The 143739-nt window shown below is 44.8% G+C and overlaps 4 protein-coding genes across 6 annotated transcripts in view; 1 reads left to right on the top strand and 3 right to left on the bottom strand.

Annotated features, from left to right (window-relative positions):
* Window positions 1-17069, bottom strand: part of HRK (harakiri, BCL2 interacting protein) — an 18003-nt gene extending 934 nt beyond the window's left edge. Inside the window, exon 1 of the mRNA XM_034791611.1 lies at window positions 16703-17069. Coding sequence (XP_034647502.1) covers window positions 16750-17013 — 264 coding nt within the window. The 5' untranslated portion in view covers window positions 17014-17069 and the 3' untranslated portion in view covers window positions 16703-16749. The remainder of the gene's footprint in view (window positions 1-16702) is intronic.
* Window positions 17070-23363: 6294 nt separating this feature from the next.
* Window positions 23364-85925, top strand: FBXW8 (F-box and WD repeat domain containing 8). 2 transcript variants are annotated; one of them, XM_034790604.1, is made up of 11 exons: window positions 23368-23798; window positions 28188-28292; window positions 35326-35490; window positions 36358-36446; window positions 51919-52076; window positions 60904-61100; window positions 63808-64017; window positions 75168-75295; window positions 80728-80901; window positions 83249-83365; window positions 84087-85925. In XM_034790604.1, the coding sequence occupies exons 1-11, from the start codon at window positions 23418-23420 to the stop codon at window positions 84238-84240; spliced, it is 1878 nt and encodes a 625-aa protein (XP_034646495.1). In that variant the 5' UTR covers window positions 23368-23417; the 3' UTR covers window positions 84241-85925. The 2 variants fall into 2 exon arrangements, with proteins under 2 accessions (XP_034646496.1, XP_034646495.1); XM_034790605.1 differs by lacking the exon at window positions 80728-80901 and having other exon boundaries at window positions 23364-23798.
* A 3963-nt stretch (window positions 85926-89888) lies between these two features.
* Window positions 89889-128688, bottom strand: TESC (tescalcin). Of its 2 annotated transcripts, none has more exons than XM_034791211.1 (8): window positions 125020-125218; window positions 100431-100500; window positions 93381-93461; window positions 92542-92681; window positions 92279-92340; window positions 92082-92189; window positions 90997-91044; window positions 89889-90209 (listed from the first exon to the last, which is right to left on the bottom strand). In XM_034791211.1, exons 1-8 carry the CDS (start codon window positions 125201-125203, stop codon window positions 90132-90134), a joined length of 771 nt encoding a protein of 256 aa, XP_034647102.1. In that variant the 5' UTR covers window positions 125204-125218; the 3' UTR covers window positions 89889-90131. The 2 variants fall into 2 exon arrangements, with proteins under 2 accessions (XP_034647102.1, XP_034647103.1); XM_034791212.1 differs by lacking the exon at window positions 125020-125218 and adding an exon at window positions 128360-128688 and having other exon boundaries at window positions 90117-90209.
* A 13668-nt stretch (window positions 128689-142356) lies between these two features.
* Window positions 142357-143739, bottom strand: part of FBXO21 (F-box protein 21) — a 34277-nt gene continuing 32894 nt past the window's right edge. Inside the window, exon 12 of the mRNA XM_034791558.1 lies at window positions 142357-143739. This exon is cut by the window's right edge and continues 4426 nt beyond it. The gene's annotated coding sequence lies outside the window, so the exon portion shown is untranslated.

Below are 143739 nucleotides of genomic sequence, written 5' to 3'. Positions count from 1 at the left end.
AGGTTCACAGCTCTCAGATCCCAGAGTGATGGGTGACCTCATAAAAACCTCAATAGAGAAATCTGTGCTGGCCCTCTGTATCGGATGGATTTCACACAGAGTGAGCAGTAAAATATCCAACTGTGTCAACTATGAGAGAGTAATTAGGGTTGACAGCTGGGTATGGGGCAGATTCTGGTCTAAGTTACACTAATGTAAGTCTAGAGTAACTCCATTGGCTTCAGTACCGTTACTTTGTATTTACGTGTGTGTGTGTTTGTATGTATGTATGTATATATATGATCTGGTCAAATTCTCATTCTGCAAATGACTGCTGAGTAACTCCTGAACGCATGCTCTGTTTCAGCTACAAGAGATTGTTCTGTTTCTGTGTAAACACACCAATTTCCACAAAGTCTCAGAGGTCCCAGTCTACATGGAACTTCAGCAATGACTCCCCTCTCTACCCAGGGCCGGCTCCAGCATTTCTGCCGCCCCAAGCAAAAAAAAAAAAAAGCCTCGATCGGCGGTGGCAGTTGAGCGGCAGGTCCTTCGCTCCTAGAGGGAGTGAGGGACCTGCCGCCCCCGAATTGCCGCAGGTGCCGCCCCTCTCCCTTGGCCGCCCCAAGCACCTGCTTGTTAAGCTGGTGCCTGGAGTCGGCCCTGTCTCTACCCCTCCCCATCCATAGCTCCCGCTGTCAGACTGAAGTATCTAAAGCAACTGTGAACAAAGCTAGAAGGACTAAGTCCAAATTGAATCAACCAGGACTGAAACACCTGTCAAATGGTTAGGCCACCCACAGGAAGCAATGCAAGTTGCCTGACCTATGATACCTGCATGGGTGCGTGCGTGCGCATGCACACACGCACACGTCTGAATCTTCACTTTTTTTGCAGATCTGCTTATGCTGTAGCAACTTTTTCCTGGTGGGGAAAAGGGGGAAAGGTGTTTAGTGCTCAAGAGAATGGGAGTATGAAAATACTGGCTGAGGGTATGTCTACACTGCAGTTACACACCCATGGCTGGCCCAGGCCAGCTGATTCGGGCTAAAGGGCTCTTGCTAAGGGGCTGTTTAATTGCAGTGTAGACTTTGGGCTCAGACTCAGCCCAAACTCTGGGCCCCTCCCACCTCACTGGGTCCTAGAGCCTGGCCTCCAGCCTGAGCCTGCACATCTACACCACAATTAAACAGCTCCTGAACCCCACGAGTCCGAGTCAGCTAGCATGGCTTTTAATTGCAATGTCGACATACCATCAGAGTCAAAACATGCCAGAGGACAGATGTGAACACACAGTTCACTTCAGTGCTTCTGACCTTGTCAGTGGCACAACCGTTAGAACATAAGAACGGCCGTACTGGGTCAGACCAAAGGTCCATCTAGCCCAGTATCCTGTCCTCTGACAGTGGCCAATGCCAGGTGCCCCGGAGGGAGTGAAGCTAACAGGCAATGATCAAGTGATCTCTCTCCTGCCATCCATCTCCACCCTCTGAAAAACGGAGGCTAGGGACACCATTCCTTACCCATCCTGGCTAATAACCATTAATGGACTTAACCTCCATGAATTTATCCAGTTCTCTTTTAAACCCTGTTATAGTTCTAGCCTTCACCGTTACTCCAGCCTTGGGTTCCTACACATGCTGCCAATGCACCTCAGCCCTGGTTTGTAGAACTCCTGTAAATTTTATTTCTAGGCTTCTGCTGAGCAAAGCTTAGCCCCGGTGCAGTGGCTTTTTGTGTGTGTGCGAACAATCCCCATGGATTAGCCTGAGACCACCTCGGCCACTTGCACTGTGATCTAAAACACATTCAAACCCAAGTCTTCAGAAGTCAAAGGGTGCACTTTATAGGGGTGAGGGAAAAAAATCAAGGAAAAATCTCAGAGGAGATGAGATTCAGAGAAAAGTCTATGTGGAATTAAATAAACTGAAGTGGGATCTTTGCCTGAGTAAAATCCAAATAAGGGTGTTAGGATTTTACTGAAATTTTACAAAAGGACTTTACTTGTGCGACTGTAGCACCTAGAGACCGCAACCAAGGATCATGGCCCCACTAAGCTAGATTCTGTACAAACACATAGCATGAGACTGCCCATCTCCTGAAGATGTTATTAGGGTGGCCAGATGTCCCAATTTTATAGGGACAGTCCTGATTTTTGGGTCTTTTTCTTATATAGGCTCCTATTACCCCCTACTCCCTGTCCTGATTTTTCACATTTGCTCTCTGGTCATCCTATGTTACATTCTACAAACATTTTTTCTCTCTTTCCCCTAAACCAGCAGAAAACATTCACGAAGTTTTAAAAGTTTTTGAATTCAAAAACTTATTAAGAGCCAAGGGAGAAGTTTACCCCTGTGCAGACAAAGAACCAGCACAATGCTTGTTCACGATGTAAGCCCTGTTTTGAGGGCTTAAGTGCAACTTAATTTTTGCATAGGCTTCTTGCTGGCTCTCTGCATAGGGGTGAATTTCATCCAAAGAGTAAAGGAGAACCCCAGAATCCTGGCCTAAATCCCATCTCTCAATAAAACAACTTTGAATATCGAAGGCTGTGTTAAAGCCATTACTGGGTGCATATTGGCTGCATTGCCAATATCTGACTCATTAATGGAATACGCTTTGAGCCAAATTCTGATCTCATTTACAGCACTGTAAATACAAGGCAACTCAAATTGACTTCAGTTGAGTGACTCCAATTTTGCCACAATAGCACTTTAGCAGATTGGAATTTAGGCCTTTGAGTAGGAAAGGGGCTGTATAAAGCCAAACTCCACCCCATATGTAACATTGGGGTAGTTACCAGGAGGGAATGCCAGCATGTCCTCTCTGTAGAGCTGGTCAAAAAATGTTCATAGCAGTTTTTTTTAAATGGCTTTTTTTTTTGTCAAAAATTGAAATTTTCCTGAGACAATTTATATTTTTGTCAAATGTTTTCAGGTTTTTATGGGAAAACCAAAATTTCCTTGGGTTTCCAAAAACTGAAATATCTTTGGTTTTCAACAAAACCCCCCAAAATTGTGTGAAAAAAATTATGGAAATTAAAAATTGTCATTTCCTTTGATATTTTTCATGGAAACTAAAATGCATTTTTGACTTGTACCTCCCTGTCTAGCCACTTATGTTCAGAACCTAGAATCATAGAAATGTAGGGATGGAAGTGACCTCAAGAAGACATCCAGTCCAGCCCCCTGCAGTGAGGCAGGACCAAGTAAACCTAGACCATCCCTGACAGGTGTTTGTCCAACCTATTCTTAAAAACCTCCAATGAGAGAGATTCCACAACCTCCCTTGGAAGCCAATTCCAGAGTTTAACTACCCTTCTAGTTAGAAAGTGTTTCCTAATGTCTAACTTAAATCTCCCTTGCTGCAGATTAAGCCCATTACTTCTTGTCCTATCTACAGTGGACATGGAGAACAATTGATTACTGTCCTCTTTATAACAGCCCTTAACTTAGTTGAAGACTGTTATCAGATCCCGCCTCGGCCTTCTTTTCTGCAGACTAAACATGCCCAGTTTTTTTAACTTTTCCTTAGAGGTCAGCTTTTCTAAACCTTTTCTCATTTTTATTGCTCTCCTCTGGACACTCTAGTGTGTCCAACCTTTTCTAAAGTGTAGTGCCCAGAACTGGACACAATACTCCAGCTGAGGCCACACCAGGGCTAAGTGGAGTGGAACAATTTGCAGTTTACCATCCATGTCTTACATACAATGGTCCTATTAATACACTCCAGAATATTCGCCTTTTCCCCTAGCTGCATCACATTGTTGACATTCAATTTGTGAGCCATTCTAACCCCCAAAGGCTTTTCGGTAGTAGTACCAACTAGCCAATTATTCCCCATTTTGTAGTTGTGCATTTAATTTTTCTTTCCTAAGTGAAGTACTTTGCACTTGTCTTTATTGAATTTTATCTTGTTGAGTTCAGAGCAATTCTCCAATTTGTCAAGGTCCTTTGGAATTATAATCCTGTGCTCCAAAGTGCTTGCAATGCCTCCCAGCTTGATGTCATCCTTTAACTTTATAAGTATACTCTCCACTCCATTATCCAAGTCATTAATGAAAATATTAAATTGTACTGGACCAGGACTGACCCCTTCAGGATCCCACTAAATACACCCTCCCAATTTGACAATGAATCATTGATAACTACTCTTTCAGCCAGCTGTGCACCAACCTTATAGTAATTTCATCTAGACTGCATTTCCTTAGTTTGCTTATGAGAATGTCGTGTGGGACTGTGTCAAAAGCCTTACTAAAATCAAGATATATCACATCTACCACTTTCCCCATATACGCTAGGCCAATAACCCTGTCAAAGAAGGAAATTAGGTTGGTTTGGCATGATTTGTTCTTGACAAATCCATGCTGGATATTCCTTATAACCCTATTATCCTCTAGATGCTTACAAACTGATTGTTTAATACGTTGTTCCAGTATCTTTCCAGGTATCAAGTAAAGCAGACTGGTTTAGAATTCCCTGGGTCCTCTTTGTTCCCCTTTTTAAAGATAGGTACTATGTTTGGCCTTTTCCAGTCCTCTGGGACCTCAGATGTCCTCCATGAGTTCTTGAAGATAATTGCTAACAGTTCTGAGATTGCCTCAGCTAGTTCCTTAAGTACACTAGGATGAATTTCATCAGGCCCTGCCAACTTGAATACATCTAATTTATCTAAATATTCTTTGACCTGTTCTTTCCCATTCTGGCTTATATTCCTTCCTCCTTGTTGTTAATATTGTGTTGAGTATTTGGAAACCATTAACCTTTTTAATGAGGGCTGAAACAAAATAGACATTAAACACCTCAGCCTTCTTGATATCATCAGTTATTAGCTCTCCTTCCCCACTCAGTAGACGACCTTTACTTTCCTTCATCTTTCTCTTGCTCCTAATGTATTTGATGAACCTCTTCTCATTGCCTTTTATGTCCCTTGGTAGGTTTAACTCATTTTGTGCCTTAGTCTTTCTAATTGTGTCCCTGCTTGTACTATTCTTTTGTACTCCTTAGCAGTTCATCCATGGTTCCACTTTTTGTAGGATTCCTTTTTGATTTTCAGATCATTGAATTGGCCCCCTTTAATTTCACATGATAAACAAGAGAGCCAAAGACACAATAAAAAGCATTTAAAGATTTTAAATCAAAGCCAGTGAGATTTTCAAAGATAGTGGACTGGACAGTTAATTCCTATTGATTTTAATAGGATTTGGGCATCCAAACCCCTAGCCGGCTTTGAAAATCTCACTCATAAATCCTTCAGTCTTATCCACAGCATCACTCTACTCTGGGCATTGCTTGGCTAGATGGCGTTTCTACCAGATAGGAAAATTGCTCTGCTGAAGAAGCTAACCTCACGGTAAAGAGATTTAATCGCTCAGGGAGGACGTCACTCACCCTTATTCAGCACTTCTTTGGCTTGTCTTTATTCAGAGACACAGAATCAAGCCAGAGCTGGGTACTCAGTTCTAGTACTGATGAAGTCACGGAAGAAGCTGACTTTTTACTGATCTTGTAAAGCACTGCGTAAATGGAGCCCAATTCACTGCTAACATGGAATTACACCTGCTTACACCAATAATTAATTTTGCATATAGTCAGTGCTTAATACATAAAATAATAATTATAAATAATTCATGTCAAGGGAAAATATCGGGGCAGTTGGATTGTCTGGGGAAAGGACATTGACGGGCAGAATGACGCAGAATACCTGGGATTCCAGCCTGAAGCACAGGGCTGGCGCAACCCATTAGGCGACCTAGGCAGTCACCTAGGGCGCTACAATTTTGGGGGCGGCGAGCGCGGCGGTATTTCGGCGGTGGGACCTTCCGCTGCCTCTGTGGGGGGTGGCATTTCGGGGCGGGACTTCCGCCGCCTAGGGCGGCAGAAAAGCTGGTGGCGCTCCTGCTGATGTAGCAGTGAGCTAGTGCGAAACCAAAGGCCTTGCTGAGCCCTGGCATAAGTGAGTGAGACTTCCATTGAGTTCCAGGGGAGATGCATCCACTTGCATCAGGGCTTTTTGAATTTGCTTGTGCTGGAGGTGGAAGGGATAGTTGGGAAAGGAAGATCAAGGAGTAGGTTTGAGGGTGGTGGCAACAGGAAAGAAGCGTCGATCCATTGGAGAGAGGCTCAGAAGAACAGCCAATTTGGGAGGTTTGGAGATGGCAAGATCAAGGAGGCCAGAGGCCAAAGAGGAAAGTTGTTGGGGTGACTCCGAAGTTCCAGAGGGTATGGGTCCTGTTTAGCCTTAATCCACTCCTAGAAAGAGGTATTTTGTGGCTGCTGTTTCTCTTTAACAATAATATGCTTCTTTGCTACTGGCTTATTAGGGGTTTAACGATGAGGATTTTCTCTTGTGCAGGTTTAGCAGCGAGGGGCTTTGGGGTTTATGAATGGGGAGCATAAGATGGAGGATTTCTCCATCCTTAGTTTTTCAGGAAAATAGGCGGCAAAGTTTTTTTCCTAGTGTCAGACTCAGGAAGGCACACAGAATACACAGGATGTAACAGATTGAATATTCGGTTTGTTGTTCATGATACAAAACTGTAGCCTACTGCTGCGTTAGCCAGCCTCATCCCATAACTGCAGTTCCGCCTCTGGTCCTTACTCTTTTTTGGACTTCTGCACAGCTCAGTGTGAGATCTCCAAAAATCCTATCAACTCCATTTTAATACAGCTAATTAACTACACTGAGACGTTTGACAGAGCAGCTCTGCGTGAACCTAGCAGCAGACAGTGGGGGAAATTATTGGCAACACAATGAGCATAGAACCAGGCTGGTGTTGCTGGCAGGAAGAGAGAGGGTTTAATTTAATACACTGCCACTTCTAGACTAATAGAGCAAAATACAAATGACACTGCATGCCAAATTGGCACATGCTAACTACACTTCATGTACTGGCTGGGTGTTGAAAGGTGATGTCAGATTATATATTACAAAGCTGCCGCTTTCCGAGCACTTTTCATCCAAAGATCCAAAGTGTCCAACAGACATTACAAACTGGTTCCAGCCCTTGGGCCCAGCCCTGCTTCCATTGAGGATACATGGGGTGAAAGTTTTAGAAGTATTTAGGTATTGCTCCGCTCAGTGCTGCAAGGCTTAAGCAATTTAGATGGCTAAGTGCCATTTTCAAAAGTGCCTTAGGCCTGGTCTACACTGGGGGGTGAGTGGGGGATGTTGATCTAAGTTTCGCAACTTCAGCTATGTGAATACGGTAGCTGAAGTCAATGTACTTAGACTTTCTCACCGTGGTGTCTTCACTGCGGTGAGTCAACTGCTGCTGCTCCCCCGTCAACTCTGCTTGCACCTCTCGCAGCGCTGGAGTACAGGAGTCGACGGGAGAGCGCTCGGGGATCGATTTATCGCGTCTAGACTAGACGTGATAAATTGATCCCCACTGGATCAATCGCTGCCCAACGATCCGGCGGGTAGTGTAGACATACACGTAGGCACTTAGCATCCCAAGTCCCATTGAGACTTAGGGCCCTAAATGCTTATGCCATTTTTGAACATGGGACATAGATACCTAAATCACGTAAGCCTTGCAATGCTGAGTGAGCCAATGCCCAAATACCCTTTAAAACCTGATTCCTGGGAGAAGTGGGAGCAAGCCCCCAATACAGAGAGATCATTTCCTAGTCTAAACTGCTGTATAACATTACTATGCATTATTAAACAGCTACCTTGTTCCACTAGAGGGATAGCTGCGCATCATAGGATATAGATAGATACATGCACATATACTTACTAGGTGTAGAGAGAGAGAGAGATGGTGATGAATTCCATGCCCATTTGACACTCCAGGGGGAATTTAGAGAGGCAGTAAGCAATTAGCCAAGCTGGAATTTGCCCTTGTTCTGACTACTGTTCCACTTCTCTAACCACTAGACCATAAGACCAATACTGACTCAGCCAGGGATTGGGCCGAGCAGTATTAAGTGGTACAAGCTAACTCCCCTATTCTTATTAACTGTACCATGAAATCCCTAGTGAACACGAGTGGTCAGGACCTGGGGTTTACATCTTACTGTATAAGGAGTTTATCACTGAAGAGTTTCTCTGTAGATGTACGGGGGGAAGGGGCCGATACATATTTTGTTCAAAAACAAACATCCTACAGAACTTGCAAAGTACTGCTCATCACATATCTCTTCTATTCTAAGTTCTAGACCCATGCTCATCACTGCAACATCATAGAAATATAGGACTGGAAGGGACTTTGATAGGTCATCTAGTCCAGTCCCCTGCACTAAAGCAGGACTAAGTATTATCTAGGCTGTCCCAGACAGGTGTTTGTCTAACCTGTTCTTATAAACCTCCAATAACAGAGATTCCACAACATTCCTAGGTAATTTGTTTCAGTGCTTAAATACCTTTATAGTTAGGGCATTTTTCCTAATGTCTAACCTAAATCTCCATTGCTGTAATTTAAGCCCACTACTTTTTGTCCTGTCCTGAGTGGTTAAAGAGAACCCCCCCCCTTTATAACAACGTTTTACATACTTGAAGACTGTTATCATGTCTCTTCTCTTCTCCAGATTAAACAAACCCATTTTTTTCAATCTTTCCTCATAGGTCATGTTTTCTAGACTTTTAATCATTTTTGTTACCCTCCTCTGGATTTTCTCCTGTTTGTCCACATCTTTCCCGAAGTGTGGTGCCCAGAACTAGGCATAATACTCCAGTTGAGGCCTTATCAGTGCTGAGTAGAGTGGAAGAATTACTTCTCGTATCTTGCTTACAACATTCCTGCTAATATGTCGAAGAATTATGTTCGGGTTTTTTGCAACAATATTACATTGTTTACTCATATTTAGTTTGTGATATGCTATAACCCCCAGATTCATTTCTGCAGTACCCTTCCTAGGCATTCGTTTCCCGTTTTGTATTTGTGTAATTGATTATTCCTTCCTACATGGAATACTTTGCATTTGTCCTTATTGAATTTCATCCTATTTATTTCAAACCATTTCTCCAGTTTGTCAACCTCATTTTGAATTCTAATCCTATCCTCCAAAGCACTTGCAACCCCTCCCAGCTTGGTGTTCTCCGCAAACTTTATAAGTGTACTCTCTATGCCATTATCCAAACCATTTATGAATATATTGAATAGAATTGGACCCAGGACAGATCTCTGCAAGACCCCACTCGATATGCCCTTCTATGTTGACTGTGAAACACTGATAACTATCTCTGAGTACACTTTTCCAACCAGTTGTGCACCCACCTTGTAGTAGGTTTGTCTCCAGTCTATATTTCCCTAGTTTGTTAATGAGCAGGGTCATGTGAGTCAGTATCCATGTGGCTTTGAGATACATTTTTTCATATATTGCATACAGCATAAAAGCAAAATCCTTTTCAACCAAAACTGAGAGAGAGAGAGAGAAAGGAAATAAAGACATGGAAGGTATGACAATAAAAGATGGTATACCAAAAAAAAAGGTATAAATTAAACCCTGAAAGTGAGCTGCTGGTGGTATATTTAATTATCCCTGTGTGTGGATGTATTTGTGTCCACCGCTCATCACGTGACTTGGAAGCTTACCAGGGGAGTTGGATGGCTCCCCTGTACACGTGGCAGCCAGGAGATTGTGTTATTAGCCAGGATGGCCCCCCACATCTGGACTCTCAACATCATCCCTGTTGTTATTTCAAAGCACAAAGAAAAGTCTTTTTTCTAAGACCAGCATTTGTATTTTTGTCCTTGAAGCCAGGGGAGTCATGGATTCAACTGCACCCACTGAAACCATGAAACCAAGGGTGGAAAAATACCCCATTGGGGGAGGGAGGGAACCCTGTTCACTCCTTTGCATGAGAACCTCATGCGGCTCCATAGCCCAGGCTCTGTGTCATGGTGACGCTGCTCCCGGCCATATCGCTGTGCAATGATGTCAGACTTGTGTGCTGCTATGGAGGTCCAAAGGGCAAAATCTGCCAGAAGGTGCACTGGGGGGCGGGGAGTAGGAGGGGCAATATCCCTGTGTGTCCCAGTCTCCAGGCAGCAGGGATGCAGGGGCAGTATAGTTATAAACTGAGGTTACCCACTTCTCATTTGGGCAATATGAAGTTTAGGTTCAGTTACTTTACCCACCTCTTTTTTTAACACTACACCACTGTCAGGTCACTGGGCTCATGGCCGGGCCTCTCTTCACTATGAGTAGCTGGGCCCAGATGTTGAGTGGAACAGTCTCCCGCCACTGCATCCCGGCTGGGGTCTGTCTCGCCACCGGACTCTCAGGACTGGCCCCAGAGCAGCTGCGCAGAGTGGACTGGGCCCTCACTGGAACACACATTCCCTCCCCTGGGTGCTCCCACTGTGTCATGCTTTCTTTGTATTTATTGTTCTGTTTTGTGTCATGCTGCAATTACTAGAGTTTAGTATGGTGCACTATGGTGCACCCATTGAAGCAGGAGGCTATATCTGCCACTGCTTGCAGCATACGAGCACTTCGAGTGAGCACAGAACCCCTGTCCTTGTAAGCCTTAAGGACGTGGAGAGTATAGAGAGGGAATGTGCACAATGAAGATGGAGCTTGCATCCGCTCGACTGAAAATAATACTTTGCATTTCTATAGCATGTTACCTCAGAGAATCTCAAAGCACTTTACAAACAGTTAAGCTTCACAACACCCCATGCAGTAGGTAAGTATCATTAGACCTATTTTATAGATGGGGAAATTGAGGCCAGGGTCACACAGTAAATCAGTGGCAGAGCCGAGTGGGAACAGAACTCAGGTTGCCCAACTAAGCTATGCAAATATTTACAATTAACTTTAAACTCGGTTGAACTGAACCTTGGATCTGAGGTTTGGTGGGATTTCTGCACCTCAGCCTGGTGAGCTTGGACTGAGTTTTGTTCAGACAGCTAAGAGGCTGGTAAATATTCCCTATGTCCCAGCCAGCGTCACCAGCTCCATCCCTTCCTATAGTTGCATGCTCTACACACTAGCAATTCCCAGCATTTCCACACCCTAAGACAAGAAGTGAGTTCCTACATCTTGTTGAAAATGAGGGGACAAATGAGCGGCTAACATAAAGGAGTCAGCTGCAATGTTCCCCTTGGAGGTTTGAGTTTGTTGAGCTCAAACCTACAAGTGAATCTCGGGGAAATTAATTTCCAAAAATTGTGAACCAAACCACACCACTTGGTTCATGAACCTCTTCACAAATTGAACCCTGGAGGAGATGGTATCAGTAGTGGTTAGAGAAGGGGAATGGAAGTAAGGAGGAGAGCTGACTACAATCTCATCCAGCAAGCTTAGCTGCATCCAGTCACACACCATTCCAGCACCTCTCTGAGGGACACTGCCATTGTGTAGAATTTAAAGTTTCAGTTAAAAAAACATTTTGTAGTCCTGTTTGCCAAGAAAACTTTCTGAATGTGGCGTGACTGAATCTGCAGACAGACAGAATATATCACTCTGTATATCACTCACAGAATCAATAATAATATGACACAAACACACACACACAATGTAAACACACATCTATCTATCTAAAACCCTATTTTAAAACACTCTGATACAGAGGTCTCCCAAGTAATCACATTTTTATTTATTATTTTTCAGACACCTAAAAATGTGCCAGGCACCTTGCAAACAAGTAAAGATATGATTCCTGCCTCAAAAATCAGTCTTGATTTGACATGACACTGCAACTGAGTGTCACAAACGAACAAGGGGATTAGGAGAAAGGAGGGAAAGGACAATAATATTTTCTTCTTTGGCCTTCCCTTCTGCTGTCCTCTGTGTTGTCATCTCATCCTGTTTTGTCACTAAGGCAAGGCATTGTTTACAAAATCACATGCAAGTAACTTGAGGTCAGTGGAACTTAAACACTTGCATTTAAGTGCTTTCCTGAATATGGATAGAGTTAAATATTTGCTTAACTGTTGTCTTAAGACAAGGCCTTAGGGTATGTCTACACTGCGAAGTTGTCGACAGCACTTTTGTCTTTCACGGGTACTTTAAAAAGCCCCCCGCCCCCCTCTCCCGTGAAAAACAAAAATGTTGCCAATGCAAGTGGCAGTGTAAACGCGGCTTTGTCTGCAGGAGAGCGAAGCTAACGCTGCTCCTGGAGCTGGAAGTATTTTGTCAGCAAAAGTGCCAAAAAAGTACAACTTTGTCGCTAAAAGCTGTGTGGTTTAGACAAGCCATTAGGTTTTAAACTCCGATGGGCAAGAAGTAAAATTTCCTTTATTGGAATTGTAAAATATCTATCCTATCTATGGTGCTATATAAATAACAATTCTAATACTATTATCTCTGAGTGAGAATAGCGCCAGTCATCTCAATAGGAAGTTAACTCTGAAGAATAATGATGAGGATTTAAATGGCAACGCTATTGATTGTTTCACTGCTGATAATTTTAGCAGAACCATCCAGAATTTAGGTAGTACAAAGTCACACAAAGCACAAACCAGTAGTTTAGCAGGGGGGCTGGGAGGAACAGAAACTGGCTTCTTTTATTTGATGGGGGAGAAAGATCACAACCAAAGAGCAATGTGGTATTAGTAATTTTTTAAAATAATTAGTTGTGGTTTATTTAATAGAAAAAAAACATATACATCGATGAACATAGGAGTTACAAAAATCAAGACCAGCCTGATGAAATTGTAGGGTTAGATTCACACAGGGACTCAGGCATTGTGACACTGAGCATAGCAACACCTAACTTTTAGGTGCCTAGAAAATCCCAGGAACCAGGCTAGGATTCACAATGTCTGAATGAGGCGCCTTGGCTCCCTATGCAATGAATGGACTGCGATCTACGAAAGCTGGCCTACTAGGCGGGGAGCCACTTAAACTAGCCAGTGGGAGATGTCAACAGCCGGGGTATGTCCTAAGGCCTGCTCCTCTCAATGAGATAGGTGCCTAGGAACTGGGAACCCTCTCCTGGAGTCCCGTGGATTAGAAGCCTACAGTGTTTCTTGTGAGAATGTGCTAGGCAGGTGCCTAACTCCACACCCAACAAGCCAGCCAAAGGAGGAGGAAGCGGTGGTTGTGGTGGTGCTCACTTTATAGCTTTCAGCCCAGTGGTTAGAGCACTCACTTGGGATGTGGGACACACTGGTTCAATTCCCCCCTCTGCCAGAGGGAGAAAGGATTTGAACGGGGGTCTTCCAACTCTCAGGAGAGAGCTCTAACCATGGGGCTAAAAGTTGTAAGGGGGTCACCACCACTCCAGCCTTCTCCTCCAGCCAGACCCAATCTGGTAGCCAGCGGCTAAGCATGCTTACCTCTGAGCTAGGTATCTGAATGCCTGTCTTCCCCCAGTTGGTGAATCACCGTAGGGCTTAAGCAGGAGATAAGCATTCAGATGCCTATAGGGAGGCAGCAGGGTGCTTGCTCAGAGGCAGAAACAGGTGCCTAGGGAACTTTTTATGGCAAAAAAAATTAGGGGCTGAGTGAATTTAGACCCCTACAGGGTGGGGCTGGAGCTTGTGAATCACAGTGGAGCCTAAAACTGGGACTTAGGCTCCTGAACCCCCATCTTAGGTGCCCAAATCTGGGGTTTAGATGCCTAAGTACCTTTGTGAATCCCACTGGCAGTCGTTCAAGAAATAGATAAAGTCAAGTGCTAGGACTGAGAGAGCTTTCTACACAGCTGGCTTAGTCTACAGGGACAATCCATATATTCTGGAGGGGGTGGGGAAGAGAATATGGTTATCACAGAACTCTTTAGAGTGACCAGCTGAGGAAGGAGCTTTCCACTGAATCAGTTTTAGGCGTTTTTCCCAGTGAACACCCCAAAAATATTTCTCTTAAGAAAGCATCAGCCTGCCTGGCACTGGGTGGGCATAGGAAGGAATGGAGAGAAGAAACCAGGCAGCAACTTCCAGGGATTGACAGCCCTGAAGCTAGTGGGGCTGGGATCTCTTGTGTACTCCGACTGGACAGGGCTCTGGAATCAGGAGACATCCTACACCCATAACCCCAGCCCCAGATTCCCGGCGGGGGAGGGGTGGTGGTGAGAGAATAGAATCGTTCTAGAGACCACCCAGTCCCACTCCAGCCCTGCACGGCCCAAGGAAGCAGAGAACCAAAACTTGCACACGTGCCATTCAGTTAAATCAGAGGTTCTCAAACTGTGGTCCGCGGACCATCTCCATTCAGGTGTGCGCCTGGGCGGCTGCACATGAAAGAATGAAGGGCCACCCATCGTTAGTGTGGCTCCACTAATTAGGTGCCTGGACCCTGGAGAAGATGCGGTGAGGTGGTGGCCTTGGGGGGATAGAGGGTAGGTGGGAGGGGGCAGTGGGGTGAGAAGAGGGGCTGGGGGAATTTGAGACATGCAGGGCTGCGGCGGCCAGAGAAAGGTGACTTTCCCCAGCTCGGGGGCTGCTGCAGCAGGGGAGAGAGGGACAGACACCCCCCCCCTCCTTCCCAGCCCCAGCTTGGGGGCTGCCATGGCGGAGGGGGGGGGAGAAAGAGGGAGAGATACCCCCCTCCTTTCCAGCCATCCATCGCACTAGAAAGGTAAGACTACTAATATTAAAATATGAGTTGTGTGCTTTTATTTGTAGAACAAAAAAACCTTCATTTATATAGCGCTTTTATCCAAAGCACTTTACAAGAGTTAGCTAAGGGTACAAACAACATTTGGAAAGATCATTAAGTGGTCCACCGAGACCCTCAGCAATGTTCAAGTGGTCCGTGGAAAGAAAGTTTGAGAACCACTGAGTTAAATCATTCCATGAAAACAAATCCACGTGGGCTACTGTGGCTTGGCAGGTAAAGTGATCCTGACGGTGGCCTGCTGGGACTAAACCTCTCTGCTAGGGGCAGGCAGCAGCCCTGATCCCAGCCCCGCTCCAGCTCTGGGCTTGGACAGCCTAGGAGGCGGGATGAAGCAGGTGAAGTTTCGTCCCTTGCACAAGGGACACAGACAGCGAGGTGCTAACCTCCTGCAGTGCTCCCTGCCGTTTTGTCGCTGTGACGAGACACCGCGAGCGGTGGGCGCAGGGGGCTGCCTCCAAGGAACCTGCTCATGGTCCCGTATCTTCAGGGGACTTCAGAGGAGCCAGGGCCACCCGATAGCATGGTGCATGTGTGTTGTGTGGCGCGCTTGGCCACAACCCGGGAGCCCCCTCGGTCCCTGATTCTGTCGAATGGACTCTACACAGTCTCAGCTCTTGACAGCAGCTCACCCTCTTTTGGGGCTGTTGCAAAGACCGTGAAAAACTGTGTGTCAAACACCTTCCGTTTGGCGGAGCAGCTTAAATGAGTGGCACTGTCCCGTCCCTGAGCCCACACCCACTTCAGAGGGAGCTGCCCTTTGGTGCCAAGCATCTGCACCGGCGTTTTTAACCTGCCCTGGAGTGTACAGCGAACACACAGCAACTCACTCCGCATTGTACTGGGGAGAGGGTGGGAGGTTTCAAGCCAAGGGGTCACCACCGGGTTTATAAAAGGGAAGAGAAACGTTCAGACTAATAACCCAAAACAGCAACAAACTGGAAGCGCTGGGGAGGCTCTTAAAAACAGGGTCACCACAGCCAGTTGCTGGTGGGAAGCTGGACCCCTAAAGAGACTTCACCGAATCGCAGCTTGCCCCTCGGAACTTTCCAACAGGGCTGCCCAGAAGGGGGGGGCAAGTGGGGCAATTTGCCCCAGGCCCCGCAGGGGCCCCCACGAGAATATAGTATTCTATAGTATTGCAACTTTTTTTATGGAAGGGGCCCCTGAAACTGCTTTGCCCCGGGCCCCCTGAATCTTCTGGGCAGCCCTGCTTTCCAAGGCAAAGAGTGAAAGTGGGCTCATGTCTGTACAGGGGGAGCTGGGGACCTGTCGTCCCGGATCAGCGGCGTTCCGGGGAGAAGGAACAGACCGCTCTGGGGATTTGCTCAGTACAAGGTTTGCTACATTACAGGACAACCTCCCGCCCCCTCCACTATCCTACGAGGAGCCTGAGCGATAACGGATGACACACCTGTGGGACAACACAGCCCATGCTGGTGTGTGGCCGCCCGTGGAGCAGCTGGAGCCGTCCCCGCCTGCAGAGGCCTGGGTACCCAACTCCATGCCCGCCCCCTTCCCGCTCCAGCGTCTACCAACTGTAATTAACAGCGCGGAACGTGCTGCTGGAGCCCGTTGCTGGCTGCGGATCAGGCGGACGGTGAGTTTGGCTGCCGTGCCAAGCGCTGACAGAGAGCCCCTTACATCAGCTTCATCAAACACTCCGCTCCGGATTGCAGCGTGCGCACCCGGGACTGGCTCCCAGCCCCCACCCCGCGCCCGGACTGATAGACGGTGTGTGTGGGGGGGAGAGGGGTAAAGTTTCCAACCAGATTCTGCCCCGAGGCACGGTGTGCTTTGGGGCCGAGCCTCTCGCCCTATCTGTGCCTCAGTCTCCTCCGCTGTACAATGGGGATAAGGACCCTGCCCCTCTGATCTCCTCGGCTAGTTACTCGCTGGGCTCCCCTGCGCTGTCAACCGCCCTGGCATCAGCCCCCGTTTTATAAGTGCCCCCGGGCCAGGCGAAGGGCGCGGGTCTCTCCCGGACTAGCCTCCCGCAGCCTGGGGCACCAGCCAGGCCTGCGCTGCGGGGCAGACGGGGACGGTGAAGGAGGAGAAGCGGACGGCAGCGGCTGCAGACTCCAGCCTTTGTCCCTGGACATCACCCCAAGGCTCCCTCCTCCCCCAAGAGCTGTTACCGGCCCCGGTTATTTTGCAAAGCGCCCCCGACACCCCCGCCCGGGTTGCAGATTTCGCGCGAGCTGGGTCCCTACCTGTTGCTCTTCCCGGTTGCTCTCAGCTCCTGCCCGAGCCCTTGTCCCTACCAGCTCCTCTTGCGGATCAGCCAGACCAGCGCGGCCACCTGCGTGGCGGCGCACAGCAGACACAGGTAGGTGGCCAGGCTTCTCCCGGCCGCAGCCCGCCTGCTGCTCGCCCTCCGCCACGCGGTCCGCTCCTGCAACTCATCCCCGACCAGTTTCAGGCGGGCCGCCACCAGCTGCGCCCCGGAGAAGCGCTCCCCGCGCCGGGCGGAGCTGCAGAGGCAGGCGGCGGGGGGCCCGCCGTGCAGCGCGCAGGGGCACATGGCTGGGCTGCGCTGCGCCCGGCCTGTCCAGCCCAGACCCCGGGAGCGGCCGGCGTGGCGGGAACGTGCGCTGTGCTGTTGTTGTGCTGAGCGCGATTATTAATTAAAGTGTCACATGGTGAGGAGGGGGTTACATCATCCTTCCCCATCGGGGCTGCGGGCAGGAGACAGGAAAGGTAACTTTTAACTCTTGCCGCGCCGCGGAGCCGACACAAACCCGACTGTCCTGCCGCTGCCTCCAACTTCGGCAGGAGGGACAGCCCAGGCCATGAGGCGCGGGGATGTTTGATCTCCCCCCTTGGGGGTATTTTATACCCCCTGGCTTGGGGATGTTTTATTACTCCACACACACCCCCTTCGGCTAGGGGATATTTTATAATCTCCCCCAGGGATATTTTATACCCCCTAGCTTGGGGATGTTTTATACCCCCTGGCTTGGGGATGTTTTATTACCCCACTCCCCTTCGGCTTGGGGATATTTTCTACCCATTTTCTGGAGGCTCGGGGATTTTAAAAGACCCTTCCTGTGACCTGATCTTTATTTCAGATTTTGCACCATCTGATTTCCCTCCAAGCTTTGACTTTGTGCTTAAATACTGGGTTCTCTCCCGCGGCTCCCCTAGAATGTCACGTTGGGCGGTATTGTTTAGTTCTGGGCTCACTCTTTATCCTTGCTGGGATGGGAAGGAGACGCACAAAGCCCAGTATTGTGCGGTGCGGATAAGGAGATGCGGAGGTCCTGGGTATGCCCGTGTGTGCCCCTGTTAGACTCCGAATCCACGATGGAAACCAAGACCCGGGTGGAATATTGTGAGCGGGATGAACATACTCCTGCTTTAAACAGCAAGCAGGTGAGTTTAAACGAAGGAGAAAACGAAGCGTTTCCTCTGTTCTGCTTCTCTTTGAGAATCAGCTAAAGCGAAAAGCAAAGAAACAAAAACTCTAAATAGTTTCCCCAGAAATTACTGCTCGGGGCGAGAGGGGATCTTAAGGGCACCCGAGCTCTAGTTTAAAAAAGAAACATGATATGTGAAAATCAGCCACAAATGTTATTATCCTTGATTATGAAGCTTTGCGGGGGGGGGGATGTGGAGGGGTCTCTCGGGACAGGAGCTGGGGATCCGGGAGGTGTTTAAAGAAGAGAGAAACCCGACCCTGTAGCAGGCCAGGTAAACCCTCTCGCACCAATTCCCACTGGCTTGTGACACTGTGAACAAGTCACTTCTCTCAACACAGAGCGGTGAGCAAAGAGGCTGGGCTCAATCCATAGAGAGCCACGGGAAAACTTTCGCTGACCTGGGAGCAGGATCGGGTCCATCCAGGGGACCTAGAAACAGTTACTGGCAGTGGGGTTTTGTTGTTCTCTTGGGGAGATCGGTGGCCTGCTCCTAACATAGCTCGCACTCTGGGTATTACCCAAACTCTCACCCCCACCCCCCCCCCGTTCCTGGGTTCAGCGTTATCCTAATCCGATTGGCCCCAGAAAACAAGCTCTCACTGGATGGCCAGCTCCTTACAGGACCGAGGAAATCTCTGCTTATTCTTGGGCAACCTTAAAACCGGTGAGTAAGTGGGTTCTCTTTTCCCCACTGGATACACTCGATTGGAAGATGTAACTTTTTTGTTGGTTTTGGTCCCGCTGTAAAATGCAACTCACGCCTCTTCAGAGACGTCTCCTCTCTTCCTGCATTGCGAGTAGGGTCCTATTCCCAGGAATAAAATACAAGGGGCTTTCCTTTACATTACCCAAAAGGGAACAATTTCCCCTTCACCTGCCAGTTTGCAATGGGTTGTCTGAGTGGATACAACGGGACTATCCTTGCCCTGTTTTGAAGAATGCCCCTTAATGTAGCTCCAGCCTTTCTCGGGGACTTTTGAAAGAACAAACTGCTCCATTTCCCTGCAGCCTGAGGGCAGCTCCATCCCTGGTGTAAATCTATTGATTTCAGTGGGATTAGGCCAGGGGTGAATTGGTGATCTAGGCTCTGGGCTGTTTCAGATGCAGAAGAATAATTCAGGCTCATCCTTAAATAAATCTCCCTCTTCTATTCTTTAGTAAGAGCATCCTTCTGTTACAGGGGCAGCTTTGTCATCTCAAAAAGGACAGGAGTACTTGTGGCACCTAGAGACTAACAAATTTATTAGAGCATAAGCTTTCGTGAGAGCCACTCTATATGCATCCGAAGAAGTGGGCTGTAGTCCACGAAAGCTTATGCTCTAATAAATGTGTTAGTCTCTAAGGTGCCACAAGGACTCCTGTTCTTTTTGCGGATACAGACTAACACGGCTGCTACTCTGAAATTTGTCATCTCAGAGACTGTCCCTGTGCAAACCCTTCATTTGCATCGGTTTGTAACTACAAGACACATTTTCTGTAGGCTGTAACTTGCCCGAGTAGCTCTCAACCTGAACATGGGAGCCAGGGTAAATTCAATCGCTTGTGGGGTTTCTGAGTCACAAGAGTCCCTCAAAATGGGGGCTTGGAATCCAAACGGCTTCTTCGAGGTTTGTTCATTATCTTTTAATTGGGTTTTGTAAAAAGCATAGAAAGCAGCGTGCTGCAAAGAGAAAAGCAGCGAGTAATTGCTTAAGCTGCCCACAGAGCAGAACTAAGCAGCAGCAACTACAGCTGACCAGTGGCGACCAAATGAAGGAAATATTGGAGTATCCCACTCCATAGAGAGAGAATTGGTGGTACCACCCCATCTCTACACCCTTTTAACACACAACTTTGCCAACAATTAGTCCTCAGTGAAGATCCATTGTTTTACCAGCTTCAACAAATGTTATAATTTTGCTAAATTAAAAAAGATTATTTTGCCTTCAAAGTAAAAGGTTAATTTGAAATCGATTTACTGAGGATTTCTTGTTGTTTGATTTTATTTTCACCTGGTTTCAGAGGACATGTGCAATGGTCAGATTTACGCTAGTCCATACAGCTGCACGTCCTGAAGCAAATGGTAAGTGCCTGGGCCATATTTCAGTGCTAGTTTTCAGTCTGCAACTGAAGAATGTAATCTTTAAAAAGCAAATGAAGTATGGATTATTAATCACACACACAGCATTTTTTCCTGCGAAAAAACTCAATTAAAGATGTATTCAAATTGGAGCTGGGAAGTTCCCAGTGCAGAGTTTGGGCCCCATGGGATTCTCTGATATTTCCACCCATTCTCAGTTGGGTGGTGTGGGAGACATTTCCTGATTCTAGGTCCATATAGTGGTTTGCAAAAGGAAAATATATTTTAGAGTCAGGAAACTCATTGATCACTCTGTGGCTTGTGTGGTATCTTTCTGACCAGCTGATGAGTTTAAAACTAAACCTTTTATTAAGACTGGAAACTATGTACAGAAGTCAAGTAATTAAACTTCCTATTATTCTCTGGCTGCAGCCTAGGACTGCCCTTTCCTGGGCTTCTTTGTTTCTGCTCCCAGCAGAAAGTTTATCACAGGAAATCCCAAGACTGCATGAAGAGTATCCAAGGAATTGTGGCATCTCTACACTTCCTGGAGGACCCACTCTAAAGCACAGGGTGAAAGACTGTCTCCTCCAAAAACCTGCAGGTGATTTAGAATGCACAAGGAGATCTCAAGGATCTTGGTGAAGCTGTGCAAGGCGAGGGCCATTTGTGAAGAGTCACAGTGGCTCTGCACTGCTCCCCAGGCCACATCTTCCTTGGCTGAGGTGGAGTCAGGGGAGTCTTGGATGTACTGTTGAAGCATCTTCTTGCAAACTGGAACCACGCCCCCTCATGGCTAGTAAAATGAATCAGGTACCCAATCTGATGCTGGCTGAGATAGTTAATGTCAGTTTCCTTCAAAAGAGAATTAATTAGGACCCTGCTCAAGAAAATGTTTCCTGGAGTACAAAATATACATGGCTGTGGTCCCATCAGTGTGCAGAGGACAGCAGCTCTATGTCTATTTTAATCAAACCCAGACGATGCAATGTCTTTCCCAGTTGCCTGGCCATGACAGGAAGTGGATGAGAGGAAACTAGCTGACACTTCCCCTAGGCAAGATAGAGGTGATTGGGAAAAGCATCTACAGCAGGGGTAGGCAACCTATGGTACGTGTGCCGAAGACGGCATGCGAGCTGATTTTCAGTATCACTCGTACTGCCCGAGTCCTGGCCACCGGTCTGGGAGGCTCTGCATTTTAATTTAATTTTAAATGAAGCTTCATAAACACTTTAAAAACCTTGTTTACTTTACATACAACAATAGTTTAGTTATATATTATAGACTTATAGTAAGAAACCTTCTAAAAACATTAAAATGTATTAGTGGCACGCGAAACCTTAAATAGGAGTGAATACATGAAGACTCGGCACACCACTTCTGAAAGGTTGCCGACCTCTGATCTACAGTGTATGACATGGTTGGTTTCTGCCCCTGTGACTGTACCTTTATGAACTCCTGATTAGATGATTAGACTGTTCGCTATGCACTGAAGACCACTCCTCAAAATCTCTGCTGATGTAAATGGGGAAAAATTCCAATTAAGTCAATGCAGCTGCACCCACTTACACCAGCAGAGAATTTGTCCCCATGATGGCAATATGCAGGCTACCCTTGGAGATCATTTGGAAGAAATCTGAGGACCGCTGCTTAGCAGGAGTGGCCACCAGGAGCATATTACACCACTGTTTCAACTATTGCATGGGCTTCCAAATGCAATACACTAATATTCTGTCTATTTAGGTCCTTAAATAGCCCCCATCACTGAAGTATATGAACGCTTCCCATGTATGTCAAACCAGAACTAGTAACAATCTCCATCTGTATTTGTTTACAGTTTTACATTCACATGTGTAAGTGCGGGTGTTGTGTTGAGTCTGTGTGTGCGAGGGAGAAGAAAGTGCAGAAAAGCTAAGATGAAGAAACCAGTTTTACATTTAGTTCTGAAAGTGGCAAGACTGATGGTCATTGTTATCTCTGGCAGCAGATAGGCTGTATCTGAATGTCCTCTCTCCTGCATGGAGGAGTCTACCCTGACTGGCTGATGGTTTTATTGTTCTGGTGGGACGCAGCTGTCTTGGGATGTCACCATGGTCATGGAGGGAGAGGTGTTTCTCAGGTAATTGGAGCCAACCCCATGCAGTTCTTTGAATATGAGGACAGAGAGTTTGAGCTGCACTCTATATTCAGTGGGGAACTAATTCAGAGGGTAGAACATTGAGGTAATGTGCTCACCGCATCCTGTGTTGCTAAACATGCAGGCTGCTGTTTGTACCATTTGGAGCTTTTTCAGGATGTGTGGCTTCATTCCTAGAGATAATGAGTTGTAATAATCAAGGCTGGAAATCATGAATGCATCCATCACCATGGCCTCATCTGCGTCCAATAGGATGAAGAGCAGTGTTTTGGCCAGTTGCATTTGGAACTGGGTGTTCTTTGCCATTCACGGCTATTTGGGCATGCAGCGTCCTAAAAGACCCCACAGCCTCAGACTGACACATCGTCCTGGTGCTCTGCTGTCAGCACTGGCTCCTCTTGTAAAAACCAGGATTATAGTTGGCTTATTTGAATATAGCGTACGACCCTTTGCCTGGTTATTGCTGAAATATGGGACAAAGCCTCTTGTATTAACTTGATACTGGATGGGGGAGACAAGGAACTGAATAAGGGTTGTCTCTTAAGACAAGGGGCAGTAGTCACCCCATTACAAGCAATTATTTATATTTGTATCTTTTTTTAGCACAGTAGCCTCTCCTGGAATCAGGGCCAGGCCCTCATGGTGGGGGGCACTATAGAGAGATAATAAATGCAGCCCCTGCCCCCAAAGAGCTTGCAATGTAGAGTCCTGATTCTTGCAAGTTGGGCTCCTTGGGGCTTCCCAGGCACACATGTTGTGGGTCAAATTGCAGGATCCGGGCCGAAGGCTCCCAAGCTACGGATCCTGCAAACACCTAATCCCATATAACTTTACTCAGGGGAGTGTGAGCAGTTACCCACGTGTCTGCAGGATCAGGGCTATCCTAACTACGCGAGGACATGCGGCTCTTACAGAACGGGGAACAAGAAACGCGCCGTGGACACTGCGGGCAACAATGGACCGCACCGATAGCCTGAGCCCAGCCCGGGGGCGACTTGCCTGGCACGGGCTGGCCTTTGTAAGCGGGCTTCGGGGATCAAATACACGTGGCGCCTGTTGTCAGTTTCACTTGCGGCCGAAGGGCCAAACCGCGAGCGGAGCCGAGCTCCTGCTGACACCAGCGGCGGCTCAGCGCCTCCCGGGACGAGCCACTGGCGCTGCCGAGGGACGGGGGGAACCTTTGTGCGGCGGAACTGAGTTGCACCAGCCGCAGTTTCCTGCCCGGCCCGGAATCCCGCGCGCTCCGCAGCGGGGCCGGGGTTGCCGGGACGGGCCCTGCTGCGCGGCGGCTCTGAGGGGCCCGGGCCGCCATGGCCGCGGGGTCGAGCGAGCTGGAGCTCTTTCGCCGCCGCTGGCGGGCCGAGCTGGCCGGAGCCCGCCAGGGGAAGAAGCGGCGGCGGGCGGCCGAGCCCGGGGGGAGCCCGAGCTGCCGGGAGCCCGTCTCGGGCTGGAGCAGCTGCGGGGGGGTCCCGCTGGCCGCGCCCCGGGATGGCGGCGGCGAGGAGGAGCGGCGGGAGGCCGGGTACTTCGCACTGGCCCGGAGCCTGCTGGACGGGAAGGCCCCGGGGGTCCGCAGCCGCCGCCACCACCGTCAGCCCCGCCCGGGCCCCCCGCCGCCGCCCGTCCAACCCGCCGCCGAGCCCGAGGGCGGCGGAGACAACGACCTGCTGGGGCAGCTCATCCGGGACCTGGTACGGGACACACACACCCTCGGCCCCCGTCCCGGCCTCCTGCCTGCCCGTCCCCCTCTCGCTTCCTGCCCCGCCATCTGCGCCCTCTTCCCCCCGCAGCTCCTGTCTCCCCAGCTCCTCATTCACTTTCCCTTAGTCCCTGTTCTCTGCATGTCCCTCCAGCTCCTCACTGCCCACCCATGGCCTCTTCCTAACCCTCTAACTGCCCCCTCCCCCGGCCTCTTCCTGACCGTCTCTCTGCCCCAGCCCCTCGAGCGTCTCATTATAGTAACCCTCCCCCCCTCTCTCTTGTGGTTTCAGCAGGGGCTGGGTACCTCCTTGTCTTGTCCCAGGACTCCCTGTGCAGGGTGTGATGCCAGGGGCCTCTGGCACACTCACTGCTCTGGCTTCTGCTGGAGCTGTCCAGGCTCCTTCCCTCTCATTTCTTCCACCTCCTACTGCCAACCAGAACACCAAGATCCTCTCAACTCCAGGAACTCTCATGGCTGAGTGTGTGGTCCTGGGGAGACAAGAGTATTTGCTCTTTCTTTCTATGCCAGAAACGTTTGTAAAAAGTCATGTGATAACACTAATTTAAAAGTATCAGAGGGGTAGCCGTGTTAGTCTGAATCTGTAAAAAGCAACAGAGGGTCCTGTGGCACCTTTGAGACTAACAAAGGTGCCACAGGACCCTCTGTTGCTTTTTACTAATTTAAAAAGAACAGGAGTACTTATGGCACCTTAGAGACTAACAAATTTATTTGAGCATAAGCTTTCGTGGGCTACATCCAAAGAAGTGGGCTGTAGCCCACGAAAGCTTATGCTCAAATAAATTTGTTAGTCTCTAAGGTGCCACAAGTACTCCTGTTCTTTTTGCGGATACAGACTAACACGGCTGCTACTCTGAAACTAATTTAAAAGTAGCTTGTTTTGAGGCACCTCATTTTGCTTTCTGACTTGATAAAAGGCCTGCGTATATTTTAAATTTGCCCCCAGTGTACAAAATAGCTCAATTCTGTACCTATCTTCAGAAATTAATAAGACACAAGAAGTAGAATTATAGAATTCTGTTTTTCCTCTTATTGATTTGGTTTAGGTGGTGTGGGGGTTAGTTTATGTCGGTCGAAAAATCTGTAGTTACATTGGACCATAACCAGACTGGACTTACTGTGTCTGGTGTTGCTTGTTGGCAATTTTGTTATCAATAGCCTATGAAAGTTTATTTTAAAAAAATTAATCTTTAACTTTAAGATATGTTCAACTTCATGAAAGTGGTAAGGATATGGGATAGGATACACTTACATGGAAAAAAAATCACCTCTGGTCATTATCATGTAGTTGGAGCTGTGCAAGTGGACTCCTGTATCTTTGTTGATGTTCCATTGACTTTAGTGGGACTGTGCACGAGTGCACTTGTAAGATCAAGGCCTAAATCTTTAAATTAGATTCTGAAATGATAACCCCCTTCATCATAATGTTGGATCCATAGTCAGGGGATGGGGAAAAGGAAGAACAATAACAAGAAATATTCTCTTCTGAACCCCTTGTTGCTCCACTCAAAGGGGTAAAAGATTACTTTTTGGTACAGGACTGACTTCATACCCCAGATCAAAATTCTAGTCACTTGGGAATTGTGTGTTCCTTTCTCACACACACACTCCTCTCAACGAATCATAGAAGCACTTAGGAAGGCTAGTGTGTAAATACTTTTGATTGTAACTACTGAGTTTTTATTTACTCTAAGCCTATTTCACCATGGCTTTGGAATACATGGTCTCTTTATAGCAGCTTTTCTTTAACACCAAAAAGTTTGCTCCTCAGTGTTACGATGAGGTTGCAGTTTACCCTTTTTCTGTTAAATAAAATCTAATCTTTTCACACAAGATAGTGTGTGCTTAATTAGTTTGCCTGCACTAAGTATCTTGCTAAACTGTATCTCAGTGGAGAAGCTTTCCTGTCACCAAGAAACCAATATTAATTGTATAAATGAAGCAGTTAATTTGAAAGTAGTCCTAATCACAGCTCTGAACAAGTTAAAAGCTAGTTTGATAAATCCTTCTTGTGCTCTATCTGCATTACAGATTTTTTTTTTTACAGTGCTGGAGAAATTAGGGGAAAAAGCCTTTGCTTCTTTCTAATTTAACTATGACTAATTATTATTTTCTTTAAAAAAATAAAAATAAAAAGAGCAGATTATACTTCTGACAGGTAGGCACAAATTAATCTATTTACAGAATTAGTGCTCCATTAGCACACACAAGTGCAAATCCCTCTCAGAGGGGATGGCAGTATTAGAGTTTTGGATTCATTCCAGTAGACTTTTAGACAGACCAGTGCTGACTTAACATTACATTGTTCCTTTATGGGTTTTGCTTCATGTGCGATGTTGAGCACTCTCCTAGTGACAGATTATTTGGGGATTTTGACCATATGTACTGCTGAACGTGCACTCCGCTTGGCATCAGATATTAGGAGCTAACATTTGTGCTATTTGTCACTGTAAAGGTGATTTTTTTCCCCTTGCATTGCAGTAACTAAATCCCTGTCTGATCTCTGACTCTGGTGTTACAATATGACCATAAATACACACTTTAGACCTAGAAATTTTTTGGCTGTTCTCAGTTTGACTTCATTGGGGTGGGAGGTGGGAAGCACTACTCTAAGAAAGCCCAACCTTACCCATTTGACTACTTTTTTTGTTCTGTATTTCCTTTGACAGGGGTGCAGAGGGCATGGACTTGAATGAGGAATTGGCAAGGATGGGGTGATCTAGTATGAAGTGGAGGTGGTGAGGCAAGCTGTGCATTGCAGCAGTACTGTAGAGCAGCCGTAGCTGAAGAATCAGACTATGCCTGACTTTGGCAGAGATGATGAATAAATGGGATGTATTGTTACTTACACTTCAATAGTTATTTTAAGTGTGAGCTGTTATGAAGATGTGTGAGAATCTTGAAGTGTTTGAGATGAAGGCATTATAGGAACTCAAAAAAAATCAGAGATCCAAATTTCAGAAGGAGTAGGTTTTCTTGAATGTTATGAACGTGCCAAGGCTGCCATTGTAACAACATGAAAAATATCTGGAAATTTCAGTTTCAGCTTGTGTGTTAAGCATGAAGACTGAAGTTGCGAGTTGTGATTGGAAAGAAAGCAATTTAATCTTGCTTTAGCCGCAAATCTCAATGCAACCTAATGTGTAGAATTATGCCTTCATAATACAGTAGCTGCAGCATGTAGAGGGATTTTTATTGTTTGCTTATACAGGAAGTAACTGATACTAGAAAATCCTCTTTTCTTTAACGAGATCTGATTTGTGGTATTTACTCAAATTTAAAAGAATTATTGTTTTAACATATTTCTTCTGATAGGAATTGGATACTTTCAGACATACAGGAAACGATAGAGCAGCAGTTCTCAACCAGGGGTTTGAGGCCCCTGGGGGGCCATCAGCAGGCTTCAGAGGGCTGGTTGGCATTAGACTCACTGGGGCCCAGGGCAGAAAGCTGAAGCCCTGCTGCCCCGCCATCCAGGACTGAAGCCGAAGGTTGAGCAGCTTAGTGGCATGGGGCCCTAGGCAGTTGCCCGGCTTGCTATCCCCTAATGCCAACCCTGTCTTTTATATGCAGAAAAACAGTTGTAGCACAGGTGGGCCATGGAGTTTTTATAGCATATTGGGAGTGAGGAGTCAGGTGCAAAAAGAAAAAGGTTGAGAATCCCTGCCATAGAATATAATCTCATTTTGATCTATTAAGTAAATAAAGATGTTAGGACACTACATTTTTTGCACACACTAGTTAAAACTCTTAAGTGAATGAATGTGTAGCGGGTATATGTTTTTAAAGTGCATTCATTTTAGACTTGTTGACAGTGAAGTTTTGAAGTTTTTTTTGTTAGTAACTTAAACGTCCTGTCTTCAAGATCCCTCTGTTTTAAAACGAGTGTACATGAACGTCAGCTGTCTGTTATTTCATGGCTTTTATTATTCCTTGCAACCAGTATAATCATATGAGTACAAAAAGGAAGTGTTGATCAGGTAAACTAAGATTTGTGTTTTGTTCATGTTTACAACCCTTTCTTCTGTCTAAAAACTCCCAGTGAATCATCTAGATAGCCCTTCTTTCTTTCTTGCCTGAGAGAGATGTTCCCAAATGGAGCTAAAGTGACTTACCTGATCTGACTTCTAGGATGAGAATAGCTCTGCACTTTCATGCAGGAGTGACTGCCCAACATTTTGGTATAGCAGGATTGTAGGATGGAAGAGCAGAGAAGGTCAGTCTGATTTTAGTTACAACACCAAGAGTACATATGATCTCCCCTTGATTTTACTATGATGATATTACTGCCTTGCCACTAACAATGTGCAATTTATTCATGTATTAGAAAAAGTGACAGTTTTTTTCTTTTTCTTCTCAGAATGAAATAAATGAGGTTCCTTTCTTCGATATCCAGCTGCCTTATGAACTGGCATTAAAAATTTTTCAGTACCTGGGAAGGACTGAGCTGGGCAGATGTGCTCAGGTAAGCACTATCCAAAATTTGCTTGTCTCATCCTACGTAAGATCAGCATGGGTGCTCACTGTGATGCATTTCAGCTACTACACTGTGCAGTAGCCCTAAATGACATTTTACTCCACCAGAGACTTATTTTATAATTCTTTACATGTTAAGACATACTCCAAAAGCTGAAAATTGAAAGCAGTATTAAATGAACTTGATTCATAGTTTGCTTCAGTGTAGCTAACTGAAATGTTAAAGGATTGATAACAGCTCTAAAGGGACAGCATGAAAACGTAAGACCAAAATAAATGTTTGCTTGGATTTTCATTTCCAATCAATATAGTTGTTTATAAACAAATGAGCATTTTCTTGCAGTGTTTGAAACACAAACAATGTAGCACTGAGAACCTGGAAATGAAACTGACTTAAAATTGATTTCCTTGTTGAAGCTGATACATAGAAAGTAAACAAATAGGATAGTGAAAAATGGAATCTTAACAATTCTGTCACTTTTAGAAATTTAGTAACCTAACCTAGGGTGAAGTTATTTGTTTAATTTTTTTTCCCTTTCAAATTTACTCTGTTCCTTTTGAGGGATTGTAAACAGGTACTGTTACCAGCTTGTTCTCAGGGAGAGCCTATATACTATGTATATAGTAATTCAAACTCCTCTCCTTCCTGAGGATTGGTTTTATTAACCCAGAAATTATTAATAGTACTACATAAAGTTACCTTGGCTGCCCCTATGGTTTCCACCCTAAGATTATTCAGTCCACACCCTTGATCCTCTCTCCAGGGAGCCAGTGTTGCCTCCTTTCCACCTAGATTGAATAATGAGCCACCTGCTTCACTGAATCACCAGAACCCACTTAGCAAATGCCAATTATCTTGGGGAATGTTAATAGGGTGGGGTGTTTCGGGCATTCACTCCCAACCTATTTCATGGACACTGTGGGATGTTTTTGGGCCTGGTATTTAGGATTTCTTTCCCAACATCATGTAATCACACAAAAGCCAATAAAAACAGCCTTTGAGGGTGGACTTAAACATCCTCTGAAGTGTTTGCAACAGCAATAACAAAGCCTTATATTAGTATACAACTACCAAAGAGTAAAACTGGCTAGTTGAATTACATGCAAATAGTTATCAACTAGCATGAATGATTAAATTAGACCTTTAACATTTTTTCAGTTTGAATAATCTGTAATGTTACACAAGTAAGGATAGCTATTATTTAAAAGTTTTAACTTGACAGTGTCCCTTAAAAACAACAACAAAGTACCATTAGAAGAAAAAGATTTCCTCTTGCAAGCGTTCTGCAAGAAAAGTTTCTGAGGCTAATGTGTTCTGTAGAAGGCCATGAAGCTTTCACATTTGCTCCTGTTTCTGTCAGCCATCCTGTAAAAATGAAACAGGGCTGCATTTCAGAGTGGATTGCAAGTAGGCTAGAATAATTTTTCTGCAGCCGTGACTAATTTACTTTGCAGCATACTAGTACTTGGTAGTGTTAGCTACCAAAAGGGCTATCTTTTTAGCGAATCTTCATTTTTTTTCTTTTATTCAAAGCCCATTTTTATGCTGTTTATCACCTAGACAGAAGGTAAGTGTGAGATGTGCAAAAGGTTCTTAGAAAAAGACTGTGGCTATTATGTAGTGGCTAACAGCTGACCAAAGGCCCAGTATTTTTCAAGCATTTCAGAATGAGATGAATATCCAATGCTTTAGTGCAGAACTGGCTTCTTTTAAGTGTTCAACTAAAAAGCAAAGCAATAAAAATAAATACCATTTTCATTTTTCTCTTGGTAATTGTTGTTTTGAAAAAACTCCACCCTCTTCTGTATAATGGAATGCCCTGCTGCTTTTACAGTGTTTTGTAGAAAGGTTGTTTTTTTTATTAAGGTGCCTTGGGAGTTTAGTGAAATTGGGCCAGTTAGTGGAAATGGCATCATGAACTATGCAAGTGCCTTTGGAGAAAACCTGTTTGCTTAATTGTTTATGCCAAATTGGTAACTGACTAACAGTAAAGTAGCCTGACTGCTGAGTCTCTTTGAGATTTAATCACAGCACAGACTGCTTGGGAGAACTTGAATTTTATCCTGATTTCCCCTTCCTCCCCCATCCGCCTTTCTTTCCCACAGCTGCTCTTTGATTTCTTAGAATTAATGCGGTGAAAGGCAAAGGTGTCTGTATGATATTTTAGACATCGTAAGGTCATGTGCATCATGTAAATTAATGGTGTCATCGGTTCCTGAACTCTTATGGGTTCACGGAGGTTGTGAAGTATCCATATTGGCATATGCTGGACAGCTGTTCTTTTCTGGTACATGGTGGCGGCTGCATTTTGAGAAGTCACAAAACCTGCCTGTTTTTCCTCATATTGGTAGTGGATAGGAATGAGAAGAGTGAGGCACTTGGGAAGCTACACATGTGGCAGAATTTTAAACAGTTTTTTAGAAAGTGTAATATGGGGGGCCTGATTCTACAGATGTTTGTGAGTACTGTAACTCATGCAATATTTCCCACTGACTTCCCTGCATTTGCAGGATCAGACATTGTCTGAAAACTGTGGGAATGTGCGTCTTGTCTGTGTTCTATAAAATGCTGTGTGAATTTTGTGTGAATCTAAATGTTTTATAGTTACTAATAAGATAGCATTAGTCACTTGCATTTTGTGCTGGAAATGCTCCTATGTGATGTGTATTAAAAGCTGTAGCTAGAGTAAGGTTGAGTTTTGTTTGTGAATATGTTGCTGGGTGATTTGCTCTAAGTATGTTTATCACTAATGTCATGCTTTTCATCTTCAGAGTGACTTAGAAATACTAATCAATCAAACTGTGTATTTTTAAGGCTCTCACTGGAGGAACTGACTTGTATTTCAAGAATGATAGATCCTGTAAGACAAGAATTTTCAGTTGCATGGTTCTGTCACTTATGGAGTAATTAACCTGAATAATTGAGAACCATCTCAAGTTGTTTAATAATGCTTTGTGTATAGGCTATATAAAAAGCCACACATGGTTTGATGTTGTCTCTTAGCTTTTTCACATACAGTTCTGAAGCATGGATGGATGGGGCTTACCTCTTTTCTTATGTTCAATGAGCTAAACTCAAGCCAGTCAATAGGATGAGAGAGGAAGTAGACAAGCAGATGGACAGAGATTTCCTGAACTTGGTGTTTGGAGGGAACTGATTGCTTTTGTTATTAACCAAAGAGTTGTCTTAGTGGCTCTTGATGAAATTATTAGCATTTAGGCCAAATTCTGCAGCCTATACTTCCCCATTGAAGTCCCTGGGATTCATCCTGGGGTGTACATTTGTAATGACTTTGTGCAGTTTGGTGGTAGAAGGGAGGAAACTTAGTGAAAGGGAGGAACAGGTATTTGTTCAACTGGATTTTAGTCAGTCAGAACAAGAAAATAAAGTCTGGAATCTGATGGAAGGAGTCCTATAGATCTTATTAAAATATGCAAATAGCTTTAAATTAGGTAAAATTTCCAAATATATGAACACCACTTTCAAGCTTGGCTGTATGTAAGTAAGATATAGTGAATGCCCCTGTGTGGAGCTGAGGGGAAACAGAATTTTCTCTATGGAGAGTGACAAGAAGTCTGATGTAATGTGATAAAAAGATAATGGTGACATTAAAGGCAAAATAAAAAAAATAGTTTCTAGATTCAGGATAAGCCATGCAAGATGTTAGTGTTGATAAGCTTTGGAGATTTACATAATTCAGACTTGGAAAATTATGGTCCCACTTTAGTTTTTAACAAGATTTTTGAGAGTTTCGACTGAGCTCTTTGACTAGCCGTTAGCAAGCAGGTTGTGAGCGCGTGTACGTGTACACAAATAAAGCCATGATTTTTTGGCTGTCAAGGCCTCACCTGAAATTCTAATTCAAGCTGTGCTAATAAATCTGATTTCAGCCAATAGCTGGTTTTTAATGCTGCAGCTCGCAGTGGTGTTGTGAAGTGAAATGCTTGAGACACTTTTATTAGAGACTTCTTGCAGCTGAGGCTCGCTCAGTGGGGCTTTTACTAGGGATTGTCGTGCCAGTTTTGGTGCATTAAGGAAAGGCTATGTTAGACATCCTTTGGAAATCCATGCTTGTAAACTGGCAAGACTCAATGTAATTTGATTAAAAAAAATCGTACGATAGGATTTCTTCTCCCCTTTGAATGTTTGTTCATGAAAGGTAAAATGATACTGTAATTAGTTCTAATATTTTTTACTCTGTTGTTTAAAACCAACTTAAAAACTTGAAACTGGAAACGTCTCAACAAATTTTGCCCATTTTGGCAACACATAGGGTTTTTTTTTCTTCTTCTTCCATATATTGGTAACAGGGCAGAAGTTGGCATGGCTTGGTTTTGTTTACTTCTCTGTTTGTGCACAAGCCTGCCTCATCAATGTCAGCAGAAATGCGTTCCAGCGAAAGAGACAGAGAGGTTCGTTTCCTATCCGCAGTGTTTGCCCAGAGTTTTAACTTCTGCAGAACAGCTGCTTTTTTGTCTGTGCCAGCAAAAAATGGTAGCTTTTGTCTTTGTCTAGGCAACAGTGTGTAGATTTGTATTAGTGTCAAATAACTGGAATTGAAAGGAGATCCCACTGGATCAGAACTGTGTTTTTTTTTTTTTTTTTTTTAAGTTTTGGCATCATTTTGATTCTCCTGAACTACACGACCGTGTCCCTTTAGGGATGGAAGTGGTGATGGTCATTGAAGTCCTTGTTGTTTTTAGTTTTAAGACTGATCTAGTTAGGGAAGGCACACTACACGTTTCCTCACTTCTAAGTGAATCACTGTACTCCAGATCGCTGTCTTGTCTAGTGATGAAAACGAATTCAACCGATGTGGTCAGTTTGGACTGAGGTCTGTAGTCACTAAATAGAACAGTAGCTGTGCTAGAGGTGGGTGCCCAGTCCAAGAAAGAGCAGCTTTCCCAGCTGCTGACCCTGAAAAGTTCTGCAGGCTGTGCAGCCATAGAGACTGGTCTCTCTTCCCAGGGTTTACTCCCCACTCAGTCACGGTTGCATAACTCTTCAAATGTCATTCCACAGCTATTCCTTTTCCAGTACTCTAGCCAAATTGCAGTCTGCTTGTCCCAGAGGGGTTCATGTTAAACTCTCTTCCCCTTAGAGAAATTATGTCCCCATCTTGTAATACACATACAATTTTCTCTTAATGGGATTTCTGTTTGAAAAGGCTTTTTTTTAAAAAAAAGAGAGAGACAGACTAAGAAGTAAGTTACAATAAAGCTGCTAGGATTTTGTGGCCACAGCAGAATTTGTTGATTGATCCTACTTCTCTGCACTTCAGTGCAAGCAACACATAGCAGCCGTTAATACTATTCACCATTGCAACATGTGCCAGTCTGGCTATTCGTGTTTTGCAGTGGAGACTTGGTGACTGCATTTTTGCCACCAAATATGTAGTTAATGTCTCAAACTGAAATTTGGTGTTTCTGGCTGTTTGATTCTTATGAGCAAAAATATAACTGCATTTCTATGAAGCATATTTGTTTTCGGTCTGGACATCCTCGTTCTTATCTGGCATATTTGTTGATTGGCAGTGCTCTGAACTGGTGTGGACTGCATGCTATACGTTTTGGGTTACTTGGTATATGACACTTAGAAGTGAGACACAACCTTAGGATTGAAAACAGGCTTATCACTGATCTCATTGACAATAGCATCTCTCACATGGAGCTATTTCACTGTTCTCTTTCATGCAAGAATTGTAGCGCAATCGCTGCTTAAAGTGGTTTTTTTCCTTTGAATCTTTAAAATGGTAATTCTAGGCACACGGTTCGTTGTGGTGAAGCAATTCCTTCTGAAATAGACAGCAACTTGAGGCTATTTTAAAATTGTAGTTTAATACTTCATTCTTATTGATGCACATTGTAATACAATATTTTATAAAAAGAACGAGGAATACTTGTGGCACTGTAGAGATTAACACATTTATTTGGGCATAAGCTTTCGTGGGCTAAAACCCACTTCAACAGATGCATGAAGTGGAAAATACAGTAGGGGTGTGTGTGTATATATATATATATATATATAAAAAATATAATATACAGTGAACATGAAAAGATGGGGGTTCCCATACCAACTCTAATGAGACAAATCAATTAAGGTGGGATATTATCAGCAGGAGAAAAAAAAAGTTTGTAGTGATAATCAAGATGGCCCATTTCAAACAGTTGACAAGAAGATGTGAGTAACTGTAGGGGGGGGGGGAAATTAGCATGGGGAAATAGTTTTTAGTTTGTGTAATGACCCATCCACTCCCAGTCCTTATTCAAGCCTAATTTAATGGTGTCAAGTTTGCAAATTAATTCCAGTTCTGCAGTATCTCGTTGGAGTCTGTTTTTGAAGTTTTTGTTGTTGAAGAATTATGACTTTTAGGTCTGTAATTGAGTGTCCAGGGAGTTGAAGTGTTCTCTGACTGGTTTTTGAATGTTATAATTCTTGACGTCTGATTTGTGTCCATTAATTCTTTTGCATAGAGCCTGTCCGGTTTGGCCAATGTATATGGCAGAGGGGCATTGCTGGCACACGATGGCATATGTCACATTGGTAGATGTGCAGGTGAACGAGCCCCTGATGGTGTGGCTGATGTGATTAGGTCCTATGATGGTGTCCCTTGAATAGATATGTGGACAGAGTTGGCAACAGGCTTTGTTGCAAGGATAGATTCCTAGGTTAGTGTTTTTGTTGTGTGGTTGCTGGTGAGTATAACATGGCTACCACTCTGAAACCTGTCACAATATTTTATATCTCACTGCTGTCACGTTCCTAATCAGTCATTGTCAGCGTGGCTTTAGAGGGATGATGCTGACATCAGAGTTATCTTTAGCCTATAAATGTGAAAATACAATTGTGAACATAAATTCATGTTTAATCTTTAATGTGACCTACCTCCTCTCTTCCCACTAGAATTTTAAAAGGGCATGTTGTCACAAAAGTAGGGCAAAATAAATGCATTGATTTAGATGACAATTGGGCCTTGATAATTACCTGATCTGGTATTTATTTCATGTCTGTCTGCTTTTAGGTGAGCAGGACATGGAAAGTACTTGCAGAAGATGAAGTGCTTTGGTACAGATTGTGCCAACAGGAAGGGTACCTGCCTGATGCCAGCATCTCTGATTGTTCCGGCTGGAAACTTGCCCTTCAAGACTGCCGTGCCAAAGAGCGCACTTTAAGAACCAATTGGAAGGTAAAGTGAAAGGAGTTTTAATAATAGTACTCCGTGATGACCATGTAGAACGATATAACACAGCTCAAACCAGTCATTCTACTGCTAGTGAAATGTGAGCCTCTTATTGCCGTCTTTTTTGCCAGTAAGAAGGTGAAGGCAGCGCAGGGTTTAACGAGCCCTCCTCTCAGCTGTTGGTGGCTTGCTTGCCTGTCTTGCTTTCACTTTGAAAATGTGCTCTGACGCTGGACCATAGCTCCTATGCCCTCTATTCATGTAATCACCACTTAAAGCCCTGGTCCTTCAGTCCTTGCTCTTAGGAAGAGTCCCCACTGGAATCAGTCTATGTATGTGGTTCTGTAATCTCCATCCCATCCCAATTCACCTCTTAATTTGATGAGTGAGAGATGCTTTTAGTCTGTAGCGGTCTACAACTGTCTCTTGCATAGTACAGCAGTGTCATTCTTCTTCTTAAGAGAATACATGGGGAAGTAGAGACTCTGAAACGTATAGGAGATGAGCAGATACTGGATACTCCCACTCCCAACCCTCCCTGTTCCCCATCCCCTGACTACCCCCCCCCCAACCTCCCCCCCCCCCCACTGCTCCCCACCTCCCTGACTGCCCCCCAGCAGCCCCCACTCCCTTACCCAACCCTCCTACCCCCTTACCAGCAGCAGAAGCTCACAGCCACGACACCCAGCAGGAATTTCATTAATATTTGATTCTTTCATCTTTATTGGCACCCCTGTTTATTCTTTCCTCTGACCACCACTCCAATGGGCAGTGTAACCCATACAAAAGCATTAGGAAGGCCTGGGCTTCTAGGAGAATCTGGTATTAGATGGACCTATTACAAAAACAGTGTGTCCTTGTATTTCTGTGCAGAACCGCGTCGGTGCTGTGAGCCAGCTGCAGTACGAGTTGGGTAAAGTTTTGTGTGATGTGCATTCTTGTGATGGAGTTGCCATTGCTGGGTAAGTATGAAATTGTTTAATGTTTGTATAGTCTTCCTCATTGTGAGCTCTTGCGTGCTGTATCTTGACTAATTCACGAGCAAATCCGGACTGACATAATAGGGAGAAGTTACGTTTTCCAGCAGGAGCTCTTTTCCAGTTGAGATCTACTGTCACCAAGACGAAAGACTGTTGTAATTCTCTACTGCAAGTCCTCTTAGAAGTGACACTTACATTTAAAAAGTTGACAGTTAAAAATTTCCCACCTGAAGGAGTTTGCAATCTGAGATGGGTAAGACTGACTAAAGCTTTGCTTTTGCTGTTTTTGTGTGTGTGTGTGTGTGTGTGTGTGTGTGTGTGTGTGTGTGTGTTTGTAGCTCCAATATAAACACATAGTGTAGATGAGTTGCACTGATGTAAAAAGAACAGGAGTCCTTGTGGCACCTTAGGGACTAACACATTTATTTGAGCATAAGCTTTCGTGGGCTACAGCCCACTTCTTTGGATGCATAAAATGGAACATATATTGAGGGGAGATATATATATATATATAATAGAGAACATGAAAAGGTGGGAGTTGTCTTACCAACTCTGAGAAGCCAATTAAGACTCCCACCTTTTCATGCTCTCTGTATGTGTATATATATTTCCTCAATATATGTTTCATTCTATGCATCCAAAGAAGTGGGCTGTAGCCCACAAAAGCTTATGCTCAAATAAATGTGTTAGTCTCTAAGGTGCCACAAGGACTCCTGTTCTTTTTGCGGATACAGACTAACACGGCTGCTACTCTGAAACTGATGTAAAAAGTTACTTAGGGGTAAGCTGCACCAAAAGTCACTTTTTACATCAGTGCAGCTTTCCTGGTGTGTGTGTGTGTGTGTGTGTGTCACTGTCACTTTTTACACCAGTGCAACTACATTAGTGCAGCTACACCATTGCTAAAAAACAACAACCCTAAAATACCCCAGGTTCTCCCCCCCCCCCCCCCCCCCCCCAACTGTGTTGGCAAGCTCAAATATGAGGCAGTGTGGGACCACAAGCGAAGGAAGAGAGTGAAAGGAGATTACACATGCACATGGGATCTGAAAGATTCCTGGGTTTTAAGGAGAGACAATAAGTGTAGGAGACTTTTACTTGCAGCAGGGTGCCTAATAGTCAATAATTAAAAAAAAAAAAAAAAAAAAAAGTACCCAATATTGAGAGAAGGAAATAAAGAAAGGAGAGAGGGTTGGGAGGAGTTTTGGGAACAAGATAGATTTAGTTAAATCAAACTAGTGAAACCAGTGCGAGCCCCTAATGCAGATACACTAGGGTGCCTTTTCTAGTATAGATAAGGCATAAGAGACAGATTTAAGGATGCGTAAGGCTTTGAAGGTGAGAACAAATGTTTAGTTGGACATAGTAAAAAACGGTCAATGGATTTAAGGGAGAATGATGTAATGCAAGTGGTGAGAAAGGAAGATAACTGCAGCTGTGATTTTTGGAATAAACTGCAGTGGAGAGAGTTGTGAATGAAGTGGGAGGCCAGGGGTCACGGTGACTAAGATATGGACAAGGCTTTCAGTAATGAGGATAGAAACAAACGGACTGAAATTAAAAGAATGGACTGGCATCTTAATATTCGACAGGAAGAAGCAACATGATTTAGCAGGAGCTGGGATGTTGAGGGAGGAAAGAACTTACCTTCCTTATTTATTATTGTTGTGCCTATTTTGAAATAGTCACTGCAATACTTAGATACATTGAAAGGTTGTCTAGTTTCATTGTAATTTCTGTATATACCTTTGCATCTTCTGATTAAATACAACTATTTATATTGCAGTAGCACCTGGAATGTGTAAAGTGCAGAACAGACCTATATGAAAATAGTATTGAATTACAGGAGAGATTCCTGTGTTTCCTACAGGAAAGAGTATTCCAGTGGGACTATTTTTCTTTACTTCTGGCTGCACTTCATTGTTATGATGTGACTTGATTTAAGATGCAGACCTAAAGACTTGGTTTTCAGGAATTTCATTAATATTTGATTCTTCCATCTTTATTGGCACCCCTGTTTATTCTGCTATGATTATTCATCTGTACAGTTCTCTGAAAGTGTTTCTCATTCTTAGAACATCCCAGACTTGCTGATGAGATTACCCTGACTATCCCAATGGATGTATGATTTTAAATTTACACTTGTTATATTTCACAGGTTTCGTAATTATTGTCCCTTTAGAAGAAGTCACACTAGCAAATAGAAATGATGTCGTAGGAATAGTTAGAGGACACCATCAAACTGTCTTAGTCCCGTAGCACATCAGCGTATGATGTTTTATGGCAACACTTCATGTTAATGGTACATTTATGTGCGGTGGGACTAGAGAAAACTGCCTATAAAAATGACACCCCACATAGCAAATACTTCAACTGGTTATAATAAAGGTTGCTCCAGATCAGCTGAGTATGGAGGACTCTTACAAGCGTCCCATGCAAGATGAATTGTATGGCTGTGCGTGTGAGCTGAGATCTAAATCCTAAGGCAATGAGTGGAAAGGGGATGTTACGCGAACACTTATCAGGTCCCTCTTCTGCTTGGGGTTGTCTGTCTTTTCATGGATTTAAAGCCCTCCCCACTCCCAGTTTCTATTTGTATGTTCCCTTTTGTAGCCTATTCCTTTTCTTAAACTTCCTTCGTTTTTCTTCTTTTCTCAACTTAGTAATTTTTATTTAATGTCATGATGTCTGTTTCTTTGCAGTCACTTCAACGGTTGTGAGTCTGTCACTAGCAAAGTGGCTGTGCTCCTATTAGCAGGCCCAATATATTTTGTGATCCCACAGTTGCAGAATTTGCTGTGAACCCTCTGCTTGCTGTGCTACTGTGTTCCAAAGTTTGTGCGTTGTTGTTGTTGTTGTTTTTACATGCCCGTTTGAAAGGTTTTCTTCACAACCATGAGCAATAGAAACTGAGTGTAAACTGATGTAGTTACAGCCTCTGCAAACAACCTGTTTACTACCTGCACTTCACTCTTATTTGGAACGTAAGCTACCAAAGAACATCCCTTTAAATCAGGGGTGGGCAAACTTTTTGGCCCGAGGGCCACATCAGGGTTGTGCAACTGTATGGAGGGCTGGGACAGCCTGGCCTCAGCCCCCTCCCACTTCCCGCCCCCTGACTGCCCCCCTAAGAACTCCCAACCCAACCAACCCCCCCGCTCCTTGTCCCCTGACTGCCCTCTCCTGGGACCCCCGCCCCCATCCAACCTCCCCGCTCCCTGTCCCCTGGCTGCCCTCCTGACCCCTATCCACATCCCCACCCCATGACAGGCTCCCTGGGACTCCCACTCCCAACCCTCCCTGTTCCCCATCCCCTGACCACCCCCCCCAGAACCTCCGCCCCATCCAACTGCTCCCCTCCTCCCTGACTGCCCCCCAGCAGCCCCCACTCCCTTACCCAACCCTCCTACCCCCTTACCAGCAGCAGAAGCTCACAGCCACGACACCCAGCCAGAACCAGCTGCACTCCCCACGCTGCCCAGCGGGACCGGTGGGCCAGAGCACGGCCCATGCGGTGGCATGGCTGCGCAGGAGGGCCCGGGGGCTAGATGCTCAGGGGCCGGGCAGGACGGTCACGCGGGCCGGATGTGGCCCGCGGGCCATAGTTTGCCCACGTCTGCTTTAAATCGCCATGCACACAACTGTATTCCAGATATCGAATACCATTTTCCAAAAGAAGATGCATCTGGCATACTACCAATGACATTCAAGACCTGATTCCTTCAAGATAGCACAAAATTTCATACCATCCCAGAACTGCCCAGCTGTTTTTAAGAATTGTTGTTATTTAAATGAGACTACTGGTACTGCTGTCACAACTTGTAATCATGTTTGCCATTTATGCCGTGTCTTCAGCTTCAAGTCTGTGGCATTTTTTTCCAAGTATCTTGCCTTTTGTGCTCTCCTGCTCTTTTAAAGCAGAGGGTCTGTGGAGCCTACAGTTCCCAGTTCCTTCTGTCTGAGTTTTAAGAAGTTTTATTTCAGAAGGTCTTTGGCCTGGTATATTGATATTTTCAGATTTTGTTTTTCTTTTTTAATAGCAGTGTTTCTATTTAAATGTTTAGACAGACAAGGTGGGTGAGGTAGTCTTTATTGGACCATCTTCTGCTTATGGAAGAGACAAGCTTTCAAGCTTAGACACCATCGTCTTCAGTAATAGTAGGAATAAAAACAAGACAGATTTACAGAAAAGTAGCTGAAACTTACAAGTTGCTAACTATATAAGTAAATACCTTCCCGTCCTCACATGATGAACAGAAGTACCTAAATATGCAGCTTTAATTGAAATAGGTGGTTCTTGGATTCCAAACATTAAAAAAACCTCAAAAAAACTTTATAGTATTGTGGCTAATGGCGTCACATCTTTCAGATTTATAAGTCATAAAACTATAATGAATCCAGTGATCAATATTTAGCTGTTGCATCCTAGTAGTGAATGCGTAATTTAATAGCTGAGGTTAACAAAAGTCAATTTACTTCTGGGGGTAAATATCAGTAATCTTTTACATTTAGTGATCGTGTCTCCAGCCCTGCAAACACTTATGCTTAGATTTACACATGTGAATTGAATGGGACTCCTCATGTCCCTAAAGTTCAACATGTGAGTTACTGTCCACAAGATTTTGACATTAAAGATTATTTTTGTAATCTTAAAGCTAATTTTGTTGTTAGTGGCATTTGAATCAATATTTTATTGCTTTGAAAACAGTGGCACGTAGTGTGCTAAATGTTATAGCGTCATTTTGTGGCTCAGCATCACCCCTCTGGAAGAAATAAATACAAACTCTAGATGCTTCACTGTACTTTCTTTGCATGACAGAAACATGGAATAGTACATCTTTCATTTGCCATAGAGGGTTTTTAATTTGTCTGAAAAGGAATCTGAAAAAGCTATAGACGGACAATTCTAAGAGGGTGACTTACCACTATTACCCTGAATTGTGTTTTGCGAACTTTATTGTTAACCTGTCTAAACTAGTTCAGGAGTATGCAGTCATTTGGAACCAAGTAGGTTGAGACATTGTCTTCCTGCTTCCTGTAAGGAAGCAAAACATGAACAGATTGGAACTTACTCTTGTATAGGGAAACCTGTAATTTGTCTCGCTGCCTTCCACATTCTCTCCGTCCTGCTGCCAATACCTAAACCAGAAGATGGCAGAATATCAAGGATTGATTTAGCGCAGCTTGAGCTGTGGGTTGAAGGAGGCTGCTAAGATTTCTTCTTTCTAAAAGAACCTTGCATTTATGGCTTTGACATCAGATAATTCAGTCTGGCCTGTGTGTGGAGCATCTTGTGTTTATCATTAAAATTTTATCTAGTGGTTACGATGCTTGTTTTCTGGGTCAGACCTTGAATTCCTTTTCATTTGAGACAGTGATGTTTGTGGTTACCTCACTCCCAATCAATGTTGTATAGACCAGCCTTTCTACAGTTACTCGTCTCAAAGGATCCACTTAAAGAGACGCCGGCCTTTCAGCCACCCCCAGTGTCTCTCTTGAACATAATTGGAGTTTTTGTTAAAATGTAAAGGTCAAAACTGACCTAAGCAGTAGCTTATCTGTATATGTGTAACTTATAAATTGGCATGGAAAATGTTTCACAATTTCTGAATACGTTAGTTTTCAATATATGTTTGACTGTTATGCAGTAAATATCTGTAGCACACCTGAGTTCTACAGCAGTTCTTTCCTCCATCATTACAGTATTCTAAAAATATCCATCACAATCATCTAAGCTAATGTATACCTGCACAGTAATCTCTGCATTAATCTCCTTTGCTAGTATTCCTATACCCTATTGGACATTGTAGTCAGTTGTTAATCACTCCATTTTGCTAGCACAATGAATCTCTGAAGCACAAAAAGTCAAAGCCCTACTTGACAAGTTATTTGGAGTTCATTAGACTGTGGGCTGTTTCTAGGTAAAGGATCCTGCCACTATCACAGAGCACTGTTCTGGTAGTACAACAGCAGTTGTTTTATTGCTGCCTGATAGGCTATATGTGGGATGCTTATGTGCAGGCTCCTTTCAACTTTTACATTTACGTGAATACTCACTTTGCTGTGGTGTCTGCCTCCTCTGTCTTTCCCCGCAAAAAAAAAACCCACCAACAAAGAAAACTCCCTGATCTTCCTCTTACTAAGGATTTTTTTTCTCTGTGCAGCCTGACACCATCTGTCTGTGGAAATAGTACTTTCTTTGCCATTGCATTTACTGCTATTGTACATATTTTTGAAAGCTCTACAGACCACTCTTCCAACAACTGGGAAGTGAAGAGATGAGGCCTCTGATGTTTACATTTCTTTGTGTTGGAGAAGGGGTTGTAGAAATTTTTTATCTTGCGAGGGTTACACATGCTTGTGTGTGGAGAGTTAAAGACATTACTTCACGTTGCGTGGCCCAAAGTTTAACTAGGACCGTGACGTATGGAGTCCCTGCATTACACGAAGCACAGGCTGGGTTAGTGTCAAAACGCCACCCAACATCCTGGAGTCGTTCTTTATTTTTAGTTATGAGCAACAAACAAATCTTAGCCTAAACTGGTTATTTCTAGGGTTTGTTCCTGCAGGACATCCTGTCTCACCTCCTAGCTTGTTTGTTGCATTAAAGATGCTCTCTTTGTATCCCGTCTGCTCTGCTCTAATTTTTGGTTTTGCTGTAAGGTTCAGTAAATGCCTCTCAGAAGGCATATTGGAAGCTTGTCGCACCTGAACAGGTATGTTTGAAAACATAACGAAGATGTTTCTCCAAAATACTTAGTCATGAAATTTGAATACACATTAACAAACAAAAGTTTTAAACTCACTAAAATCCCTCCTCCTTTTAATTGCTCAACTTTCACTCTCTATTCTTGTGATGTCACTATTTCAGTAATTCTTTTTCAGGTGGGGCAGGGTCTGAATGCAAAACTCCCCCCAAAAAACAAACGAACAAAAACAAAGGAGACATTTAATAGACCAAAAAAACTTTCATGTCTTTGTCACTAATTATAAAGAAACAAAAATGGCCCAAGCTTAATATTGTTTCCTTTTGCGGGTCACCTTTCAGAGGGTTGAAAACAAATGACATCACAAGTGCAGATAGGATTACCAAACGTGTGAGGTAGTTCAGGTGACAGGAGTATTCACTTCACTGCCACCTAGTGAAAAAGAGCCTTTCAGGTGAAACTGGCAGGAGAAACCTGAGACTGGCTCTTTGTAGAAGCTCCCACTCACTCCATTTTGCCTGAGCATTAAGCTGCTGCTTTACCCAAAGCTTTTATCAGATTCCAAGGAGAGCATGGCTGTTTTGAACAGCTGTGATGTCTAATATTCCCAAATCTGCAACAGTTCACTTCATTTTGTAAAGCACAATTTTCTCCTGGGGCTAGATTAGTTTGTCCTTGCTTTAAAATTATGTTTAATAAAAGAAGCAAATTCATATATTTCATTTTAAAGTTATAATCTTATACCTTCTGGGCTGTTACAAATATAGCCTTTTCAATTAGCACTTTCTCCTCTGACATCAGCAAGATATGCACATTTTAACACACTAGGTAAGAACACATTACTTCATATCTTCTTAAACTGAGCTATCATGTCTCTCTTGTCCCCAACTGAAGTCTGGGCAATTATTGTATGTTTCTTACATTGTATTTTTGTCCCCATTATGCAGAAGTACCAACAGCCCTGCTTAGCGATACTGTGGCAGTGAGGTAAATACCAGCTATGGTTTCAGTGGCTGTGTGGCAGTCCAGCACTATTAATTAAATTGGCTGTCAGGGTACTTTCTTATTCATACCAAGCAAAGATTATACTGCAGTAGAAAACTCACATGCTACAGAAGCCTACTCCCTCCAAAAAAAAAAAAAAAAATCCTGTTTCTCCTTGGATTTAAAGGAGGAATTATAATCAAATTTTAGAATCAAATTTGCTGTAAAATATTTTTTAAGGGCAGGTTGCTGGCTTTGAACAAGGAATGTCCTGGATGCAATTTAATACTTCTGTTTGTTCCAATTGCCTTGGAATAGGAGCTGCGTGCACTTAATAAATTGATTGAAAAGTTGTTTAATATCAGTAGCTTTTGTAAATATTTCTGCATGCTCTTTTGAAATGCTATTTTGTTACATCCAGTACAGCTTCTCAACAAAAGAACTCTGTGCCTTCTCCAACAGCATGTCATCGGGTGCTATTAGCCCCTATTTTCTAGGGATTGGAACAAAGTGATGCCCACAATTAATTTGCTGGGTACAAAGTCGCACACACTCTGACGCCAAAATGGTCCGCACTTACCATTTGGCCACACACCGAGACATCTGTCTTGAATAATAAGCCACTCAAAAGTAAGTGTGGGATGGAATTGTGGTTATTAAAAATGAAAAAGCTAATTCAGCTTACTCTTTTACCAGTTGCAGGGTTTCCTCCATGCGCTGTTCACCTCCCATCCCCAAGTTTATCTAGAGTTCTTTTAAGTGATGGGACTTACACCATTCCCTTTTCCTGATATTCAGTTTAAATTTCCTTTTCTTATTTTCATCCTATTCTAGTTGTACTCTCTTGTGCCTTCCTAAATAATTCCTCCCCATCCTTGGTGTTTACATCCTTTAAATATCTGAGCATAGGTAAGGATTGGGCATTGTTATCCCTCTGTCCTCTAACCTTATTCTGCGCAGGGTCAGAAGACACTGGTACACAGACCCAAGCTATGCCTAAACTACAGCTTCCACTGTTTCTGGTAGAAGTGAAGATTTCATGGTTTTAACTGTCTAAATATAGACAAGGCCATAGAATCTGTTTAATAACTCTGTTTGTGTGCGTGTGTGTGTGTGTGTGTGGGGGGGGCTTTTTGATGGACTCCTAACTTGTCATAATTTTGAATATATAATCTGTCACCTTATTATATGGGCCTCGTGGAAGGTAATTGTCCTTAGCAGATTGGGCAAGCACTTCAGTCTGTGTATGCCTAATTTATCTATCTGTAAAATGGGTATAACAGCACTGCCCTACATCGTGGGTCTTGAGGATAAATACATTAGACTATGAGGCACTCATCTACTACAATATTGGTGCCGTATAAATAGCTAAGAAGACATAGAGCAATTTAAATGAGCAAGGCTGGGGATTTTGTGGACTGGATTTGCATGTTTAACGGAGTCTTGTTCTCGAAAAGAAATCCCTCCCCCCAACCAAAACCGCCCTCACAAAAAACCAAATGCTATGACAGAAGCCACAGAAGCTTCATTAACTTCACGAAGGACTGGTTTAATTACTGTTAGTAGAATAAAGATGAAAGATTTGAGATGTTCAGTGCAGCACGACAATACAAAGTGCTCATTATTATTTAACTTGCTTATCAACAGGCACCTGTTTAAACTCGGTGCTATCACTGTGAATCATTACTTGAGCAAAATTCCCACTGACTTCAGTAAGAGTTGTGACTTAATAAGGATTTCATAATCAGATCTTTTGAGTATTAACAGATGGTCACTGACTGCCTGAAACAAAGTTGTTGGGTTTTTTTTGTTTTGTTTTGTTGATCACCACAGGTATCTGGAAATAGAACAGACTTTGCCTTCTGGAAATTAAACCTAACTGTGAGGCAATTTTTCCTCCCTTTTTTCTTGCTACATATTCTTTAGAGGAATTATGAGAATCGTCAATTGATTTGTGAGCCTGCTTATCAGAGTTCTGTGGTGTTAAACCATTCAAGGGTAGTTGGTTGCTGTGGAATGATGTACTTGGGGTAGCTCAAATTGAGGATCTATACCAGTATCCTAGAGAAACAGAAAACAAGTGATGGCCTATATGACCTATTTGTTTGGAGTGAAAATCTGTCTTGCCAGCACTGAGAACATTAAGAAGGAAACAGTTTGCCTGCACTGTTGCCATGGACTGAATGAATAAATTCACTACTGTTTTGAAAATGCTTCTGGTAACAGTTTTTCTTTTGTGTATTTGTTAGCTTATGTATTAGTTGCAGTTGTACTTTGCACAAACACTAATTAGACAGCCATCAACACTGAGGGCCAAAGGCTTACTAACAATGCAACTGTGATAGCAGTGTCTTAATTGCTTGAAGGTAATTGTCATTAGGCAACCATAAAGACATCTGGGGCTCTGGAGAGAGATCAGTCTTCCTCCCCCTTCCCCAAATTTGTTCTGGCTCTTGCTATCCAATATAGTTAAGCTTTTTCAGATCTGATTTTGTTTTTGTCCAGTTTCCCAGTTTTTGCCCTTATGAAATTGTCTGCTTCTTCAGTACCACTTCATTAGAACCGTGTCCAACTCCCACACCTCCACTTCCTTCCACATGTGCTGCATTTCAGTGCCCGCTGCTGAGTCAGCATGGAATACCAGCTGAAGCAGGCCACAGGTTTTTTTCTAACCACCTGTCTTCCACTTTCACCACTATAAAAGAGAGAAAGGAAACTATTGCTTACCTTCTTGTAAAGTTGCTGCCAGTAAAAAGCAGTAAAATTATTGTTTCCTTAAGTAAGCAGATGGGGGAGAAAAACCCTCATTCGTGTGGTGTGCTTTCAACTTTGACTGTAACACTTTTTGTCTTGGGCTAGTAAGTTAGGCCTAGAGTTTTAAAGGTATTTAGGCTTTGCTGCGCTGATCGTCTCAATACCTAACTGATTTAGGAGCCTAAATCCCATTTTCAAAAGAGATTAAATGGAATTTAAACTTCTGAGTGCCTGACTCTTTTGTGATAATGAGATTTAGGCTCCTTAATTAGTTAAGCTTTACAGTGCTGATCACAGCAATTCCTAAATACCTTTAAAAATCTGAGCCTTAACTTCTCTGCCTCTGTTTCCCCGTCTATAAAATATGGATGATAATCCTTATCTGCCTCAAAGGGGTGTTTCAAGGATTTAATTAATGTTTTGTAAAGTATTTGGATGTAAAGAACATGATAAATGGCACATGTTCACTGTTGGATTAAAAATAGGTTTAGTTAACACAAGCAAATCAAGGTAGGGTGGTTCTTATATGGTAACTTCCTTGGAGGTGTATTACAGACTGCTTTTCAGAATTATGTAATAGCAGTACCAAACATAATATCAGAATAAATAATATAATTATGGAAGGTTATCGTCAGTATATTCTACAATAAGGATTAGTAGTAGGAGAAAGGCATTAACACATTCAAAGGGAGAAAAGATTGTTTTTTAGAGGTATTAAGTGATGAGATAGGAAAGGGCTCTTCTGGTTAGCAGGAGTTTCAGAAGCAAAGACTGTATCACCACCACTGGCAATGTAGTACAACGGGACACAGGAAGTGGGTGCTTGTTGAGTGCTAGGTGTGGCTGGGAATTAGCTCGAGGAAAGGTCCTTAGACGTTTCAACAAGACCACAGAGTGTGAATAAAGTATTTGTGATCTGGAACTGGATCTTGAAATGCCTTGTGATGTTCAAGGATGGGGAGCAAATACAGAACGTTCTGCCACTCTTTAACATAGGATGCCATGTAGAATAAACTATTTTCAATGGAGTAGGTGTTTAAACGTCTCTGTTTCATGGAACGTGAGTATGAATTTGCTACTGAATTCAACAAAACAGCAAGGGTAAAATAGAAAGCAGGTGAATGATACCCATACCATAGAAAATAGCACCTATTTATTGCTCTATTAAAAATAAATTAGAATTTTTTCCTGGCATAAAGAAGTCCAGATGAGCTTTAATTGTCATCCTTGTTGGCAATCTCAGCAGAGAAGCCAACGTGTGAATGGGCTTAAGACTTTCTGTATCTAGTCTGTGTCTAAAGGACTTCATTTTGTGGTCCTCTCTGTTTAGCATAAATCATCAGAAGAAAATTTGCATGAGAACCCTAAAAATTATTGGGCGGGGGGAGAGAGAATCTTTACTAGATTAATTATAGCATTCCTATCATCTAGGAGCAGATTATTTACTGTGCAGTGTACTGTTCTGCTGAGCTAACCTATGGTAGGCGAAACAGCCCCATTAACATGAAACTTTGCTTTGTGCAACAAATCCCTTGATGTAAAAATGAATTGCTTTAAGTAGAAAAGCTGCTCTTCTTTTCTTCTAATACTTGAACAATGTTTATGGAGCTAACATTGAGACTGTATTGTCCTTTAGAATAGCCTTAAAGGAAAATTGTTTTAAAAACTCCTTTTCACACTGGAATCTGCAGTTTCACTGTTAAGGAACCCAACACCAATCAGCTATTTTTATTCTCTCATATGTGGTAGGATGTTTTAAGTCCCAGAGTGCTTATCTTGCATGCTGTATAGAGAAGTTAGGCATAGTGCTTATAGGAATATCAAATTCTGTTTTTTTTTTTTTTTTCCTCCTCTGATTTTGCTTAAACCTTCAGCCTCCCACGCCAGTCTTCTGCACTTTCTTTTTACATTCACACAACTGAATAAGTGCCAACAAGTATGCATTTGTGAGGGAGAGATGCTACTGTTTTTCCTTCTGTTAAGCATGGAGGTAAATATTCTGCTGCTCAGTGCTGTCAGCTCTAGCAATATGTGATATCTCTTAAAGCTCCAGCTCCTGGAGTAATGTGATTACTGGAGAATCAGACCTTTCATTTAAAAAATAAGCTATGTTTTTAACCCTCATGTTCGGGAGGTGAGGGAGGCTTGGAAACCTGAATCCCTAGTGCTCCGACAATAGAAGGGAAATTAAAGATAATGCAGACTTCATTACTTTTCAGATCTCATGATTTAGGGGTCCTGACTTATAATTTTTTTAATGCTTGGGGCTGTGAATACTGGCTGCTGCCTGCTTCTCTCATGCAATGGATGAAGATTTACACACAACTCCAGTGCCTCTTTCTGAAGAGTTAGGATTCTGCTGCTGAAAGAAAAACACTGTAGCATCTGTCGTTTGCTGCTTCTGAGTGGGGAAATTCCATTAGCAAGAGTTTCTGTTAGGAGGCATACGCCAATTATTCTGGGTGCCTTGATTTTTGGGTGCCCAACTAGAGTCCTGTTGTGCATGATTACATTCTGGGATGCTGAGCACCCACAACTCCAGTTCAAGACCATGAGAGCTGCAGATTCTCAGTACCTCTGAAAATCCAGCCCAAGGTGACTCGATTTGGACACTTAAGATCAGTGGACAATTTTGAAAGCTTTGGCCTTGGTGTCTTGGGCCATGGAAACAAGAGAGTCATTTCACCACCCCTCCACCTCCATTCATGGATTTGCTGTCTTCATATCTTCAAGGGAGACATTCCCCCGCACACACAGTCAATCTTGGTCATTTGGCTCCAAGTCTTCTGGCAGAAATGGGGGCAGTGGCTCAAGGAGAGGGTGTGTGTAGGGGTGCTGCCAGTTTTTCTCTGGTGGTGGGAGAAAGCTGTTTGAGCCATGATCTTGGTGGAGACCATGTGGGAGAGGAGAGAAGCATTTGCTTTCTGTTGATTTATATTCAATCACTTGAGTTGTGTGGAACTAGAACAATTTCCAGAAAAAGGAAAAGCCATCACTTGGTCAGGGCCATAGCCCCAAATGGTCTGTCTGATTAAGCTAGAACTTTCTAAAATATTATATTCTGGGCCGAGACTCTTAATGTTACTTACAAATTAATAATAGTAGAAAATTTTTTTACAATAGCACATAGCGGCTTAAATTGAGATGGGTGCCCCCTTCTGCTCGATGCTGTACAAACACATAATAAGTCATAGTTTCTGTCCCGAAGAGCTCATAATCTGTACAGACAGGGTAGGCGAAGGGAAACGATATTAACCCCATTTTGCACTGAGAGATTAAATGAGTTGCCCAAGTTCACGCAGTAAATCTGTGGCACAGCTGGGAATTTCCCAGATCTCACGAGTCTTAGGCCATGTCTACACTTACAAGCTTACAGTGGCACAGCTGTACTGTTGCAGCTGTGCTACTGTAAGAGCACTTGTGTAGCCGCGTTATGCCGACGGGAGAGCGCTCTCCCATCAACATAATCAAACCAGCTCAACAAGGGGTGGTAGCTATGTTGGCGGGAGACGCTGTCCCGCTGACATAGCACTGTGCACACAGGCACTTATGCTGGTAAAATTTATGTTGCTCGGTGTGTGGTGGTGTTTTTTTTTTTTTTTCACACCCCGGAGATACAAAAGATTTGCTGACATAAGTGCTAGTGTAGACATGTCCAGTGCCTTAACCACAAGACCATCCTTCCTCTCATTTATCAGTAGTAGTAGTATTTGTTTCTTAATTATATAGCAGGAAAAGTGTGTCATGCACTTTATAAACAAGGAGAAGCCAAGTCCTCTGCCCTGAAGAGCTTTCAATCTAATGAAAAATTTTATTCTAAAAGAAACTCCTCTGCAAAAAATTAGGGAGGATGTCAAAATTGATGAGAAAGGGGATTGTCTTTTATTTGTAAAACACTATCTGCATCTAAAGAAACTTTTTAGAGCTTCTGTTGCAGTCCTACTGTGATTCCATGTTAAACACTAAAATGCACCATTCCTTTATTTTTTCCATTCCAGTTTGATACTGCTCTTTGACCAGTAGTAAGGGAGCTGGTGTGGGGGATAGTCCTCTTACATTCTTTCTGCTGACTGTTCCATTCTGCATACAGCATCCATTACTCTCTTCCTCCACACCCCCAGTTTTATGGTTAGTGCCTTAGAACACACCCTATAAAGTCAGGTTCTGTGCCACTCTCAGTTTTGTGGCCTTAATGCATCTATTAGGTATGGCCTGTGTAATCTGAGAGGCCTGTTTGGTTTTTCTGTATTCTTAAATGGAGTAAAACTAGAGATTGTCACGTGTTTCAGCAAGAGAGCTTTCCGTGAGAAGGCAGCACTGCCTGGATTCTAAAGGCAGGACTTAATTGTATGAACAAATCAATTAGCCTTCAGGGACTTTACTTGGGCAACTTTGATGCATGGATGAGGCATTGGAAAGCTTGTGCCTACAAAAAGCATTAGTTTTCAGTGTCAGTCCTTTGTGTATATAAAAATACTGCTGTTGATTAAAAATTTCTGTACATGGCCTTTGCAGTGAAGGCAGGACTTAAGGACAAAAGAGGGTTGATTCATAAGCTACAATACAGGTTTTGCCATTTATAGTGTGATATAATGAGCACTGATTCATTTGTTTTTTTTCCCCCTGTGCTCATCTCCCTTTATGCTCCTTCTAGAAAGTTAATGTATATTGTTGCCATATTTCTATAACTACAATGGGGATCACTTTAATAGATTTATTTCTAGATTGTTTGAAAATCATAATGGACCTGATTCTGTATTGAACAGTGGTGTAATCATTGAAATCAGTGGAATTATGCCAGCATAAAACCAGAGAAAGTGAGAAGAGAATCAGACTCAGTATCTAAGTTGTCTTAGTGATGTTGTCATGCAGTGCACTTAAACAGAATGAGTCCCATTGCTGTGGGGTTTGGTTATAAGGCTCTTTTTGTTTCCTCTCTCCTACTCCCATCTCTCTTTCCCCAAATCTTTTCAAATATTTTTGGAATGAATAACATCCTGCTCTTCCAGATATACATCGGGAGATGTGAGGTTGTGGGACACCCGCACCTGGGACTACACGGCCCCCATCCTGGAACCAGTGCATGGCTCTGCTGATCCTGGACCCCAGCCACATGTCTCCTTTGTGAGGATAAACAGCTCTCTGGCTGTAGCGGCTTATGAGGACGGTAAGTAACCACAACTCTCCTCCCTATTTTTTTTTTTTTAACAAAAGCTTTACAAAAATGAAGCAGCTGTGCTCAGCTTTTTGTGTGTCTATAATCCTCTGTATACACACACGCTTGCACACACGCTTGCTTTTATGTGAAAAAGTTGGCCAATAACCATAAATGCATTAGGAGGCATTGGAACATAGCACCCATTAAAACTGATGTGTAATTCCTACTGGAACTGCTGCACAGGGTTTGAGTGCCAGGCGGAGATCCAGCCAAGCCGTCTTAAGCAAATAAATTGTTTGCTGTAAAATATTCTTCCCGCAGCCTTGTTTTTCTTAGAGCACCTGAGGCATGTTTATGGGAATATGGCTAAACTTTCAGTGCCTGGTTAATCAGAATTCTGCATCTTCACTCTTAATTCCCTGGATAGAATATACATAGGGTATATGTAAAGAACATTTCCTTTACTGATACTGTCATTTTCACTGATGTTGGGTTACAATATGGCTAAGAAGGAAAGTTTCTTTTTGTAAGCAATACCAGTTGCTTATTTTATCATGTACACTTACTTGTAAAATAAAAAAAAAATTGCCTAATAGTGTGTGTAATGGGAATATGACAGGTTTCAGAGTAGCAGCCGTGTTAGTCTGTATCCGCAAAAAGAACAGGAGTACTTGTGGCACCTTAGAGACTAACAAATTTATTAGAGCATAAGCTTTCGTGGACTACAGCCCACTTCTTCGGATGCATACGCTTATGCTCTAATAAATTTGTTAGTCTCTAAGGTGCCACAAGTACTCCTGTTCTTCTTAATGGGAATATATAATCTTAGCAATCTATTCCTGTTTAGGATGTATCAGATGTGTGTGAGTGATATGGAGTTGAGGCAAAGAGTGACTAGACCAAAGAAACATGGTGGCAGGTCATGAAAAAAAGAAGGCTTGGATAAGGTGGATTCAAGTAATTGGGATTCTGCAGTAGGAGTATTCCAGGCAAAGCTAACCACCGTTGTATCCTCCATTCTCCATGTAACTTGTGACGTGATTTGACATCAAAAAGACCTATTCCTCTCATCTTGTCAGAACCAAAACCTGTTAAAGTTACAGAGCTCTGTGGTATTAGTGCTGATTTTGATGCACTGTAATGTCACCAGCTGGCAGATGGGAACAAAAACGAAGTATGACAGCCAAATCAAATCTATATATTTATTTTTAATTTTTTTTTTAAGAACAAACAAGCAAAACCTCTGATAGAAACAAAGTATTTTGATTATAGTATTTGTTGCAGTGTGAACTCTGTCATTTTTCAGAGTAACAGCCGTGTTAGTCTGTATCCGCAAAAAGAACAGGAGTACTTGTGGCACCTTAGAGACTAACAAATTTATTAGAGCATAAGCTGTCGTGAGCTACAGCCCACTTCTTCGGATGCATAGAATGGAACATATATTGAGGAGATATATACACACATACAGAGAGCATGAACAGGTGGGAGTTGTCTTACCAACTCTGTCATTGTTTGTTGTCACCAGAAACTGTTAATGGAATATTTCCTCACAGCAGCCATTCGGTTGTGATTAACGTCTATAAATTGAGCTTGGTCATTTAAGTCACTGGATATTATAGCATAAGCTGGTTCGATCTCTGGCTTTCTATCCAGTTTGTGCAAGCAGTGAAGAGAGCAGAGTTCTCTGGTTTTATATTAGTTTGTGTTTTAGTCTTTCCAGTGACTAAAAGTCTAATTATCTGTTTGTCTCATGGTCGTTGTGTTGAACTGAGTGTTACAATGAGAGAATAAGTAACTGTCATGAGTAAACCTGTATGTCTTAACTCTGCTGGGCATATTGCTTAATGGATTTTGTGACAGGTCAGTGATTATTCTGATTTGAGAGCCTCAGTCAAAATAGCTTAGTTTCCATATGCACTAGCATCTTTTATTATTTTGCAGTTGTTTACTAACATGAATGACATTTACAGTTTAGTGGAGAGAATGATTTTTTTATCTAAATGATAAAAACTTCCTGAATTAGTGTGTGCCTTTTGTTGTTCTTTTTCTTCCTTTCGTTTTGTACGTTTGACTAATATACAGAAAACAAACACCAGAGTGTTGGAGGAGGTGTTGTCAGGCAAAGAATCCATGGCTAGCAGACTCCTTGAGATAACATCAGTTTCTCCCAGTTCAACAGAGCTCAAGCAGTGATGTGCCTGACATCTGATTGCATGGAAGAACTAACAGGCAGATTCTGCTCATTCAGCATCTGCTGATAGCACTATGTATTAGTGACCTGGGGGGAGGAATAGCTCAGTGGTTTGAGCATTGGCCTGCTAAACCAAGGGTTGTGAGTTCAGTTAGGGATCTGGGGCAAAATCAGCACTTGGTCCTGCTAGTGAAGGCAGGGGGCTGGACTCCATGACCCTTCAAGGTCCCGTCCAGTTCTATGAGATAGGTATATCTCCATATATATATTTTTTTATTACAGTTCAGCAGTTGCTAATAGTCCTAAGGCATAAGAAATATAGCAAGCAAAGGGTTCATCTTGTATGGAGGCTGTCAGTAATTTGTGCCTGCATGCTATGGTATACTCTGGCTGTGACTGCACTGAAGAAAAGTTGAATTGAGAGTCCTGGTGACTGCACCCCTGGGGTATTCAATGGGAGTCAACCACAGAGGAACCAGATGCAAGGAAAGGTAGATGGAAAAACTATACTGGGAGAAAATGTAAGTTCTATTCTCCACTGTCTGTGCCCAGTAGGCACACTATATGTACACCTGGGGCAATGAGATTTGGCAACTTGATCCACAGTTGTGGTTTTTGAATTCCAACCCACTGGCCTCGTATTTCTTCTTCCTTGTTTCCTATTGTCAGCATTGGCAGTCCTCCAATTTGATTTTACCGCTAATTGTGTTGCACGTTACCGTACTGAAATGAATCAAATCAAAATGCTTTTCCTGGAGCATTAGATAAAGCAGGCGAGGGTTCTGGGTAATGAGCAGATGCTGCTAATGCAGGGACAGTAGTGGCCTTGCCAGGACTCCATCTGCTCCATGCTTGCCTGACTTTGGCCGTAAGCCACAGCTTTTGGGGAACTGAAGTCTACTTAAACTGCCCCCTTTCCCCCAGATTCTCTTAGTTTGACTTGGAAACTTTCTATGGTGTAAAATGAGAACATCTTTTTTGTACCACCTTTAAGACATAAGCTGTCGTGTTTGTCTATGGGTATAGAAGGGAAATAATGTTGCCCCCATTTATGTTAATATTTTGAAACCTGATCAGCAGTAGCTAATAGTACTTGTCATAGGTTGGTATAGAACAAACGAAAGTGACTTCTGCAGTGACCAGAATGCACTTGCGTATACGCATGCTCTGTTATTAGGAATTGAAGCAGCGCTGCTTTTGAACTGAAAACCTGATATCTCAGTAGGCAAGAGGGTGAGTGAGAGGCTCCCCGAGCCATTCCCTCCTCCACCAAGCACCCTGTCTTTATAATCTCAGAAATGGAGTGTTCTGGTGAACAGGTCTATGTGTAGCATACTTCTGAGTTCCAAAACATGCCACAAAATAGTTACGACACCAAATAGTGTAGCTTGCAGACGCTTTAAGGAAGAAGGGTGCCTGGGTAAATGTTGCTGTGAATTTACTGTACCTCTTCATTGGTAAAAGGTATGTAAATTGAACTTTGATTTTACACTTTACAAATAAGACACACGTTTTGATGATTTGAAATTAACTGAAATTTCAAGTTTTCTCTGCTGAACATCTGAAGCTAGTTGGCCAAGGTCACTTCTATTTTGGAGTTGCCAAGTAAAGGGGTAAGTATAATTATAACCATTTTACAAATGGGAAAAAGGAGATAAGGAATAGTTTATTGACTCCAACGAGTCACAGAGCTGGGAACGGAATCCAAGTTTTCTTACTTCTAGTTCTATGCCTTGTTCACTGAGCCGTGATGAGAATCTTAACTTTCCAATTGTATTCAATGTTAATTTCTAGCCCTAGTAGTTTGAATGATATCTGATCTTGCTGTTTATCATTTCAGACTATGAGTGTTTTTTAGCAAAAGTCTAGGATTCAAGATAACAAGTTTGAGACTTCAGGCCAGTTATATTTTTTAAAAAAAACCCATGTTTCATTAATGGTTTATTTCCCTATAATTTCAGGCAATATCATACTTGTAGATAGTATAGCTAGTATTCCAGATAATAACATGAGTTTTCAATTTGTATTTTTTCCTGATTTCCCCTATTGAAAATAAAATACAGTGTTTAAAAATGAGAAGTTTTACATTAAATTAACTTGGATCAGGATAGGAAAGGTGGGAGTTGGGCTCCCAAACAGAATAGATGAGAATTAACAGGAACAATTGCATTTAAAACCTCTCCCGCCAGCCTCCCCCAAAAAAACACCCTGTAAATCACATTGGCTCGGGCAGTCCCACATGGCTGCGTTGCTTTGAAGCTGAAGTGAGAGAATAAGATCCCCACCATCACAATGTCCAGGTTCCCTGTTCTAAAATGGAATCATATGGATGATTTTCTTGCTTTGATCCTTGCAGATAATGTACATTTAGACTGGCCTATGTCTCGGTCTACAAGGTTACCAGCAACCACTAGCTGCTCAATATTGTCTTAATGAGGAAGAGCGGATTAAGTGAACCCCCAGCGTGGGTCATCAAGCAGTATTTCAACCCGGTATCATCCGATTTAATCACAGTCCATTTCCACTTAAACGAATGCGTTAACTATTAGCTGGTAGCAGTAGTAGGCAGTTATCCTCTATTTTGATTAGCTACTAACAAGGAGATGCAACACACACTGGTTTGGGCTTAGTTTACACTACAAAGTTTTGCTGGCATAGCTATATCAGCTACGACTGTGAAAAAAATCACAGTCTCTAGCCAACATAGCTATGCCAGCAAAGCCCCTTGTGAAGATAAAACTGTGCCAACAACAGAGCGCTTTTGTAAGCTTCGCTAATGTCATTTGGGGAGGTGGTGTAGCTATGTCGGCAGAGCTTCTATCAGCTTATGCTGCATCTCCACTAGGGGGCTCTGCCGGCATAGACAAGCCCACACTGGCAGATAGTTGCAATGTAACACTTAAAAATGTAGATAATCATTTTGCATGTCGGCTTATGCAGGCCTACCATGTCATGAAATTAGAGCATTGATATGAAAACAGTTCAGATTAATATGGTGGTAAAGCATCGTACTTGGCACCGGAGACAAATATATGTGAAACTAAATATAAAACTAGTTGCGTGGGAAGCTTCCATTGCTAATGGGGAGCATCTCACTCAAATTCTTACTCAGGGAAAAACCTATGTAGTTGTCTGCTTCTAAATAAGCATGTAAAGGCCTCAGTCTGAATCAGGGCTGCATCGTGTGAGGCCCTGTACAAACACAGAGTAAAAGACAGTCTGTGCCCCAAATAGCTTACAGTCTGAGGCATAATGCAGCAAGTGGATGTTAATACTAAGCGATCATCGGGAAGTGCAAGTGCAGTGATTGTAATATCACAAATCAACAGCTACACTATCTTGCTCTTAACTGACTACTCGCACTTAGACAACCCAACTGAACATCTGTCTCCTTAAGCCAAAAAGGAAAGGAAGTATGCAGTAGTTTCTCAGTCAGTCCGAGAATACTGACCTGTCACAGCTCCACTGGAGCAGAGTTAAGGTTGTGGTGTGACTCTGGCTTGCTGTGGAAGTGCTTTTCTTACTCACAATTTTGTGTATTTCTAACATTTGATGGATTTTTATTTTTTAAACTGTAATGTTCTTGGAAGTTAATATGTGCTCAAACACTGCTATGTGCTTGCAACCTTAACTTCACCTTAGCAAAGCTTTTTGTGTGGGAATGAAATATTGGCCACCGCTGGAGGCAGGAAGACAGACTGGGTAGATCAATGATCTCATCCAACCTGGCAAATCCTATGCTTTAATATTTTTTTTAAAAAATATTTCTTTACAATGTGTGTTATCTCAACAGAGATAATTTCAACTATAAAAATGGCTTTTCCCCATTTTGTCCCATCAAATACAATGTGAGTGAATAAAGCAAAGGCTGACTTGCCCATTAATTAATAAATTTTCTGGTGTTTTGGAGTGGAAGGACCTGCGCTCCCATTTCTTTGCTTCATAGCAACGCCTGTTTAGAGCTTGTATAATCCATACCTGTTGGTGCCCCTGAGGGAAGCGTATCCTAAGTGTTCCCTGTAACCAAGCAAGCCCTATACATGTTTCTCACACATCACACACACACAGATGTGTGCACATGATATTCAGTTCACTCATAATGAAAGAAAATATTAGTCAGCTCTTGCTCCCTATATTATTCTGCATTCATCCTCCAAACTGCTGCCTCTGTCATCTTCTGTTCTTGGCTTGACAGTTTAAAACAAACCTGGAATCCCGTATCTTCACAAACCTTCATTCTCTGATCTTACCAATGATGTCTGCATATCCCCTTGTGCTGGAACTGGTATTCTGTGCATTTTATTTTTCTGACTTGAAATGTAAGTGTCTTGGGGCAGGGACTTTGTCTTTTAAATATTTGGTAAAATGCTGTATACATTGATGATTAGTTACATGAGATTGTTTTTATACTATGTATGTTTAATTGCAGCTCATAATCCAAGCTCCTTTTCTGGTTTTAATGGATACAATGTGCCATACGCATTTTAATGAAATGGTTTTTGCTTCTCAAACTCTGAGACCAAAACACTGAATCCCAGGCTTCTGTGTGGTGGGCTTACTTCACGCTGTCTTGCAGAAACCCCCAAGTTTAAGGCAAAACATTTCTTTTATGAAGAGAGAAGCAATTCACTCTCTGTTTCTGTTTTATACTCTTCTCTGACCAGTATTTCAGTGCTCTTGTTTGTAGAGTGCTAAAAGTGGAGTACGTTTTCAGCAGAAAAATATGAACACAGGGCCCTGCCTAGATAAGTTTACAAATGAAACAGATTAGATCTAATTAAAGGTCTAATTTGGATACTCAGAAATATGTACCTCTTCCTTTCTTGAAAACTTAATTAAGCACAATATTGGTGTACTCAGTAGCTGATCTAAAGTGCCTGAGATCAGACTTCAGCCCAGTTGTGCCAGTTTGGAGATGTAGACCTGCTGTTCAGTATAGAGTGAGGTAACCAAAAATCACAAAAGCCTGAAGTGTCTATGATGCACAAGCTACAGTCCCCAAAGCAAACAATAGTCTACACCATCCATTTAAACCTGTTAACTTGTTTTAAGCATGGCTGTGCATGTGGCATGTGCTAACGTTCTATTCTTCAAAACCAGTTCAGCAGTTATTTACCTTTCAAGCAATTAACATCATTACCATTAGGCTAAGAAGTAATTTTGGAAAGTTCTGCTCTGAGCCCTTATGACTCCACCGGGACAGTTTTAGTTGGGACTTATTTTTTTAATGGAAGCCTAATTGCAGTTTTGGCTTTGGGCACACAAACAGAGGCTGCTAACTATTTAGGCAAATAGCAGATTAATTTAAATATGCATCCCTAATAAAACAAAAATGGTCTCCATTATGGTTCTCATTCCCTTGACGAGGAATATAAATATTCTCCGGGAGTGCCATTAGACAGAGGCCTTAAGGATTGTCTGCATTCTTTTATAGTGATAGCACTTTCAAGATACCAAATAATCTTTACAAAAGCGAACATAAATCAATTTAAACTCATTTAGATACCATTTCCACTATGAGCAGTTTCATTACCACACTCTCGCTTTGCCTCCTTTGGGACGCAGGAGAGGCGTTTGCAAACTGGCATGGGTACCTGTTCACAGCTGTTTGTCAGAGCTTTTATGTCTCCTTTTGAAGTAGTAGCCACCATTAATCATTTCATCATTAATGGCCATGCTCAAGTAGAGGGAAGGGGCTTCTCCAGCTCTGATCCTGTCTGTCAGGCTGAAGAATTGCTGCTCCGTTTCAATGCAGGGGTAGCTTGGGAGTGAGCTCTAACTCACTTTGTGTGTTCAGCCCTGCTGATCTGTAGTCCACTAATAACTCCAGTTTACTTTTGTAAATTGAAATCAAAGCACTTGACTTTATGTACTTTACTTTTTAAGTGGAATTCTTTTGATTTATGCCACAAGCCAGTGCAATTGCCAACCTGTTACCCACTGATCTGTACCACTGAAAGGAGCAATATTCCTTTTCCCTAGCCTGGGATACTGTGCTCTTTAGCTTTCAAAAAATGATAATCTTCTCTGCATTTCCCTCATTCTCTGAAACATCAAGATTTGGAATTTACGTGTTGGTTGCAAGCTATATGTAACTGCCCTGCTAGGATCAGACCCTCGATTCCACTTTTCGAAGGGCACTGAAATCTCCCATCCTGTCCCTTTGTGCACAGTCCAAAACTATGCAAAGACACTTTGAGTGAGAGAATGTGAGGGGGAGGTCATTTGAAGCATTTAACCTGGCTTCTCCTTGATCGTTCCTTGCCATTAAGTGAGGGTAAGTGTACAGTAGATAAGTCTTATATTCGCAACTCTTTTTTGGAACTCCTTGTGTTCTTGCGAATGGTTTGTTCCATCCCTGGTGCATTGAGAGGAGCAGGGTTAAAGCACATTCCAATGTTCTCTGAAAGTCACAATGTAAGACTTGATCAGGGAAAGAACAGTTATTACCCACACTAGGCCCACTCTGCACTACTTTGCAGTGTGCTGGAGTTCTAGTGGCCGTAGGGAGTGAGTCCTGAAGGTCCTCCAGAACCTGCCTCCTGTGTACCAATTTCACTAATACACAGACACTGCCATCCTCAAGCTACTTTTGTTTATGAAATAGGGTAACGCAGAATCATTTGTTTTGCCTTTTATATGCAGGGACTGTTAACGTTTGGAGTCTCATGATAGGGCGTGAACCTATCCATCATTACCAGCACAATCAAAGGATACAGGCTTTGGCCCTTGGCTTGGAGGGTGCAGCCATAGCAACTGCATCTGGCTTCCAGGTCAAGGTGGAAAGCCCTGATGACAGGGGATACTGGCAAACTACTGCACAGTTTGAAATCCAGAAATTGGTGAGTATTTTCTGGCTGGTCAGTTTGGTTCCAGGTGTTCCAGATCTCCTAATTCTTCCTGGCCAAGCGGGATCTTACAGTGACCTTAAAAGGATGTTGCATGAACTATGTGAGAGCATTAGCAGCTAGCTGGTATTGCAGTGAGTTAATGCAGGTCTTTCATCCCTGAAGAGCTAGGATGAAATCCTGGCCTAAACCACAAGTGAAAATGAAGCTGAGCCCATATGGTGTGGGAGGTTTTGTTGTTTTTTAATTATTTTTTGTCAACATTAAACTAAGTTGGCTCATTTGTAGATCAAGGTTTTCTCACATAGAATTTCAGATCAACACTAGCTGATTAGTTCTTAGGCAGGATATCACAAGCTAGCTAATGCTGTCACTTGCGAAGCTGTAACTGGTTGCACAGCTTCTTTAGATTACACCTTCTGTCTATGGAGTTCTGAGGCTATTTTCTCTTTTTTTAACAATCCAAAGTTTATTATGGGCCAAGTCTGTTAAATGGTGTGAGGGAGGAAGTGAGCGTATTAAAGTATAAATCTTCTGATTTCTGATCAGTACAAGAAAACTGACTATACAATGAATGGCTGTAGAGCTCTGATTAAACAAACCCTAATACGACTTCCCCATCTTGTAAATGGAAACATCTGTAGAATACTTAAAAACAGAACAAAGAAGCCAACAATTTTGACACGTTTTCTAGTAAAATATTAAAACATCAAAGAAAGAACTCCGTTGGAACTGGGTCACCCTGTCATGTAGTTGTGAAGTGCTCCATCATGTTTATTTCTATGGATATACAGAAAGATATCCATCTTCAGTATTCTTTCCCCTTCCTCTGTATGTAATACCAATTTCTGATATTTGAAAGAAACACTGAAGACATTGTCAGTTGTCTCTAAGGTTGGATTAGAAACCACTGCATGCAATTATCTATTTCAGGGGGTCTCAACCCTTTCATATTGGAAATCCCAGCAACCTCTCTTCCATTTAGCAGTATAGGAAAAGCAGAGTGACCATGATCCCCCATATCTGAGCGTGACCCACAGGTTGAGAACCCCTCACCATTTTCACCAGCACATTACTTTAACCTAGCAATGTTTCTGTGGTCTTAGTGATTAGGGAACTGAAAGTCAGGGCTCCATTCCTGGCTCTTCCATTGACTTACTGTGACCTTGTGCAGGTCACCTGATGTAACCTCGTGTTGCATCAGTTTCCCCATCTGTAAAATGACTCTGTTAATATGTGGTGATAGTTCTTGAGGTGCCCAGGACTGAGAGTCACCTCCTTATCCCCTTGCCTCCAGCAGGAAAGAGACTCGCTTGTGCTTACCTGGGTAACTCCCTGACACCTCCAGTCTGTTAGCCACCCAAACAATCTCCGCTGGGCTCTGCTAGCCCTGACTTTGCCTTGCAGGGTAATAGTAGGTGCAACACAGTTCCCGAGGCCATTCAAAGTGTTCCCCTGCAGTATCCAGCCCCTTATCCACTGAACACTGACAGAAATACCAGGTCAGCTGTCCCCAGAGGAACTGTGTACTTATCAGCCTTTTTGGTTCAATTCAGGATCAGCTCCTGTGTAACATCACAGTACTGAGATAGATTTATAGTGAAACCAATCGTAAGTTTATTATCAAAGGATAAGATTTAAGAGATGGTGAGTAAGGATAATGGAAGCGGAAAGGTAACACACAAAACAAAATCATAACATTGATCTTAGAGACTAAACTTAACTTTAACAGGCTAATCATCTGTCTAAAGAAACTTCTCTCACCCTAAATGTCTTTTGCAACATTTCAGCTGAGCTTGGTTAAGAGCCTGTTTTCATGAATGTGAAAGTGCTGTCCATTTAATTCCCCAGGTGCAGGAAAAAAGATATCTTTTTGCCTTTCTCTTATGTTCCCCAAAGTTCTTTGTCTGACCCCAGAGACAAGGCAATCCCCTGTGGTTCAGTCTTCAGTCTTGTCTCCCAGTTGATTTCCCATCCCCCTGTTGTCTTCACATGTAAATGGGGCTTCCATTGTAGTAGCTTACAATGGTTAATTTACATTTTGATAGATACATGTTTTACCTACTGTCTAGAAGAAACCTGTTTTTCTCTTTGGTTGATGACCGACTTTAAAACCTTTCAGTGTCATCCATCCATACATCTCAAATGATTATGAGGATCAGTATGACATAAGCTTTTATTAGAGACCTCACTTGACATCCATTTATGGATAAATACTGTGAAAGTGGTGTACTAGGTGAAGTGAGTTTTTCAGACCCGGTAGGAGTTGCAATTACACAACAGTGAACCCGTTGCCTGTTGGCACTAGTGGGCTTTTGTGTCACATGTGTACCTATTTCCTAGGCCTGTTATGAGATTTAATGAATAATTCTTTAATGAATAATTCTTCTTCTTTAATAAACGCGCACATCCTGAGAGTCGTAGATGAAAGGTGTTATGTGTAATAGTATTCTGTTGTAGGAGTCAAACCTCCAAAATTCAAATAGACCAAAAATCAAACACCATTTAAAAAAAAAAAGAAATAAATAAATCTTGGTTCCAAGAAGGTGGTTTTAGATAGTAGCCACCTCTGGAGCTGTGTGTTAATTCATTTTTTAAAGAGTGCTGTGTAGCGTATGGCCATGCTGTGTATTTCTGATGACAATGTAAAGGAATTTTCAACTGAAGTGTAAAAAACTAAGAAATGTCTGTGCTGTTGTAGGTCAACTTTCTCCACCTGGTTCCAGATGTTGTTGGGAGTCCAGTGACTATAGCAGCTGCTGAAGATATGGTCTACCTCCTGAAAGCAGAAGAGTCTTGCAAAGTTCTCCATTCTGTATATGGCCAGCCTGTCACATGTCTAGATGTATCTGCCAGTGAGGCAGCCTTTGGAGTAAAGGGCTTTGGCTGGCTGTTGAATGAGACCAACAAGGTATTTAAGTAGCAAGCAAGGTATTGGAGTCATATAACAGTAAATTTCTTTGTCGCTTCCCCAGGGTACTCAAGGTTGTGAGGCACCTGGTCACTACCTCACCTTAGCATGTAACAGTCTGGTGTGGTTCAGCTTGCTGAAACCAGCAGTCTCTGGCCCCACAAGCACTGACTTGCAGGTTTCCACAGACCTCACCCTCCTGGTACAGGCTATTGCTAGGTACACTCTAACCCCCGTGTCCTCGGAGCGCTCCCTGCAGTCTCCAGTCCATCACTGGATACTCATAGTAATTACCAGGTAAGCTGCCCTCAACAAGACAGTGTACACACAGCTTGACTGGCACAACTTGGATTGTGTCCTTTATAATAGCACTGTAATCTGCTTCTAGTGAGTGGTTCTTAGAGTCAGAACTTCAAATGGGAAAACCCACAGGTCCCTTTGTACAATTAACAAAAGCCAAAGGAATTCTTTATTTTTTTTTGCTTTGTGTGGGTGGAGTGGGAGGTCAATTTCTTAACACACTGCTCTGAGGCTTACGTGAACTTTCAGTGTTTGTTTCGGTGAGCATAAAATGAGGAAATGCCAGCACTTTGGTAATTTAAGTACTCTCCTGAGTGACGTAAGTTACACCGACATAAGCACCGGTTTGGATGACGCTATGTCGGCGGGAGAGCTTCTCCTCCCAGCATAGCTACCGCCGCTCGCGGAGATGGTTTTATTATGCCAACGGGAGAGCTCTCTCCCATCGGCATAGAGCGTTGGTGCAGCTGCAGCGCTGTATGTGTAGACATGTCCTTAGTCAAAAGACTCATGCTAGCTTTTGGAAGTATTCTATTTGCTACTCCCCAGCTGCAAGAGAGATATTTGTATCTTCTACTGCTTCAGTCCTCTAGGTGGAATTGTTTTCTTTTCAAAAATAAATCTACCTGAGGCATCCTAAGTAATGAGTCAAACCCCTGTTTGTGCAATCCTTGGAGAATGCTTTTATTTTTCACTTCAGTATTTGAGCTAAGTTACTTCCAAGCACATAAGAATGGTGAGATGTTGCTTTAGGGGGATGGATAAATAATCTTCATATGTCTGAAGCCTTCTGCGTTTTGCTCCCTTCATAAGCGTCTTTTGACAGTGGCAGAGTTGATAAGCTGCAGATTCCGTTTTTGCAACTGTACTGAATCTATGCTTAAAAAGCTGATGGCTCAGGCAAGCTCTACAGCTTTTAAAACTATTGAGATTTAACAGGGCAAGCTTTTAATTTTTCAGTGAGATTGACATATGTCATTCGCTACATCATAAAATATTGATTTTTTTTCTTGACCTAGTGTCTAGATTAGTCCACTGGACATACGCACCACAGAAACTTTGTGTTGCAGTGTGGGCATAATATGTCAAATATTTTGCTGTAGAATTTAAACTTTCACTGGGAAAAAAGCTTCTAGTTCTTCTGATGGTATTTTTTTTTTTTCCAAATGTGAATCAGAACAGGGGCTGTCTTCCAGAGTCTGCAGACAGACTGAAACGGTAGCTCTGAATAGTGTGAATTGCCTCATTCATCTCAATGGAGTGTTAATTCTGAAACTGCACGAAGACCAATTAAATGTTTTAAATTATTTTACTGCTGATGTCTTTATTGGAAACATCCAGCTACTGAGTGTGTTCATTGTGGTTGAATATCACAGAAGTTAGATTGAAAAGACCTATTAGGTATTTATTCCATCTCACTGGCAATGTACAGATTATACCTTACATAGGCTAGTGTCTAGGGCTTTTCCCAGTACCATTTTAAATGACTCAGGCAATGGGGTTTCTGTCACTTCCCCTGGGATGTTGTTCCTCAGTTAATAGATCTCATTGTTAAGAAATCTTTCCTGGTTCTTTTTCCTGTCTAAATTTTCCACAGATTAATTTCATCGCATTACTCCTACTCAGGTTTGTAGTGAGCTGTAGGAAAGGGGAACAGCAACCCCTGGGGGAAGGGAAGGTGGGGCATGGAGCAAAGGGGTTGTTGCTGGGGTGGGAATGTGGCAAGTGATGCACAAGTGCAGTTCTATCACTTTTCCCCAACCAAATAGAATGGGGCAGCTTTCTTTCGGTCTAGTTCCACTGTTGATGTAAATCTGCATCTAAACTCCCCTTAAAGTTCCCTTTTCACACATGAAACACTGAAAGAGCCATAAATACCTCTAGGGGTGAGAGATGCTATGAGGCCGTACTGTCTTTATTAAATCCTTTGCCATCCTAATCCAATATTTTTCCCCACAGAGGTGGGGGGTTAGAGGATAGAATTGCCTCATTCAAGACCATTACATTGGCTATCGCCTTTGTGCCTCATAAAGGAATAGAGAAATCCACTTAGAGTCCTTAGCATCATTCTGTGGAGTCGGACATATTTCCTAATTTAGTTCTGAAGTATTTGGCATTTGATGGCAGATTGTATTAAGCAGTGCATCAGCGCGCATCCTAATCAGGGCAATGTGACTGAAGTAGTCCAGACGGCGGGGGTATGTTTGACAAGGACGCTTGCTTGGCATTGCTACACCAGCTGACATCACACCGGAAATTAATTACTAATGTCTATTATGATAATTATTCCCCACACACAGACGTGAAGGGACTTTGCATCGGTTGATTACTTGAGTCACAAGTTGATAGTCTGCGTCTAGAAGAGCTTTAGCTCTCAAACACATTGATAGTGAATTCCAATGCTGTTTTCTAATAGCTACAGCATTCCAATGTAAAAGCTGCATCCCATTTTGTTTCATGTGCAATATACTATAAATTATTAGCTAGCGGCAATTTTTGTGGGAGTATTTTTGGCCACACACTAGTTGCTCAATGTTATTATTATTTTTTTTTATATTGAACCTTTTGGCACTAACAGGCCAATGCAGAATGTACTGCTTTCCAGAAATACTGTATCCTTGAAATATCTAGACACAGCCAGAGTGCTCCACAGTCCATGGAATTCAGAGGTGTGAGTAATGGTTTTAAGCATAATGGGTCAAATTCATCCCTGCTGTAACTCCATTAATGTCAGTAGACTTAAACCAGGGGTGGCTTTGGTTCTGTGCATATGGGGGGGAGGGCCGTTCTTTAAAAAGATGTTTGACCAAAATTCACTTCCTTTCTTATTTGATTAGCTTTCAGTCTCTCTTCTGGTGTCAGTTTCACTAGGCCTTTGGTTACCAGGTCTTCTAGGGTGAGCAAGTCCTGAAGTTCTAATGTTTTTTTTAAAAGGTAGAAAAAATACTTTGCTTAAAACCTCTTAGGCCTTCTTTATCCATTATTAAAAAGCAAAGAAACACAAGCCCATTGTTTTTTCTTTACATGTCAGCTTTAAAATCAGCATACTAATAAACTGGCCTGTTTTTAATCCCCTGTTTCTGCTCCTTTTCAGTGATGGCATTGGAGCTGGCATCCTGAGGCCTGCTGGCCAGATTTATAAAGCTAATGTTTTAGCTTTTACTATACATTTACTTTTGCCGTTGGCTACCTAAGTGCTCCATGCAGTTTCACTTGCGTAAGGTCCGTGTTAACATGTTGTTAAACAGCTGCTGTTTCACCCTGGAAGGGATTGCATTTCAGTCATGGCTGAAAGGTCCTGCAAGTGGATCCACATGAACACAGGTGTCTGCCCAAGTGGGTCCAGTTGCAGGAGCTGGGCTGTATATTGTAAAGTGTCGGGGTAACTTTTGGGATGAAAAGCACTATTAAAATAGTCTTGTTCTTTTTTGTTATTTAGTATTGATTCCTATGTATAATTGTCTTTCCTTCTTTTTCAAGGTACTGCCTTCTAAACCTTGTAATTGTCTTTCTAATTCAAACCTTTAGTAACATCCTAGTACTGCTAAGATGAATGACTTAAGTCAGGAAAACCTTAGTGTGGACACAGATACAGACACACACACTAGAGTAATTAACCAGTATCTTGCCCAAGAATAATTGAATCTGCCTCCATGATTTTCCATTGAAAACTTGTAAATTGTTTACTAAATTGAAAGAACCATTCATTTTTGCAACTTTTAATAAAAATTATGCAAAATGTATTTACCTATGTTTTCCTAATGAAAACGACAGGCCGCTTTTTATATGCCTGCATTGAGACTTGGCACAATGCTTAGACAAGTATCTGAGATTTTGAAAATGTTGCCCTTAGGATGCATCATGAATATTTAAGGAGATTATCTGCAAAGCCAGGCAAATAATTCATTCCATTTTGAGGACCAACTTGCCTTCATATTACCCATCCTAATTTTATCAGGCAGGAAGGGGGATAAAATAGTGGTTTTTTTTCTATAGGATAGATGGTTTAGTGGACAAACAATATCCTTTCACCTCTGGCTCCCTGAACTTGTACATCAGTCTTCAGCCACAAGTTAAATGAGTTTTGCTGACCTCATTCCAGTCCCTAGCAGACATCTGTCCACATCACAGAACCATCAAATTTGGCACAATGCTGGATGATTGGCAGTCCCTGCTCAGGAAGGGTCCAGTACTGGAACAGCAGGGGTTGCAGGTGCATTGGCAGAGTTGTGTTGCTGAAGCTCGTACACTGGCTGCCTGCACAATGTCTGGCTCTACTTAGTGTTACCAGCTTTGACTCTATTCAAATAAAAACTTAGAAGGAAAAATAAACCTACATTTAATTGTTTATAGCTTCATAGATAATTTATATGGCAGGCCGTAAGTATTTGGAGGATTCTGTAAAGAGCTGGGAACGCTGCAGACTTTTTAGATGAATCATAACAATGCTTTCATGGATTCTCTGAGATGGCCCTTTGAGCACTACTTAGGGTTGGGGAGCACAGCTAAGTGCACCTGAGATAAAAGTTTTTGTTTGCCAGCATAAAGTCACCTTTGGGATGGCAGGAAAGTCAGTTTTCCACATGCTCACAGACATGGTTGTGTTACCACTTCTGCACAATGACTTATATCTGGCAAAGACTTGCAAAATAGTCTCTCTGGCTGATTGTCAAAAATTACATCATATTGGAGTAAACTGCTTTTAAATCAAACATCCATTATTCATGTATATTAACCGCTTTTTTTTTTTTAACTGGCTGTTTTGTGTATGATTTACTCTTTTTATCTCTGGGTCTCTTTCTGATTTTTTTCTCCTCTCTCTCTCTCTCATCTGCTCTTCTTAAATCTTAGCTCATCTTTAAATTTATGGAGCCAGTACACTTGTCTCTGTACGAGTATCAATATGCTGACCTCGCATTTGTTAATAGTCAAATTTCTGATGTTGCAATACTGTGTGTTGTGTTTACAGTAACCACTATAACCGTTCGGTACAATCTACACCAGCAAACTGTCCCCCTAAGGCTTGTAAACTTTTTATATTTTTTCCCACATGCTTCTTAGAAATAAAATTCAGAACTTGCAGTAGCGACCACCAGGGGCGAAGCTTAACTTGAGGAGGAGATCTGAATCAAGCATGTGTGATAGAGCTGTGTCCACTGTTGTAGATGGCATGTAGGTTGAATGCCTCTTGACCCATGGATTTAAAAAAAAAAAAAAAAAAATCCTCACAAGATCTGCCCTTTTCTTAAAGGAAGCCCTGACTGACTAGCAATTCCATGAACCTCCTTATTGCTGAGAGAATATTGGTATGTGCAGGCAATGTGTGCAGCAAAATCCAGTGGATAGGCCACAGAACTGAAAACAAAATGATGTATATTCTGTTCCCAACCCTGGCCCTGAGTCCTTTTGTGACTTTGGGCAAGTCATGTAATTTTTCTCTGTTCCTCAGTTTCCTGCTCGGTAAAATAGGGTAATGTCATGTGTCTTGTGTAAAGCACTTTGAGACCTTAGCACAGCTCTGTAAGTGTTAAGTATCATTATTCTGAAATATGTCCATTCAAATGAATGGAAAGTTAAGATGTTCCAGGAACATGTGTGCCCAGTATGTTGTTCCGTAGTGAAGGGGCCAATGATTTCAGTACATCATTGACCATTGATATGCCTTTTCCTTATTATTCTTATTAATTCTTATTTATTTACGGTTACATAGTGCCTCTTATATGTAACCACTGCTGAAAAGAAGCCACTTCTTGGGGGGTGAATGGCAACAAAACACAACAGCTTAGGGCAAGAAGAAAAAACATAGCTGGATTTGCTCTGTAGGGAGTTATTTCACAATGCAATTGCCTGAATTGGCCATTAGCCAGGACACTGGGGTGAATACCCCTGCTCTTGTGAAAAGTACTGCCGGCTCTTTGATAACAAGTGCTTGGGGACTCTGTTTTATGTTCTGTCCAAAAATGGCATCTCCAGCAGCATCGTATCCCTAGCCCCATGCTGGGATGTTGGATGTGCGTGGAAGAGTTCCATCAACACCATTTCCTTCAGCACCTGCGTTGGTTGTTTTTTTGTTTTCGTTTTTTTGGAAGTGTCTCATCCAAAGTATTTATGCCATGCTGGACCTTACTAAGCTATAAGATCTAACAAAGCTCACAGCAGAAGTTGGTCTGGCTGCAGAAGCTGTCATTTTGTTATTTGGTATTCTCTCTGTTAGGTTCTTGGACTGCATTTGTTAAAATTTCCACACACCTGCTGATTTAAAGTTTCCTAACTACAGTAAGTTTTCCATTCTCTCTTTCTCCCACCCCCCCTTCATTCCTTCTAAGAAGTCTGTGAGCCTGTTTCTCAGCACATCTCTCTGAGAACAGTGGCCACAGGCTGAGACTCGCCCAGCTCGTGCAACAAAGAGGGAAATTAGTCTAATGCACCGCCTTAACAAAAGGGAGAGTAGGAGCATGAATAATTAATATCACTAGTCTGTGGCAGTCAGATAAAATGAAGTCCCATTTGCTCAGCCTTATTAAAAGAGAGAGAGCGCGCGAGGGAGAGATGGTAAAGGTCGTTAAGGGACTTGTAACATGGAAAGAATCGCCTCTGAGATGGATAATGTGTTTTCTAATCTCTGTGGTCTTTAACTAAACGTAATGGTAAAGGTACTCTTTGGATATTTCTGCCTTGCTGAATTATTAAACATTCTGGAAGATCACTTGACTCTCATCCAGTAACTTAGACTTTTGCATTTGAAAACTGTTAGTAGGTAAAGATTTTGATTTTTGTGGGGTTTTTTTAGGTCATTATACATACATACATACATATATATATATATATATATATAGAGAGAGAGAGAATCTGCTTAGATATAATGCCGTTCACCCCTCTTGCCCAAAAGTTCTGTTGGAAGAAGGGGGTACCTCAGTAGAGTATTACCTTAGGGTACCCTATTTCACACCCAGACGCTCTAGGTTCACTTACCTTTACCAGATTTGTACCCATTAGGTCACTAGTCTTGTGTGTCCATTATAGGATTATAAGTGTCTTTAAAAGGATAATCCGTTTGCAGGGTGCATTATAAGATTATAAACCTCCTAGAGACCTTATGCTTTGTTTGCCCTTTAACATGGAGACCCTTATTTTAACTCCCAAGTGACCAGATATTTTCATGCTTTATCCTTGGCCTTTATAAAGAAAATCCTAGTTACTTTAGGGTATTACAGCAGAGCTCCCCAGAAGTGTTACAGCAGCTTCAAAATTGTGTTGTCATTTCATTTATAACCTCCCTATTTTTAAGGATTTTTAATTCAGGTATAAAATTGTATTCTGGTTTGAAGCTTGGTAGACAGAGAAAGCAGTAAAAACAAAAGGGGTGGGTTTAAAAAAAATTAAATCTTATGAGCAAAGAAAAGGTGAAAATATGTACTAACAACACTGAAGAGTATCTTTTTTCAGATGAAGAGCCAGTAGGGCAGAAAAACATATATACGTAACATAAACAAATCCCTAAAAAAAGAGGGGAGATAGAGAGAGAGTGGAAAGAGACACAGACGTTATCCTGTCATGAATGTCACTAGATATGGAAAGTCTGGTGGATCAGAATATTTTTTTAAAGTTTTGTTTTGTTACAGATAAAAAGGTTAAAGCGTTGGGCAATCTGTAAACTACACGAGTGTAAATAAGTGAATATGTTAATTAAAAAAATGCCTTTTGCTCACTTACTACAGAACTGGAAAATTGTTCTGATTTTGAAAATGAAACTTGGCAAGCAATTAGGACAATAATAGTGTTCAGTGTTTGCTAAGAAAAGTTCAAGGTATTTAAATGCCTGCACATTAACAGGTTTTCGTAGAGGGCATTCCTGTTCATAATGATACATATTTGAAAACTGTGTTCCAGTTTTATGTTGACAGGATAGATTGGAGCTAAGATCTATTAGGTGAATTAATAGTCTATAGACACTCAAAGTAGCAGCTGCAGGGAGTTTCTCGAGAGCAACAAGAGGCACTGCCTTATCTCCAGGGGCTAAGTGTGCAACCAGAAAGAGATGGTCTAGATTCTTTGGAACTGCAGGAATCTTGATAGATCGCTAATCTTTCTCAAGGTAGATAAACTGAACTCAGTGGAGATTATTGTCTGTGTCTTTCAAATGAGACCTTCAAAACAGAAGTCTGGTCTGCCAAGCAAGCATGGCCATTAGTTTCTTCTACAATTTTAATACAAAAAATGGTTTGCCACAGTGTCTTGGCCAAAATGTCTTCTTCTCCGGTGTTGTGTGCAGAGTGCTGATTGGTTGCTGCGCTTTACTTCAGAAAGGGATGTGTTTCAGTGGTGATATATGTGAAAAATAGTGATGTTTGCATTGTTGTAGCCATGTAGGTCCCAGGGTATGAGAGACAAGGTGGGTGATATTACTTCACCCCCTTGTCTCTCTATTATCTATGAAACAGTTTACGTTTATAACCCCCTTTTTCACAGGTTCAGATTTTCAAATGAATTCACCTTTTTGGATGATATTTTCCATGCTAGGCCTTTGTCTAAGAGTGAATTACTTTAAAAAGTTTGAGTAAAAGTTCTTCAGGTACATTTGAGTTCTGTGATGATGGAAAAAAAATACACACTAAAAATGGCTTAATTCTGAGACATGGCACGTCAGTAATATGGTTATGGAAGCTAACAGAGTAACTTAGCACTCACTAAGGCGATCGTCCAGGACCAAGATGGGGAGGTGGGGGGGAGGAGGAGAAGAAGAACTGGTTGGATAATGATAAACATTACAAACAATTGAAGAAAAATCACTTATGGATCCTTACTGGGTTGCTGCTAATATTTGTAGTAGAGCCTGATGAAAACCTGTCCTTTTTACTACATCACCATAGTGCATGTTCTTTGTGCCTGGCCTGAGAGGAAAAGAGTTGGGTCAAGCACATTGACTGTTACTAGGACAATTTGCATGAGGGAAATCTGTAAAACTTGCAGTGATGCATGCAAAGTTCACCCTACAAACACCTTCTCCTCAGCAACAGGAGAAATGTAGAAAAATGGCAGTCTTTCTGCAATTTTTGCTGTATTCCTCACATTTTCTAAACTTCAATTATTTAAAAAAAAACCTTTCTGTTGCCAAGAGACAGCCATCACAAAAGATGTGCTACTGCTGTACTTCAACCTTGCAGAAAACTATCTTGAGGCAAAATTAGGAGCTCTTCTTGGTAGGGTGTGAACTTGAAAGTCTAGTGAAAGCTGTCCAAATGCTAATCTGCATTAAGCAGAGGTAACTTTTTTCCTACCTATCTACCTTCCTTTTTTTTTTTTTTTTTTTTTTTTTTAAAGCTGTTAATATAACATCAAGGTTGCTCAGTTAAAATTTGAAAGTCAGACAATGCAGGTGTTAAGGTTCTTACAGCAGAGCTAACTTGGCTATGTTGCATATATTGTATGTTTCATGTTTGTTATAAGCCATGATGTAACATTTATTAAGCAACACAGGTTATAACAAGAAAAATCATTGAAAATACTACACGTGTACCACATGGTCATGTTAATGTTGCTATAGAAACCTTTATTTTCCCTTTTGCTTGACATTAACTATGCAACCTCATAGATTTTTGCATTTAAAGGGGGACAAACTTGAAATCTAGTTAACTACACAAAATGACTTAAATGCATGTTTAGGCTCTACACCTGTTGCTGAGCCTCCTTGCCAATTTTTATAATTTGACAATCGCATTTTCCTATTTTTGAATATACTTTCTGTCTCCTGTTGCTATGTGAAAGTCCCGCATAAACAGCTGAAGCTGACTGGGTAGGAGAAACAGTCAAGTTGATTATAAACATAGTGCTTTCAAAAGCAGAAAGTACACAAACAGGAAAAATATATATTTTTTCTAATCTTTGTAACAGTGATCTTGTGAGTTACTTGTAATAGGTTAAAAAAAGTCAGACAGAATTGTGATTTTAGTTGAATGATCCTTTAGCCCAGTGGTCCCCAACCTTTTTCGTCTGGCAGGCGCCAGACGACAAGCCACGGAGGACCGTGGCGGCGGACGAGCATCTGCCGAAATGCTGCCGACAAGCAACAACGTCAATAAGCGTCGCCGCCGAAACGCAGCCAATTTTCGGCTGCATTTCAGCGGCAACGCCTCTGGATGATGCTGCTTCTCGGCAGCATTTCAGCGGATGCTCATCCACCGGCCAGTACGCGGGCGCACTTAGACGCCCCGGCGGGCACCATGGTGCCCACGGGGACCGTGTTGGGGACCCCTGCTTTAGTCTGTCTAGTTGACCATCAATGCAAGGGTCTTCTGCAGTGCTCACTGCTGTCGGATCTAAGCAAATTATGTTCCTTTGATTTTCTCCTTTACCATAGTTCGTAGAATCTTTCTCTTGCTGTTTTTCCTTAGATACTCTTTTAAAAGCAGATTCGCTTCGCTTCCAGTACTATTTCAAATACAATCCAAAGTCTGTTCATGAGGCGATTTGCTTTTCAATCTGGACTTCAGTATGACCTGAGCAAACACAATGTAGCTTCCTTTGAACTCCCAAAGTTTGTACCTATCCCACCATGGTTGCCCAGGGCTAGTGTTCAGGCTACATATCCCTAATTCATGAGAGTCTATTACAGTGCCAGTCTGGTTGCCTGCCACCCCTGTATGCATTTTATTGCTGCTGTCCTCAGTAGTCAAAGTCCCTGTATCCTGATTACATGCTAGAAGGTTGAGAAGTAGGCCTGTAAACCATCTCTTGAATAAAATCTGAGTGGTAATGACCATGCTCTGGTTTATGCTACAGCAAAATGCCCTCAACGTGGCCCTGTTATATTTCACCTTGTGCGTTTTTGTTTTTTCCCCTCCTTCTGCCAGATACTTCTCTACAACCTGGAAACAGGTCAGTGTCTAACAAAGCTAGGCAGCTCGTTGGGTGACTTCACGTGTGTCAACCTCCAGAATAGTCCTCCGTGGATGCTTGTCACAGGCAATAAAGACAGGAGGTATGTACAAGCAAGAGCAATATCTTATCTAGAGCTAGAGTTCACTTTCTGTCCCTCATTCCCTGCTGGCCAAAGACTGGATCAGTGAGAGTTAGGTTCTCCCCCGTATACTGTACGTACAGCCTGCATGAACTTCAGGAACAAAGTATTAGGTAATAGTTGGATGTGGCTGCCGTTTTGCTTTGTTTCTGAAAGCACCATGGGAAGACTTTCTTTTTAAGCCATTTGGTGGACGCAGTTGGTGTACAGCCCAGCGAGACTACTTGGAATATCTTCCATTTTCCCCCCCTTCCCCTGTCACCCACAAAATTAGTTTGGCATTTAAAAGCTCACTTTCTGATATTAAAAAAATAACCTAAGGGATGAATCTTGTAGGACGAGATGGGTCCGCCTGCCAAATGATGTCAAGAGTGTATTTCGGAACACTGCAGAGTCCCTCAGGTGACAGAAAAGAGACTTTCATGTGAACAGATTCCAGCTTCTGTTTAGCTGATTAACAGCCTTCTCTTTAACTCCTTGGCTTGGCGAGTTGGATTTTCCCTGCATGATATCCGGTGCCAGAAACGGACGCACTGGGAACAGTCAGTGTGAAAGGATTAAAGTGCTTAAAAAGACCCTTTGAGTCCAATTTTTAGGTTTTCTTTTTTGGCTGGTTATCTGCAGGGTCACGCCACTGCACCAAAGAGATGTGGGATGGCGAGAGGCCAGTCTCTAATGGCTCTCCACTCCATCCCTCCTCCCCTCAGTGCTGGGCATGGGGCTGCAGGTGGTGGTCTGGTTCGGTGGTGGGTATCAGATTGTGAGGCGGATACTTTCCATTGCCAAATCCCAGACCTCTGTCCTGCCAGTGCAGCAGCTTGCAAAAATGATTATTTTGTCAAACAATTTTTTTCTTTTCGGCAAAGAGGCAATGTGAGCAAACTGCCGGCTTTGTCAGCAAAGAAAATACAAGAAGCAGCTTAAGTTTGATGCATGTAACTGAATTCTTGGGATTTTTTTCTTAAATTAGCAGATACAAATTTCTCCCATGTATACTAGGGTCCTGCGAATCCCAACAAATCTGCTTGGAATTTTTTTTGTCTTGTATAATGTTGTGTTAGTTGTGCAGGGAGAGACAGAAGAGCACGTGCAAAGTTGATATCCCTGTTCATGTAAGGAATTGAAAGTAACTCCCCTTATATGAGAATAAATGCTGAAGTCCTCTCCTCTCAGAATATGAATATGAAAAGCTTTATGATTCTGAATTTTACAGCCCAGGTATCTAGGGGAGAGGCCTGGCTGGAGCTAAACTAACAGGAAAGCAGAAATCCAGTGGTTCAGCAGTTAAATAGGGCCCTGAAAAGAGACCCTCCGCCACCCAAAACAAAGTCAAATTACTCATGAAAGTTTGTTTGAAGGGCATTAGGAGCAGTATAATGTTTTCTCAGCTGGAACCCCCACCCCCATTTGTATCAAGTGGACTTAGTATCCCCGGATTCCTATTGTAGAACAAGTATTCCCATTAAGGGATTCACAATATGAATGTTAAGTAATAATGGCCAATGGGGGAGCCTACTGCTGGCGTTAAAATGGACATTCTCAGGATTTCTGGGCCCAAAATTTGACCTCATTGTTATGCGATAGGGAAAGTCCTGTATTCAACATCATCTGTTAAAATACCAAAACCCAAACTCCCCAACTCCCTTCCATTGAAGAAAGGAATGATTCTTTTGGGAGCAACCATAGAGCTCAGTCTAGGTGCACTTCAAACACCATCACAAGAATGAGGAGCACACACTGTGACACACTCCACAGCAGCTACCTTGCTTTCCTTGAAGGCACCTAAAATGGTGGATAGCATGGGGAAGCTAGCACCTGCCAATGCTGGAAAACCTTCCGAGGAGATATTGGTTTACATCTACCCCTAAACCTGGCTAGGCTTATTTCTGGAGCAATCAAATATCGGAAACAAAGGCTTGCTCCTGACTCATTTGGACTAGTATAGAACTGAGGCATTCCCACTGAGCATAGCTGTCATGGCAGAGCATGGAGGGGAACGTTAGCCTCTGCAATAGCCGAGGCTCCGATTATTTAGAGCTCATCTCAGGTTTGTAAAACTCCTTTTCCTTTTAAAACAAACGTAAACAACTCAAGTGTTCTTTTTAATTTTCTGAGGGCATGCAGGTTGGAAATGTGCCTGTAAGCTGGACCCTTGCTGATGTATCAACTGGGATGCAGTCAGTTTCATTTCCAGCTGTGCTTACTAATAGAAGAAACCTTAATTATCGTACAGGGCACTTGCAGCCAAAGATGGGAAGAGTGCTGTGAATGAGCGAGTTTCAGAAATATTATACCCTTACACAACGTTCTAATGCACACCAGATGCTCCTTGTCACTGTTGAAGTGGGAGAAAGCTAGGAGCTGTTTTCCCTCTGTCTGTAAGTGTTCTGATGAGTTGTGCCATAGGTGTTGCTACAGAACCATCCTCAGCGTACTCCCATCTCTGTTCCAGCATGTTTTCTTGCCTGTCAGATGGATGCTACCCTGTTGGAGTCTTTGGACGGTTCTGTCTTCTTTTGTTTTAATTGTTGGAATAGAGTTATTTGCAAGCTCCTATGGTGTGGTTTTCATTAGAACAGGGAAAGGGGGAGCGCTACTTGGAACAGCACAAAGATCAAACCATGAATATTGAACATAGTACAATTTGGACTTCAGTCTGCTTGATTGTTCCATTTCTGACATTTATCAGATTCAGAGGGTCATCTTGCAGCTTCTTTTCAACTCTGGGATCAATGATTTTCCTTTATTTTCATTTCCATTCACTATATTGTTCGGTTTCCTGAAGCTCTACATTTTATTTTTTTAACCTTGAAATACTAAGTTTTAAAAAACACACACCCTTTTTTCTGCTGTGTGCTGGATTTTAATATGGAATGATGATTTCCTAGGCATACCAGGCAGTGATATAGCTTTGTATTCAGCTGAGCTCAGAGACAGATTTGAACGGGTGTAAGTAACCCTTACCTCACACACAGACACCCATTCTTACTGGCTCTGTAAATAAGGAAAGAAGCAGCTAATACACTCAGTTCTTTATCTCAAAATGAGACTTGATGGAGGTTTCTCCCTCTCTAACTAGCGCTTTTCCCTTGCAGGGGTTGGAAGCTTTTCTCTCTCCTACTCACTTGGATATTCCAGTCACTATGTATCTAGGTCCTGATTCAGGAGAGCGTCCTTAATTCAAGAATGCACCTAAGCATTGCTTACATTTCCTGAATCGGGGCCCTAGTATTGTAATAGAATTTTCCTCCCAGTCATACGTGATGGTATCCAAACAAAAATCAATAGAGGATTGTAAAGCAGAAGAAAAGGAGCTCTATTCGAAGACCACTAGGATTTTAATGATCCCTTATTAACAAGAAGCTTTAGCGTACAAATTGACTTGTAAAAAATATTATATGCAGTGGTGTTGTTGCCATGTTGGTCCCAGGATATTAGAGAGACAAGGTGGATGAGATAAAATAAAAGATCCAAAAAAAGATATTACCTCGTCCACTTTGTCTCGTGTAAAAAATATTGAATTTAATGGGCCTGATTCTGATCTCATTTATACCATTATAAAATAGGAGGAACTCCATGGAAATCAGATGATTTAAATGTGTGTAAAATTGGTTTAAGATCAGAATTGGCCCCAGGCAAAAGTGTGTGTGGGGGGAAAAGCATAATATAGATACTACCTATCAGCCATTCCCCAGCATTTAAAGCTCTTGTGGTAATAGTGTGGGACAGGATACTGAAATTGCAAAGAAGGCAAAATCTGGAGTGAAATATTACCTGCAAACTTTTTTAGCTAATGCTGATGGTAATGGAAACTTTATGGAATGATGGCCACGGATATGCCTTAGATAGAAAACATGGAGTATTTTGGTTAATTGATCCAGCAGTTGCAATCTCAGGTGTTCATCAAAAGCTCTGCTGCACTGAATGTTGTTGATGTCTGGTGTACTAAATTGAGGGGATGGCTTATTTGGGTGCTCAGTACTTTCTGAAAATCAGGACTTTTTAAGGTGTCTTACGTTGGGCAACCCACATCTCTAGTCGTTTTTGAAAATATAGGCCAAAGATACTTAAAGAAGGCAGCTGGATGCTTGCAGATGGCTTTGTTTCAGTGTTAATGTCTCTTTTGCATGTTAATCTACGATTCCCTTGATTTTTCTCTTGGTTGGTGTAACACTTGGTTCCTCGTCCTTTAGCTGTGTCTTTGCTATTGTTCTGGGGTTTTTACGGACAGTGCTTAGATACCAAGGAGACAGGTGCCATAGCAATACCCCAAGTAGATGGCTTGATAGCAGTTCATGAGACAAACCAATTATCTTCTGGACCAAAATTCTCCTTATATTTCATTGTAATATTCACTTTACATAGCACATGCAAAGAAGCCAAGTTCCTAAAAGCTGGAAAGAGCCCTGATGCAAAATCTTTCAACTGACAGTGGATATTGCACTGGGAAAATCCAGTGGTGCAAAAAGACCTACAGAAGATCTGTTGCTGATTCTGTCAGTCGTGTGTATGGCTGTGTGCTGGTAGAGGGACACTGAACTGGAGTAATTTTAAACACTACGTAGAAGAGAATTTCATGTTTGATGCTCGCTTTGCCATGAGAGGGGTATTTGCATGCCAGAGGAATTGCAAGGCAAAGATTAGCAATTTTTGTAGCCCAAGTTGGGAATGCATTGACTAGTGTTTAGTATTATATTAATTACTAATCCTGATAGAATAAATCTCCATTCTCAACAGTAGTATATCATCTGTATTATAGTAATTGAAAAGTAAGGCACATGTCTAACATCTTACATAGTTTTCCAGTGAAGAAACCCTAACAGTCCCAATGGAATCACATCTTGGGGTAGATGCCAAAAGTCCTTTTGGAAAACAGATATAGTATTGGGCCTGGTCTGCTCTTAGAACTTGGGTTAATACATCTGTGGCGTTCAGGGGTGTAAAAAAAATGGACACCCCTGAGCGACACAGCTATGTCAACCTAACCCCAGGTGCAGATGCCGCTAGGATGACGGAAGAATGCTTCCGTCGATCTAGTTACTGTTGCTCAGGGAGTTCCTATTGTGATGCAAAAATTCCTTCTGTTGCTATAGTCTGCATCTGCACTATGGGGTTACCATGGCATAGCTATGGTATATAGTGCCCATAGTGTAGACATGGCCTTAGACAGCCAATAGAGCGATGGGCTTAGCTGGCAGTTTTTAGCTGCTGATTTTATTGGATTTCTGCCTTTGCCAGTGAATTGCAGGCTCTTTAAAAGTATTGTGGTGTTTTGTAAGTGTAATGCAACTGTAATCAACGTGCTAACAGTCCAAACAGTGTTTGCATTCTCATGAGCTGCAGATAGGAGTGTAACAGCTGCCTCTCTCTGTTCTTGATTTCCATTTGTTCAGGGTCAGGGTATACGACCTCCGCAGAAGCAAATCTTTGTGCTCCCTCTATGCCCACCATTTAGGAGTGTCTGCCGTGCAGATGGATGACTGGAAAATTGTCAGTGGAGGAGAGGAGGGTCTGGTCTGCGTGTGGGATCAGCGAATGGGCACCAAGCTATGGGAAATGCACGCCAGGTAACTTCATCTGCTCGAGGGGCTTTACTGCCATGACATTTCCAGATCCAGTGGACAGACTGACTGGCATGTTTTCACTTTGGTCCTGAATATCTTATGCCTAAATTTTCTGAGGACAGCATGATAGTTCTGTTAGTTTTCAGTCTCTGAAAACTGAAATCTGGAATCTGTGGTCTGTTCAGTTGGACTCAGATTAAAGAGGATTCCAAATGGTTAATCGCGCGCGTGTGTGTGTGTGTGTGTGTGTGTGTGTGTGTGTGTTCTCCACAATTTTCTTGGGTGTTGTTGCTAATTTAATTTAAAGGAGCACTGATAAAACAAACTTTTAAGAGACTGAGGTCCTTTAAATAGGCTACTTCTAACACATCATTACTGCAATGAAGGTAACTTTTATAAATCTGATTTATTTTTCATGGCTTATTTTTTGCATTTCTCTCAGATTAGACAATAAATTGTAAATTCATGTGCTTCACCTCCATAAAAACAGTGTTGGTCCCGGTGAAATTTCTCATACTGGTGTGTGGTATTGAATTCTGGGAAAGTTTCTTTTGTCTTAGCTTTTGTCAAATCTCACTTTACAAACCCTGAATTTTGGGCAGTTTTGGTTTACCAGTCTTTTGTCTGTTTTACTCTTGTGTTAACTGTTTGTACAGCATTGTCCTATGCCTTTGAGTTGACAAAAGGGAGGACATAATTGTTTTTTAAATGATCAGACTACAGAGATTATTCCACAACATATTCACATCCCTTTAAAAAGCAATAATCAGTGGGCCAAAAATGATGCTTCTGCACCAGCAGACTGACATACCCATCGCTGTTTATGCTGACAGTACACAATGTTTTAATATCTTGGAGATGAAGACAGACCCCTTAGTTGCATGCACCAAATCTTAACGATTTCCTTATGCAGTTCTTATTCAGGCAAAATTCCCATTTGATTAAAGTTCTGCCGAAGCAAAGACCTCAAGGTTTAGCCTTTGGTAAGTCTGAGAGTGATACCCTATTATTATAAAATGGACAGATATATCCTAACTGTAATGACCCTTTCCCAAGGCTGAGGTGGATGAGACAAGGTATTTACTGTCTGGAGAGTTCAAGTTAGGTCATTGATTAAAACTAGGTGGTCCCCTTCTCTTTTGACCCCATGAGTTGTTAAGTTCTTTGTGATGCAGCTGATGCATTAGGAACATTATTCATTGATTATCTTCCAATGCAACACTTAATGAGTATGTCAGGGAAGAGGGTTATTTGTATCTGATGGCCCTTTGGGGTGAAGAAGGAAACATAGCATATGACTGAAGTCATTAGATTTAGCAGTTATAAAATTATTAACCTGTGGATGAGTCAGAAAGGATAATCTAAATGAATAGTGCCAGGAGGCCCTTACTGAAAGGAAAGGCATTATTGGGTGTCTGTGTCCATAACCCACAGTCACAGAGGGGGAAGCAGGAGGAAAAAACAAGCAGGGGAAATGATTTGTTTGTTTGGGAGAGGACAGGAGACAAAATCCTCTGGGTGTGTCTCAAATTGAAAGAGTCCTGCCTTGATACAAGGGTTCTGAGGTCGATATTTAAACTGTTCACAAGTGAAGGGAATGATGGAAGGACCACTCAGCTGTGTGTCAGACAGTGGCTCTCTGAAGCAGTCACAGCTCATGATTCCGATTGAAGTGTCACAAGGTGGTGGACGTGGATACAGTTAGCTTTGAGAGGCTTTCTTGTCTTCACATGTGGACGAGTGCATTCACAGAGAAGATAAGCAAATGTGCTGCCTCACAGCATCGCCTGCGATATGCTCTCAGTTCCATCTGTGTTCTAGCAATACGCCACTAGATGGTACTAAAAGCTTCATTTTCATACTTTAAATAGATACAGTAGTACCTCAAAGTTGCGAATGCCAGAGTTACGAACTAACCAGTCAACCACAGACCTTCTTTGGAACCAAAAGTACACAATCAGGCAGCAGCAGAGACCAAAAAAAAAAAAAAGAAGCAAATACAGTACAGTCTTGTGTTAAACATAAACTAATAAAAAAAAAAAAAAAGGAAAGCCACATTTTTCTTCTGCATAGTAAAGTTTCAAAGCTGTATGAAGTCAATGTTCTGTTGTAAACTTTTGAAAGAACCACCGTAACGTTGTGTTCAGAGTTACGAACAACCTCCATTCCCGAGGGGTTTGTAACTCTGAGGCTTCACTGTACTGCCTAGAAAAAATGAAAGTCTAGTTTCTCCACCTGTGACTAAAGACAGGGCGCGGAGTTAGGTTTATCATTGTTCCTATTAGATCATTAGGTGTCTGATACGTGTGTAAGTGGATTCTCCCACCCGATTCTGCTCTTTATTTTCCAGACACCCAGTCCGTCATATTTGGTTCAATACTCACAGCCTCATCACAGCAAACATCCCAGATGAGAAGAACCCCCGGGGTGCCAGCATCATGGATGATGACCTGACAGCTCACCGTAGGTGAGTGAACAGGCTCTGGAGGGCAGAAGTTTCTGCATCTGAACGCTCAGTCTTAAAGAGGAGTGGAGACACTTATGAAAATATATCAGTTCAAAAACACCTTATGCCAAACCAGCAACGAGAGAGAGGTGCAGCATTTAACAGCAGATAAATCTTCCAAGCTATTGGGAAGCAATGTTCTCTCTGTTTGCCTCTGAACTCGAGTCTGTTTCCTCCTCAGTAGGTGAACACACAACCCCCTGAAGCCGCATAGGGAATGCAGCTCCTTGCCTTGCGTTAAATGTTAGTGATGGCATTAGCTCCCAAAGGGAAAATGCTGAAGCCTAAACTAAGGTCCTGGCATTTGCATATCAGTTCAGTTTTCCCTTTCTGATTCCAAGTATCCAGCTATAATATACTGACTTTCCCTGTCCCTGAATCGGATTAGATCATTTATGGGCAGGTAACTGTTATATCTATATATTGCTAAAGTAAGAGAATCAAATCTCATCTTCAGGGCATACAGCGAACACTGCCAGGGTCAGGAAGGGATTTCCTTCTATCTACAATACTGCACAAGTGTTCATGGTGTATTGAGGCCTCATTTGCTTTCTTGAAGCAACAGATGTTGGCTGCTTTTGGAAGCAGGATACCAGACTTGTTGCACGTTGGTAAAGGTTTGATTTTGCTTGTAACACAATTAGAAATGGCACGTTGTCCTCCTTGTTTGTTTTTTGCCCAGGCATCGAGGAATCATCTATGCCTATGAATTCTCAGTGGACCAGTTGGCTCGAGAGAGTGTCCTTCCTATTTGCCGCTCTTCGTATGATGAAGTGACTGGTTACAACTACAACATTGGCCTTGCTGTCCCCTATGACAACATTTTGGTAACTTAGGAACGGTTTTTCCTTGGTTTTCTGTGGTCCAGTCCCCTACCAACCAACATGGAGCAGAAAGGAAACTGGGAATCACAAGAGGTGATAACTAAAGATTGCATTGACTTGTTCCAACACATTTAGTGGGCTGGGCTCTCGCTGAAAACTGAAGGCATATGCAAGAGCAGATTCTGAGGCTGCCCCCAAATGTATCACTCAAACATACTGATGATCCAAAATGACCTTTGAACCTTTGCTCTGGTCAGTGGAGATTGAAAAATGAGTGGGAGTCTTAAACCTGGGGAAATGGTCCATTCCCACTGCTCACGGGAAGAGTGTTGGTGACCTCATTCTCATGGCTGATCGATGTGCCATGGTGGGGCAAAGGAGAACCCTGAGTGGCAAAGTGAAAGAGAATTGATACTTTCTCGGCAGGATGATAAGGGCACAGAGGAGCTCAAGCATACGCAGATGCTTGGCTGTCCTGAGAGAAAGAAACAAGAACTGGGAACAGGCCTGCTGCAGAGCCACAAGCTTGGGATCTCTTTCCTGCGTGACGAGCTGCCAGTTCTTGTCTCCCTGCGTGTGCTGCGGGCAGGGGAATGTCCAGCAGTCTGCAACAGAACAAAGCACAATGCGCTCTGCATAGGAGGCAGCTCGCTCTCATCCAGGCCTGAGTGGCTTGGAGACTCAGCTGGCCAAACAACTCAGAATTATTTTTTTAAATAAGTTTTAATTTTTAAAAATCTCTGAATCTGTACCTTAAAGGTTCATAAATGTTTGTTATTGTAAGGACTTTCCTCCTTACAGACTTAAGGTGGGCTAATCCCTGTGCACTGAGGTACAAGGCTGGGCAGTGCCTTGTACCTGAACTGCATCCTTCCACTGTCTCGGAAGTCGTTTTGATTCCAGGTTGTCTCTAATAATGATTCTATGAACCTTCTTGTAATCACTGAGATAACATGATATTTGAGACTGATCATGCCCATTTAGCAAAGTAGAGAGGACAGAGCTGCCAAACTAGGTGACTACACAGGTTCTGTCTTGCATCCTCTGGGCGTGATTAACTCGTGTTGACTTCTTTGAATTGTATATTGCGGCGTCTGACTCTTGATAAGAAGAGTAGAAATATGGCCTTGCCTACAGACAAAAGCTGCATTGGTTTAACTAAAATTGGTTTAAAAACTGATTTGGCTAAGTTGGTGCCAAGTCCTGCATGGCCGTAACTTCCATCAGTGTAAGACTGGGGGTTATTGGTTTAGCTTGCACCTGTACTTCTCTCAGTGCAAGCTAAACCACCATCAATCAGGTTTAAAATGGATTGTGTGTCTGTGTTTTCACTGGTTTAACAAAATGAGTTTAAAATCACACCTTTAGTTAAATCAGCACAACTTTATGTCTAGAGCAGGCCTAGCAAGTCTGTTGGTGAAATGGTTCTTTTTGGGCTGTCTCTTCGCATAAAAATTAGCCACCCTGGATACTGAAACAGTCCCAGGGGAATCTCTCCTGCCTGAGAAAGGAAATCATTTACAATTATTTATTGTATTTGGCTTGTGATGTTTTCCATGACCCCCAATAAACTTCTATGTGTTATTTGGTTGTAATAACCCCGTTACTTTTCTCTAACACACTGCACTAGTGGAAATGTGTAAGAAAAACTCAGTCAAGTTGACCACACAATAAAATACAGTTTACGTTTTCAAGAAGCCCTGGGTATTTCTGATCTCTGTAGTGTAATTTAACAATCCCTTCCATTTCGGAGAGGCCAGCTCCCTTCCTTCTGCTCTGTGGTTTACAGCCTGGGCATCTGGTTTCGTTCAGGTGTGTAGTAAAAACCTATTGAAGAACATTTCTGCTATAACTAGGCTATTCATTGACTGGTCTAAGATGTCCCTGTCTTTATTCTAACATGAACAGGCGCGTGTGGCCAGATCACCCACCTCTTTATTTGTCTCTGTCCCCCATAGAATACGTGTGACCTGTTGCCGTGTTATGTAAACCTTTGTTCAACCTCACACCGCGCTCTCTGACTCACTTGGCCACTCCTTCCCCATGCCTCCGGGCCCCTAGGCAACTTTGGCCTTCCCTTTGGATGATAACTGAAGCATTTGGCACATTATCCCAACCTGTTTCACAGCTTCTCCCTGGAATCCATCTTACCGTTTTCACATTCCTCCCCAGCCTTATCTAATTTGTTTTTGTCTCACTTTATTATTCATTAATAGACTGAAGGGGTTGCTGGGTTGCTGTGAAAGAGATGCTCTGCATAGTAATTGTGAGTGTGTCCTGTGAAGAATCACTGCTGTTAATGAAATAGCCTGGTTTGGGGGCACTGGCACCAGTTCGTGTAGGACCAAACATGGGCTTATTCCGTTAGTGGGGGGTTTGCTCTGGTCTGCAATGGGCCCTTAATGCTGCTACTATTTTGCAGTTTTCCATTGGGTGTACTGGAGGGCTGTCCCTTTAGCAGGACTGATCCTATCCCTGGCATTCATTTAGCAGACGGCGGATTCAGAATGATTTCTGGTAATTCCAGCTGTGCTCCATGCCCAAGTGCAAACTAGGCTATTGCTGGTGTTAGAAAGTAGCCATGATAGGATATGAGTAATTAGCTTCTTTGCCTGAAAGGGAATGTCCTGCTCTGCTTTTCTGAGTCGTCATTTATACAGTGCTATCAATGGACCTTGTGCTGTACGGATGAAATATGATTTATTTTCACTAGGATCTGTTAGATGCAATCGACCTACCTGTGTTCCACCTGAGCACGTGATCAAAGCACTCCAGTGTTCCTGCAGCAATAACAGGTAACCACCTGGCCTTTACCAGGGCGAGGACAGATCCAGGATGGCCTAAAATGCCAATATGCTCAGTGCCAACTGCCCGGAGAGCCCCTGCTGAGGGGGCTGCTCCTCAAGCCCCAAGGAACAAAAGTGCGCTTTTTCTAGCCCAGGAACCTGGCTGGGTGGGGAGTGTGAATCCCAGCACTGGTGCCCGGCAGCGCCTTTCCGGAGCAGGAGCAGCACTTGAGGGGAGAGGGATCTCATCACTGCCTCTTCCAGAGGGGAAACTCTATCCTCTCTGCTGGCTCCCTACTCGCTCCTGGGACAAAGACAGATCGATAATGAGCGATGCATCGTTCTTTGTATCAGGTGGCCTTTTGAAGCGGTGTTAAATTCAGGGAGCAGTAACAGGGATTGCACAGTTTCCCACAGAGCTGCCCAGACACAGGATCTGGAGTTGGGGGCGCATTGGGCTAACAGGCAACGCTATTGCTAGACCTGGTAGCAAAGGTTGATCCTGATCTTTTTGCTGGGCTGTCCAGTCCTGGAATGGTCTCTTCGAGACTCGGGTTGTGGCCTTGTTGCAAAGTAGAGTGTCACAGGGCTATGTTTCCCTAAGGATCAGGCTAGTTGTAATTAGGTGGGCCACCGGATGGGGGTAGTTATGGGGTAACGTGAATCAGTGAAGGGAGAACAAGACTGGGCTGAGGGATCTCCAGGCATCTTTCTGTCTCCATCCCTGAGGGCAGTGAGGATGACCATGGGGTCACTTGGTCCTGGTGCTCAGGGAGCCCTAGAATTGGGCCGTGTTGGAAGGAAGCAGGAGAGTGCTTGCTGCTGTAGGAGGAGAGGTGTAGCTCTTTCATGGAAGAGTCTCCAGCGGATGCCAGGGCCGAGCTTTTGAAGATACACTAAACTGATTGCTGGCTCTCAGCCCCAGCTGGAAGGAAGGAAAGGGGTGGCGGTTGGGAGTGCACAGCCTTGCATGTGCTTGGGGTAGGTGGTATGAGGAAACAGGTTCGTAGTGCACAGCCCTGGTGGAGACTGCTCCTGAACGCATGTGGATCTACGCAGCCATGCCTTGACTATCCCACATCTCCCCTTTGCAGTGTGGTCTGTTTGGGGTCTCGGTTGACAGGAAAAGGTCTACGATGCTAATAATTCCACCAGTGTGTACTCCATGGGCTCCCCTATGTCAGTGTGAGTGGTTGGCATTTGCCTTGTGCTGGGGAGGGGGGGCAATGGGCCCAAAGCTGGGCCTGGGCTCTCAGCATGGAGAGGGGGGAAGATATTCAAATGCTCCCCAGAGCTTGTTTAAAATCCAACACGCCAGCAGAGCATCTCCTGCCGACACAGAGCCGGTGGGGACAGCGTGAAACTTGCACGGGCGGGGGGTAGTGGGGAGACACTTTTTCACACCCCTGAGCAATGTAACATAGCTACATAGACCTGCCCATAGAAACATGTCACCCCACCACGGCTGCTCCTGCACTAAGAACCCCCCAATGCCCATTCTTAAGAACATGCTCTCAAGTATCTTCAAGGTGCCCAGCACACATTTGCTCACCCTTTAATTAAGGGCAAATCTCTGCTAGGCAACCAAGCAAGCACCCTAGGGCCCAGTTACGTTTAAGACAGATCCATGCACTAAACCATCTCTAGTGTACACCCACACACTCCGTGCTGGCATAATGGTTTTACTGGTGTGCAAGAGGGCTGCCCTGCCCTGCCCTGCCCTGTTGTGCCATAGAAACATTTTTGCTTAGGCCACTCGAATTTGGTTTGTGCCACGTCTTTTGTAGAAAAACCTATTTAAAAAAAAAAAAACCTATAGTTTCTAAAAACAGTATTTTTGCCCCTATTTTTGCCTACCACAGGCTGCCTTGGTGACAGGAGTCCAAAGGAAGAACTATATATAGTAATACCAGCCAAGAAGAAGGTCTCAGTTTGCTTTTTTTATACAGAATATGGGTTTTGATCTGCCAGGCCTAGAAATAAGTGAACATCTCAGTGGATATTGGATCTTAGCCGCTTTCACCGGTAGAAAGTTTCCATTTCTGGGACCTGGGATTGGCAGGATTCAAAACCTGACACTGTTCCATTGCCTGCCTGCGTCTGTGCACATTTAGAGATGGAAATAAATGAGAAGAAAAGGAAACTTTTCAGGGCAGGTGATTCTGTTTTTTAAATTGATGTTATCAACAAGCAGCACCTAGAACTGCCAACAAAGATATGAGCCACCCACTGGGCTAGATGCCATATACATATTGTGTGAGAGATACTGCTTGCCCCAAGAGCTTACCATGCAAACAGTGGGGAGGGGTTGCTTTAAGCTGCTCAGCTGATGGGAATGCCAGCAGCCCATTGGTTAGTGGGCAGAGGGCAGGTGAGTCAGATTGGCATGATAAATTCAGTGTGTATTGGGGGGGCGGGTATATGAGTCATAGGTTGACCATGGGAGGCCTGCCCATCTGTACATTGGAGCTGAACGGTGACAAAGGTCCAGTCTAATTCATTTTCCTGTTACATTAAGCTTGGGTCCCTTCTTTGTTTTGTTTTTTTTGTTTTGTTTTTTTTGGCTGCTGTGATCAAAGATCCAGAAAGGACCACTGTGAAAATTGCAAACGGAGAAAAACCACTCCCCACCCCCCAGCCACACGCTTGAGCATATCCTTGGCTGCAAGAGGGCAGGAGAGAGTGATTTATTGCACTTGCAATGTTAATGGCTACAGCAGCAGTTGCTTTCTAACAACAGCTGCCTATTATCCCCCCAAGAGCATCGCCTCCTTGTCGCTAAGCTTGTTGCTCTGCAACAGGAGGCTCCAGAGAAGCTGCACTCCCAGGTTTCAGGCCACCTTGAAGGGGGAACGACGTTCCTCGGGCAGAGAGTAAAAAACAAAACTCTTTTATTATACAAAGGAGTCGGCATTTAAGCCCCAGACATTTCTACAATGCAGCCCCTGTGGGAACACAGGGACCTCATAAGATTTAATCACACACACCAGTAGCAAAATGACAGACATCTGGTACCCAAAGCATGGACCTGCCATTGGAGGTCACTGGCCTGGCTCCTCTGCCCAAGGCTCCACTCCCCTCGCCCTGCAGGTCAGTGGCTCTGTGGACTGGCAGAGGTCAGTGGCAATGTGCAATAGTCTCCATGTTTAGAAAGCGGACGTGCATCTTGGTGTCGATGTCAATCCCCTGCCACAGCTGGAATTGGAACAGGCAGGGTTAAATGCGATGGACGTCAGGGGCTTGGTCTTTTCCCAGCAATGGACTTGAGAAGGGCTCCTGCCACTTAGGAGCCCCCAGGCATTTCCTTCTGCCCTGAGCTGGTCTGTTTAATACCCGCGCTGAATGGCCAGCGCTGGTAATGGCTGAACATTGCTACCACCTGACAGCTCTGTGTGAAGCAAGTTCAGTGTCTCCGTCCAATTCATCTGGGGCCAGGGTCCACATCACAGAAACCACTGTCCCATCTGGCACCCCTAGCTGACAGCCTCTGTCAAGAACAAAGGGGCCTTGGAGACCAAACGCCTCTCAGAAGTGAGCCCTTCAGAACAACACCGAGCACACTGGCAGGAGACGGCGCATGGGAAACCTGCCCAGCCACTGCCTGTGTTGCACCCCGGGAAGCTGTTACCACGTCCCTGGCAGTGTCTGGAGGGGAGAAAAGCCTGGGGCAGTTGTGGCTTTGCAACTAACAAAAGGAGGACAGGTGGCAGTGGGTAAACGAGGCCACAGCCTTTCCAATAGCCCTGGGAGCCAGCCCAGCATGGGAACCAGCAGCTTAGGCACATTAGCTCAAGAGGATTAGGTGTTGCGCACAGGTATTTTCACCGTCACTGCAACGCCAGAACGGTTTGGGTAGCAACTACTGCACAAGACAAGTTTGGGGAATGAATTATCCTGCTGAATTCAGCCCTAGAGCTCCTCCCATCCCAACAAGGCTCCCTGTTTAAAAGTTAGTCTGCGCAACACAAAAGTCTTTGCTAACCTTAAGAAAGTCTTCAAACGTGATTCCCTCGTACACCTGGTCTGGCTCCTACAGTTTGGGAAGAGAGACAGAATTAACTCCACTCCAGCTCTGTTAATAGCATTGAAAAGATTGAAAGAGATAGGGTGGTCTGGGCAGGGGTCGGGGAGTCAGGAGGCTTGCCTCGTGCCTCAGTTTCCACACCCCTAAAATGGGGGTAATGCTTAGCTACTCTCACAGTGATAGGGTGCAAAGGATTATTATTACATAAGACCGGGGGGGGGGAACCCAAGTGCAACCAGTTTGTTGTTGGCATGGGCTGCTCTATTTGTGAGGCTCCAAGACTAACAGAACTAGAGGAAAAGAACACAGCTGAAGACATTACAGAGCAGAACGCTAGCCCCAAGACAATTGGACGTCTGGGCACCGAGGCTGCTGGGACAGGGACGCTGCAGCAAACAAGCACCATAATACTGACTGCTGCTGTTGCAGCGCCACACTCCGCGCTAGGCACCGTCACCTGCTTCTCAGTCCCAGTCAGCAGCAACAGCTGCCCATTTGATACAGGCCAAAGGAACAGGCACCAAATGCCGCCCCATTAGGACAGTGAAAGGGGACGAATAATTTGTTGTTCCTTTGGTGTTCAGGCCTCTGGACCTCTTAGCAAAGGGAGGCTTGAGAGTTCCAGCCTTCAAGGCACCGAGGCTGCAATGGGACGTAAGCGCAAGCTGAATGGGGCCTAAGTGGAGACTTGTCTATACCCACGGCGGGGTTAGAGCTGGGCCATTTACTCCAGTGGGGTTTCTCTGATGAATTTTGGGTGCACCCGTTTTGCTGATGTGCCCAGCTGCAATTGGGATCCGGCAGACAGCAAGGGCGGGCAGAGTGACCGCGTCGGGTACAGCACCACAAGTAGCCCTGGAGCGCCCAGCCCAAAAGCAGCGCTGAAGTACAGCACATGGGAGCAGAGTGCATTACACAGACCAGACCGGTCCTGTGCAGCGTGCTCGCCCATGGAGCAGCACCAGAGTACGCTGCAGGGCCTGGCATCCAGCTACACGTGGTGCAATATCTACGCTTAATTATACCACCCAAAGGGGTCCCACCATTTGTCCCACACAGATGCTGGCAGCCTCCATCATGGCACCATCCGCAATTGACCTCGCCGACTCCTTCTCCAGATGGGGGTTCCTAGACAGCAGCTCCTCCACCACCTAGCGGGAAGCAAGTCGGACGGGTGTTAGGGGTGGCAGTGGTTTTGGGAAAGGCTTTGGGAGAGGGGAAGGCTGGAACAATACATTACTTTTCTGTATTCCTGCAGGGTGATCTTCCCATCGTTGTCCGAATCGTACATGTGAAAGAGAACTAGGAAACAAGGCACAGGAGAGCGACAGGGTCAGTCATGGGCTCCAATGGCTAACAGCCAAATCATAATCATGCACCCCAGAACCCAGAGGCTTACTGCAAATGTAAGGAAATAATGAAAGAGCAGGAGGACCGGGTGTCTGTGCAGCCCACCCTCAAAAACTGGGGAGCCCTGAGCTGGGGACTCTGGGAAAGTCTCACATTTTAGTTTCTCTTTCCGGAAGTGATCCAGCTGCTCTTCGTCCATGTTCATCTCAATGGGCCTGAAGTAGGACATGATGGTCAGGAAGTCCTCAAAGTTGATCTCATCAGCTAACCCATCCGGCGCCTGCCGTAGGTTCCTGCAGCGGCACGAGATGATGAAGACAAGGTGAGAAATGACAGATCGGGCAGCGAGCATTCAGCCAGCATGTGCCTTTCCATCGCAAATCAGAGCTGAGAGATGCAGCCTGTTAGATCTTCTCCAGCCATGCCACCCTGGTTGGTGCAGGATTGTTCCCTGCCCTATGGTTGCTAGTGCTTTCCCCCGGCTAACATTAAATGTCTGTGACACAGAGGCCCACGGGTGCTTCACCACCCTGGGTCAGCCACTCGTCAGACCTCACCTACTCCCTATGCTTAACTGTACCCTGCCTGGGTGCTTCTGTGCTGTGTACCTTTGGCTCAGCATCCTAGCTCTGGCAGCCGGCTCCCAACAGTGACCTCACCCCGGCTTCCTGACAGGGGGACGCCAACAGCCCCGAGTCTCCCCCAAAGCCTCTCCCCTGCAGTGCTCAACCCCCCTCACTGCAGCACTCGCAAAGCCTTCTCCAGTGCACTGCTCCCTTAAAACGACAGGCACTAGCCGCTTCGTTTGGCTGAGGGGGTTGCCCTTCAGCTGGCAACCTGAGATTGAAATGATACCAAGTAGAAGGAAGTGAAATAGGGGTTACAAAGGAACAAAACCCACGCAGCTTTGTTTGAGGGCCTGTTATAGTTTAAACTCCGTGAACGAGGACACATCAAACCTCCCGGCTAGCTGCCAGGGCTGCTTGTCTTACCTCTTGTCGAAAAAGGCACGGACAATTTTTGACCTAATTGGATTGAACTCCAGGTCGGGGATCCTGTCAAAACTCTCCTTGCTGTAAAGGAAACAGAGACACCCACAAAGGGTGGATGAATCGGAGCAGAAGGGAAAACAGGGACTTCAGTTACTGCTTTAAGACACCCGGGGTTGGGGCAGGAAAGTGGCTCTTGTCCCATGACGAGCTCAAGACGGTTTGGTCACAGATTACTACGCGCTAGCCGTTTTCCAAAGCACAAAAGCTTAATCAGATTCAGCCCTGCCATGGGCCCAGCTTCATTAAGTGGATTAACCAGCCGGGCACAGGTACAATGCAACCTGCAAAACTGAGAGAGGACCATACCAATCCCCAACAGCTGTGTGCTAACGGGGACAGCTAAACCTTCCCGTCCCGTGAAGCTGCTGGGCCTTCAATTAAAAAAAAAAAAAGCCTCCCATCTCAGAAGTTCTCTCACTGATGGAGGGTTTATTATTTTAACCCTTCTGGTAACGGGGCATTTACTCAGCGCGTGCCAGGCATTGCCCACACGTCCTAGCGTACCATTCAGATTACTCAGCTCAGCGTGGAACGGTCCTGCAATGCGAGCGGAAAGAGCTTGGCACCGAGCAGCAGCCCAACTCGCAGAGCTGCGGATCCTTCCACCCCCCCCCCGAGGAATTAGTCAGTCTATTTGTAGTCCATTCAGGAAAGGACAGGAGGAAATAGTGTCTTCCTGTCTGTCACTTTCACTGATGCTGCATTGCTCAGTTCTTGTTCTGTTGCAGCTCACGTTATGTTGCCTTCTCCAGTTGGCTGCTTTCCCAATCCCTCAGCTTTGTTTTCGCTCTGCTCTCGCGCTACACTCCCTGGTAATAGCCCGGGCCACACCAAGGGTGTCTATCGATACTACTTGTTATGGAAGCAGGGCTGGCTCAGGATCAGCATTGTCAGGTCATGCTATTCGGTAATTTTTTTTATAAAGCCACAACTCCTGGAGTCATGTGATCACGTAGAAAAGCTTTGAAAAAGATTCTAACCCTCGTTGCAGAGAAAAGCTTGAAAACCTAACCCTGAAAGCACTGATTCCAAATTAAAAGAACCAATATGTACTTTTTCCTTAAACTCATGATTTTGGGAGGGGCCTAACTCATAACTTTTTAGTGCTCTGAGTTGGCGGGGGGGCGATTCTGCCAAATCCATCACCTCCTCCCTGAATCTGCAAGTATGCACCATTGGCAGGAAGCAGCCAGGCTGGAGAACCAGGGAGTAACAGCCTTTCCGGGGAAATGCCGCTTCCCTTCGTGCTTTGCATTCTCCTGCAGGTGTCACCCCCTGCTTCTTGGTCAGGGAGCAAAGGCTGGGCCAGAGGTGGCTCAGGTGCATTGTGGCAGAGATGCGCATGCACCGCAGGCATGAACAGGCCCACGCATCATCCCTAGCGATAGCGCCTGCAATTTTCTTACCTGCTGTAACAAGCGCTCACTGTCACTACACGGTGGGTGATCTGCGTGCTCTGAGAATCTCACAGCACGACGGGACAGAGGGAGGGCTGGCTATCTATGGAGATAGGGACTGATTCAGAGAGCTCCCTATCTGCCTAAGAAACAGACCTTTAATCAGAATGTTTTGCTCGTGCTACTGGGGGAAGGGAAGTAGCTTTGCAAAATTTACCCCCTCCTTCCAGCTTTCCATTAGGTGCCGGACATGGACCGTGTTTTCAGCAGCTGCACGTACAGTAGGAAGGACTTGAATTAAATCACTTAGAACAAGATAACTTGGTCACCTCTTGGGTGCAAACCCCAGCTGGGGCCGGCGGCCGGATGCAAACCTGCCAGCGCAAACAGTCTCAAGGAAGGAACAATAAGTGGCAAGGTGCTGGGTGCAAGCCGGGGGCTGGGGTCAGGGGACCAGGTCTCCCCCGTGACAGAAATGGAGACTGAGTTGGACACTGGATGTGGCCCGGGCAGTGAGGGAGAGTTCTTGTATATTGGGTTATTAGAGTCTCCTGTAGCCTGGGTTGTTCTGTACTGGTGGGTGGTGGAACGGTTGTTCCATGCCTACAATGCTTAAATTCAACCGGGCTGTGCAGCAAGGGGAGACATGACTCCCCAGCTCGGCACATCCCTGGAAGGGCAGTTATGGACGAGTGGTCTAGTTTCAGGCTCCGGCCCACAGTGACACAGCAGCTTGGCCAGGCTGGAGCCCGGAGATCAAAGGTCACTGCACAGGGAAAAGCCCTTTGAGGAGGAGAAGTTGGGGTGAGGGGGGAGAGAAGACCATCCGTTGCCAGAGGCTCTCCCGGGAGGTATACGGGAGATGCTCTGAGTAAGAGGCTCTAGGGAGCTAGTCCCTGGTGGAAGAGGGTTAGACACCCGGGTGGCTAGGCTGCATAGCATCGCTTTGCGGGACAGGGTCTCTCGGACCCGCTGTTGTTCTGAATAAAGCATATTTGGCTCTAAGGAGGCAGTTTGTCACTGCCCCGGAGGAAACAGGACTGCAGAGTCCCAGCCTCACTCTTGGCACCAGGGGACTGCAACCCAGGGCCCGTATAGAGTGGGGGCATCACGTTATCCCACCCGGAGCCAGATGGTGGCTCCTGGCCTGAGACCCGGGTGGGGCTGCACTCGACAAGACTCCGAGGGGCCAGAGGGGCAGCTCACCTGGGTACCGCGCCATCCCGCTCCGATCACTAACCCACCTCCTTGCCGCTTCTCAGTGCTTGTCCTGGGGGTCCCTAAGCTGGACGATGGAGGGAGACTGCAGTGGGGAGACCCACGCCGGGCATTGGCAGTGGGAAGAAACTCAGTCGCCTGCTGCTCCAGGGGGGCCAGGCTGCACCAACAAACTCCCCTCTCCACTCCCCGCAGAATGGGGCAGCGACAGCAAGGGCAGCGCTGGGGCTCTCCGTAAGGAATAGGCGTCTCCTCCGTGTCAGCCCCCAGCATCCCATAGCCCCTCCTCTGCTGCAGTGACACCAGTTTTAATGAGCCTGTTGCACGGTCCCCAGGACAAAGCAGGGTTACTGCCAACGCGCCCGTGGAGACATTTGCACTGTGCTGCAGGAGGCCCATTTCCTTTGTCAGTCACTGTGACAGCTGCTGTTTGTTTTCTCTCTTGAAGACGTGGGGAGAGAGTGACAGACAGATTATGCAAAGCAGGTTCCTGTGCGTCTCTGTCGTCTGCCCCTGGCACCTTCCTGGCAGACAGCTTCCATCACAGAGCGATGCCACCTTGTCCCAGCCGGGTCTCCACCTGACTGTGCTGTGACAGAAAGGTCACCCTGCCGCTCTGGGCAGGGGGGCTGACTCATGGCAGGGCTGGGAGAGCGCGGCGTGGCTGGTTACTGAGAGAAACTCGCTATGGAACGAGCAGCTTTACTGAGCGTGGCCAGTCGCCCCGGGAGGGACACAGCACGACAGTGAAGGCACAGAGTCCTGTCCCTGCGGCCAGTGGGTCTCCTGGAGAGCCCAGCATGGCATCTTCAGGGCTAGCTGACCAAAGCTTTGGAACAAAGGAAGGGCTAAGACTGTGGTGGGGATCCCGTTGGGACATGTGATGAGTTTCAGGTACTGGACTTGGCCGGGAACTCCATTCAACCAGCAAGGGACTTGAGGACTTCAATCAAAGCGCCCTGGGAAGCTCAGGTGTAGGTTACAGTTCTGTAGCTATGGGGGGCAGTGGGTTTTTTCCATGCCCTGGATAACATGTAGCATAAAACCCTCCCTCCAACTTCACCCTCACCAAAGAGCCAGGAGTAAACATCCCCGTTCCTAGCTGGTAGCTTCCAATTCCCCACCACTATCCCTGTGACTACAGACACCACACCCCGAGGGCAGCATGTTCCTTCTGGAAGGGATCCACCACACTGGCCGGTGCTCCCCATCTTGGACCATCAATTTCTAAAATGCTGCTAGTGGCCAGGGCAGGGAATGGAACTGCTAGCAAAGCCCTCTGCCATTCTAGAGCTTTGGGTCATGGCTCCAAGATCGTTCCCATCTCCAGGGCCTGATCCTCTCACTGCCTTGCATCCTCTCGAGTCATTTGCACCTGGGCAAGGTGGGTGCGAGCTAGACAAGAAGGATATCAGAACCCTCCACTCTGTTGTCCTGGTGATAGCAATTAATACCTACTTCCCACAAGTGCAAGTGGAGCCCCCAGCTGGGAGGCAGTGGGGAAGCAGGCCATGTGTCTGACTGGAGGTAGAGAGAGGGGTTCCCTGTTCTTCCTACTATCCAGGTAGGGGAGGGCCTCTCTGCAGACTCCATGCTTCCTTATTCTCCCCCCACCTGGGAAGTATTTCTGGAGGCTCCATAAGGATAACTCCCTTCCTCACACACATCATTTACAGAAGCGGCTTCTCACCTCCTTTCGGCTGTGCAGGGGACTATGCCTCTTTGAAGGGCCTCCCCTCCGGCACTCTGCAGCCTCAAATTCCAATGAAAGCTGATTGCACATACAAATCCCCACCCCTATTCAGCAGACCATGTTCTCAGGGGCCCCAGGAGTTCCTCTGCGCTGCTTCACTTACAAAACAATCTCAGATTTATGGTGCCTGAAACAGTAATGAATGGCCAAAAATCGCCAGGCAGACATCAATTATTCTAAGCCTCCTCTCCTCCCCAGGTCCTGGCCTGCATTAACAGGAGCAATTAGAGCGATCCAGGAAGACTGTGGTCCTTTCAGGCTTAAGAGAGTGAGGCCAGTTCCTTTTATGCCACTACATCTTTTCTCGGTACTGTGATTCAGTCTCTTCCGCCTTCTTGCAGCATTTTTCAAAGTCATGAGAAGTGGCTGCGCTCTGAGATAAACATCTGGATGTGTGTAAAACAAGCGTCCTCAGAAAAACCATTGCTTGCTAGAGCCAAATCTTAACAGGAACAGGCAACTTGTGAGCACAAGATATCCCCATTGGATAAGGTCACTTACAGGACTGAGAGAACCTGTTACAACAACAGGAAATGGAGACCAGATTTCTCATTGTCACCTCCCCTGGTTCTTTTTCTGCTCTCTCTGATACGCTCGGTACATCTCACTGCTTTGACATTCCTTACACTGTCATAGGTCACATGGGAGGAAGGAGTATTCTCATAACGCCATGTTTTTAGAATTTGGCTTCACTGTCTACCAGCCAGCCTCAAAGAACCCCACAAAACATTCAGACCGTGGTTTTTGATCCCAAAGCACATGCACACAAACACATCTTTTTTGTTCAAAATTTCCTACCAACATATTTCACTTTTTTGATGAAAAACAAAACTGAAAAACAAGAACATCTTGCTATTCAAACAAAAACAAAAAAAAGTTTTCCAAAAAAAATTGGGACTTTTGGTAAAAAAAAAAAAAATTGGTTTTGTAGAACTGAGAATTTTTTACCAAAAGCTTTTAGTTTCCAGGGGTTTTTTAATATTCATTTTAGACAAAAAGCTATTTTGTGCTGGGGAAACTAGGACTGTTGATTAATTGCAGTTAACTCATGCGATTAACTCAAAAAAATTAATCGCAATTAATCACAGTTTTAATCACACTGTTAAACAATAGAATACCAATTGAAATTTATTAAATAGTTTTGGATGTTTTTCTACATTTTCAAATATATCCATTTCAATTACAACACAGAATACAAAGTGTACAGTGCTCACTTTTGTATTTTTATTACAAATATTTGCACTGTAAAAATGATACAAGTACTGTAGTGCAATCTCTTTATCGTGAAAGTGCAGCTTACAAATGTAGATTTTTTTTGTTACATAACTGCACTCAAAAACGTAACAATGTAAAACTTTAGAGCCTACAAGTCCACTCAGTCCTACTTCTTGTTTGGTCAATCACTAAGAGAAACAAGTCCTCTGGAATGGTGGTTGAAGCATTAAGGGACATAAGAATCTTTAGCACATCTGGCATGTAAATATCTTGCGATGCCGGCTACAACAGTGCCATGAGAACGCCTGTTCTCACTTTCAGGTGACATTGTAAACAAGAAGCAGGCAGCATTATCTCCTGCAAATGTAAACAAACTTGTTTGTCTGAGCGATTGGCTGAACAAGCGGTAGGACTGAGTGGACTTGTAGGCTCTAAAGTTTTACACTGTTTTGTTTTTGAGTGCAGTGTATTGTTTTTATGTAACCCCTCCCCACAAAAAATCTACTTTTTTAAGTTGCACTGTCATGATAAAGCGATTGCACTACAGTACTTGTATCAGGTGAATTGAAAATTACTATTTAATTTGTTTTGTATAGTGCAAATATTTAAAAAATAAATATAAAATGAGCACTGTGCATTTTGTATTCTGTGTTGCAATTAAAATCAATATATTTGAAAATGTTGAAAACATCAAAAAATATTTAAATAAATGGTATGCTATTGTTTAACAGTGTGCTTAATCACACGATTAATAGCAATTAAATGTTTTAATTGTGCGATTAATCATGATTAATTTTTTTAATCGCTTGACAGCCCATGTTTCAACACAATTTTTTTGTAGCCAGCTCTAGTACTTTAGCAGCTGAGGAATGCAGCCACCTCTGGAAACAGGGCTGATGTTTAACAGCATATAACGACAGTACACAGCAGTCTAGGAAAGAAAGTAAAGACAAAGGTACCATTGGCAGCTGAAACTACAAGCGGAATTTAGTTAACTCTCCAGATTGGGATTCAACCTGGACACCGACTTGTGAAAAATGCCCTGGGATCCTTCATGACCAGAAAAAGGTCAGGACCTTGGTTTGAAAGTCTAATTCCAAGAAAGGGATGCTCCTTCCAGCCCCGTAGCAACTCCTGGCACTATGCTGTGGTATCTGTTCCCTTCTGAGTCAGAGATGGTCTCTTCCTGACATAACAGATTACTCTCACTTTCTCCCTCTCTGGGCAGTTCCAAGAACCAATCACCTGTAATGCATGGTATGATATAACCCAGATAGCGCTCTATAGGGCTCTGTAATCCCAGAGGGAGACAGAGCAAGTGCACATGTGCACGGTAAAGGAACTAGTTTATAAACAACAACCCAGCCAGGGCAATAAACAAAGGACACAGAAATAGAAGCACCCTACCGGAGGGTTGGCTGGTCCCCACTTATCTGCTTGAATCTCCGGTGAAGATGCTCAATTTGTTCCAAAGTGACTGGGAAGAGAGAAGAGAAAGATCATTTGTCACTGACCTCTCCTGACACAGCAGATGAGGGAATAGCTGAAACCTTCTAACGAGAAAAAAGAACAGGAGTACTTGTGGCACCTTAGAGACTAACAAATTTATTTGAGCATAAGCTTTCGTGGGCTACACTTCTTGGGATGCATAGAATGGAACATATATTGAGGAGATGTATATACACAGACAGAGAGCATGAACAGGTGGGAGTTGTCTTACCAACTCTGAGAGGCCAATTAAGTAAGAGGGGAAAAAAAAACTTTTGAAGTGATAATCAAGATAGCCCAGTACAGACAGTTTGATAAGAAGTGTGAGAATACTTACAAGGGGAGATAGATTCAATGTTTGTAATGGCTCAGCCATTCCCAGACTGTATTCAAGCCTAAGTTGATTCTATCTAGTTGGCATATCAATTCCAGCTCAGCAGTTTCTCCTTGGAGTCTGTTTTTGAAGCTTTTTTGTTGCAAAATTGCCACCCGCAGGTCTGTCATTGAATGACCAGACAGGTTGAAGTGTTCTCCTACTGGTTTTTTAATGTTATGATTCCTGATGTCAGATTTGTGTCCGTTAATTCTTTTGCGTAGAGACTGTCCGGTTTGGTCAATGTACATGGCAGAGGGGCATTGCTGGCACATGATGGCATATATCACAGTGGTAGATGTGCAGGTGAACGAGCCCCTGATGGGTTTCAGAGTAGCAGCCGTGTTAGTCTGTACCCTGATGGCATGGCTGATGTGATTAGGTCCATCAACCTTCTAACCAGAGGAGGTCTCAGCATAGGGCTCCCACACTCTGCCAGACCTTCCCTGGGGGAGCAGCTCTGTACTGGAAGAGGATCACCGGGACTTTTTAACCTTCTGCAGATGCACTGAAAAAGGGTTGGGTGGATTTCCTGGGTCTCATTCCGCCTACGGTTACTGCCCCTCCATCCCTGCTAAGCATGCCCAGGACTTCTGAAAAGCACCCTATTTTTTGCCATCAGAGAAAGCTCCCCCAAGAGAAGATACAACGGGCTGCCCTGGAAAGTCTCTGTCACGTCACACCCCCTGAGCACTGGGCGAGGTCAGTATAGGGTTTACTCCCTGGTAAAAGGCACGTGGTCCTTAGTAAACAAACATGTTAAGTGGGGTTCTCTTTCCCCTTGGCTCCTAACCAAGCGTCTTGTCTCAGTGAGCAGAGTCCCCATTCCTTCCCCGCTCCTCTCGTCTGCACGTGCTCCCGACAGGGAACATTTCTGTGGCACAGTTTGCTGCACATCCCTGCAGAGAAGCTGGCAGTCTGTGGCACAGCGCTGTGGCTGCAGGAAGCCGTGTTAACCTGGTCTTTATATCTAGGGGCCTTGCCAATGATCAGCCCAGGAGAAAGCCTGGTCAAGGGAAATCTTGCTCCAGAGGACAGCACAGCTAGTGTGTCCCCACCCGTGAAAGTGAAAATCTCTTTGTGCATCAGGGCGTCACGCGCGGTGCCTAGCGTAGGCAATGCTGTTGTAACCGGGCCAGTCCCAGGATCTTAGAGAGACGAGGTGGGGGAGGTAATAGCTGGCAAAGAGTGGACATAGATACACGTAGGCCTGGTCTACACCAGACACTTACTTAGGTTGACCCTGCTACATCACTGAGCGACGCAATTAAACCAAACGAAGCCCTGGCATAGACACTGCGGGGGCAACAGAAGGATTCTTCTGGCCAGCTAGCTACCCCCTCTCGATGGGGCGGATTTACTACTGCAACGGAAAAGCCCCTTCCCCGCTGTAGCAGGCGTCTACATTACAGGGCTAGAGTAGCAAACCTGCAGCTCCGCCGCTTCAGCGCTTCTAGACACAGGTCAAAGGTCCAAGAGCTCTTCTGAACGTTGCATGTTGGTGCAACGGAGTAGTGGGGATGCGGCGCTTCCTTAAGAGGAGACATTGGACTCGGCTAAATAATTCAGCTCCGTTACAGTTCCAGTGACTTCCTTGAAAAAATCTGACCCATTAGGGCCACTTTATTTGGAAAGCTGCAGAGGAGACTCCTGGCAAAGATATCAAATAGTGTTGGTGTTTACAGCAGCATGGACTAGTGGTCAGAATGCAGGACTGGTTTCAGGAGACCTAGCGTCTATTTCCAGCCCTGCCACCGGCTCCCTCTGTGGCCTTATGCATGTCACTTAACCTCTCTGCGGCTCTGTTTCCCCATCCATGAATCAGGTAAGTATCATTTCCTGATTATCTCAGAAGTGTCTGCGAGGACTGATTGTTTAGTGTTTGTAAACTGCTTTGAATACGTGAAGTACAACATAAGCCAAGTGCTCTCTGTATGGCAGGGGTGACCAACCTGAGAAGGAGCCAGACTTTACCAATGTACATTGCCAAAGAGCCACAGTAACACGTCAGCAGCCCCCTGAACAGCTCCGCTCCCCCCGCCCACTCCCAGCACCTCCCCTCCCCCCCCGCACTGCCCGATCAGCTGTTTCATGGTGTGCAGGAGGCTCTGGGCGGGAGGGGGAGGAGCGAGGGTACGGCAAGCTCAAGGGAGGGGGCGGGAAGGGGTGGAGTGGGGGTAGGCAGGGCCGGTGCTACCATTAAGGCAAAGTAGGCGGTTGCCTAGGGCGCCAAGATTTGGGGGCGCCAAAAAGCGGTGCCCCCAATTTTTTTTTTTACAGCGTTCCTGGGCTGGGCTGCCAGCGGCACGCTGACACGTGCGGCTCAGACTCCCTCTCCCAGCGCAGCAGCCGCTCCACTTCTCCCGCCTCCCAGGCTTGCAGCGCCAATCAGCTGTTTGGTGCCGCAAGCCTGGGAGGGGAGGAGAATTAGAGTGGGGGCGGCGTGCTCAGGGAGGAGGCGGAGCAGAGGTGAGCTGGGGTGGGGAGCTGCCGCGGGGGGGAGGGGGGGCGCCTCAAGGTGGAGGGAGTGGGGGGGCACAAGATGGAAGTTTCGCCTAGGGCGCGAAATGTCCTTGCACCAGCCCTGGGGGCAGGGCCTGTGGCAGAGCCAGGGCTTGAGCAGCGAGCCCCCCCGGCAAATTGGAAAGTTGGCGCCTGTAGCTCCAGCCCCGGCATTGGTGCCTGTACAAGGAGCCGCATGTGGCTCTGGAGCCACAGGCTGGCCACCCCGGCTGTATGGGAAAAGGCCCAGAACAATGCTGGCTATACCACAGCCGCAATAGCTGTATTGTAGCACCTAGGTGTAGAATTCTTATTTATCGAAAGCTGCCCATAATATGAGAGGGTCCCTGCCCCAAGGAATTTATAATGTACGGTCCTGATCCTGCAATCTGAGCCACTCAAGCAAACTCTTTATGCCCTGGTGGCCCGTTATCTTGCAGTAAGAGTTTAGACCCAGACAATACAGTTCAGATACACAGTGCTGAGATGAGAATCTGGTCTCTAAGGCTTGGTCTACACTACCCCCCCCAATTCGAACTAAGGTACGCAACTTCAGCTACGTGAATAACGTAGCTGAAGTTCGAAGTACCTTAGTTCGAACTTACCTCGGTCCACACGCGGCAGGCAGGCTCCCCCGTCGACTCCGCGGTACTCCTCTCGCCGAGCTGGAGTACCGCAGTCGACGGCGAGCACTTCCGGGTTCGACTTATCACGTCCAGACTAGACGCGATAAGTCGAACCCAGAACTTCGATTTCCAGCCGTCGAACTAGCTGGTAAGTGTAGCCAAGGCCTGAGTGATACAGAGTTGTCTCGTCCTCCCTCCCCCGTGTCATGTATCTTATATCTGGGGAAGTACCACTAAGAGGTGTCAGAGACATAAGTGCACTGCTGTTGATTAAAAATAAAACATTAAAAAATAAATAAAGGCAGCCAATCAGGTTCTTCCTGTTTACTTCAAGACTAGGAGGGGACTCTATGAAATTCAAAAGCAATATATTTGAGAGAGAAAAGGGAAACAGTTTTTGGACTAAGGTTTTCAGAAGTAACTATAAATTTTGGATGCCAATTTGAGACACCTTAAATGGACCTCATGTTCAGAAAGCAGCTTCCTTGTCTGGAAATCAGGCCCCTGTACTGTAACGTGGCCTCCAAACATGGAGGCATTCAAAGAGACTAGTCACTTTTGAAAATCTTTGCCTAGACACTCCATCAGCCTAGAAGTTGTAATTATGCTACCTAGGATAAAATTAAGAGTCATCGATTCTCCTGCTTCAAATCATGATGATGATCACCAGCTGGGCTCAATTCCCCCCTCCTCCCCTACCCCAGGAATAATAATGGGCATTGTAGTGGCATATTATACATTCTGAAGTATCTGCAATTAGCTACTGGCTAATATATGGTACCAAGATAGACAGACCACGGCTCTGCTGCAGTGTGGCAAAGTTTATGTCCCCTTGGTGGAGAAAGACAGTGTAGCGGCATATGAAGACTATTTGGGTACAATAATTCAGTTGTCCCACTAGTTAATACTTATGGGTACATGCTGGAACTGCCGTGACGGTGCACAGAAGCTGGCTGGGGGAAGCTCATGCAGGGAGAACAGAAACTCTAGCGTTTACCCCTAACCACAGAGAGCTTAGAAGTAATGATACAATCTTACTCAGAATCTCAGTGCCTGGGAGTGAACTCCATACCAGTCACTGGCATACAGAACCATTCGTCTGTGAACCTCAAGGAGATTTACAAGCCCTGATTAAGCCTTGCACAGCACACAGGAAGTGGGAATGATCCCCGCTTTACTGATGGGGACGCTGAGACAAGAGCTGGCTGGCGACTTGCACAACATCACACTGCAAGTCTGCCAGAGCCCTGGACAGACCCCAGACTCCCACTCCAATGCTCTAAGCACGCTAAGCAAGAGGAACTAGCCCTAATATTAACCTGCAATAAGCTGTGGTGAGACCAATCACGGATTTGTTGACTCCTTAATCTCTTGGTGGAAGTTATTTTCTTTTCACTGATACCTCGCCAGAAACTCATGTTCATACTTACAGGACTCAAATCAGTCATGGGCTGGTACTTTTCAGACGTGCATAAATATTGACTATAGTAATTATCAGCAGTGGGGAAAGCAGCCTTTTGCTTTGTTTGCACAAGATATTAGCTCTTGGCCATGTGCCCGTTGAGCATCACATTCTCTCCGACCCAGGCCCAGAGACGGGAGACATGGCCTATGGAATCACATGGGATATGATGGAATACAAGCTTTCGCTAATGGGCCTTTCGCAGCAGGGCAGGTAATTCACAAGCACATTAAAAAATCATTGGCAGATCTATGATTTTAACTACAGTTGCCAGCAGGTATCAGGTCTATACTGATATTTTTCTAACTTTTAAGTAACTGGCTTTGCTCCGTTTTTGTTGTTGTTTTACAGCCTTGAAAGGGAAACCTCCCCAGTTCGTTGGCCTAAATATTTTACAGGTCTTGGGAAGTTCTCTATGCTGTTTGCTGCAGCTTCTGTCTCTCTCTGTTCCCATTGCTGAAGTGTTTTGCAACTTGGTGTTATTAGCCGCATAGACTTTAAGGTCAGATCATGGGACCATCACGATCATCTAGTCTGACCTCCTGCACATTGCAGGCCACAGAACCTCACCCACCAACTCCTGTAGCAGGCCCATAACCTCTGGCTGAGTTACTGAAGTCCTCAAATCATGATTTAAAGACTCCAAGTTACAGAGAATCCACCATTTACTCCAGTTTAAACCTGCAAGTGGCCCATGCCTCGTGTTGCAGAGGAAGGTGAAACCCTCCCAGGGTCTCTGCCAATCTGACCTGCGGGAAAATTCCTTCTCACCCCCCAAATATGGGGATCATTTAGACCCTGAGCATGTGGGCAAGACCCACCACCCAGACACCAGGGAAAGAATTCTCTGTAGTAACTCAGAACCCTTCCCCTTCTAGTGGCCCATCATCGGCCATTGGAGATATTTGCTGCTGGCAGTTGCAGATGGGCGACATGCCATCGTAGGCAGTCCCATCATACCATCCCTTCCATGAACTTATCAAGCTCAGTCTTGAAGCCAATTAGGTTTTTTGCCCCCCACTGTTCCCCTTGGAAGGCCGATATTTCCCTCAGTGACTCACAGTAGATAGCCTTACATCTGCTGCAGCAACAACAGCTGTTGGGGATGGGACAATTTCACGCTTTCCAGCTGTGGAAGGAAGCCATGATCACACATCTATGACTAGCCATGGCTAGACCAGATCCACATTATCCCAATGGCTCACCTGAAAAAGATCCAGTGTTGTGTAACAGGATGAAAGGCATGAGACTAAGAATGGGCTGGCCACTAGCCACAGTTCAAAGCTCAGCCAAGTGTCAACAATGCAGCAAAATCTCCTCTTTAGGAGGTGGATGGAAAAACATGTTTGAGCAAGTAGCCTAAAGTCCACTTCAGGTTCTTCTTTGAGTGGCTGTATTCGAACATCAATTCCAGCTGAGTATAGACATCGGCGCTAGGTTTTCCCCCTCACACAGGCTACACTCAGCACCCACGTCCAGGTGAGCACAGCCATCTAGCTCATGTTCTCTGGCTGCTTAAGGCTTCATGAGTGAGTCAATACCAGGTGGGCCCAGAAATCCAGTGCACAGCATTTCTTTTTCCATCCCAAGTGTCTCAAGACTTCCCTTTTCTCGCGCTCACACACAGGTGTAAATTCCATCTACTAATACTTTTCACTGTCACCAGGAACAGTTGCACCTGGATTTTCCAGTCTGCCGGCAATGAATTCTGGCAATGTCCCATGGGTGAGTGGTTGAATCTATCATGGAATGGGGCAGAACCTTTATTTAAAAAGCTACTATTAAAATACAAGTTCTTACACGCCCAGACTGTCAGGATCTGAACCCCCTGTAACATGTGACATGTCTCCTTGCCCTTGTCACTGACTCCCTGTTAGTCAAACAAATTTGGTGGGGTTGGCCAAGCTGTTTGGATAATCAAGATCCTGCTGTATTTTGACTCTCTAGTTGCTTAACGTGGGACTTGACCTATTACTCTTACATCTCTACTATAGCCATGTAGTGCTTTTAAAATCCTGCTCTGGTTTATGCTTTGCTGTTTTACTTCTGTTCATGGTTTTCACATAAATGGAAACTTTTTCTACACATTGCTTCCAAAGCTTAGAGGTCAGCTGTTGACCTTTCACATTGCCACTTGATGAGATCACCATTGCTATGGAAACAATGGGGCCAAGGAAGGCTTACACATCTGGAACTTAGTTTTAAATCTAAGTCTTATAAACCTCAGGAAACGCACAAGCGGTGACAAAAATCCCATCTGGCAGCAAAATGGTACCGCTTCCTCTCCCAGCCATCAGAGTGTTCAGAGGGAGTCTATGATTAGCACAGAGGTTCTATTCCCAGTTGGGCCAGTGAATTTGGGCAAGTCACCACTTCTTTGTAATGTAGCTTGCCACATATGTAAAATGGAAGTAGCACCCCCCCAGAGGGCTGTGGAGCGCTTTGAGATTCACAGATGGAGGGTACAGTGAGCCCACAGTGCTATGTGTAGTAGGGACCACTAGTGATCATGAGGTAGCCATGTTACATGCTAGTGAAATGCTTGCACTGCTCTGTGGAGAGGGGGAGGAGCTCTGTGTGCTGCAGCGCCTCACCTCTCCCTTCCAGGTGACTCACCTGCCCTTGGTACAAAACAAAAGGGGTCTCTCCCAAAGCCAGGTCTTCCTCCCATGCCACCACTGGCAGCACAAGGCTGGGCCCAGCTCTCCTTTTGAACAGGCAGACGAGCAGTTGCGATTGGACATTGTGTTCAAAAGAATCTCAGTCCTTTTCCAGAAAGCAGCAACACCCGCACGAGTGAAAGCACTCCCTGTGAGAGACGCGCAGGGTCAACCCGTCCTGCTCGTATCCCCTAGAAAGAACGTTCATCTCTGATGTCCTTGGCCCGTACCCACATGCAGGCTTCCAGGCTATAGAGAAAGGCACTGGATTCATTGGGCTCTGTGCTGTTTGAGTCAGAGCCGCCCAATCCTGGCCTCAGAGAGAATCTGAACACCGCTGCCATTTTGTTGGGCTCCCTTAACCAGCTGTTTTAGCCCCATGCACAACAATCACCATCCTAGTCTACAACAAAGCCACCTCCCCGCTCCCACCTCCAACATGAAAGGAGCCTCAGTGACTGAAGTCATGCTGGTGTAGATGCCCTGGCGTCTGAGTCCCTTCTGATGGGGGGAGAGGCTGAGCTCCGATGGAACTTCTAGTGGTCCCAGGTCCACAAGTACCATGGGGGGGCAAGGTCACCAGGTGAGGAATTAGAGCCAGTGTTTTAAAGGTATTTAGGTGCCTGAAGACACAGGTAGGCATCTAGGTGCTTTGGAAATCCCACAAGGCATCTTCAGGCACCCAGAAAGAACAGGAGTACTTATGGCACCTTAGAGACTAACAAATTTATTAGAGCATAAGCTTTCGTGGGCTACAGCCCACTTCTTCGGATGCATATAGAGTGGAACATATATTGAGGAGATATATATACACACATACAGAGAGCATGAACAGGTGGGAGTTGTCTTACCAACTCTGAGAGGCCAATTAAGTAAGAGAAAAAAAAACTTTTGAAGTGATAATCAAGCTAGCCCAGTACAGACAGTTTGATAAGAAGTGTGAGAATACTTACAAGAGGAGATAGATTCAATGTTTGTAATGGCTCAGCCATTCCCAGTCCTTATTCAATCCTGAGTTGACTGTATCTAGTTTGCATATCAATTCCAGCTCAGCAGTCTCTTGTTGGAGTCTGTTTTTGAAGTTTTTCTGTTGTAAGGTAGCCACCCGCAGGTCTGTTATTGAATGACCAGACAGGTTAAAGTGTTCTCCCACTGGTTTTTGAGTATTCTGATTCCTGATGTCAGATTTGTGTCCATTAATTCTTTTGCGTAGAGACTGTCTGGTTTGGCCAATGTACATGGCAGAGGGGCATTGCTGGCACATGATGGCATATATCACATTGGTAGATGTGCAGGTGAACAAGCCCCTGATGGTATGGCTGATGTGATTAGGTCCTATGATGATGTCACTTGACTAGATATGTGGACAGAGTTGGCATCGGGCTTTGTTATAAGGATAGGTTCCTGGGTCAGTGGTTTTGTTCAGTGGTGTGTGGTTGCTGGTGAGTATTTGCTTTAGGTTCGGGGGTTGTCTGTAAGCGAGGACTGGTCTGTCTCCCAAGATCTGTGAGAGTAAAGGATCATCTTTCAGGATAGGTTGTAGATCTCTGATGATGCGCTGGAGAGGTTTTAGTTGGGGGCTGAAGGTGACAGCTAGTGGTGTTCTGTTATTTTCTTTGTTGGGCCTGTCTTGTAGGAGGTGACTTCTGGGTACTCGTCTGGTTCTGTCAATCTGTTTTTTCACTTCAGCAGGTGGGTATTGTAGTTTTAAGAATGCTTGATAGAGATTTTGTAGGTGCTTGTCTCTATCTGAGGGATTGGAGCAAATGCGGTTATATCTTAGAGCTTGGCTGTAGACAATGGATTGTGTGGTGTGTCCTGGATGGAAGCTGGAGGCATGTAGGTAAGTGTAGTGGTCAGTAGGTTTCTGGTATAGGGTGGTATTTATGTGACCATCGCTTATTAGCACAGTAGTGTCCAGGAAATGGACCGCTTGTGTGGATTGATCTAGGCTGAGGTTGATGGTGGGATGGAAATTATTGAAATCATGGTGGAATTCCTCAAGGGCTTCTTTTCCATGGGTCCAGATGATGAAGATGTCATCAATGTAGCGCAAGTAGAGTAGGGTTGTTAGGGGACGAGAGCTAAGGAAGCGTTGTTCTAAGTCAGCCATAAAAATGTTGGCATACTGTGAGGCCATGCGGGTACCCATAGCAGTGCCGCTGACTTGAAGGTATATATTGTCCCCAAATGTGAAATAGTTGTGGGTGAGGACAAAGTCACAAAGTTCAGCCACCAGGTTAGCTGTGACATTATCGGGGATACTGTTCCTGATAGCTTGTAGTCCATCTTTGTGTGGAATATTGGTGTAGAGGGCTTCTACGTCCATAGTGGCCAGGATGGTGTTTTCTGGAAGATCATGGATGGATTGTAGTTTCCTCAGGTGTCTCGAAGATAGCTGGGAGTGCTGGTAGCGTAGGGTCTGAGGAGAGAGTCCACATAACCAGACAAGCCTGATATTAGGGTGCCAATGCCTGAGATGATGGGGCGTCCAGGATTTCCAGGTTTATGGATCTTGGGTAGCAAATAGAATACCCCTGGTCAGGGTTCTAGGCAGGTGTCTGTACAGATTTGTTCCTGTGCTTTGTCAGGGAGTTTTTTTAGCAGATGGTGTAGTTTCTTTAGGTAATCCTCAGTGGGATCAGAGGATAATGGCCTGTAGAATGTGGTGTTAGAGAGCTGTCTAGCAGCCTCTTGGTCATATTCCAATTTATTCATGATGACGACAGCACCTCCTTTGTCAGCCTTTTTGATTATGATGTCAGGGTTGTTTCTGAGGCTGTAGATGGCGTTGTGTTCAGCATGGCTGAGGTTATGGGGCAAGTGATGTTGCTTTTCCACAATTTCAGCCTTTGCACATTGACGGAAGCAATCTATGTAGAAATCCAGTCTGTTGTTTCGACCGTCCGGAGGAGTCCACGCAGAATCCTTTTTTTTGTAGTGCTGGTAGGGGGGATTCTGTGGGTTAGTAAGCTGTTCAGAGGTATGTTGGAAATATTCTTTGAGTCGGAGATGTCAAAAGTAGGATTCTAGGTCACCGCGGAATTGTGTCATGTTTGTGGGTCTGGAGGGACAAAAGGAGAGACCCCGAGATAGGACAGATTCTTCTGCTGGGCTAAGAGTATAGCTGGAAAGATTAACAATATTGCTGGGTGGGTTAAGGGAACTACTGTTGTGGCTCCTTGTGGCATGTAGCAGTTTAGATAGTTTAGTGTCCTTTTTCCTTTGTAGAGAGGCAAAGTTTGTCTTGTAAACCACTGGCCTTTGGCTCAGAGTACCAGCAGAACTGCAGGGTCCCAGCTCACAGTGTGTCGTGAATACAGTAGAGTTGTGTCTGACGGTTCACACTATGACTTTGTCCCTTGGCATTATTTGAATTCCAGCGGCACCCAGGCCCAGCGCAATACAAACCCGTCCCTGCCCCAGAGAGATGATATTCTAGGGCTAGCTGTTGTCGTGGGAATCCACTTCCCAGCAGAGTTCTCAGAGCTCGGGTTATACTGGGGCTGGGCCAAACCTACACGTATTTGGCGTCTAACTTCACTTTCTCAAACTGCCCCCTCTCCACCCTGTCTGCTAATGCACACATGTAAACAGCCAGGAAAGGCAAAATAATCCAGGGTGATGACCCTTTTAGAGAGGCCAAGATTTCTGTTTTACTCAGACTTAAACACACTTCTGCCTCAATCCATACAGGCTGTGCTGCACCAGCTACCACCCCAACTTATTTAGCACAACAGAGAATTCTCTTGAGACGTACCTTTTCCTGGCAAGGGCCAGCCACTCCGCAGCCTTCTCTTCAGCCACGCTGCCAAGTGTTCATGCAGGCCAGACCTGCACACTCCCTCCCTTCCTGCCTCCTGCTTTCCCAGCCGGAGCCCTCTCCCTAGCCAACAGCAGCTGCAGTTACACGACAAAGGATGGAGGGAAGGCAGCCCCTGCAGGCGAGTACCACTGCTCCAGGAGTACAGGACTTAGGGCAATGCAACCTGCCGCTCACGGTCCCACACAGCTTGCACTCGGAAGGGAATCAGTTTCTGATCATACACAGGTCCTGAGTGACTCAGGAAAGAGGCAAGGTCTCACTTGAACTTGGGTCTCCCTCAGGCAAGCATAGAGTCTAGCCCCAGATGATGGGGGCTGGCTATGTGGTACTTTAAATGTGGTTCAGACCTGGAAAGTGACTCTAATAACAACAATGATAATCCCCAGCTCTTATACAGAGTTTTCCATCAAAGTGTTTGACAAAGGAGGTCAGTATGATCCACACCATTTTACAGTTGGGAAACTGAGGCACAGAGGGGTGAAGCGACTTGCTCAAGGTCACCCAATAGCACCCAGGTCTCCTGAGGCCCAGTCCAGCAATCTATCCAGTAGGCCACACGCTCTCTCCTCAACAACTAGCATAATCTGGTTCCTTTGCCAATATTCACTGATTCCAGATCAAATCTCTCTGTTTGCAAGTGAACAGCTGAGGGGGTTTTGTTTTCTTCTTAGCTGCCAGCCCCCCAACATCACCTTGCAGGGCTCCATATGCAGGCTGAGGGTTTGTGCAGGTGTCACTGAGGGCCTAAGCGGAAAACAATTAGGGTTTGTACAGGTGAAACTGGGCCTACTCTGACCTGCAGCTTCACTTTCACCTAGCTTGGCTGTCAGAGCCCAGGCTGAGTTCATCAGGCTTGGAGTCAGAAAAACATCTTTTGACTTGCAAACTGAGTAGACTCGATCTGGACTCACAGACACAGTGAATATGAAATCCCACCTTGACATTTACACCGAGGCCAAGATCAAAGGTATGTAGGCACCTAACTCCCACTGAAACCAACAGGGATGTGATGCCTAAATACCTTTGAAGATCTGGGCCAAAGCCACATTTTTTTTGGAGGGAGTGGGAAGGAGCCCACGCCATTACACTCCTGGCTGTCCGGGCTTGGGACAGAAGTTACTCACCAGCTGATGGTTATGGGCTCCTGGCTTTCCAGACAGGACTGTTCACAGCAAAGGAGCACAATTATGTCAAAGGCTCCAATTTGCACTGCAGTCTGATCTCAGCCCGGCTATGTTACTGAGGCTCAGGATAGACGGTTCTGCTCTGGAAATGGCATCAGAAATAGTGCCAGAACTTTGATGGAGTTGGTTTCTCTTATCCAAACACTGCAGGAATTATTTGGGGTTATGTTGGGTCAAGTGTCTTCAATGGAGCTATGCCAGAACAAAGACCGATGGGGACTGGATAACAAATAAAAGTGACCAGGCTGGATTGCTTTTTATTATAAGTGCACTTCATACGAAAATGCAGATCTTCAGCATGAACTAGTCCCCTTCCCCACTCCCTAACCTCCCTCCCATTTTAGAACACTGCTCCTGCAGAGATTTACAGACCTTGTTCTGGAACAAGATGTGGCTGGAGAGGTTTGATACTAACAAGGCAGGCACCCATCCAGTATAGTAACTTGACTGTAGGGCCTAGATGCCACAATGATGGCCACTTTAGAAAGGCCACAGCAGTAAAATGGGGCCTTGAGGCAGACTGCCTGATACCAACGGTGCATTGTAAATTTGGGGGCTTGAGTTTTGATCTAGCTGAATAAGCCGGTTCCTGGGGGCCATCATGTGACATGCCCTTGCCTCCTACTGGCTCTCCACGTTCCTCTGACTGCTTGGATGTGCACTGTACAGGAGGGGAACCTAAGCTGTATCATTTCATTATTTTTATGCACGTTCAAGAGAGGAATCCGGGCTGAGAATGAGGGCAGTTTTATTGTTGCCTAAGTGAATGTCAGTACCAGAGAAAGGTGCTGGACGGAGAGTTTATCCTGGAAGCACATAGACACAGGGACAGCGCAGGTTTCTTCTCTCCGCTCTGCTGCCGATGTGACAGCTAGTTTGGTACCATGAACACCTGTGCGCTGGAAACAGGCTTGAGACCATCCACTCATTTCACAAAAGCCACCGAACAGCCAGCTGGTAATCAGCAATCACGTCTGTATCACCCCACATGGGCAGGGTTAGCATTTAACTTCTCAGGTGGTTAATTTGATATTTTGGCTCAGGTGGCCAGCATGAGTCACGGTCTCATAAACACACAGCACTGTATGTCCTTAAATGATCGGATTTCTCCTCCAGCCAAAGCCAGGTTGTAAAGGCAGCCTCGCTCCCTTTCTGTGTGGAAAGCTGAGATGTCCAGTGCGTTACCATAGTGCTACACTGCTTCTGAGGTGACCGCTTAGGCCTTGCAGCCCTGCCCTAAAGAGCGGAGGCAAAAGGAGGCTGGTTTTGCCTTTAAAGATGCGGCTTGTAAACAAATGATAGTTTGTGTTCCTGTCACCTGCTCCTTAAGAGCTTGATCCTTCGGCTCTTGAAATCTACAGCAAAACTCCTTGTAGCTTACAATAGAAAACGTATCTGGGCCCAAAGTTACCGTGAGTGAAGTAAACTCTTTTGTTGGGCAGTGGTATTAATGCATGCGCTCTGTCCTATTCAGACCTCTGCTTTAGAGGGTGAAGGCCTGAGCAGACTATCAGGGACAGTCACATGCCAGTTCATGGGAGTCAGAGACCTGCTGAGTCATCTGGAACATCCCTCAGCTGAAGCAGGATGGTTCCCTAGGGCGTTTACAGAAGTGCTTATCTTGTCCAGTTGCAAACATCTCCAATGATGTGGCTTTCACCCCTTCCCTTTGGAGACTCTTGTGGTCTGACAGCTGCATCGTTAGGAAATACCTCCAGGTATCATCCTAAAATGGTCTTGGTTTGAATTGGGGCCTCTCTTCCCCACCTCATCCCCCCCCCCCAAGCCACTCTGGGTAATCTTTCCCCCACCTTGGCATTCACAGCCTTAAATATATGTGACAATTGTCACATTCACCCCACAGTTGTCGTTAATTTACTCTCTCCTCAACTCCATCCTTCCAGCCCCAGATACCTGGAAATGATCAGCTCTGTGATGTGGTCTGTTCTTTCTAATGACTGGTTAATTCATCATCGCACAAGCCTCTGCAGAACACCAAGCAGGTACCAATCCATGGCTGAGAGCAGCGTATGCCAACAGATCCGACTACGATACCAGAGTCTCTCTCCTCCCTGGGAACTGGAGCCCAAACAGGTAGTGTTGTATTAGCTGCTGTAGTTAGCCTGTCTGTGACTGAATTCCACTGAGGCTAAGGAGTGATAGGACGATACCTCCCACTACCCTCTGCTCAGACACACAACCATCTCAAGTATCAGGGGGTAGCCGTGTTAGTCTGTATCTGCAAAAACAACAAGGAGTCTGGTGGCACCTTAAAGACTAACAGATTTATTTGGGCATAAGCTTTCGTGGGTAAAAACCTCACGTCTTCGGATGCATATGGATTCCTTATTGTTTTTGTACAAGCATCTCAGTTTGCAAGTGAAATGTTTTTTAAAACAACAACAACATTGGATTTGGGAGCTTTTAAAACACCTCCCTGTTCTCCTCTCCCTCCCCTTCTCTACCCATGACCCTGCCTCGCTGAGACTGGATTAAGGCAGCAGGAGGCCCACCATGAACACATGACACTGGGGGCTAACGTGTGTGTTGGCCATGTCCCTACGCACATCACAGCAACCCCCTACCTGGCAGAGGATAGCTAGACTCCACCTTCTTCAGTCTCCATGCTGCTACAATATCACCTGGAAGAGCAACAGGAGCTCGCTAGACCGTATCTGGGGTTCAGCAGTCTGCCTGCACAGTGACCCTGACCTCTGCTTCCATAATGAGAGCCCAAGTTGGCCTTGGAGAACTCAGCTCACCCCGCCCCCATGAGGCAGTTAGTTGTGCTGCCTCTCATCCACCAGCTCAACCTTAGAAATTACATGTCTAAGTTCTTCCCAGCGCAGTAGCAACCATTTCAGCATCAGTGTTAGACTTGAGCCCACGGGGAGGGGCAGCTCGACCCCTATAAAAACTCCACAAGAGACCACGCTTTGCAATAGTTCTCTCCTGTCTCCAGGACTATGTCCGGCCGTGCTCCATTCTGAACCGTGCAAGATGGAATCCGGCCCACTGTGCCTTTTCCAATAATTTATTTTGACTTTTTTGAAATGATTGATTTAAAATGAACTAGTCCCTCATTCCGCAAACATCCCTTCCTGCTTTGGTGCGTCTGAGGCTTGAATCAGACGCGCACTCAGACAGTGAGGAAAACCATAGGCTCCAGCCTCTCTCTCTCTCAAATGTTAATCTAATAGATGAAGAGGGGAAGAGTTATCAACCAGGCCAATAGACCCACCGGTCACCGGTCACCGTCTGCAAGCACAGACACTTCAAATGCAGCCAAATTAGCCCTTCATTAAGGCCCATCACTACATGAGCTGTCTCAAACACAATGAGCACGCTCAGCTTCACAGCAGAATGCCCTATGCAGGAGACTCAATATCGCAGAGGTCAGCAACCTTTCAGAAGTGGTGTGCCGAGTCCTCATTTATTCACTCTGATTTAAGGTTCCGCGTGCCAGTAATACATTTTAACATTTTTAGAAGGTCTCTTTCTATAAGTCTATAATATATAACAAAACTATTGTTGTCTGTAAAGTAAATAAGGTTTTAAAATGTTTAAGAAGCTTCATTTAAAATTAAATTAAAATGCAGAGCCCCCCGGACCGGTGGCCAGGACCCGGGCAGTGTCAGTGCCACTGAAAATCAGCTCGCGTGCCAGCTTTGGCACGCGTGCCATAGGTTGCCTACCCCTGCTCTAGAGGCCTCAGTCAAGATCAGGGGTTCATTGCGCTAGGCACGGTTCAGCTGCACAGTATGAGACAATCCCTGCCCCATTCTAGAGAGATGGGACAGCCAGAGTGGGAGGTGAAAGAGAAGCAAAGAGGGGAGAGGTGATTTGCTCGAGGTCACGCAGCAGGTCTGTAGCAGAGCCAGGAATAGAAACTAGGTCTCCCAGGGCCCTATCCCCTAGACCAGGGGTTCTCAAACTGGGGGTCGGGACCCCTCAGGGGGTTGCGAAGTTATTACATGGAGGGTCGCGAGCTGTCAGTCTCCACCCCAAACCCTGCTTTGCATCCAGCATTTATAATGGTGTTAAATACATTAAAAAACTGTTTTTAGTTGATAAGGGGGGGGGGTCACAGTCAGAGGCTTGCTATGTGAAAGGGGTCACCAGTACAAAAGTCTGAGAACTACTGCACTAGACCATGTTGTCTCTCACTTTTGTCTGTTTACAGCCCTTACTTGTTGCAGCAGGGCCGTCCTTAGGATTTATGGTGCCCTAAGCGGGATTATTAAACTGGTGCCCCTGTGCCTGACTTGCTCTTAACAACACAAACATAAGCTGACAGTATTGGAAAACTTGCCACATGCATGTTATTAAACCCAGTTTAACTGAATTAAGCACACTGTAATGCTGATGGACTAGCACTAAAGAAGTAGCGCTATAGAAAAAATTCTGATTTGACAGAATGATGCAAATAATATAATTTTTTTAATTTGTCAACATTTTATTGGCAATTTATATGAAGAAGTATTGAAACAAGGATTTGTTTTTAATTAAAAGCAATCTTTCTGGCTTTTTTTTGGCTGCAAAAGCAGTAATAATGTCATTGTATGACAAAGACAAAGTGATGTCTTCTTCGATTGCAGGACTAGCAAGACCAGTCAAGCATTCCTGACTCATTGTAGAACGCAGATAGTTTTTAATGAGCTTTAGTTTTGAGAAACTCCTGTCTCCTGATGCTACTGTTACAGGAATTGTCGGTAGAATACGAGTGGCAATGTGCACATTAGGATATATGTCAACAAGTTTGCTGGTATGAATAAACTGTACAATGTCCATCACTGATTTTGCATGTGGCAACATTGGTTGCCGTGTACTCAAATCTTCGTTCAGTTCAAGTCCATTTAAATCAAAACTATCAGCGTGCTTCAGGAGGCTCTCTAGGTTCTTGCGCTGTGACCTTGAGCTAGTGTGAAGACACCTCACAAGGCGCTCCGCCCTGACTGAGACACGGTAGAGTTGGAAACCCAGGTCATTTTTACAAAGCCACTGTTTAGTTTTAAATGTATAGTGGGCATCAGTCTTAATGTTAGTTACAACTCTCTATCAACCTTCTACTGTAAATAGATCAATGGCATTATCCAGTTTAATAAGCTGGGTTTCCAAGCAGTGGGGAAATATAACCCCTAGTTTTACTCCTAGGTAAAGCACAAAGTGACCGGAATGAAGTCAGCACAGAATCATCTCCTCTAGATGAAGGTAGCACAGAAATGTTACAGAAGTCCTATTGTGCCTTATTTTTCTTTGGAAAGATGCGAGCCGTAGCAGCACATTTTGGGCACTGCCAGAAAGACAGGATAAATCACTGCCTCTAAAGTTCCATCAAAAACTGACATTTTCACAGCTCTCGCGTGATCTGCTGCACAGATTCTCCACAAGGAAGTGTCCCAGGCCTTTTTAACTCGTATTAACCATGTATTGACTTTATGAAAGTTGGACAAAACATTGTGAAAACGTAAGACATTGGCTGCCCAACCTCTGGGCTGGCAAAAGCTATCCTGACTCACTGGGAAAAAAAGCAAGAGAATCTTAGTACAACAGATGGTCACTCTATACCAGGGGTCGGCAACCTTTCAGAAGTGGTGTGCCAAGTTCACTGTCATTTAAGGTTTCCCGTGCCAGTAATACATTTTAATGTTTGTAGATGGTCTCTCTCTGTCTATATTATATAAATAAACCATTGTATTTAAAGTAAATATTTAAATTATTTAAATTTAAAATATTGAAGAAGCTTCATTTAAAATCAAATTAAAATGCAGATCTTATCAAGTTTAGTGTGATCCTTGCCTGGGATCCTTGTCTGGGGTCCAGCCACCAGCCCCGCTCAACCCACTGCCGGTCTGGGGTCCAGCCACCAGCCCCGCTCAGCCCACTGCCGGTCTGGGGTCCAGCCACCAGCCCCGCTCAGCCCACTGCCGGTCTGGGGTCCAGTTACTGGCCCTACTCAACCCACTGCCGGTCTGGGATTCCATTCACTCAGCCGGCAGCAGGCTGAACGGGGCCGGCGGGGGGCTGAGCAGGGCCGGTGGGGGGCTGAGCGGCTCAGTCCGTTGCCAGTCTGGGGTGCCGGCAGCACTCAGCCTGCTGCTGCTCTGGGGTTCCAGCTGCCGGCCCCTTGCCAGTCGGGGTCCCAGCCGCTGGCCCCGCTCAGCCTGCCGCCAGCCCCCCCACCGGCCCCGCTCAGTCCGCTGCCGGCTGAGTGAATGGAACCCCAGGCCGGCAGCAGGTTGAGTGGCTCAGACGGGGTCTCAGCCGCCAGCCTGCTCAGCCCATTGCCAGCCTGGGCTTCCTTGGGGGTCCCCAGGCCAGCAGCAGGCGCTGAGTGGGGCCGGCGGCTGGGACCCCGGCTGGCAATGGGGCAGCTGCCGGAACCCCAGAGCGGCGGTGGGCTGAGCCGCTCAGCCCGCCGCGGCGTGCCATCAAAAATCAGCTCACATGCCACCTTTGGCACGTGTGCCGTAGGTTGCCGACCCCTGCTCTGTACACTAGTAAGGGGATGAGCATATTACAGTGGTTGGAGGGCTCTATTTAGCAGTAACAGGGCTATAGGAAAGTCAGTCAACATTTTTTTGTTTCTCTGATGAAAACTGGCCCACTCCCTGCCCCAAACCAAACCTGTCACAAATAATTGTCAACAACTTAATTTTCTGTTTTTGGCTAAGATATTGATTTAAAAAAATATATTGAAATTGAATTCAGGGATTGTTATAGCAAGCATTTTTGGCAAACAAAGTTGTTCAATGACAATCTAAATGTAGGGTGACCAGAGAGCAAGTGTGAAAAATCAGGACAGGTGTGGGGGGTAATAGGAGCCTATATAAGAAAAAGACCCCAAAATCGGGACTGTCCCTATAAAATCGGGACATCTGGTCACCCTATCTAAATGGCAACACAATACTGCTTTCATGCTTGGCTCACCCCCCAGCCTGCTGGGCCCACAGCTGCAGTAGAGGAGGAGATCGGTGGAAAACTGCAGGACCCCAAAATCCACCTCTTGGGGTGCAGAGTGGCAACAGCAGCAGCAAACTCTCAGGTCCAATCACACTCCAATGGGCACCACCGCCAGCCCCATGGACCGTGGTGAAGTTAGCCCAGCATCTGATCTCAGGGACGGGGCACCCATGTAGCCACAGCAGCTCATCCTGCCCTGCGCAGCTCCCCCCAGATGAGATGGATCGCTGCCAGCCCGGGGGAGAGACGCGCTCCCCAGCTAGGGTGACCAGATCCAGATGTCCTGATTTAATAGGGCCAGTCCCAATATTTAGGGCTTTGTCTTATATAGGCACCAATTACCCCCACCTAGGGTGACCAGACAGCAAGGGTGAAAAATCAGGACAGGGGATGTGGGGGGTAATAGGAGCCTATATAAGAAAAAGACCCAAAAATTGGGACTGTTTTTCCCTCACTTACACACCCCAAATACTCTGTCCAGCACCTCCCAAATACCATCTCCCAGTACACACACACACCCCTCCAGCACCCCAAAATACCCCCTCCCCCCGCAGCAGTGTCCTCTATTACGGAACTTGAAATACAGGTGGGGTCACCCTAGATACAGTTGAATTTTAAAGGCAGGTGTTTCTGTTCTCCCTCATGGAGTGACTGCAATGGGGCCAGGCTCTGGAAGTCTCAATGAGCTACAATCCCAGCTGGGTCCCCAGAGAGAGTTCCAGAAGGGCAGGGTGATTCCCTGCACAGCCCGGGCAGAGGCAGCTTTGCCCTTTTCTCTCCCCTCATTCCGAATGCTTGGCCCGGACCCATGACACAAGGTTGGGTGAGCTGGGTACACGCTGGAAAAAGCCCTGAGGCCCCCCACTCAGTCTGGTGCAGAGAGGGGAGCAGAGCCCGGAGGCCTCCAGCCTGGCTCTCTCTCTCCTTCCCCTCTCCACCTAGTACCTTGTGTAGCCCACTGCGGCTGGGCTGAATCTCTCTCGCTCTCCCAGGGGTCTCTCCCGGAGTCAGGGTCACCGTCCACTGACGGAAGAGGTGCCTGGCGGTTGCGGGGAGTCTCGCTTGCTCAAGTGGAGATGACTCCGTCCAAGGCAGAGTGGTGCCTGCCGACATTCCCCGCTCCGGCGGGGTCTGTCCACCAGCTAACTCGTCCCTGGAGCGCAGGTCTCGCCTCTGCCCCACACGGAGGGAGCCCTCATTGCTCAGTGTATAACAGGGGGGGTCGCTTAGCCTCCTGTACAACACGAGCAAGAGCCTTGTGTCCAGCAAGTATAAATGGGAGTGGTTCCCCCCGGGCTTTGTCTGTGGGTCCGGAAGCCCGGGAGGGCGCCGCCCCTCACTCCCAGACTGGGGTGGCCGCATGGCCGGAGTGAGACTGCTGTCTAGCCCTGTCCACATGGGGGACAGAGAGGGGGACATGGGGGCACACATCAGAGCTCCTCACCTATGATATAGGAGCACAAGCCCCATGGACTCTCGCCCTCGGTTTTACAATTGTACTTCTTTTTTCTTTCTTTTTGTGTGTTTTTTCTTAATAGTTATATTTTTACCTTTTTAATATATTTTACTTGTATTTCCTTTTTTATTTGATTGTTTATATATATATATATATATATATATATATATATATATAAAGTTTCTTTTAATTTTACTCCCCTTTTATGGTTTTTATGTATTTTACAATTCTTTTATTTTTCAGTTTTTATTATTTTACTTTTTTTAAGTCTGTTAATATTTTTATATTTTATTCATTATTACTATTTTAAATTTATTTTGCACTTTTTATAAATGTATTATTTTTTCTATTTTTTATTCTGTTTTATGTGAATCGTATACTGTTGTCCAATCATTTGGGCTCCTATCATCTCTCACTCCAGTGAGGATCTTCAGCCTCTCACCCCATCATGGTAGTCATGCGCCGCCCCAGCCAAGTCTCTTTGTCCCCTGACTCCAGCCAGACCCTCCACCACCACCATTCCAGCCCATGGTGCTGAAGCGCGCACCCCCTGGCTTTGAAGTGGTTTCCATCCTATGTTTACAGATTGTAAAAATTGTTCCAGCACCTCTGATCCAGCCTGGTCCCTTGTCCCAGGAGTCAGCTGACTGATGTGGGGGCCAAAGGGCTGAGCTGGTTTTACAGTTCAGTCGACATAACCAAATAAAGCATGTTTGTAAGCCTCTGTGAAAAAGTGGTAGCCTAAGGGAAGTTAGGCACCAACTTCTTTTAGAGCAGAAAGTGCTACAGAAAGTTAACAGGACTCCTATGTTTTACCCCACCCATAACACTTGGGCTGTTTTATCAAAATGTAAATTAATGTGATCATTTAACATAACTTGCTTAAATCCAAGGAATGAGGTTAGTCCATATAAGGGACAAATTGTCAAGGCCTCAGGGCTCACATAAATCAGGGATGGGCATTGTTTTAAGAACATGAATAGAATAGAATCTGACTGCTGGTTAGGAAGAAAACAATTCAGTGATAGAGTTGGGGATACACAACTGGATACACAACTGCAGTTATTGCTGTACTCCATAAGCAGGCTGAACTGACTTATTCCCTGCCCTCCATCTCTTCTCTTCCCCCCCTCTGGTAGATGCATAGGGAATCTCCTAGCATGGGCCACCTAATTCGTCTCTCCTTTCCTGGACTAATCCATGACCTCAAAGGAATAATTGTGATCTTATTACCTCTTACTAGCCACCAAGAAGGCACACTGGATGCACAAGCCTAGGCACAAATATTCCCTTTGAGTAAAGCAAGTGGGTTTAAATATCTTTTAAAAAACAGCTCTGACAAATGCTGCATTTAATAAATCCCTTTGCAGATCAATTCCATCAGTGGTTTTACTGAACAGCCATTATGGATAAAAGCAAGGGAAACAAAGGAAATTGCACTGCAGAATTGTGAAGGAGTGGGGAAGCATGACAGATGTAGCTACTGAATAAATGGGAAACAGGGCCGGCTCCAGGCACCAGCTAAAGAAGCAGGTTCTTGAGGCTGCCAATACCAAAGGGCGGCACTCCAGCCGCTATCGGGGCGGCACGTCTGGGTCTGCAGCGCAGTAATTTGGTGGCGGGTCCTTCAGTCCCTCTCGGAGCAAAGGACCTGCCACCCAATTGCCACCGAAGAGTGGAATGGCACAATCGTGCTGCCGCGGCTTTTTTTTTTTTTTTTTTGCCCCCTGGGGGGGCAGAAAACCTGGGGCCGGCCCTGTGGACAACAAAGGATACTGGTGCCAGAGCTGCTGAGCCTGCCTCACCTCACGCCGGGGGAAAGAGTCACACTCACAGGTGAGTTCCTTCCCCCACTCCTCCCCTCCCCTCCCTCAGACTGTGCTGCATTCGGCTCTCTCTAGGACCCAGCAGCCCTGCTCTTACATGCTCCACTGCTTCCCGTCTGTCCAGGCTCCGGGCAGAGCAGTGCCCCCAGGTAGCGTGGTGCCCTAGGCGGCTGCCTGTTCTGCCTATAGCTAAGGACGGCCCTGCTGTGTTGCAGTACAAAGCAGACATGACACAAGCTCTTCAGGGCAAGTGCAGTCTCTTCATTTGTCCCTGTGACACACCTACCACATGCTCAAAAATCAGTCAATGCCTACAGTTAATCCTGGGCTTGCTGCCACCTCTCCTCTTATTGAGCACAGGTCCCAGCCATTCACACGACCAGAGTAGGCATGCAAGAGCCTTCTCCTCTGCAGCTCCTTACACCTGGAACAGCTGCCCTGCTTCTCTCTAGCGCATTGATTCTCCTTCTCATTTCAAATCTCAGCTGGCCAGAATACTCTTTTCTCCCTGGTCTGGACCATTGCATCTCTCTCTCCCTATGAAATTATGTATTATTCAACTCTGTAATTGTATCAACGCCATAAAGCATCTTACAATGCAATTTGTAAGAAAGACACTTTGCAAAATGAAGTGGAATGGAAGATTTAGGATCTACTGATTTGTAGATCCAAACATCAACCTCTTAGAACTAGATTGATGGGGAACGTATTTCTGATGCTGAAACTAATTCATTGCTGCTTAACTTCTGGATGCAGTAGCATTTACAATCTTTCATCTAAAGTATTTGAACATTTCAGAGGGTTAATATTGTTTAGGTTTCTATTTGTGTTGAAGCTCATCTGTGTGTGTGTGTGTGTGTGTGTGTGTGTGTGTGTTTGCATGCATAATTAATCCCTAGGGCATACCAACTCTTATTAACATTGTGATAAGACCTCCGTAAAGGCTGTGAGGATAGTTTTATGGTGAGTATTTCTCAGCTCATCCCAATACATTATTTATTATTTGTATTGTGGCAGCATCTAGGAATCCTAGTCACGGACCACGACCCCACTGTGCTAGGCGCTGTACAAACTGCCCCCACACATGGTCTATCTTTCAAATCATACACTGAAAAACATTATAACTCAAGAACAAAACCAAATGACTGCTTATCAAAGCCAAGAAGTCATCTATGAGTGTTTCAAATTGTGGGCAACTTGTTTCACAACAGAGTAGTGATTTCTTTTGTAACATCTATGTGAAATTGACGCTGTGCTGCTCTCATTAACTCACACTAGGACCTGGAGGGATTACAAAGGAAGGAAAATAACCTCATACACTCCCCAGCTCTACTTTACGGAATGAATCAGCCCAACAAACATAGATGGTAACCTGCTGCTTGCAATCAGTTCTTTTATTACACCTACCCTGCGTCCTCGCTTTCTTGCCGGCAGCTTTAGGATGCAACTGTAGAATGGATGAGTGAAGCAGGTTTCAACCGCCAAGGGAGAAAACCGCAGTGACATCAAAAACCTGCACAAATCACTTACTGAAAACAAAAACGAAAAAGCCTTTTCTGGCACAGGGCTGCCCCAGCAGAACATCCCCAGAAATGGCTCAAGCACTGGCTGGCTCTGCAGGGAAATTCACCTGCTATGATTCTCGAGGTGGGAGGCAGGAGGAGCGTGTCCTGCAAATGGTTTCTTTGCGGGCGCGTTACACAGAGTCTCACCCCACTCCACTGCCAGAGCTTTGTGTTCAGTTCCTTTAAAACAAGCCCAGATCTGAGTGAGCCGGGGCCCAGTCCCTGTGGCGGAGCTGTACAAACACTCATGGTTCTGTTATGAAGCAGAGTGACAAGCAGCAATTTCGTTCAGTCCCAAAACTCAGCTGATCGTAGAACCAGACTCATAGGCCTGGAAGGGACCTCGAGAGATCACCTAGTCCAGTCCCCTGCCCTCACGGCAGGATGATATTGCCTCATCTGTTTTCAAACCCCCTTGACACAAAACCCAGCCCTACAGAGCTTTGGGCACATTTGTAACAATCCTCCCTTCTCTCCCCCCTCCCCCAAACAGGAGACTCTGTATGATTTCAGGATGAAAACATCACATAGCTCTAGTCTCAGGTGCTTCCCAGCTATAAAGGGCAAGTTCATTTCTTGGACATACGCTCCCTGCCACAACAGGTCGTTTGGAAGCACGGAGGTTAAAACTGATGTATGTTCTTTTCTCGATGCACCAAATCAGAGCAAAATTTATTTGTCTCCTAACCAGGCCCCTCTTATGCAACTGGTTATCTTCCTAGCTATAAGTTATAAATTTAATAGCTTAACCATCTGGGTGAGAATCTGGAGAATTGTCCGTTTAAATTAGTCCACGTTCATTTGATTTTAATTAATTGGCCCTGTGTGGTTTTACTTAATTTGTTGTTTCTGCCTTGATTGCAACAGACAGGCTAATTTTTTGTAAACAAAATGCTTCCTCACATGGCGAGCTATTACCATTTCTCGGATGTGGTGTGTGTTTTGTTTCTAATTAAGAACATTTTGTATTAACAAAAATTCTACGAAGGTCTAAGAGCACAAGTAGTGAACTAAGGGCAAAACTGCAACTTTTAAAAGTTCAGAGTAGCACAGAAACACAAAAAGCATCTGAATCTAGAAAACATCTATTATGTTAACCTTCCCCAAACGTATTCATTACAAAATGCATGTATGTGATTTTAGATATTAATATTACACACACACACACACACTTACTTTTTAAAAGGAAACATGCTCAAACTAAGACCCCAGATCTCAACATCTCAACATTGCCGTGTTCAGAATCTGAATCCAGATCCAAATGTCACAGTTTGTCCCACTATAAAAAGCTCCAAAATGGAACTCTTGAGGGTTAGGTGAGGGGGATGAAATCGAGAACTGAATTTTAAAGCTCCCAAATGCAGATTGTTTAGATCTGGTTTAGGATCAGCGCAATGGCTAGCACGTATGTGCTACCCCATGAATTGTCTTTTGGGATTGTTATATTAAACTTATGAATGGTTTATGTGTGATTGTGTTTTACTCAATGGGGGAAGATTACCACAGTTTTCCAGAGACTAGGAAACAAAGAAAGGGCTTTTGGTATAATGGAATGGGCTTGAACTGACTTGTAGTCTTCCTTTTGACTCAACAAACTGACGGGATCTTAGGGGACCTCCACCCTTGTTGAAGAACGACTGACCCCTACCCCTGTGTTGGAATTAGGAAAAGCTTACCAGAGATCACACCCAAGTGTGGAGGAACTTTTGTTGTTTTTAATATATTTTCTCTATAAAGCTTTTGCCCAAAGAATTAATTCCTAGAGCAGAACTTTTACAAAAACATCCAGTCTTGATTTAAACGTGGTCAGTGATGGAGACTCCCCTACAACCGAGGATAAATTGTTCCAATGGTTAATTACTCTCACCATTAAAAAGTGCACCTTATTTCCAGTCTGAATTTGTCTGGCTTCAACTTCCAGCCATTGGATTGTGTTATACCTTCCTCTGCTAGACTGAAGAGACCATTGTTAAATATTTGTTCCCGTGTAGACAGATACAGACTGTAAGCAAGTCATCCCTTAACCGTCTCTTTGTTAAGCTAAACAGATTGAGCTCTGAGTCTATCGCTATAAGGCAGGTTTTCTAATCCTTTAATCATTCTTGTGGCTCTTCTCTGAACCCTCTCCAATTTATCAAACGTCCTTCTTGAATTGTGGGCCTCAGAATTGTGAACACAGGATTCCAGCAGGGGTCTCCCCAGTGCCAAATACAGATGTAAAATAACCTCTCGGCTCCTATTCAACAAGATTCCTCTCTTTATGCATCCCAGGATTGCATTAGCTCTTTTAGCCATAGCTTTGCACTGAGGAGTTCATGTTCAGCTGATTATCCACTATAACCCCTACATCTTTTTCACAGTCACTGCTCCCCAAAACAGAGGTCCCCATCATAGAATTGTGGCCTACATGCTTTGTTCCTAGATGTCCACATTGCCATGTAGTCATACTAAACTGTATACTGTTTGCTTGTGCACAGCTCACCAAGCGATCCCTGAATCAGTGACCTGTCCTCTTCATTCTTTACCACTCTCCCAGTTTTTGTGGCATCTGCAAACTTGATCAGTGATGATTTTAGGTTTTCTTCCAGGGCGTTGATAAAAAACGTTAAACAGCCTAGGGCCAAGAAGCAATTCCTGCAGGACCCCATGTTATCGTGTTCCCACCACTCACTTGGCAAAGGAGAGCTATGCAGAAATTACACATTCACAAGGCGTTTCCGCTTCTGCCTTCCTCAGATGCTCAGCTGTGTCTCACTGGCTATCAGAATGATGGAACAATCAGTGTGTGGCTATAGCAGCTCCCATTTACTCGTCATCTAAGGAGCGCAACGCAGTTTACGAACATTAATTCTCAGAGTTTCAACACTCCTGGGAGGTTGGTATTATCTCCATTCTATAGCCAGGGATGTCAAGGCACAGAGAGGTTGAAGGACCAGCAGTTGTTATTAAAACACTGCAGGTTTGTATATTCAATTTCTCAGCGCTTAGCACTCCTAGTGAATCCTTCTGTCACACAATCAGCAGCTAGACAGACTCAAAACTAACTCACTCCTTAAAAGGGCTGCGTAGCAAGCAAGAGCAGAGAAAACACGAGTTGTGTTTTGAGTTCACTTATAAAACCTTCCTGCTCAAACCAGCCCTGTCATCTTGCTGTCATCACTTGTCTAGTTTCGAAAGCCACTGTACATTGCAACAACATAGAGCACCCTAAAGTCCCGAGTTACTTATGCAGTTAAACCACATTCTTCACGAGTCCCACGCTTAGTGAATCTTGCCGGAACAGCTGGCTATCGGAGATGCATTAGACGAGAAAGAGCCCTTGCCAAATCCACTTTCAAGCCATTCGCAATGATTAAAAATACTACATTGGAAATAAAGAAGCTAAAAACACAGAGCAGTACTCACAGCCAGTCTTGTCAGCGAGTTCTTGAATCTCTTCTGGCATAGAGTGGGAGGAACCCATCCCTTTAAACGTATAGAGTAATAAGATGAAACAGCTTAAGCAAAATCCAGTTAATCCAAGCTAGGGGCAGGGGCAGAGATGAATATTAAAGAGCGGTGGTGGTGGGAGGAAGTTGTTTGACCAAAACCAATAAAATAATCAACAGTCAAAGAGAGCAGAGCAGGAAGCAGCCCTGCGAAGGGAGTGTTTTAAGGTGCTGGCTAACAGCAGTGCCAGCCGGCCGAATGTACAGTGCATCAGTTTAAATCTTGAGGAAGTGTGAGGCACTAATTATAATACAGTGCTACATACATATAGAGAGAGATCCAGGCTTCCTCAGGGTCCAAGAGCCCTCCAAGTTTGAGAGCTACCTGGTTTAGGACAGCAGGGTGATCATCTGTTGTTAACACACTATATCACTTGGAAATAGAAAGCCACAATACAGCCTATTATTTCTGCATTTATAGCTGCAGTAGAAGAAACTATATTAACAGGAAAAGTGTATTACTCTGCCTTCACCCTTGTGGCCAGGCACTATGGCAGGGAGGATGTGGAATATGCACATTTATTAATACTACTTTGCACTTATATGGCACATCACATCCAATGACCTCAAAGCAGTTAAATTAAGCAAGTCTTACAACACTCCAATGGGACAGGTGTACTGTTCCTATTTCCCCTTTACATGGGGTAAACTGAGGCACAGAGTCCCTAGTGGTCAGATTTACCTCTCCGTTGTGGTTCTAACCATAAGGCAACCTTTCTTCAGGCAAAGAAGCTTTCCTGGTCTGAAGTTAGGCATCCCTAAGGATTAAAAATCTTCATTACACCAACCTGGTTCCAGACATCTCCGTTTGCAAGAGAAGAAGAAAAAGGTTTTGCTCTCTTAGTACTTATCGCTGTTTCTCTTTATTTTCCCTCCTTAATAAACAAGTCACGGTGGGTGTAGATGTCCCCAAGATTTGGCTAGGAACGGTACCATTCTCGGCCTCCGGGGCAATAGCCACACACGAGGGAATTCTTAATCTACTGTTCTCAAGTTTCAGCGGTAACAGCTGGGATAATCTGTCTTTGCACAACATATTAATTCTGTCAGAGATCATGAGCACTCGGTGTCAAACGGCAAACTCCATTTTTTAACATGAGCTTTCTCTGTGGTCTTTTTACCTCCATGTTGGACTGGAATTCCCAGGGGGCAGTGAGACAGGGCTCACGATGGAAGGCTGTTAAACCTTGATGGCCGTCTATTCAAATGAATGCACCTTGGCACAAAGAGTTGGCTACTTCCCAGGAAAACCAGGCTGGTAAATAAGCAAGGATCATGTCGTGGGGGACTTCGATCAGGAGGCTGATCGGGGGTCACCTAAGGGGACTGGAGGTTATTTAAAAAAAAAAATTCCCGTTGGGCCATTGGCCATTTTGGAGAGTGAGAAAGGAGACCAGAAGCCTGAATACAGAAGAGCGAGAAGACACCGTGCGCGGAAGGCACTGACCTGAAGAATGTCCAGAGTGGTGAGGAAACTGAGGCAGGGAAGGGTGTGTAGATGTTTTATTGTTTTGTCTGGACCTGTATCTCTCTTGTGCTGTCTAAAGTAAAAAGTAATGATTTAGAATTCCTCCTGCAGAGCCTGTGTACTATGTGTTTCAACTATTCCGTGTCCCCGGAAAGGTAAACTGTAATCCAGAGCGCCCACAAGGTTGGAGCTCAGGGGAAGGGGATAGTTAAGCAACTTGCATGTCATGGGGGTTAGCACTGGTCCTGGGGGCTGCGGCAGCTGGACTGTGGGGGTTGTAGTTGTCAGAAAGAGGATGCTAGACAGACGAGCCGTACCCCAAGAGAGTGTGTGGTGAGACCAGAGGCAGGGCTTGGGCGCCTCTCAGCCTCAGGGAGTTTAGACGTATATAGGTCCAGCTTGTGAGACCCAAACACAATAGCTTGGTGAGCGTCCGGCCAGAAGGTGCCAATACCCCAGAGAGATAAACGAGAGGCAGTTTACCCTGCTCAGAGCTATTGGTTCAGGCTTCCTTAAGATGACAACACGGCATTGGTTTGCACGCCGTTCGTGTTTTCACACTTCTCTGCACAACTGTAACCCTGTAGAAACTTCTTTTTTTCTTTAAAGGAAAGCTGAGATGCTGAAACAACAGTTACCAGGAAAAAGGTACCAAGTTCCCACAAACTGGCCCACTTCAACCCCCAGACTGGAAAATTCAGAGGGAAAAAAAGACTTGAGGCCTGATTCTCCTTTCTGCTAAGACTCCTTTGCAGCACCGTAAAGGGACCGTCACAGCACTGGGCATGCTCAGTGTCAATGAGAATCCGATCCTTTGGCTTTTGCTGGGAGATTAGGCGTAAGGAGATGCGACACGGCCAGATTCTGCCTGTCATTCTATCGTACGCCTCATCCCGCGTGCGCTCCAGGCCCCCGTAGCTGCACTTTAAAACCACAGAAATTAACAGGAAGAGCCATGAGATAAGGGCAGATTAAGCCACCCAAGGCACACACCTGTCTCCGGGGTTGCTATGCTCCCCTAAGACGATCCCATTGATTGGTTGGACTTTTGCCTGAGTGTGGTCTATTAGCTAGTGTTTCTTTCAGTGGGCGCCTTAAGCTCTGTGCTGCTCTGTTATATGAAAAATCTTTAGCATTGATATCTAATGACCCCAGTAGAACTGAAATTATCAATGAAAACTGCTGTCTCTGCTAACTCTAGTGTCGCAGGACCACCTCAGAGTTTATAACCCAACAGCGGTTTAACACTCCCTGTCCCCCAAATTCTAAAATTTGCCAAGTCACCCAGAGTACATTTTTGAAAATCCCAAGTCCCTTTGGGGATTACACTGCAGCTTAGCCTCCTTCCCAGACCCACATGGAGACTTTGGCTACGCTCCGAATAAACTGCAAGAAGTGGGAATAGGGAGATGACAACCAGTTTGACTTAAGGCACAAGGCACCTGTGCAAAATGATTTATGTGGATAAAATGAGGGCGATGTGGAAACATGGTGCCGGGGAAAATCAGAGGCAGAGTTGTATTGCACAGCAAAAGGGGCCTGCGCTAAGACCAGAACTGGGAGCCAGGAACAGCTCAGTACTAATTCCAGCTGTGACATCAGTTGCCACCTACGACCTTGCATAAATCAAAATCATGCTGGATTAAATTCAATGGAGCAACACGAGCAATTCATTGGCCCCAAGGTGTCCCACCTACAACTGTAAAATCAAAACTCGACTATTTGCCGACCTCAGATGAGTTAGACGGCAGTCGTTACGCAATGTTTGGAATGCACTTCCGAGTGCTTCGCTTATGTGAATGCCTGACTCAGACTGGGGGCAAATTCCTCACAGCATTGCTTTCAGGTTCTTATTGAATGCACCATTTTTTCTACCAGCCGGAGAACCGTTAAACAGTTCTCCCTTCTCACACCCCAGGTTATGTTGCTGTTTTTTCCGGTACCAAAACAAACTCAAACCCAGCTTAGGGACAGAGATAAGGGCTGCTGCACATTGCACTTAAATAGCCCAAGAGCTCTTCTAAAAATACAAGCAGTTATAGCTGCCTCATGCCTAATACGTTTTTTTTTTCCCTAAAACAACCTACTGCTGGCTTGTATTACAAAGACCTTACAACACTAAGCAGGTTTGTTCTGCTTTCTTACAACACCTAGTTACAATCACCTCTTTAATGTCAGTTTGCTGGGTATTTTTGAGCGAGTGAGTCATGCCTGTGATGCTGGCAGGCCAGGTGCCAGCCAGGGCCGGCTCTGGGCACCAGCATTCCAAGCATGTGCTTGGGGCGGCACTTTTCAAGGGGCGGCATTCCAGGGTTTTTTGTGTAGATTTTTTTTTTTTTTTTTTTGCTTCGGTGGTGGCTCTCCCGTTGTTTTCTTTTTTTTTGCTTGGGGCAGCAAAAAACCTGGAGCCAGCCCTGGTGCCAGCTCAGGCCACGGTCCCCCCGTGTCACCTGAACATTGGCAGACACATAGTTGAAGTCAGTGTGGCTCACCTCTGTCAGTATTGTTTTTTTTTTTAAAAAAAAAGAATTGGAATGTGTTTAGACTTTGTAGAATGCTTGTAAATTGCAGCCTGCATTAAGCTCATGTATAAATCTGTACCCCATACGCTAAGGTAATATTTGAGTTACTCCAGCGGGAATGCTGCACCAAAAAATTAAAAATTCTGCACACAATATTTTAAAATTCTGCAAATTTTATTTGTCAAATAAATGTGGCCGTTCCAGCATGGCATTGGGGAGCACAGGCCACTGGCTGCATAGAGGAGGGAGAGCACTGTGCAGCTCCCCCCAGGCACATGAACTCAGTGGTGAGGCTGCACCCACCCCTGACATAGCACAAGGAGTAGGCCTGCCCCAGAAACACCCCTGGGCCCTGCCCCTCCGTGCCAGGTGTACCAGGTATGAGCAGGCAAGCTCAGCAAGGAGGGATCCAAGTGTAGAGGGGTTTAGTGTGGGAGACCCAGGTGTGGGTTGAGAAGGTTCTGTGTGGGGGATCTGGGTGTGGGGGGTCTAGATGCACAGGGGCTTGTTGTGGGGTTTCTGGATGCAACGGTAATAGGACTCTGCAGGGGGGCCCAGGTGAAGGTGGTTGGGACTAGAGCTTGGCGGGGGGGATCAGTCAGGTGGAGATCCAGGTGCAGTTGGTTGGGGCTCGTCAGGGTGGTCCAGGTACAGGGGAATTGGGCTTGTCAGGGGGGGTTCTGGATGTGGGGGGGGTGAGGCTCAGTGGGAGGTCTGGATAGGAGAGTGTTTGGATGCATGGGCGTTGGGAGGATGGGGGAGCAGCTCCCTGTACAGTGATCCCTCCCCCTGCAGCTGAGGAGTGATGGGAGCAGGAAGCGTGGTGGCAGAGTGGGATTTGCAGAGTTTCCTTCAGTCAGGGGAGAAATCTGGGGGGTGGGTCTGACATGGCCCCGGATGTCATGCAGGGGAAGAGGCTTCCCTTTGCTTCCCTGTCAGAAAGTCATTTTTCTGCAGGGAAGCAAAGAAATCTGTGGAGGACATAAATTCTGTGCATGCACAGTGGTGCACAATTCCCTCAGGGGTATTGAGTGTTTGCATTGCAAGCCTCTGTGACTGTATAAACCACCAGACAGGAGAAAGACATTAACTAGCGTAAAGCACGTGATCTCGAACAGAAGGTGTTACATCCTGACTGCTGAGGAAGTCCCATCGACACTAGATGGACTAGAGTGGAACACTGCAGAGGACAAAAGACTTTGTGGTTTACTCTTCTGCCCCTCCCTCATGCAGATGAGAATTGCAAGTGAATGCCTCCTATCAGCAGAGTTTGCAGCTCAACACAGAAGGGGGAAGGGAATAAAAACCCCTAAGAAGGAGGAACTCTCTCTTTATGCTGCTTGGACTCCATGGGGCAAGGGTTACTAGACATAACCAAAAGATCCCCAGTGCTTAGCCTGCGTTAGCTCTAGAGGACATATAGAGCTTGCTTATCATAGAAATATCTATTGCTTTGGAAACTTAAGATTGGAACTCATTTGTGTATGTGTGTTTACGTGCTATAACCTTGTCAACTCTCCTAGTTCCTTTTCCTATTAATAAATCTGTAGATAGTTTATTATAGGATCGGCTACAAGTGTTGCCTTTGGTGTGAGATCTAAGGTGTAATTGACCTGGGGTAAGTGACTGAATAGTGCTGTGATGGTTGGTGCAAGGGATTATCTTTCACAAAGACAGGCTTACCTGGGTGGCAAGAGAGAATTCAAAGTACCCAAGGGGCCTGTCTAGTACTCCAAAGCTGTTATAGTGGTCGAGGAGTTTATGCTTGATATTTGGTTAGTAAAATCTACATCTAGAACTCACAGCCAATTTGGGGTTTGTGCCCTGATTCTTATCAGTCTGCCCAGAGTTTGGTACTCCCCCTCTTCAACCACTGCAGGACAGCTTGACACTGACAAAACTTGAAAACAAGACTATTTGGACTCAGATTCTAGGTTTGAAAGGCACTTTCATTTATGGAATCGGAGGACACCAAATATTAATCAGAAAGCGGGGGGGCAGGGAGTCCAGAACCCTGTTTCTTTACAAGAATGCATGAATGGAGTTGGGGGAGAAGAGAGAATTTTCCCTTCTTCCAATGACCATGGCCAACTTCACTATGCAATCTAAAATGGTGGTCACCTAAGGGTAACAAGAGATGATGATGCTTCTTCATGTGAGTGACTGGGAGCTGGGATGGCTGGTTATTTAGGTATTTGCTATACCAGATCAGGCCAGGATCCTGACATAGGGAACGTGGGAAATTTCTGTACTTTTATTAAAATTGTACGACTCAGTTCCCCCACTCACAGTTGGATTGCTACCTACTCGGTCTCAAAGAGTTAAATTATTTCCAGCAACCCTGGTGAGGAGCCAGGGAGCCAGGCCTGAACTTTTGCCTTTGAATGAGGCAGATATTAAGTACTATCAGCAACAAGTGAATAGGCCCCCAGGACCTGACAGAACAATGAACAAGCTGCAGAGCGATAATCTAGGTGAAATCAGGTCGCTCCAGCTCTTCAGAGGAGTGGAAAATCCCCAGCAGGGGAACACAGTCTGTGACTCTGCAATGGTAGAACAGCCCTTGAGGGTAAGAAGTCTGGAGCAGGTTGAATAAGGCAGAAGGGATCTTTCTGGCTATCTGACCAGCTGAGCTGAAGGATGCTGATTCCAGGAGTCGGAGAGGAGACTCCGTGCTCCAGAGGAGACTGGGGAGAGAAAGGTTCTTGAACTCCTTGGAGGACTCTGACCAAACCCCAAAGAATGTGTCAAAAAGATGAAGCAACTCAGGCAGGGACTTGCCTGCAGGTATTTCTTACGTTGCATGGATTGGTGTATTGTCTGCGGTCTAAAGTGCAGAGTGATTGTGACAGTCGTCCCTCCATAAAGTCTGTGGCTATTTGCTTCAACTATGAGGTGTCACTGAAGGGATAAACTGTAAACCAGAGTGATCATGACAATGGAGCTCTGGGAAAGTGTGCCCTTAAGCTACTGGGGTGTCAGCAGTAGTCAGAGGGTACAAGGGCAGAGGCAGCTAGGCTGTGAGGCCCCCACTTTCAAGGGTGAGGTACCAGACAGTCTGTGCCCAGGAAGCATGCCAGTGAGACCAGAGACTGCGACTGAAGCCTGCCCAGGCAAGGGGGAGCTTACAAACACAAGGCCCAGCATGTGGGTCCAAACACAGCAGCGTGGGGCATGTCCAACAAGGCAGAGCTCTAAGTCCAGTATCCTGCTGCCTCTTGGAGTGTCCAATATCCGAAAGAAGGCTGGTGGAGGTGCCACAGGGTGTGGTAGGCCTCTGACTGTTATGCAGTCCCTTCCTTTTGCTCAGCCCTAGGCCTCCGCATTTTGCCAGGGCAAGCCCTGTTACTTGGCTACTCCAAGACTGGGTCCCTGGCTTCAGCACCTGTTTCTCACTGTGGCTCCTTCAGTAAGTCCAGAAGAACTTGAACCGCTGTTGGAGACTTCTCTGGTGTGGGAGCTCTGCAAGTGGCAGGGGTCTGCGGTGACAGGGAAGCCTTTTCCAAACAGGACATTATTGATTAGCCAGCTGAAATATGGGGATAGGGACATTAGGTTGGAGTAGTAAAGCAAAGTGTACATGCATGTCTCACTTAACACAGGCGCTTCTGCTTGTTCAGTTGTGCCGGCTCTGCTTTGCCCTGGACAGCAGGGCCACCCAGAGGATTCAGGGGGCTTGGGGCAAAATCGGGGCGCTGCAGCGCTTGTACTCACCCGGTGGTGGTCCGCGTCTTTGGTGGCATTTCGGCGATGGGGGCCCTTCAGTCGCTCCGCGTCTTCGGCAGCACTGAAGGACCTGCCGCCAAAATGCCGCCAAAGACCCAGACCGCCGCAGTGCTAGGGCTCGCAGGGCCCCTGTGGGGCCCGGGGCAAATTGCCCCACTTGCCCCCCCCCCGGGGGACCCTGCTGGAAGGAAGAGTGAACTCTTGCTGCAGAAAACCTCGCTGCCTTTCCCAATCACTGGGGACGGACTCACCCTCCAGTGGAGGGCAGGCTGCTCATACCTCAGTTCTTTGTTTCGAGTGCCAGGCATACTCCTTGCACATGTACTGCCCCCATCTTGGGTTTCACGTCCACTCCCCTCCCGGGTCACACAAGTAACTTGCCCATCCACATCTCAAAAGTCCCCGTGGTTAGCACTTGTTAAAAGTTGGACGGCCAATAACAGGTCCACTATTTTACCGCTAAGGTAGCTCCATTCACATGCTGACAGTCCATTCATACCAACCCTGACGTGTCTTCCTGGCTCACACGGTCACTTCATTGCTTATTCTTCTGTATCTGGAAAGAGAGTAAACCCCTTTATATCAAGGAGGTAACAATACAAAAGTGAGTGGGGAACTGTCACTATTTTCATTAAAATACAGGTGTGTTCCACCTTCTCCACAAAGGCCACCAACCCATCCTTCCTTTCACAGTTCTATAATATATATTAATTAGCCACTTGGGATTCCTCCCTTGACCAGTTTATGCTCTGAAGATGAGATTTGATTTCTGAATCTTTTGCCTGCATAACACCCCATTATTAATTTTATAACAAAATTAGCCACATCTTTTTGAACCCCATGTTGCTTATGCTAGCAAAAAAACCTTAAAGCAAACACCAGAAAGGATAAATTATACAGGCACATATTGAAACCTCTCTGCAAAGGAACTTCCATTGCTGAAGTATGAGCGTTTTCTTTGAAGAAAAAAAAAAAACCCAAAACAACTTGTCTAAGCAGCAGCATTTAGTGGTTGCTTGTCTGCTGGTGTTTAGACACCACAGCAATAAAACTACGATGCTGTCTCACTTGATTATCAAGCATAAGCAATTCCACATCCTTTTTCAGCACAGTCAGGCAACCACGGACTTCACGCTGTTTCTTTTTTGGTTGCTCCCTTATCTCATCTCTTTACATGCTTGCTGCTCACTGCCTTGTGTGTCATCAACAGCTGTATCTCCTAGCTGGCAGCTCCAATGTGTAAAAATTAGCTGCTGCTTAGCAGACACCGTATCCTTTCTGCTGTTTCCTTAGTAAATAAAGAGGCTGTATATCAACAAATCATATTTATAGAAATGTGGTGCATGCAAGCCAAGGCCTCGTTGTATTAGGTGCTGGACAGATACAGAGAGATTATTAGCTTGTCAGGTAAGTGATGGAAAAATGAAAGGCATTTCCCTAGATGACAATCATTGTTCCCCAAAACAGACCTAGATCCCTGCCAGAGTCAGGGCAACCAGAATTCCCATGAGAAGTAGAAGGGGCACTGGGTGGTTAATGGGGAAGGGAGACTGCTCGGCTGCTCAGGCCCAGGGCAATAGTTAATAAAAGTCATTGTGTGATGGCTATTTGGTGGTCTCTGTGAAAGGAGCTGGTATTGTAAATCCATTTCCCAGGAGCCTGGCACCTGTGTCTTATCAACTGGTGGCACCATTGTTGATAGTCTTGGTGAACTAGGTCATTCAGTCTTTTGGTGACATCCCCAGGTCATAGCTGATGAGCTGGGATGAGTCCAGCACTTGGGGAAATGAAGCTCTGCCTATGCTCCACCTGCTCTGTGGATGAGAGAGAGGGCTTCAGTCTCCAGGGTTGTGAACCTGGCAACATTCCCCAGCTCTAAATACATCCAATGAAAAGAATAAACTTCCAATAGCCATGCACAAATATTTACTGCTCACCTATGCCCCATACACACAAACCAGCTGCCTTTGAACAGGGCTAGGGGGTGATTGCTGTTTTCTGGTGAGTACACATGCTCTAGGCTGCTCTGCCTATATCAAGATCTCAACCAGTTTAGGGAGGTACGTAACTCAGCATTGTCAATGCTCCAGGGGATTGTGCTATACCACATCCATTCATCCATCTTCTTCCACTGCTGAGTATAAAAATACAGTGATCGCTTTCCCCCCACAGTAGAACATCATGCAACTCCCACCATCCAGAGACAGACTGCGCCTTCTGTGGGAAAAGATGTAGCCTCTAAGATCACTGTCATGTGATTAGAAGGAAAAATACATATTTTTCAAGGTGTGCATTTGAGGACAGCACTTTGTATCTAGTCAGTTTCAGGATTCCCCTCTCTGAGCAGATTCTCCAGGTGTTTGTGTGGGTCTCACAAACAGGAGAGAAACACATTTGAAAAAGGGTGGGGTAGGGAAAGTGATTGTGAAACCAAAGTTTGACAAGGAAAACACACATGAAAGGGAAATGCCTGAAATTACTGTAAAGCTACTTTTTGAAACTGGCTAAATTTCCAGTTGATTGTGTCCTTTTAACATTAATCTTGTAGATTTTCGGGGTAGCGCACAGAACAAACAACTGCGTTCAGGCTGCTAACAAGGGGAATCCTTGTTCAAATGCCGTCACTCCGTCACTGTTAAATAAACTTTAAAAGATACTCCCAACCCGTATCCCGAGCTAGACAGCAATGCATGGCATTGTTGGGGATCTAGTACACTACCTTCCAGCTAAGTCACAGGGCTTTGGCATTGCCACCCCCACCCCCCCACACCCCCTGGGGCAGCTGGGCTTGGGTGGGCTTAGGCTTTGATCCTGGGGTCGTGTAGTAATTTTTGTTGTCAGAAGGGAGTCGCGGTGCAGTGAAGTCTGAGAACCCCTACCCAAGGGCATGGCAAATAATAGGCGTACTCCTTAGGAAACTGTACAAAGGCTGGGGCATTAAACCCTCTGCTAATCCATAGAATCGTAGGACTGGAAGGGACCTCGAGAGGTCATTTAGTCCAGTCTCCTGCACTCATGGCAGCACTAAGAATTATGTAGATCAGCTCTGACAGGTGTTTGTCTAACCTGCTCTTCAAAATCCCCAATGATGGAGATTCCACAACCTAGGCCTAGGCAATTTATTCCAGTGCTTAACCACCCTGACAGGAAGTTTTTCCTAAGGTCCAACCTAAACCTCCCTTGCTGCAATTTAAGCCCATTGCTTCCTGTCCTATCCTCAGAGGTTAAGGAGAACATTTTTTCTCCCTCCTCCTTGTAACAACTTTTTATGTACTTAAAAATTGTTATGTCCCCTCTCAGTCTTCTCCAGACTAAACAAACCCCATTTTTTCAATCTCTCCTCCTAGGTCATGTTTTCTAGACCTTTAATCATTTTTGTTGCTCTTCTCTGGACTCTCTCCAATTTGTCCACATCCTTCCTGAAATGCGGTGCCCAGAACTTGCCACAATACTGCAGTTGAGGCCTAATCGGCATGGAGTAGAGCAGAAGAATTACTTCTCGTGTCTTGCTTACAACACTCCTGCTAAGACATCCCAGAGTGATGTTTGCTTTTTTTGCAACAGTGTCACGCAGTTGCTCATTTAGCTTGTGATCCACTATGACCCCCAAATCCCTTTCCGCAGTACTCCTTCCTACGCAGTCATTTCCCATTTTTGTATGTGTGCAAATGATTGTTCCTTCCTAAGTGGAGTACTTGGAATGTGTCCATATTGAATTTGATCCTGTTTGGATCATTTTGACTTTTAATCCTCTCCTCCAAAGCATTTGCAACCCCTCCCAGCTTGGTATGACAGCATGCACACCAAAAGTGGTCTTTAGAGGGACAAATTCTTAAGGGAGGACTAGTTATTTCATAACACTTGGTAGAAGCAAGTTTTGTTTTATTCTGAATTAAGAATACAATTGACTAGATCAGATTCTTGGGCAAATGGCTAATCTGAGAGCAATTCAAAGTCCATCCTGTCTCCCTCCTGTTTCTGATACAATTGAGAAACAACTCTTAGTGTTGAGTGCAATGTGATTAGAGCAAGAATGGGAGACAGAATTAGGGCAGGGGGCAGCTGGGATTGTTAGAAAAGAAAACACTCCTGGCCTGTGTCATGATAAAGGAATAATGCACATAAATACCTCTCATGCACTGCTGAAAGTTTAGAGACAAAAATACCACATGGCTAGAAAGATAACATCATGTGCAGGTCTGCCGCGCTGGAGCACTTGGCTTTGAAGAAAATGCAAGATGGGCTTTAAAGGGAATCCTGTTCAAATGAGAAGTGGACTTTCTCCCCTTCCCACCCTCCATTAGCGTGTAAGAGTTACTGTGGATGGGTCTGTCCACCTGCCAGACATTTCTGGAATAAAAGCGCAGCTCTCGGTCGCTAAACAGAGTGCACGGATCCCAATCCTGAATGCAGCACTTGCTGTTCAGCATCAACACGTCCACTCACAATAGTTGCCAGGACGCGAGGTCAAAGAGCTGTTTGTAAAGGCAGCGAAATCAATGCTAAGTGACTGAAAGAGGCGGATCGGGGAATTTCTGTACACAGTAGAGAAGATAATTCCACCAACCTGTGTGAAAGCATTTAAAGTTACAAAGCGACATAGGTATGGCTCTGAGTTACCATCAAGACGAGTCAGCGAGAGATGCATCAGAGAGCCTAAATCCATCAGCCATCATGCAGCCACATTGTTAAAGAAGGAAATCATACTCCTTGGTGGATTTCATGGCTTCTGGCTCTTCGTCCTTCCAAGGCCTAGGAGCCTGTTCTAAAGATATGCCACCACTAGACCTCCACCATTCTGGTTACAATGGGAAAGCGCTCTCAAAATGAAGGGTATTACAATGTGCCTAACAGGTCAGAATCTGGATCACTCTGACCTCCCTTAGGAAGTTTGTTCTACAACCGGGTCATCCCAGAAGAGCAGATGGTCCCAGATTGAGACATCATTTGGGGGTTGCCGACATTAGGGATTTTTACACCAGTGCAAACCTCCAAGCTTAGATGGGTTATGCCATTGTAAAGCAGGACTTGTACTGGTACAAGTGACCCTGCTTGCCAACACTTCATCCAAGTACAAGGTGTCTGTGTTGGGAACGTGCACCGTTGTAGCTAGATCAGTGCAAAACTCCATAAAAGAGACAAGCCTTAATAGCCAGAAGAGGGATCTGGAGCATGAGAGATAAGCATTCCCATGGCAGCTATTCACAATCGGAAGGCTAGCTGCCACCTTCTGGACAACTGGAACATGACTTCCATCCCACAGTGAATTACAGTCATGCAGTCCAAGAGTGACAAATGCAAATCATTGTGACTAGCTTTGTTTGGGAAGGAGTGGGATGGAAAAAGGCATCAAAACTATTCATAAGGCACTCACCGATCTCCAATCATGTATTTGCTCCCCTGCCCTGAGTTTTTTTTCAAACAAGTTTAATTTACATTTGCTAAGCAAATCACCCATCTACTTACCTGTAGGAAAAAGCAGCAAGAAGAAGAGTGCGTGGTCCCTCCCCAGCTTACGGGTCTTGCACCTGGTGCAAAGGTTTTTTAAAAATGAATATTAGCATAGTTCAGCTCCTTAAGGGCTACTTCAGAGAAGTATGGCTGCCAAGACAAGAAGGTAAGTGCAACAAATTGGAGGAAATCAGCCAGGATGGCCTTAGAGTTTTGGAGAGCCACAAGCAATAGTCAGAAGCATGGATTTCCCATTCCTGCCTTTAGTCCCAGGGCTAGAAGAGGGAATTGGGCTTTGTGTACAATTGTAGCAGGTTGGGTGGGGGGAGGAAAGAACTCAAAACACAACATCAAGACAAAATTGCTGAGGATCCTACAAGGAATCTAGAAGCACAGGCCAGTCATGGACACCAGTAAGCTGCTTTGTTTTTAGGGTCTTCTAAGGCATACGCTTTAGAAAACCGAGCTTAATATTAAAATGGAACTCCTGTCCATGTTGTAGAAAAACCCATTTTATATTCCTCATCAGACATACCAGAGAATGTAGAAAGCAGCATATCAGCTGGTTTCTTCTCTTTCTGAAAGCCCTGGGGGCATCTCTTACCTATGGCATTCTTTACTCTTAAAAAAGTTCCTAACAGCTCTTTGCGATCTGTTTTAAAACCCCACAAGCCTCTTGGTTTGTAACATGGTAGGTGGTCTGCTTTAGAATAAAAACAAATAGCCATATTTTTAATCAATTATTTATTTTATTGGGATTTTCCAAGTCATAAAGGACATGTGGGGGGAAAGGTGTCCACACACTGAATAAAAAAAATTCAGGAGAAATACAAATTGGGAAAAACCAGAGCACCTAGAGAACCACGTGAGTCATTAGGTATTGAACATTCCCTATCCAAGATAAGAGAGAGATGTAATACTACGTTTCAGTAGTGTTGTACAAGTGAAACATTGGCAAGAATCAAGGTGATTGCAGGCAAGTCTCAACATCCCCCATAACCACTCGCCATCATCCTCATGTCCCATGAAGTAAAAGTTACATAGCAATTTGAGTACTAGCATCCAGAACTGAGGTGTCCAGTGCCCTGTCCCATCAGATAAATCAATACAAGAGTAAACCAGAGAATTCAGCACCAAGCATTTTATGGTTTCTCAAAAGGAAGTTGGAAAAAAGACAAAAGCCCTTTATTTTCACAAAGAGTTTGGTCTCTTCAAGTGTCTTGGGAGTAAGGGAAAGAGTAGGACCTTGTACAACAGACTTTACACTTACCTCAAAGAGTAGTAGAAATAGATGATCAGTTCCACCTGTGCCTGGAGCTCAGCGCTTCCATGACTTGAGCAGTCACATACTAAAGACAGTGAACCAGATAACTGGGCAGAATACCCATGTGGATTAACCAATATGGCTGGAAGATGACCCAATCAGATTGATCACCCACCAGCTGAAGATTCTAATAAATCATGCACCTAATATACATCGCTTCCCCTAGCTCTCATTATCCTCCCATTCCTTTCTCCTCCCCGTACTTTATTGTATTATTGTCCATTGCCAAAAGCCTCGTGAGGTGATATTTTTAATGCAATTAATATCTCAGTGGTCCCTATTATCATCCTGAAATATGGACAGGAGCCTCCTTCTAATATCCATGAAGCAGAGGGTGAAAAGGAATAGGACAGTATTAGCTGCAGCAGGAAGTGCAGCTTCTTTATGCTCTACTCTTTTAAAAACGGTAGAGTATATATTAGCCAGGGGGAACAGGAATTTGGTACTAGACCGGACAGTAGAGAAATCCATTTTACTTGGCGGAAAGGAGATGGAGCGAAGTTGGATGACACAAGAAAAGACAGTCTTCCAGTTTCTCTGGAAAACGTGCCATATTTCCAGAAGCAAGCTATTCACAGGCCTGGTAAGGACCAGCTTAGATATTTTGTCTGTATATACTGGCTGAAGTCACTCAAAAAGAATAGCTTAAGAGATTCAGAAATTCCAGAATCAATGTCCTTCTGAAACAAAGAGAGTGCAGCCTAGAAAAGATTCTACAAAATGCACACACCAGTGGAGGAGGTTTGGGGGGGCTGATACTCGAGCTATCCTTGCACAAGATCCATGAAGTTGGACAGACATTCCCT

This window comes from Trachemys scripta, chromosome 15 (genome assembly GCF_013100865.1).
Source record: "Trachemys scripta elegans isolate TJP31775 chromosome 15, CAS_Tse_1.0, whole genome shotgun sequence".
In the NCBI taxonomy this organism is placed as follows: domain Eukaryota; kingdom Metazoa; phylum Chordata; order Testudines; family Emydidae; genus Trachemys; species Trachemys scripta.
Note: the sequence above shows the minus strand (reverse complement) of the source record. Positions and strands in the feature narration are given on the sequence as shown.

Excerpts from the sequence above, each read along its gene's own strand:
- FBXW8 (XM_034790604.1), top strand. The coding sequence starts at position 23,418 with ATGGCCGCGGGGTCGAGCGAGCTGGAGCTCTTTCGCCGCCGCTGGCGG. Across the intron at positions 64,018-75,167 it reads TGTTGAATGAGACCAACAAG|ATACTTCTCTACAACCTGGA; the intron begins GTATTTAAGTAG and ends TCCTTCTGCCAG. Across the intron at positions 80,902-83,248 it reads CTATGGGAAATGCACGCCAG|ACACCCAGTCCGTCATATTT; the intron begins GTAACTTCATCT and ends TTTATTTTCCAG.
- TESC (XM_034791211.1), bottom strand. The coding sequence starts at position 125,203 with ATGAGTGTTTGTACAGCTCCGCCACAGGGACTGGGCCCCGGCTCACTC. Across the intron at positions 92,190-92,278 it reads CCCTGCAGGAATACAGAAAA|GTGGTGGAGGAGCTGCTGTC; the intron begins GTAATGTATTGT and ends GCTTCCCGCTAG. Across the intron at positions 91,045-92,081 it reads GCATCTGTGTGGGACAAATG|GAGCCAGACCAGGTGTACGA; the intron begins GTGGGACCCCTT and ends CCCAAACTGTAG.